This window comes from Dipodomys spectabilis, unplaced genomic scaffold (genome assembly GCF_019054845.1).
Source record: "Dipodomys spectabilis isolate Male_0828 unplaced genomic scaffold, ASM1905484v1 ptg000173l, whole genome shotgun sequence".
Taxonomy (NCBI): domain Eukaryota; kingdom Metazoa; phylum Chordata; class Mammalia; order Rodentia; family Heteromyidae; genus Dipodomys; species Dipodomys spectabilis.
Window position 1 is genome coordinate 7,883,939 of NW_024870850.1, and position 103,201 is coordinate 7,987,139.

A 103,201-nucleotide genomic window follows, 5' to 3' on the forward strand; every position below is an offset into this window, starting at 1 on the left:
CAAGACCCATCCATACACCCACACCTACCAAGATCCTCAGTAGGCAAGCCTGTTATGTTCCCAGAAAGTCACAGATCATAAAACATATCTATCTAACAGTGGACCACCACAATATATTGATAGGTACATTTAGCAAACTTCTGTGGCTCACTTGGCCCTGGATTGTGAGCCTGCCCATCCTTATGTTTGACGGTGCTCCAATAACTCTGATTGGGCCTTTTCTGGCCATGGCACTCTATGACTATTTGACCTTCACATGGAATCTTCTGGTGTCATCCATTCCCATTATCCCTAGTGACACTTGATTTTGTGCGCTTTTTTTTCTTCAACTTTTTGCTTTCAAACAAATTTGTGAACAACTCAACAAGAAAGGAACCCATCCCTGGAGTTTCATTATCTACAGAATTGGATGAAAACACGGTGATGAGGGAGTGGAGAAGAAGATTGTACACATGTTTTCTAACTTCTGCTTTGACCTTGAAGCTGGAACCCAGATGCAGAGCCAGGGGGCAGAATGGGCTCTGTATTCCTCTAGGACAGTGGAGGCCATCCAGGTAACAAGAAGCCACAAAAACTGAAGATCCATTTAGACACCTGCCTGACACAGAAATCACAATCTGCATCCAGAATCACAGCTCCAGGTCAAAGCAGCAACAATGTTCCCTGTGGCTCTGACACTGCTTCTCCTCCAGCATCCACACCTGGTCAGTTTCTCTGAAGACAGCAGAAGGATTTGCACAGGGAAATCTGTAGTATGCAGCAGGGGAGATGTGGTCATTGCTGGATTTTACCCCCTGTATTCTTGGGAATTCTTCAATCAAAGTTTGAGTGACTTTACCCTGCAGCAACAGAACATTCAGTAAATGATTTCCTGGGTTTCCTTAAATTGTGAATATTCTCTTTGGGTTATAGTCAGAGGTGGGGGAAGTTTGGAAACAATTGTCGCATCCACCTCGACCAGCAAGGAAGACACGACCCGGGATTCTTCTCAAAGCAGTTTATTCGGGAACCTTGATTATTAGCTTCTCCTCGCCCTGCACCCGCACTCCGGTTATAAGCCTCCTGGATGGCCAATCCCGAGGTGCCACGTGGCATATACCAATAGGGTCGCAAACACGGAAGCAAACTAGGAGCCAAGCCATAGCCATATAAGGAGTTGTTTTTCACAGAGAGCACTCGCCATCGGGAAGGCGGAAGGCGGAAGCCAGCGCCATCTTTGGCTTGGACGTGCCATGCGGCCGCGCCATCTTTGGTCGGCTCCCGCAGCTCTCCACACACAATCACTGATGTGCTCTGCATCTTCTACATTGCCCTCACTACAACAGCTCTACTTCATTTCAGATTTTCCTGATGAATATTATTCTTTCTTCCAAGTGTACAGAGTTTTCTGTCTGTCTTCCATTCCACTCCCCTTTCCAGAGATGTCCCGACCACCCCACCATCACTGTGACTCCTCCACTCATCACTGTTACTCAGGGTCATTGGGGTGACCAAGAGTCCATACGGACACTAAAGAGCAATGTCCCCATCCATAGTGCAAAGGCTAGGGAATCTTCAATAAATTCTGTACTTTACACTTTTCAAAACAGGACCAATGTTTGGACCTCCTTCATAGCAACCTTTGTTAAGATACACATGCAGTGTCTGCTTCTGGGGCTATTTCATGTCAGCAGAGCTCTGGGAATGGGGAGCTGCTGGTCAGATCAGTAATAAGAGATTCAAGACATGTTTGATTTTTTTCCCTTTAACTAATGTAAGTAAACGTCTTCCCTGATGTCCATGTCTTGGGCTGTGTCCCATGTCATTCCCAGAAGTTCTGTTTTCATTACTTGTCCTCCAGTATCTTTCCAGGCTTATTTATTTTTCCCTGCTCATAACTTCCTAAACTTGATTTGAATGTTTTTTTCACATATATTGTCAGTAATGGGGCTTCAACTCTGGGCTTCGATGCTGCCCCTGTGCTATTCCGCTTAAGGCAAGTGCCCTACTGTTTGTGCCACAGTGCCACTTCCAATTTTTTGGTGCTTTATTAGAGATAAGAGTCTCATGAACTCTTCTGCCTTGGCTAGCTCTGAACCCTGATCCTCAGATATCACCCTCCTGAGTAACTAGAATGACAGGCATGAGCAAAAGTGCCAGGCTTTTTCATATGTTTTATACACACTTTCATTCATGCATTTGACCCAGATGACCTCAATACTTTCAGATCTACAGAATTCTCTGTAAACTAGAGAAGTCATGGATGAATCTTTTCAGAGAAGTTGTGTGGAAACACCCTGTTTGGGATTGGTTTAGGAGAGAAATACTTTATTAAATAAGAGGTATGTGAGGGATATTGAAGTCAACTGAGGATTTGAGTGAGAAAGATGGGGCTCATGTGTAAACCCAGCATTAGAAACGTACCCCATGGGATACCTGAGACACAGTCCGGGACGAAGGAGCCAGACGCAGCGGACGAGCGGATTCTACTCAACACCAGCAAGAACCATCAAGGAGCGGACAACTTCATCCTGCACTTTGCAGACCAGAGATGACCCAGGATCCAAGACTCGGCGTGAGTAGAAGCCCCACTTCCTCACTCCTTCTCAGGGAACAGAGGGGGGAAGGCCACCCCTCCCCCCCCAGCACTGGTGATCTCCATCTTGGATACCGACAAAACTCGGAGGAGCGGCTAGCTCCAGCTCAGGCCTTGGAATAAAATGAGTCATTTAGCAGGTCACAAGAACTTAACGGCGAAGTGACCTGCCAGACTCAGCTCCATCCAGGGAAAAGTCACCCAGCTCAGACGCCAGCCATTGGAGTGGCTCTCCTCACTGGGTAACCAGAGCCAGAGGCTGCCCCTCCCTCTAGCAGCCACCACAATCAATTGAAAAACAGAAACCCTGAGAATGGCTCCAGGCTGGGTGCTGTGAGTTTTTTTCACAAAATAGCCCCAGGGAAAAGCAACTGTTTGTTGAAAGGCCTCAACTCTACGCAGAACCTAGCCTCATCACTGCATCCCCCTCTTTTGTGATTCGCAAAGCAGATCGCCCTCCCAGTAAACTAACCTGGGAGGGGGATCTCAAAATCTTGGGTAAAGCAGAGCATTTTTCTGCCTGTTCCAACAAACTGACTTAAGAAACCAATCAAGCCACAGGACCTCAAGCTGACCAGAGACTCCAACAAGACTCTGGTTACAGACAAAAGGGAGATACAGTATTCTTCCCACCCCTCCCAAGAAAAAAAAAAATCAAAGTGGCACTGTAGCTCAAGTGGTAGAGCGCTCGCCTTGAGTTGAAGAGCTGAGGGACAACGCCCAGGCCCAGAGTTCAAGCCCCACGACCGACAAAAACAAAAAAAGAAAAAAGAAAAAAAAAATCAAAGAACTTTTTTTTTCTTCTTCTTTTCTTTTTTTTTGTTTTTTTTTTTGTGTTTTTTGTTACCTTATATATACAAAAAAAATTTTTTCCTTTTCTAAAACTTTTATTAATCTTTAATTTTTGCCTCTTCTGAAAAAATAATTGTTTTCCAGTAACTTTTTTTTTCTCCTCTTATAATTTTTATTTTAGGAATACGTGAATGTATGTTTTCCTTTCTTTTCTCGTCTTCTTTCTCTTTTTCTTTCATTCTTAATTATCTTTTTGTTTTTTGTCTAGCTCTACTGAACTTCTGATCTTTTCTTCTCACTTTCCTATCCTTTCCACCTTTTCCTCTTTTGTTCTTCTTTATGTGACTTAACTCTTGTCCTACACATCCTCAGATAAACCCGTAGTTAACTAGTAGACCCTATCCCCCACTGTGTACACACTTAATCCACAAACTTACTACTCAATTCAAAACCTCTGAGACTTAAATTCATTAATAGCAGTATTACCTCTTTATACCTATATAATATTTTAAGCATTTTTTTAAAGTTTTTCACATCTCCTCTATGTCCCTCCCTTTCTCTCAACATATTCACATTCCTCTCTAAATAGATGGTCTTTTAATTTCTATAATAACACTAATTTTTACGTTTCTATTTTTTTTCTGGTCTCTTTTCATTCCCCTTTCCCTTTCTTCTTTTTCTCTCTCTCTCTACTTGCATCCTACCCAACCTATTTCCTGCATTGTGATTAGGACATAGTTAACTCTCCCTGTGCCTCCCCACACCAATCTATTCCTATTTTTTACCCACATCTCTCCCTAACCCTAATAATTTCTGGTTTTCCAAATTCTTCTCTGCGGTTCGAAGTCCTTTAACATATAGTTGTTTGATGTTGAATAGATGTATCTCTTGAACTAGATTGTAACTGTAGACTATTGATTGTACAAATGCAAACTTTGGTTGATGGTTGCCTTACGATAGTGTTCTAGCACAAAACTGGTGCTATCTTCATCTCAAATGGGCAGAGTAAGCCGGAAAAACACAAGAAAAATGGCAAATTCGGGTATCTCAATTCCCAATCTTGATAATCAGGGGTTAGAACAGATAATGAATAATCCAGAGGAGAGTTCCCAAATAGCTCTACCAACACTGCTGGCAAACATGATAAATGAGAAGTTTGAAAACATACAAAGGACTCTGTATGAGCGTGATAGGGAGAGAGAGGAGGCATCCCAGAAGTTTATACAGGAATATCATAAGCGTGAGGAAGCTACTCAAAAACTGATACAGGATTTGCGTGAACAACTTGAGAATACTCAAAGAGAAAGGGAGGAATGGCGTGAGCAGGCTGAGAACACTCAAAGAGATCTGCAGGAATCCCACGAACGGGAGGAAGCTAATCAAAGAGTAATACAGGAATTGAGAGACCAGGTAGAGAACACACAAAGATCACTAAAGGCATTCATGGAAACCATTAACAAAGAGCTGAAGGAAGTCAGGGAGACCACAAAGGGAATGCTGAATGGAACCCAACAGAAGGAATGGGAGTCCAAAGAAACCATAACCAATCAACTAAGTGATTTGAGGACAAACACTGAACACCAAATTAAGGAAGTAAAGAAATTCATACAAGACCTAAAACAGAGCTTCAACAAAGAACTTGAAGGCATCGAAGCTGACCAATTAGAAGGAAAAGAGATAAAAAACAAATTAGACAGTCTTGACAGCAGGTTAGACCATGCAGAAGATCGAATCTCAGGGATTGAAGACAGCCTAGATATTATAGAGAAAGAACATACAACCATCCAAGACAAGTCCAAGAAATATGATAGATCTATCCAACACCTGGAAGACACCATCAGAAGGCCTAATCTAAGGATAATGGGTGTAGAGGAGCACCTAGAAACAGAAGTTAGTTTTCTACAAGTAGTTAACCAGTTTTGCCAGCCTCATTTACTGAAGAGGCTGTCTTTCTTCCATTCTATTGTTTTAGCTCCCTTATCAAAGATTAGATGGCTATAGGTCTGTATGTTCATTTCTGGGTTTTCAATTCTATTCCATTGGTCCTGAGATCTGTTCTTGTGCCAGTACCAAGCTGTTTTGATTTTATAGTAGAGTTTGAAATTTGGTATTGATATTCCTCCAACAGTGTTCTTTCCGTTGAGGAGCATTTTTGCTATTCAGGGTCTTTTATTGTTCCATATGAATTTTTGGATTGCCTCTTCTATTTCATTGAAGAATGAGGTTGGAATTTTGATAGGTATCACATTAAATTTGTAGACAGCCTTGGGAATATTGGCATTTTCACGATGTTAATCTTTCCAATCCAGGAGCATGGGAGTTTTTTCCCATTTTCTAAGATCTGTTTAATTTTCTTTTTTAAGTTTTTAAAGTTTTCATCATAGAGGTCCTTCACTTCTTTGGTTAAGTTAATTCCTAGACATTTTATGTTTTGTGGGGCTATTACAAATGGAGTTGCTTTCCTAATTTCAGCCACACATTTCTCATTGATGGCATACAGAAAAGCCATTGATTTTTAAGGGTTAATTTTATACCCTGCTACTTTGCCAAAGTTTTGAATCAGCTTGAGTAATTTGGGAGTGGAGTCTATGGGATTTTTTAAGTACAAGATCATGTCATCTGCAAAGAGGGAGAGTTTTATTTCTTCTTTCCCTATTTGGATCCTCTTTATGTCTGCATCTTGTCTTATTGCTGTAGTTAGGCATTCTAATACTAGATGGAAGAGAAGTGGAGAGAGTGGACATCCTTGTCTCATTCCTGAGTTAAGAGGAAATGGCTTTAATTTTTCAGCATTAAGTATAATGCTGGCTGTAGGTTTGTCATATACAGCCTTTATTGTATTGAGTAATATTCCATGGATTCCTAACTTTTTCCAAAACCTTCATCATAAAGGGGTGTTGGATCTTGTCGAATACTTTTTCTGCATCTATTGAGATAACCATGTGGTTCTTATTCTTGCTCCTGTTGATGTGATGAATAATATGATTTGCGTATATTGAACCAGCTTTGCATCCCTGGAATGACTCCTGTTTGATCGTGGTGTATGATTTTTTGCATGAATTGTTGAAGTCGATTGGCCAAAATTTTGTTGAGAAGTTTTGCATCAATGTTCAAAGAAATGGGTCTATAGTTCTCTTTCTTTGATGAGTCCCTGCCTGGTTTTGGGATGAGGGTTATGATGGCTTCATAGAATGTGTTCGGTAGTGAACTTTCTCTTTCAATTTCATTGAAGAGTTGGAGAAGTATTGGTGGGAGCTCTGCTTTGAAGGCCTTGTAGAATTCTGCTGTAAAACCATCTGCTCCTGGACTTTTCTTAGCTGGGAGGTATCTTATTGCTGTTTCTATTTTAATGCTTGATATGGGCCTGTTAGGATGGTTTAACTCATCTTGGTTTAGTTTTGGCATGTCAATATTTGCTAGAAAAAGGTCCATTTCTGCCAAGTTCTCAAACTTAATAGCATAAAATTTTGAGAAGTGTTCCCTTAAAATATTCTGAATCTTGGTTGTTTCCGTGGTGATGTTTCCATTTTCCTCTCTGAGTTTATTTATTTGGGTGTGTTCTCTTCTTCTTCTGATAAGATTTGCTAAGGGCCTGTCAATTTTGTTAAGTTTTTCGAAGAACCAACTCTTTGTTTTGTTGATTCTTTCTATAGTTTTTTGGATTCTAATTCATTTAATTCTGATTTAATTTTAATTATTTCTTTCCATCTACTGGATTAGGGTTTATCTTGCTGCTGTTTTCCAAGGAGGTTCAGATGTCTCATTAAATTGTTGGTTTCACATGTCTCCAATTTGTTGATGTAGGAACTCATAGCTATAAACTTGCCTCTGAGTACTGCCTTTGCTGTGTCCCAGAGGAGCTGATAATTTGTGTGCTCATTTTTGTTGAATAGCATGAACATTTGAATTTCCTTTCTGATCTCTTCCTTGACGCACTCATGATTCAGCAGTGTGTTGTTCAGCCTCCATATGATACCGGACTTTCTTTGGTGGCTTTTGGTGTTGAGTTCTAATTTTATTGCCTTGTGGTCTGAGAGAATGCAAGGTATAACTTCAATGTTTTTGAATTTGGAAAAGTTTGCTTTGTGGCCTAAAATGTGGTCTATTTTAGAAAATGTTCCATGTGCTGCTGAGAAAAACGTGTATTCTGATGCTGCTGGGTGAAATATTTGGTAGATGTCTGTTAAATCTAGTTGATCTATGCAGTTGTTTAGATCTGCGGTTTCTCTGTTGAGTTTTTGCCGAGTTGATCTATCTAGTGGGGAGAGTGGTGTGTTAAAATCCCCAATAATTAATGTCTTTGGATCTATGTGGGATTTGAGGGAAAGTAGTGTTTCTTGGACAAATTTGGTGCTCCGTTGTTTGGCGAATAGATATTTAGAATTGTAATATCCTCCTGAAGGAGAGATCCGTTAATTTGTATGTAGCGACCTTCTTTATCTCTTCTCACAAATTTTAATTTGAAGTATATTTTATCTGATATTAGGATTGCAACTCCCGCCTGTTCATATGTGCCTTTTGCTTGGTAGATTTTGTTCCAGCCTTTAACATTGAAAATGTGTTTGTTTTTATGGGCAAGATGTGACTCCTGAAGGCAGCAGATAGAAGGATCTTGCTTTTTAGTCCAACTAGACAGTCTATGTCGCTTAATTGGAGAGTTAAGTCTGTTAATGTTAAGAGATAGGACTGAGAGGTATTTGGAAGTTCCTGCCATGATATCCACCTTCTTAGGGGCTGCGTAAACTGGGTTCTTCCTGTGGTTCTTGGATTCTCAGTTTGGGTGCAGTTTCTTGGCCTTTATTGTGGTCTTGTTGGTTTTCTATATGTAGGTCTTCTTTAAGAATCTTTTGTAGGGCTGGTTTGGTGGAGATGTATTGTTTCAATTTTTCTTTGCTATGGAAGGTTTTTATTTGGCCTTCAGTTATGAAGGAGAGCTTAGCTGGGTACAGTATTCTTGGTTGATAGTTGCTTGTTTATAGGGCATGGCATACATCATTCCAGGCTCTTCTTACTTTGATTGTGTCTGCTGAGAAATCTGACGTGATTCTAATTGGTGTCCCTTTAAAGGTGATTGATCTTTTCCCCTTGACAGCTTTAAACATCTTTTCCTTGGTCTGAATTGATCTTGTGTGGATTAGACTGTGACGGTGGGATGTCCTATTCTGGTCTGGTCTATTTGGAGTTCTAAAAGCTTCTTGTATTTGAATAGGCCTATCTTTTTCATGTTTGGGAAGTTCTCTGCTAGAATCCAGTTAAACAAATTTCCTAGACCATTAACTTCTGTTTCTAGGTGCTCCTCTACACCCATTATCCTTAGATTAGGCCTTCTGATGGTGTCTTCCAAGTGTTGGATAGATCTCTCATATTTCTTGGATTTGTCTTGGATGGTTGTATGTTCTTTCTCTATAATGTCTAGGCTGTCTTCAATCCCCGAGATTCGATCTTCTGCATGGTTTAACCTGCTGTCAAGACTTTCTACTTTATTTTTTATTTCTTTTCCTTCATGTTGGTCAGCTTTGATGGCTTCAAATTCTTTGTTGAAGCTTTGTTTTAGATCTTGTATGAACTTCTTTACTTCCTTAATTTGATGTTCAGTGTTTATTCTCAAATCACTTAGTTGATTAGTTATGGTTTCCTTGGACTCCCATTCCTTCTGTTGGGTTCCATTCAGCATTCCCTTGTGGTCTCCCTGACTTCCTTCAGCTCTTTGTTAATGGATTCCATGAATGCCTTTAGTGATCTTTGTGTATTCTCATCCTGCTCTCTCAATTCCTGTATTAGTCTTTGATTAGCGTCCTCCTGTTCATGCCATTCCTGTAGTTCTTTTTGAGTGTTCTCAGCCTGCTCACTCCATTCTTGCCTTTCTCTTTGAGTATTCTCAAGCTGCTCACGCAAATCCTGTCTCAGTATTGAGTAGCTTCCTCACACTTATGATATTCCTGTATAAACCTTTACATTGCCTCCTCTCTCTCCCTCTCACGCTCATACAGAGTCCTTTGTATGTTTTCAATCTTTTCATTTATCATGTTTGCCAGCAGTATTTGTAGAGCTATTTGGGAACTCTCCTCTGGATTATTCATTATCTGTTGTGTTCCCTGGTTATCATGAGTGGGAGTTGAGATACCCAGACTTGCCATTTTTCTTGTGTTTTTCCGGCTTACTCTGCCCATATCTGATGAAATTAGCACCAGTTTTGTGCTAGAAAACTATCTTAAGGCAAGCATCAACCAAAGTCTGTATTTGCACAGTCAATAGTCGGCAGATACAATCTAGTTCAACAGATACATCTATTCAACATCAAACAACCGTATATTAATTGACTATGAACCCCAAAGAAGAATTTGGTAAACCAGAAATTATTATGTTTAGGAAGAGATGTGGGTAAAAAATAGGAATAGAATGATGTGGGAAGGCACAGGGAGTCCTAATCTCAAAGCAGGAAATAGGTTGGATAGGATGAAAATAGATGAGAGAGAGAGAAAAAAAAAGAAGAAGAAAGAGAAAGGGAACAAAAAGAGACCAGAAAAAATAGAAAGGTTAAAATTAAAAATATTATACAAATTCGAAAACAAACTATTCAGAGAAGAACATGAATATAATGAGAGAAGGGAAGGGATATAAAGGAGATGTGAAAAACTTAAAAATAAAAATACTTAAAATAGTATATAGGTATAAAGGAGTAGTACTGCTATTAAGGATTTTAAGTCTAAGAGGTTTTGAATTGAGTAATAAATTTGTGGAATAAGTGTGTACACAATAGGAGATAAGGCCTAATAATCGACTATGGGTTTATCTGAGGATGTGCAGAACAGCAATTAAGTCACATAAAGAATGAAAGAGAAGAACAGGTGAAAAGGATAAGAAAGAAAGAAAAAAGATCAGAAGTTCAGTAGATCTAAACAAAAAACAAAACAAAACAAAAAAGGAAGAAAAACGCACATACACTTATACCCCTAAAATATAATTCTAAGAGGAAAAAAAAAGTTACTAGAAATCATTTTTTTTCGAAAAAGGTAAAAGTTAAAGATTCAAAAAAAATTTTAGAGAAAAAAAAATTTTTATAAAAGGTACAACAAAAAAAAAATTCTTTGATTTTTTTTGGAAGGGTTGGGGAAAATCCTGTGTCTCCCTTGTGTCCCTAACCAGCCTCTTGTTGGAGTCTCTGTCCTGCTTGTGTTCCTGTGGCTTGGTTGGTTACTTAAGTCAGTTTCTTTGAACAGGCAGAAAAATGCTCTGCGATCCTCCTCCCAGGTTAGTTCAATGGGAGGAGATGGCTTTTTCCTCGAGTTTGGAGACGCTGTGATGAGGCTAGGTTCTGGGTAGAGTTGAGGCCTTTCAGCAAACAGTAGCTTTTCCCTGGGGCTGGTTTGTGAGAAACTCACAGAGCCCAGCCTGGAGCCACTCTCAGGGTTTCTGTTTACTGAATTTCAGTTGATTGTCGAGGCTACTAAAGGGAGGGGCAGCCTCTGGCTCTGATTACCCAGTGAAGAAAGCCTTTTCCCTGGGTAGAGCTGAGTCTGGCAGGTCAGGTTAGGCTCCTGTGACCTGCTAAATGACTCTAGTTTACTTCCAAGCCCTGAGTTGGAGCTAGCAGCTCTGCCAAGCTTTGTCGGTATCCAAGATGTAGATCTCCGGTACCGGGGGGGGGGGGGGGGGGGTGGTCTTCCCTCCTCTGCTCCTTGAGAAGGAGTGAGGATGTCAGGCTTCTACTCACGCCGAGTCTTGGTTCCTGGGTCATCACTGGTCTGGGAACTGCAGGATGAAGACGTCTGCTCCTTGTCGGTTCTTGCTGGTGTTGAGTGGAATCCGCTCGCCCGCCTCATCTGGCTCCTTCATCCTGGACTCTCTGTGATTCAAGTATGGCACCTGTGGTCGCCACTGCTGGCAAGTGCTCAGGGCTGTCTCCTTGCCTGTATTTTCTCTCTCTGGTCTAACTCTCTGTCCTGTGAAGGCACACTTGATGTGATTCTCTGGCTTAGGATTGTTCACTGGAACTCTAAAACTGCTTTCTATGCGAGAGCTTGTTTAGCCTCCAGCTTCTCCTCTGCCATCTTTTCACTTCTCCTGTTTATGTTATTATAAAGGGGATATATGTGGGGAGGAGGGGGTTAGAGTTACATAAGTCAGGTAAAGAATACATTTCATTTTGGACAATGTCACCTCTTTCTTTGCTCTTTCCCAGATTCTCCCTCTTTTCCCACACACAAGTTATATAATTCCTTTGCCACAACTGCTGCATTTGTTCACTTTGTCCCTCCATTTCCTAATCAAATGGGAAAGGCCTCACTTCTTAATACTGTCATGTTGGAGAAGACACATTCAAACCACAGCAAAAAGAGCTGTAGGAAAAACTGTAGATCTGAAGAAAGAAAAGTTCAGGTGGTAGAAAATCATCACTTTTTTAAAATCAGGTGATAACAAAAATCAAAGCAATGCTTTAGAAAGACTGATTTAACACTGTAATGCTGAAGGGAAGAATGAAATGAGAACAAACTGAAGAATAATTAAATTCAAGTAGAGATTTTGTATCTTTGCATATTTATTACAAACAATATGTGTTATATATGTAACAGTATGGCAGATTTTGCTAGTTTATGGAATTTAAGTCTAAACAATAAACATACAAATAATTAACTAAAAATGGTACACTTAGGGGAGGATTCTGAGGATATAGACCCTTTGAACAACTACTGATCAGGTTGTTTGGTATTTGTCTCAGCTGAAAGGCTGAAGAGAAGGAGGTCATATTGAAGAAGAAAACTAAGGGACAGGTTGTGATTGGTCAACTCCTATTGAAGGGTTTGTTCAAAATAATGGTGGTGGTCTCTAAATCCTTGAGGCAATACTGTCTGGGTTATTTGCTGAGCCTGGAGAGTATCTGGGTCTTTCCTAGGTGAAGGCAAAGATGGGCCTTGAGGTGATGTGTAAGGGGATAATAAAGAAAGTGTCATTTAAATCAAAAACTGAAAACACTGGGGAGTTGGAGAAGATGTGGGACCCAAGGGTTGGATAAATGAGAACAGTTGAGATGACTCTGATTAATTTTTCAGGGTCCTGAAGCAAGCAGTAGGAGCCATTAGGGTTTTTTTATTCCTAAAATGGGGGTTTGTGGGAAAGTGATTGGGAATCAGGAGGGAGGCAGAAAGAAGCTGAAGGATAATGGACTTTAGCTCTCAGCAGGTAGCAGGAAAAAGGAGATATTCATTTGGGGTTTAAAAAAAGGGATGTGAGAAGCTTTAAGGGAAATAAAAACTTGGTCATCGTGGGAGGGAATGGGGAGGAGGTTCTTGAAATGTCCCAAACTAAGGGGATTTACTTCTAGTAGGGGACTTGGGGGAGCAGAGAATTGGGTTCATTTCTCCTAACATCAACTTACCTTACCGTTTCTGCTTTTCTCAGACATATACCAGTTATTGCAAATAAGGGAAACCATGGGACCTATGTTTCTGGGCCTACCTTACATCAATTAATATAATTTTTCCCAAGTCTTTCCATTTGCTAACAAACAGGGCAATGTCATTCATTCTAATGGAAGCCTAGAATTCCATCGTGTGTATATATATATACATATACATATATACACATACATATATATGTATATATGTATGTGTATATATGTATGTATATATGTGTGTATATATGTACATATATATACTACATTTTCTTGATCCATTCATCTACTGAGGGGCATCTGAGTTGGTTCCGTATTTTAGCTATGGTAAATAATGCTGCAATATACATTGTTGTGCTAGTAGCTTTAGTGTGGTCTTGTTTGTGATCATTCAGGTAAATACCCAAAAGTGGGATCGCTGTGTCATAGGGGAGCTCTATGTGGAGTCTTTTGAGGAACCTCCATACTACTTTCCAAAGAGGTTGAATAAGTTTACACTCCCACCAATAATGAAGTAGGGTCCCCTTCTGTCCACATCCCATCCAGCATCTGTTGTTATTAGAGTTCGTGATTATAGCCATTCTAACTAGGGTGAGGTGGAAACATAATGTGGTTTTGATTTGCATTTTAAGGCTAGGGAGGTTGAGCATTTCTTCATGTGTCTACTAGCCATCCTTCTTTCCTCTTCAGAGAAGCTTCTCTGTAAGACTCTAGCTCACTTATTTATTGGGGCATTGTTTCTTTGAGGATTTGTTGTTGTGGGCTTTAATGTTTTAAGTTCAGGTATATTTTAGGTATGAGACCCTTGTCCATTGCATGTCTAGTGAAGATCTTTCTGTATTACTCTTTGAATAACTTCCTCACGTTCACACAATTCCTGTAATTCTCTGACTGCTCTCGGCTTGCTCACACAATTCCTTTGTTTCTCCTTGACTGTTCTCAGCCTACTCAGGTAATTCCTGTCTTTCTCTTTGACTGTTCTCAGCCAGCTCAGGCAATTCCTGTATTTCTGTTTGACTGTTCTCAACCTGATAACGCAATTCCTGTACTAATCTTTGAGTAGCTTCCTCATGCTCATGAGATTACTGTTAATCTTTGGTTTGCCTCCTTCTTGTGTTTCTCTGGCTAGTTCTGCCTATTTGGTATGAAAGTAACTCCAATTTTATGCTAGAACACAATTTTAAGGCAAGCATCAACCAGAATCCTGTAGTTGCACAGTCAAAAAGCTGCAGATACAATCTAGTTCAACAGATACAATCTATTCAACATCAAACAACTACGGATAAATGGGCTAAGAACAGCACAGAAGGATTTGGCAAACTAGAAATTATTAGATTTAGGGAGAAATATGGGCAAAAATAGGATGTGGAGAGGTAAAAGGAGAGTGAGTTTAACCAAATCCTAATCTCAGAGAGGGAAATGGATTTGACAGATCATAGGAGAGAGATTTAAAAAAAGAAAGAAAAAGTGGAAAAACAAAAATTTAAATTTAAAAAGTGAAACACTTAAAATTATTTAAGTGTAAAGAAATGATGTTTGAGAAGAAAAGGATAAGATGAAAGGAAGGGAGGGATAGAAAGGAAACATGAAAAACTAAAAAATAAACTGCTTAAAATTGGTTACTTGAAAATTATATAGGTTAAAGAGATAAAACTGCTGTAAGCTGTATAAGCTGGAGTTAAGCCTAAGAGGTTGTGAAATGAGCAATAAATTTCTGGATTAAGTATGTACACAATGGGGAATAAGGTCTAATAATTGATGACAGGTAAATATCTGGGGGTTAGCAGAACAGCAATTAAGTCACAGAAAAAAGAAAGAAAGAGAGTTAAAAAAGAATTTTAAAAAGGACCCAAAGGCTAAAAGAGATTTTAGGAAAGCACACACACACACACACACACACACACACACACACACCTAAAATAAAAATTATGAGAAAAAAGATTAATAGAAAACATTATAAAAATTAAAAATTAGGTAGAAAAAAGAATTTTTTTTTTGGGGGGGGGCGGGGAGGAATGAGAAGATCCTGTATCTCCCCTGTGTCCATAACCAGTCTCTTGGTGGAATCTCTGGTGTGCTTGTGGTGTTTGATTTTCCTATGTCTTGATTACTTTCATAAGTCAGTTTGTTTGAACAGGCAGAAAAATGCTCTGCTTTACCCAGGATTTGTGATCCTCCTCCCAGTCTAGTTCAGAGGGAAGGAGATCTACTTTGACTATCACAAAAGAGGGATATGGCTGTTTCCTCTAGTTTGGAGATGCTGTGATGAGGCTAGGTTCTGGGTAGAGTTGAGGCCTTTCAGCAAACAGTCGCTTTTCCCTGAGGGGCTAGCTCCTGAGACACTCACAGAGCCCAGCCTGGAGCCATTCTCAGGGTTTATGTTTACTCAGTTTCAATTGTTTGTCTCAGCTGCTGTAGGGAGGGACAGCCTCTGGCTCTGTTTACCCAGTGAAGAAAGTCACTCTTCCGGGGTCAGAGCTCTCTCTGCTTGGGCAGTATGACTTTCCCTTGGTTGGAGCTGAGTCTGGCAGGTCAGGTCAGTGTCCTGGAACCTGCTAATGGCTCCAATTGTTTCCTTCCAAGGCCTGTGTTGAAGCTAGCTACTCAGCCAGGCCTTTGTCAGTATCAAAGATGGAGATCTCAGGTGGTGGGGGAGGGGTGGCCTTCCCTCCTCTGTTCCCTGAGAAGGAGTGAGAATGTGAGGGTTCTACTCACGCCAGAGTCCTGGTTCCTGTGTTTTCTCTGGTCTGTGATCTGTAGGATGAAGATATCTGTTCCTTGTCACTTCTTATTGGTGGTGAGTAGAATCCGCTCACCCATCGCATCTGGAGCCTTTGTCCCAAAATCTCTCTGTTGGTATGATAGCTACTGCTGCTGCCACCGCTGCGACCGCTGCCGCAGCAGCCACAGATACAAGCAAGTGCCCAGATATGTCTCCTGGCCTGGATTTTCCCACTCTGCCAAATTCTCTGTACTGTAATGGCACACTTGGTGTGATTCTCTAGCCAAGGACTGTTCACTGGAACACTAAAACTGCTTTCTATGTGAGAGCTTGTTTAGCCTCTAGCTTCCCCTCTCCCATCTTCCTCTGAATCCTCAGCATATTGTCTTTTGAAGGAGGAGTCAGGAGAAGATAACAGATTAGAAGCACCAACACTTTTTTTTGGGGGGGGGGAATTGGTCGCGGGTCTTAAACTCTGGGCTTTGGCGCAGTCCCTGCACTCTTCAGCTCAAGGCGAGGGCTGTACCGCTTGAACCACAGAGCCAAATGTGGTTTTCTCCTGAGTAGCTAGGATTACAGGTGTGAGCCACCGATGCCCAGCTGCACCAACACTTTGTCCCCATGAATGTGAAGGATCAATATACACAGGAAAGAAAGTAGAGCTGTGGTTCAAGTGTTAGAATGTATTGAGCAGAAAGGTTCAGGGACAGACCCCAAGCCACAGTTCAAGCCCCAGAACCAGCTCAAAAATAAAAAAAGACAAGAAAAACAGGAAAGTCTATACTGTAGGGAATAAATAGAGGAAGAGCATTGGCAATCTCAACAAGAGCAAGCATAAGATCCACATGGTTATCTCAATAGATGCAGAAAAAGCATTTGACAAGATCCAACACCCATTTATGATGACGGCTCTGGAAAAACTAGGAATCCAGGGAACATTCCTCATCACAATAAAGGCTATATATGACAAACCTACAGTCAGCATTATAATTAATGGTGAAAAACTAAAGCCATTTTCTCTTAATTCAGGAATGAGACAAAGATGTCCATTCTCCACTGCATTTCAATTGAGTATTAGAATTCCTAGCTACAGCAATAAGACAAGATGCAAACATACAAAGGATCCAAATAGGGAGAGATGAATTAAAACTCTCCCACTTTGGAGATGAAATTATTTCTATTTAACGAATCCCACGAGGGGGGGAGAGATTTGGTAGACGGGGCAAAGGGGGGATGGGAAGGGATGGGAAGGGGAAACAAAGGAGGAGGCTACAATGCTTGATAAGAAATGTACTAATTATCTTGCCCATCTGTACAGTATTTTCACAATAAAAAAAAAAGAATCTAACGACTCCAATCCCAATTTACTCAAGCTGACTTTAAACATTGGATAGTATCAGGGTATAAAATTAACCCTCAAGGGCTGGGAAGGTGGCTCAGTGGTAGAGTGCTTGCCTTGCATGCTCGAGGCCCTGGGTTCGATTCCTCAGCACCACATAAGCAAAAAAAAAAAAAAAAAGCCAGAAGTTGCGCTGTGGCTCAAGTGGTAGTGCGCTAGCCTTGAGCTGAAGAGCTGAGGGACAGCGCCCAGGCCCCGAGTTCAGGCCCCATGACCGGACCCCCAAAAAAAATTAACCCTCAAAAATCAATGGCTTTTCTGTATGCTAACATTCAGAAAAGAATGGCTGAAATCAGGAAAGCAACTCCATTTGTAATAGACCCACAAAAAATAAAATAACTAGGAATTCTCCAAAGATGTGAAGGACCTCTAGGATGAAAACCTTAAAAATCTGAAAAAGGAAATCAAAACAGAACTTAGAAAGTGGAAACACCTCCCGTGTTCCTGGATTGGCAGGATCAACATCTGAAAATGGCAATATTGGGGCTGGGAAGGTAGCTCAGTGGTAGAGTGCTTGCCTTGCATGCATGAGGCCCTGGGTTCGTTTCCTCAGCACCACATAAGCAAAAAGAAAAAAGCCAGAAGTGGCGCTGTGACTCAAGTGGTAGAGTCCTAGCCTTGAGCTGAAGAGCTGAGGGACAGCGCTCAGGCCCAGAGTTCAGGCCCCAAACCGGACCCTTCCTCCCCAAAAAAAGAAAATGGCAATGCTTCCCAAGCTATCTACAAATTCAATGGGCTACATATAAATATTACAACCTCATTCTTCAAGGAAATAGAAGAGGCAATCCAAAAATTCATATGGAACAACAAAAGACTCCAAATACCAAACCGATCCTTTACAGAAAGAACTGTGCTGGAGGAATTTCAATACCAAATTTCAAACTCTACTACAAAGCCATAATAATAAAAACAGCTTGATACATTCACAAGAACAGACCTCAGGAACAATGGAATAGAATTGAAATGGACCTACAGACATATAGCGATCTAATCTTCAATAAGGGAGCTAAAAAATATAGAAGGGAAGAAAGACAGCCTCTTCAGTAAATGGTGATGGCAAAATTGGTAAACTACTTGTAGAAAACTAAAGGTAAATCCTTATATGTCACCCTGCACCAGAATCAACTCCAAATGGATCAAAGACCTCAGAGTCAAAGCAGACACTCTGAAAACATTACAGGATGGAATAGGAGAAACCCTAGGTCTCCTTGGCACAGACCGAAATTTTCTTAATAGAGACCCAGAAACACAACAAATCAAAGAAAGGTTGGACAAATAGGATTGCATGAAGTTGCAGAGCTTCTGCATGGCAAAGTATGGCAAAGCTACCAAGATCAATAGAAAGACTACGGATTGGGAGATCTTCACTAGCCACACAACGGACAAGGGTCTCATATCTAAAATATACCTGAAACTCAAAAAATTAAATCCCCCAACAACAAATCCTCAAAGAAACAACTTCCCAATAAATAAATGTGCTAAAGATTTAAAGAGAAACTTCTCTGAAGAGGAAAGCAGGATGGCCAATAGACACAAGAAGAAATGCTCACCCTCTCTAAACATTAAAGAAATGCAAATCAAAACAACATTGAGATACCACCTCACCACAGTTAGAATCAAGAACTCTAATAACAACAGATGCTGGAGGGGATGTGGACAGAAGGGAACCTCACTGCATTGTTGGTGGGAGTGTAATCTTATTCAACCACTTTGGAAAGTAGTGTGGAGGTTCCTCAAAAGACTCCACATAGAGCTCCCCTATGACCCAGCAATCCCACTTTTGGGCATTTACCCAAATGATCACAAACAATACCATACTAAAGTTACCAGTACAACTATGTTTACTGCAGCATTATTTACCATAGCTAAGACATGGAACCAACCAACATGCTCCTCAGTTGCTGAATGGATCAAGAAAATGTGGTATATATACACAATGGAATTCTAAGCCTCCATCAGAAAGAATAACATTGCCCCATTTGTTAGGAAATGGAAAGACTTGGAAAAAATTATATTAAGTGAGGTAAGCCAGTCCCAAAGAAACAGGTTCCATGGTTTACCTTATTTGCAATAACTAATATATGTCTGAGACAAGCAGAAAGGTCAGATAAGATTATGTTAGGTGAAATGAACCCCAAGATAATGTTCAAATGTTTTTGATTTCATGCAATTGTTTCTTACATATTTATAAGATTGTTTCTGTGTTGCTTTGTATGTCCCTCCCCCACAGTTTAACCCCTGCTTTCACTGTATTTCATGTTGGTATAATTTGTGGAGGGGAAGGGAAAAAACAAATCGTTTAAATAGGGATACAGGTGGACCCATTGCAACAATGAGATGTACATGTCGCTATGTCAAAAACGAACTTTACAACTTTAATGGAGGGGGAAGGGTTGGGTAGGGGAGAGGGGGAGGATGACAAGGGATGGGGAGGGGTAACAAAGGAAGAGACAGGCTACAATGCTTGAAAATAATTGTAATCATTCTCTTGCCCAGGTAATTGTAAACACTCTGTACTTTATTTTCACAATAAAAAAAAAAGAAAAAGAAAAACAAACTTTGCAACATTCCCAGGGGAGGGGTGGGTACGGGGGGAGGTGGGACATAGGAAGGGATGGGTAGGGGAAGCAAAGGAGGAGGCTACAATTCTTGATACGAAATGTACTCATTATCTTACCTATGTAATTGTAAACCCCCTGTATGATATTTTCACCAAAAGGAAAGAAAAGAAAAAGAAAGGAAGCCATTACAATGAAAAAAAAGAAAGAAAAGAGTAATGTTGCTTACGTTTTGAGGGAGCATTTTCTCAGGTAGATATATTTCCTGCCAGACAAATATTAATTCTTGGGGTAAGATATGCACCTCACTGGAAGGAATGCACCCTGTGGCCTCTCTTTGAAGCAAAGATAGTGCTTCTGTATTTCTATGTACCATGTTTCCTCAATTTCTCCTGCCTCGTTTTCCCATAAAATGACTTTCTTACCTTAATATTAAAGGAAGTGGATGGATTACCTTTAAGCTTGAGGTATTTTTGGTCATGTCTGGTAATCATTTCCCATGCCCCATTTTCCCTGGATTATCTTTCATTTTCCCCTGAAATGACTTTGTTCCCTTAATCATAAAAGATGTAGATGGGTAAAAATCTTCTGTACTAGCTGCTAGCTTTTTAAATTACTGTCAATTATTTACCCTGCCACAGTTTTCCGAGGTTATCCTGCCTCACTCCCCTCAAATAACTTTGGTCCCTTAATCTTAAAGGACAATGATTGGTGAAGATCTGTTTCTGTCACGGCATGAGGCTGAGCAGGGACATTGATATTTGAAGTCTTGTCCTATCTTATCAATGGGTGACATGGGAAGTTCTGTTGTTGAATTGTCAGTTTGGGACAACATTAGGAGCATTCTTTAACCAAAAACTGGAAAAGAAGTCAGACAAGAAATTCTGAAGCGTAATAATCCTCAGAAGCTATATAAGGTGTAGGGGTGTAGATCAATACACCCCTACCTATTAATGCCATAAAGATAAATAACAAATTTCCCCACAAGTCGTTCTAGAGAACCATTAAGCAAGGCATTAGTTAAAACTAAGAGCAGAGTCAGACTTAGTATCAATTTGAATGTGTAGAACCAGAGGGGCTGGGGAGATATTTGAGTTGTCTGGAATATACACACAGCATTTAACCTTTACAGTTCTGCCGGTTCCTCCTTGGGCTGCAGGAATGAAAGCTAAAGTCTTCCTGTTCTGCAGGAGAGTTTTTCCCATCCCATTTACAATAAGTATGAGAATGCTATTTCCAGAAGAGAGAAGTCTTTGAGCTCAATTGCCCAAGAGTGGAAGTTAGCCAGAAATAACTTCCCTTGTATAAAATTGGGCCCACCGTCAAAATGGGTTACGTTCCAATTCAGCCCAGGAAATAGTCATTAGAAAAGATGACTTCTTATACATCCTAAGCTTAATGAAGGAGCTTTAACAATTGTTCTGAGACTAAAGAATGCTATTTATAATTGAGTCAACAGAAATTTAAAATTGGAAACATGATCATACCATTCAGGCAATGTGGTTAACTCTCCTTTTATTAATCTTGAAGAGGAATCTCAAGTTTTTTAGAGGTTTACAGGTAGAGAAGCCCTGTGAGACCTCGTGTCTACATGAATCTGAAACCTGAGATTGGGGATAAAGATATAAAATTTTTATTCTAGAAATGTGTATCCAAGAGGTAACAACAGACAATTTCACAGCTGTGGGAATACTGAGAAGAACTGAACAGGGTCACTTCCATTTAGGTAAAAATTGATCTGAAGAAATTTGAGCATAGAAGGGATCCAAGCCATTCTTGGGTGGGAGTTCTTCCTAAAACTTTTTATTTTATTGTAAAGATGCTGTACAGAGGGGTTACAGTGACATCAGTAAGGTAATGAGTACATTTCTAGTCCAACATTGTTACCTCTCCTTTTTCTCCTACCATCCCTTCCCTCTCCCACCTCCCTCACTCCTCTCTCCCCCAATTACATAAAGTGCATTTCCAACATAGTTTCTTGTGAATATCATTGTTGCAATGGGTCTTCCTGTGTCCTTCTTTCAGAGTTTTGTTATTCCCACTTCCCCTCCCCAAATTAGATAAATGTATATACAAGATTCAAGGTACCTAAATCAAATACAGTGACAACAGGGATATGCCATAGGAGAAAGAACAAACATAAGAAACAAAATGTCACATAGTACATTAAAAACAATAAAGAAAAACCTCATGTGTCTGTACCTTGGGGTTCATTTTGCTGAGCATCATTTTATATGGTCATATGTACATAACTTTTGAGCTTTTCAGATCATCTGATAAGATTAGCCTAGACATATACCAAAATTACAATTAAGGGAAACCATGGGACCTATATTTCTTTGGGTCTGGCATACTTTACTTAATATGATTTTTTCCAAGTCTTTCCATTTTCTAGCAAATTGGGCAGCTTCGTTCTTCCTGTTGGAGGCATAGAATTCCAGTGAGTCTGTGTGTGTGTGTGTGTGTGTGTGTGTGTGTGTGTGTGTGTGTGTGTGCATGTGAGTGTGTGTGCGTGTGTGTGTGTGTGTGTGTGTCACATTTTCTTGATCCATTCTCCTACTGAGGGGCATCTGGATAGGTTCCATATCTTAGCTGTGGTGAATAATGCTTCTATAAACATAGGTGTGCTGGTAGTCAAGCCATTTTCCTAAAACAGAGCACTACAGCCTGCTTAGCACTCTGGTGTGCAAAAGCATGTCCCTGGTTGACTGGAGAACCTCAACTGTGGTGACCATTACAGTGCATATCAGCTTTCTGTGAAGCTTCCCAGATATCTTTCAATGGGGACAAGATCTTAGATCCATGATTAATTGGGGTTTTACAATACCAAGAAAGAATATTTAGAATGTATATGAATACTGCTTTACATCTCTGTGTGAGCTCTATTAGAGCCAAATGGCCAGATGTCCTATTTGGGGCTTGTGAGAAGAGGCTTTTGATTTACTAACACTACAGCCTTACACTCTTTATCAGACCAGCTGAATATATGTATCTGCTTCCATATCAAAAATTTACTTCCAATCATAGCCTTGAGCAGAGAGTAGAGGCTGCCCTTTTGGATAATTTTAAGCTATCCCCAATTTCACAACCATAGCCTTAAAAACAAAAACTTACCTTATATAAAAATAATAGGTAATACATATAAATTCCTGCCCAGTTAGAAGGAAAGCAGATATGGGCATCAAATAGACATACTTTTCAACTATTTTGTTTTGACCTCCCAGCTGTGCTTAGTTTTGAAAGGACAAGCACAAAGTGACTCCCTTTAGGATCTGACACCATCCCTCTTATGGATAAAGTTTTCCACTGGCATCGGGATGATCACTCATCCCCAGGATCCCTCCCCACCAGGACAGACATTTTGTTCCAGGAGACTGTCTTTTTCCTCAGATAATGTCCTTATTGGTGATGATGATAATGATGATGATATTATTATAATTATAATTATAATTATAATTTTTATTATTATTGTCGGTAGTGGAGCTTAAACTCTGGTCCGGAGCACTGTCCTTGTACTCTTCAGCTCAACTCAAGCACTTTACCACTTGACCCACAGCACCACTTCCAGTTCTCTAGTGGTTTATTGGAGATTAGAGCCTGGTGGGTTTTTCTGCTCCAGCTGACTTTGAACCGTGATCCTTAGATGGCAGCCTCCTGACTACCTAGAATTACAGGCATGAGCCACTGGCACCCGACTCTAATTGCTGTTTTTGCCAACTAGTATCTCAAAAATTACTTCATTTACTTCAGATACAGACCTAATCTTCATATATTTCATACACAGTCCTACCTCAAGGTACTCAATGACTTGGTGTGGGAACGAGACAAGCTCTATGGCCCAGTTATCAGTGCTTCTCATGTATCAACAAATGACAGACAGGAAAAGCCAGCTCGCTCCCTCTCTATCTCAGAACAGCAATCTAATGTTCATTGATCAAATCCTGGTTCAGGAACTCTCCCAATTTTCATTATCTTCCTAATGACCCAAATTCTAATTCCATCCTCTTTGAAGACAGGGTCCAAACATATTACTTTGTGTACAGAAAACCATTCAATTCAACAAAGTATTGAGATTTCAACTTAATCCTTTGTAATACATGTTTACATACCTGAATCTCTGTGACATCTGTGCAGGTTCAACTAAGCAAATGCCAATTAGTTCAGTCCCTGACCCTTGCCATTCAGGAAATCAACACAATCCCCATCTGCTACCCAACATGACCCTGGAGTTTGAGATCTATATTTCACATTATGTAGAAACTGATGTGTTAGAGAATCCATTGACCTTGCTGTTTGGGAAAAATATAAACAGCCCTAATTTCACCTTCAGGAGAGACAGCAAAGTTTTAGCAGTACTCACAGGAACTTCAAGCACATCTGTCCCAATCTTGACACTTCAGGACCTCTACAAGCTTCCACAGGTGAGTATGGAAGGGGAGGGCAGATGTGAAGCTAAGTCCACCTTGAACCTGTCTTCAATAGTTTGAAGAAGTGGAGAAAAGAGGTGGTATTATAAGCCTCACATACTGAATGGCCTCAAAGGAAAAAAATCCCCACATTCCGTATGGCATCCACATTATCTTTGTTGGAAGAGATCAAGGGAGAGTTTATAAGAGAGCAAAGAATGAGCCCAGGCTCTGATTCTGATTCATATAATTTTACCAAAATCTTGGAGCATGAGAGATCATATTACAAGTCGGATAAGCAAGCCAAGCACTGGTGGCTCATGCCTGTAATCCTAGCTACTCAGGAGGCTGAGATCTGAGGATCGCGGTTCAAAGCCACCCAGGGCAGGAAAGACTGTGAGACTCCTATCTCAAAGAAACCACTAGAAAACTGGACATGGTGCTGTAGCTCAAGTGGTAGAGCATTTCCCTTGAGCTTAAGAGCTGAGGGACAGTGCCCAGGCCCAGAGTTCAAGCCCCACAACTGACCAAAAACAAGTGGGATAAGCAAACCTTCACTCCCACCACTGCAAGCGGTTGTTGGCTGCTCATCAGGACTGTGACCCTGACAATGACCATCCTCTTCCTGCTGTTGTGATTATTTTCCCCTTTTAGTTACCCTATGGATCTTTTGATCCTCTCCTGAGTGACCATGGACAGTTCGGTGCTGTCAATCAGATAGCTGCCAAGGACTCAGCTCTAGCCCTGGTCAAAGTCTCCTTGATGCTTCAATTTGGCTGGACCTGGGTGAGACTGCTCATAACCAAAGACAACTATGGTGTGTGGTTCCTTTCAGAATTGAGAGAGGAGATGGACAAGAATGGAGTCTGTCTTGCCTTTGAGAATATGATCCTGACAAACAGCCCATCAGATTTATCAACTGATCAACCAAGATATCGCCAGATCATGGAATCCTCAACCAATGTGATAATCATTTACGGAGAAACTGAATTGCTACTAAGCTCTATTCTTAAATTGGGGATTTTTTAATTACAGAGAAAGTCTGGGTCATGAGCCCACCCTATGATGACATTGACCCTTAGCAAAAGATACTTCCTGCTAGACTCCTTCCACACACCTCTCATCTTCTCTCACCACCATACAGACATTTCTGGGTTCACCAATTTTGTCCCAAGAGATAACTATTCCAAGGACTCATGAGATATTTCACTTCCTAGGTTATGGATTTGGGCTGTTCATTGCATACTGATTAAGTCTGATTATAGAAAATTGGGGCAGTCTTCATCCAATGCCACTGTGGCTTGGTTGCAGGGACACACTTTTGATATGGTCGTGTCACAAGAAAGTTTCAATATCTACACCACCATGTATGCCGTGGCCCACGCCCTCCACGAGGTGCTTCTTCATCACAGGGAAGAGCTACCAGCACACCGTGAGCAACCAAGGGCATTTCTGTCCTCACAAGTAATGACTTTTATTTTAGGTGATATATTCCAGGCCCAGTGATTTTCTAGAATCTTTCATAGCAGATGGAATTAGGTAGTCTGCCGCCTTTAGGGAAAATACAAGATACACTTACCACGTCATGCTCTCCATGACGTGACTTGAAGAACACAGCATCTGTGATAAGGAATTGCTCTGTCTCCTGTCCTCATCCTCACTTTGTGTGATATAAGCTCTCAACTTTTCAATAGTACAAATCCAAAATATCACTCTGGAGTAAGATGGCTGAGGAGATGCTGGAGGCTAAAGAAGGTCTTTCATAGAAAGCAGTTTTAGTATTCCAGTGAACAGTCCTAGACTAGAGAATCATACCAAAAGTGCCATCACATTACAGAGAGTTTGGTCAGAGAGGAAAAATCCAGGCAGCCTGGGCAAGAAGACAGATCTGAGCACTTGACTGTAGCCACAGCAGGGGTGGCAGTGGCGATGACGGCGGCAGTTACCACTGCCACCATATCAACAGAGACGATCCAGGACAAAGGCGCCAGACACGGTGTGTGAACAGCTTCTATTCACCAGCAGCAAGCACTGACAAGGAGCAGAAATGTTCATCATGCTATTCGCAGACCAGGGACAGCCCAGGAACGGAGTCTGGCATGAGTAGAAGCAAGATAACCTCAATCCTTCTCATGGAGCATCAGTGGGAAGTTAGGCCCTCCCCCACCACTGGAGAATATCTGCATCTTTTTTAATGACAACTGCCCTGCCAGAGCAGCTAGCTCCAACGCAGGCCTTAAAAGAAAACCATAGGAGCCATTCAACAAGTCACAAGAACCTGACCTGACTTGCCAGGTTCAGCTCCACTCAGAGAGAGGAAGCTACACTTCGGGAAGAGTGACTTCCTTCACTGGGTAAACAGAGGCAGAGGCCGCCCCTCAAACTGCAGCCTACACAGTAGAAGGTGTAAAACACAAAGAATTGAAACTCAGTAAACATAAACCTTGAGAATGGCTCCAGGCTGGGCTCTATGTGTGTCTTAGGAGCTAGCCCCTCAGAGAAAAGCTACTGATTGCTGATAGGCCTCAATCCTACCCAGAACCTAGCCTCAGCACAGCAACTCCAAGTTAGAGGAAACAGACATCTCCAGCTTTTCTGATACTCAAAGCAGAACTCCCTCCCACTCAACTAGAATGGGAGGAGAATGACAAAGTCCTGGGACAGGCACACCTTCTTTCTGCTTGCTCTAACAAACTTAAGAAACCAATCAAGCCATAGGAAAACAAAGCACCACAAGCAGACCAGAGATTCCACCAAGAGACTGGTTACAGACAGGGGGGAAATAAAAGATCTCCCTCCACCAAAAAAAAATCAAAGAACTCTTTTTTCTACTTAATTTATAAATTTTTGAAAAAAATGTTTTTTATCATTTTTTTCTTTCATAATTTTTATTTCAGGTGTGTGTGTGTGAAATCTCTTTTAGCCATTTAGTCCTTTATTCTTTCTTTTTTTGAGTGTTTAATTGCTATTCTGCTGATCCCCAAATATATACCCGTCATTGGTTCTTACACCGTTTCCCTCATTGTGTACGTATTTAATCCAGGAATTTATTACTTAATTCACAACATCATAGGCTTAACTTCTTTAATACTAGTATTATTTCTTTATAATAATATAATTTTTAGGTATTCCATTTTTAAAATTTTTTATTTTTTCATTTTTCCTTCTTATCTCTCTCCTTCTCTCATCCTATCCCTTTCTTCACCATTATCATTTCTTTATTCTTCCATAATTTTAAGTATTTAAATTTTTAAATTTAAATGTTTGTTTTTCTTATTTCTTGTTTTTTTTTTTATCTCTTTCATTTCATTAAGTCCTATCCATTCCCTCTCTGAGATTAGGATTTGGTTAAATTCACTCTTTCCTTTTACCTCACCACATTCCTCTAATCCTATTTTTCCTCACAATTCTCCCTAAACCTATTAAGTTCTGGTCATCTGAATCCTTCTTTGATATCCTTAGCCCATTATTCCATTGTTGTTTGATGATGAATAGATTGTATCTGTTGAACTAGATTTTATCTGCAGCCATTTTAATGTGAAACTACAGGACTCTGGTTGATGCTTGCCTTAAAATAGTGTTCTAGCACAAAATTGGTGTTACTTTCCTACCAAATGGACAGAACAAGCCGGAGAAAGACAAGAAAAATGGCAAGTCCGGGTATCTCAACTCCCACTCATGATAATGAGGTGACAGTACATTTAATGAAAAATCCAGAAGAGAGTTCCCAAAAAGCTCTACAAACACTACTGGTAAACATGGTGAATGAAAGGTATGAAATGTGTAGAGGATTCAGTGTGACCATGATAGGAAGCAAGATGAGGGCAACCAAAGATTAATATGGGAACTTCACGAGCATGATCAGGTTAACCAAAATTTCATACAGGAATTTCATGAGCATGAGGAAGCTAATCAAAGATTACTACAGGAATTGCATGGCAGGTTGAGAACAACCAAAGAGAAAGACAGGAATTGCATGAGCAGGCTGAGAACAGTCAAAGAAAAATACACGAATCTTATGAGCATGAGGAAGCTAATCAAAGAGTAAGACAGGAATTGTGTGAGCAGGATAAGAATGGATAAAGATCAATAGAGGTATATTGGAATCCATAAACAGACAGCTGAAGGAATCCAGACAGACCACAAAGGGAACGCTCAATGGGAGCTGGACAGAAGGAATGGGAGTCTAAGGAAACCATAAACAATCAACTAAGTGATTTGAGAATAAACACTGAACACCAAATTAAGGAAGTAAAGAAGTTCATACAATATCTAAAACAAAGCTCCAACAAGGAATTTGAAGCCATCAAAGCCAAACCATTAGAAGGAATGAAATAAATAAAAAGTAGAAAGTCTTGACAGTAGGTTAGACCATACAGAAGATGGAATCTCAGAGATTGGAGACAGCCAAGATATTATAGAGAGAGAGCATACAATTATCCAAGACAAATCCAAGAAATGTGATACATCGATTCAGTATTTGGTAGACACCATCGGAAGTCTTAATCTGAGAATAATAGATGTAGAGGAGCAACTAGAGACAGAAGTTAATGGTCTAGGAAATTTATTTAACAGTATCCCATCAGGGAACTTCACAAATACACAAAAAGGTAGGCCTGTTCAGATGCAAGAAGCTTTTAGATCCCCAAATACAGGAGACTTGAACAGGACATCCCACCATCACATTATAATCTGCACAGGATCAATTCAGCTCAAGGAAAGGATTCTTAAAGCTGTCAAGGTGAATAGATCAATCACAAACAAAGGGAAACCAATTTGAATCACCTCAGATTTCTCAGCAGAGACAATTAAAGCAAGAAGAGGCTAGAATGATGTATACCACAACCTAGAGACAAACAACTATCAACCAAGAATACCGTACCCAGCTAAACTCTCCTTCATAATGAAGGTCAAATAAAAACCTTCCATAGCAAAGAAAAACTCAAACAACAGATCCTCACCAAACCAGCTCTACAAAAGATACTTAAAGATGTCCTACATATAGAAAACCAACAAGACCACAATAAAGGCCAAGAAACTTCACCCAAACTGAGAATCCAAGAACCATGTGAAGAACCAAGTTGTCACAGCACCTAAGAAGGTGGATAACATGGCAGGAACTACCAAACAGTTCTCAGTCCTAACTCTCACCATTAACAGACTTAACTCTACAATTAAGCAACATAGACTGCCGACTTGGATTAAAAAGCAAGATCCTTCTCTATACTGCTTTCAGGTGTCACACCTTCCCGATTAAAACAAACATATTATGAAAGTGAAAGGCTGGAATAAAATCTACCAAGCAAAGGACTCCATACACATGCGGGAGTTGCAATCCTAATATCACATAAAATAGACTTCAAATTAAATTAGTGAGAAGAGAAAAAGTAGATCACTACATACTAATTAAGGGATCTCTCCTTCAGGAAGATATCACAATTCTAAATATCTATTCACCAAACAATAGAGCACCCTAATTTATCCAAGAAACACTTCCTTCCCTCAAATCTCACATAGATCCAAAGGCATTAAGTGTTGAGGTCTTTAACACACCACTTTCCTCACTAGTTAGATCAACTCAGCAAAAACTCAAAAGTGAAACTGCAAATCTAAACAGCTGCATAGATCAACTAGATTTAACAGATATCTACGAATATTTCACCCTGCAGCATCAGATTAAACGTTCTTCTCAGCAACACACAGAACATTTTTCAAAATACACTACATTTTAGGTCAAAAAGCAAACTGATCCAAATTCAGAAACATTGAAGTTATGGCCTGCATGCTCTCAGACAAGGGAATTAAAATTACAAGTCAACACTAAAAGCCACCAAAGAAGGTCCTATAACACATCGAGGCTGAACAACACACTGTTGAATCACCATTGGATCATGGAATAGATTAGAAAGGAAATTCAAATGTTCATGATATTCAACAAAAATGAACCCACAAATTACCAACTACTCTGGACACAGCAAAAGCAGCACTCATAGGCAAGTTTATAGCTCTGAGTTCCTACATCAACAAATTGGAGACATCTGAAACCAACAATTTAATGAGAGATCTTAACTTCCTTGAAAAAGAGCAGCAAGATAAACCCCAATCCAGTAGACAGGAAGAAATAATTAAAATTAAATCAAATTAAACTAATTAGAATCCAAAAAAAAAACATAGAAAAAATCAACAAAACAATGAGTTGGTTCCTCAAAAAAGTTAAAAAATTGACAGACCCTGAGAAATCTTATCAGAAAAAGAACACACCCACATAAACAAACTCAGAGATGAGAATGAAAGCATCACCACAGAAACCACCAAGATTCAGAACATTGTAATGGAATATTTCTCAAACCTTTATGATAATAAGTTTGAGAATCTGGAAGAAATGGACAATTTCCTAGCAAAAAACGATATGCCCAAAACCAAACCAGCATGAGTTAAACCAACTAAAAAGACACAAATCAAGCCTTGAAATAGAAAGAGCAACAAGAGACCTCCCATCAAAGAAAAACCCAGGACCGGAAAATTTACAGCAGAATTATACAAGGATTTCAAAGCAGAACTCACACCAATACTCCTTCAACTGGTCAATTAAATTGAAAGAGAAAGTTCACTACCGAACTCATTCTATGAAGCCATCATAACCCTCAAAACCAGGCAGGGACTCATCAAAAAAAGAGAATATAGAAGCATTTCTTTGATGAACATCGATGCAAAACTTCTCCACAAAATCTTGGCCAAACGAAATTTTCTTAATAGAGACCCAGAAACACAACAAATCAAAGAAAGGTTGGATAAATGGGATTGCATGAAGTTGCAGAGGTTCTGCATGGCAAAGGATATAGCTAACAAGATCAATAGAATGCCCATGGATTGGGAGAAGCTCTTCACTAGCCATACAACTGACAAGGGTCCCATATCTAAAATATACTTGGAATTCAAAAAACTAAATCCTCCAACAACAAATCCTCAAACAAACAACTGTCCAGTAAAAAAAGTGGGCTAAAGACTTAAAGAGAAACTCCTCTGAATAGAAAAGAAGAATGGCCAATAGACTCATGAAGAAATGCTCAACCTCATTAGCCATAAAAGAAATGCAAATCAAAACAACATTAAGATCCCACCTCACCCCAGTTAGAATGGCTACAATCAAGAACTCTAATAACAACAGATGCTGGAGGGGATGTGGACAGAAGGGAACCTTACTGCATTGTTGGTGGGAGTGTAAGCTTGTTCAACCACTTTGGAAAGCAGTATGGAGGTTCCTCAAAAGACTCCACATAGAGCTCCCCTATGACCCAGCAATCCCACTTTTAGGCATTTACCCAAATGTTCACAAACAAGACCACACTAAAGCAACCAGCACGACTCTGTTTATTGCAGCATTATTTATCATAGCTAAGATATGGAACCAACCCAGATGCCCTTCAGTAGATGAATGGATCAAGAAAATGTGGTATATATACACAATGGAATTCTATGCATCCACCAGAAAGAATGACATTGCCCATTTGTTAGGAAATGGAAAGGCTTGGAAAAAATTATATTAATTGAAGTAAGCCAGGTCCAAACAAACCTATGTCCCATGGTTTCCCTTATTTACAATAACTAGTATATGTCTGAGTCAAGCAGAAAAGGTCAGATAAGTTGATGTCGGGGAAATGAACCCTAAGATATGTATTCAAATGTTTTTTTCTTTCATGCGATTGTTTCTAATACATTTATAAGATTATTTCTTTGTTGCTTTGTATGTCCCTCCCGCACAGTATAACCCCTGCTTTCACTGTATTTGATGTCCATATAATTTGTGGAGGGGAAGGGGGAAAAACAAATCGTTTAACTAGGGATACAGGTGGACCAATTGCAACAATTAGATGTACAAGTCATTATGTCAAAAACAAACTACAACTTTGGTGGGGAGAGGTCAGGGGGTGATAAGAATTGTACTCATTATCTTGCCCATGTAATTGTAACCCCTCTGTACAGTATTTTCACAATAAAAAAAAGACCGGACAGCCCTGGGTGAGCCCTAAGATATTCCCAGGTTGTATGTGGTAGAGGTGGGCTCATGGGCCAAGATTGCCCCAACCATATGCAATTAGTGATAGCTAGAGTAGAACTCCGATTCTCTGGTGGTAGATGACTTTCCCAGGTTCTGAGATGATTACAGAGCTCTGCCAGAGGCTGTCCTTGCTATGAGGTCATGGCACAAGTCTGGTGCTATCTCCTGGGGCACACTAAACTGTGGGACAATATCACCATCTTGCTTCCCTGTCCTACCCATGACAAGTGGGATGGAGAACATGGATGTGTTACAACAGCATGGAAAGTTTTGTCAGGTAAGTCACAATCTTTGCACCGGTGGCAGACACCTGTAATCCTAGCTACTTAGAAGGCGGAGATTGGAGGATTAGGGTTGAAAGCCAGTCCAGACAGAAAAGGCTGAGAGACTTTTATCTCCACAAAAACATAAGAAAACTGGTGGTGGAACTGTGTGGCTCAAGTGTAAAAGAGCTAGCCTAGACCTGAAGGATTCAGGGTCAGATCCCAGGCCTAGAGTTCAAGCCCCACAACCAACAACAAAAAAGCCACAGGACCACTTTAGTGAATACTGCCATGCACTCAGGCTTAATATCCCATCCAGAAAGCCCAAACAGTCATGTGGATACACTGAGGCCTCACTCTAGCTTGTGCTGTTGTAGACCAATGCACACTGGATTCCTAGAGCAACCTAAGTTTCATCCTGATTCCATCTTGAGCACAGTCCTTCTAGGGCAATGGTGCCTGAGATGATTCACTGCCCAACAAGATTGGAACTGAGCCAGGTGTTAACAGAGTCACACAGAAATAGTGGTTTTACAAGGCTAAGCATGAAGGCAGGTGTCAGCCTACTCCACCCATGGTGGAAACTGATGCAGATGGCATTTGGTTCTGCCTCAGGGACCTTCCAACACCTCCTGAAAGATTCCAATGGAAGCTGGGGTGCCATGACCAAACAATGCCTCTAGTTTATTCTGGATTATTCGGTCCAAACATGACATGCCTGACACAGGGTTCTAAGAAAAACCCTGACCCACTCTTATGCCCTCTTCACTAGGAGGTTGTATCCCATACCTGCTGTTGTTCACAAGATTGGAGGAAGGAAGTTGTGGCAGTGTCTTCCTTCTCTGTTCTAAACCAGTTCCAGAGGCACAATCTAAAAGTCTGGACACAAGGGTAGAGACTACAACCACTTCCCCAGCACTAGTCCCAGGATACAGGGATGGTGCTGAGATTGAACTTTAATTCTCTCCCTCCCTACAATGTTGGAGGGTTTCTGTCCATAATGAGCTACTAATGCTGTTGATGGGGAGGACATGGTGATAACTTCTTCCACCTTTTCTCATACATCCTTTCCTGTTGTTTTGTTCTACTAGAGAAGTACTCTCTGGTCCACACCACTTGACTCTCATATGTTCTTTGTTGGGTGGTGCAATCTTTATATTCTCTTGTTGTCAGCTGCCATCTTGCTCTGCTTCTGGGGAATCCTCTTGAATGATGACATTCTCTGAGTCAGCTTAGTGTGCCTCTACTACATGACATGAATTGTATTTCTTTGTTTTCCTTATTTGCCAGTTGTGGGGCCTGAACTCTGGGCCTGGTTGCTGTCCCTCAGCTCTTCAGCTCAAGGATAGCACTCTACCACTTGAGCCACAGCACCAATTCCATCTTTTTCTGCTTATGTGTGCTGAAGAGTTGAGCCCAGGACCACATACAAGGCAAGCACTCTACCGTGAGCCACCTTCCCAGCTCTTCTTTGTTTTCTTTACTTTCCTCAAAAGGGAAGATTTACTTCTTTGCAGATGCGTACCTCATTGGCAAAAGTGTGGCAATTGAACACAGACACAAGGCAGCCTGCTTTCCTATTTACTCCTAACACAGCAGGCCCTGCATCTCTGCTGATATTGGTTGAACTCAGGTGGACAATCTGCTCTCAAACTGAATTGTATTTCTTGAGAGTTTCTTCATATGCAAATCTAATTCTTTCCATGCTCCTCTCATCTTCTTTCACCATCCTAGAAACTCCTCTGGGTTCACCAATTTTATTCTGACAGAGACCTTGTGCAAGAACTCAGGAGATAATTTCCCTTCCTCGTCATGGATTCAGTCTGTTTATAGCCTACTGATTAAGTCTGACTGCAGAGACTTGGGGCACTGTTCATACAATGCTACATTTCATTTATTTCTGAGGCATATTTTTGACATAACCATGTCAGATGAGAGTTACAATATCTATAATGCTATGTATGCCATGGCCCATGCCCTCCACCACATATTTCTTCATCACATGGAAGAGCCATGAGTGGACAATGCACAAACAAGGGCATTTCTCTCTTCACAGGTAATGGCATTGCTTTTGGGTGATCTGCTCTAGGCATGTAGACTTTCTATTGAAGGTTTCATCGCAGATAGCACTAGGTCATCTGGCTCCATTTTGGAAAATACCAGAGACACTGGGCCTATAGTGCTGACCATGAAATGACTGTAGAACTATGAAGACAATGGTTTGAAGATCGCTGCATCCGTGACAAGGAAATGCTGTGTCTTCTGTCTCAATCCTCATTCTGTGGGGAATAACTATCCCCTTTCAATAGCATATATCCAAATACTCCTTGTACCTTTTTAAAATAACTGATCAAGGGAGACTGGTTCTTGAAAAGCTAAGATTGTCTGGACACAAGTTGCTCACACCTGTGGTTTACTCCTGACTACAATTAAAAACCAAATAGAAAGAGGTGGAATTGTGGCTCAATGGATAGAATGCTTATTTTGAAAGAAAAAGAAAAACACCTTAAGTTGAGTGCCTTAGCCCTGTGGTTGAGGCACAAGGTAGGCACACACACACACACACACACACACACACACACACACACACACACACAATGAACTAAGTCTTCTTTAATCTTTCATAGTTGTCATAAATATTTTATAATTTACTTAGTTTATTGTTTATCTATTTTTCAGACTGACTCTCTGATCACAATCATAAAACAAGTGATAAGAATTCATTATAAAGAGGTGATAGAAGTCTGTCATATTAGAAATGAATTCTAATATAAATTCTAACCAAATAATGATATTTGGTTGGATGTGGCTGGGGTTTCAGTCCCTTGAAATTGAGTATCTCCATTCCATTTTGGATAACCAGGTTTTAGAAACTTCTTAACAAGTTATTCCACCGTATACCTGCATTTGATAGAGTTGATTGGATTCCTGTGGTGTGTGTGAATCATGTGGTGGGAATGAAGGATAATCTCTGTGTATCCATTGTTCTGGGATTCTGTGATAACTCTGGGAAGCACTTCACCATACTGTAATGTGTCCCTTTTAGCTGCATCCCTTTTTGAAGAAGATCTAATTTACCAATCCTGTTGGACACCAAGTGGTTTTGAATGAAGAAAGGAAATTGGAGGCAGAGTATGACATTATGAGCTTTTAGAATTTTCCAGAAAGTCTGGGACAAAGGGTGAAAGTTCACCAGATTTCTCCAACTAGGCCACATGGCGAACAACTGATTTTGTTTGAAAATCTGATAGAGTGACCCATGGGAATTACCAAGGTGGGTCATTTATACATCTTCATTCTCTCCTTTTTTTAATGTACTGTTCGGGATAGAGAAATGGAATCACTTATAAGAAGAGAAAAAGATCCCGAAAGAGAGGACAAAAACATTTGATACGCCAGACTCCATGTCTTTCAGTGTTCTTTACAATTCTATGAGAACAAGAATGATTCAGAAGAGTCCCTTAAGACATCAAAAGTGTTGAGGAGCCTGAAGTGGGAGTATTGTCAGGCCACCACTGTGTTATACAGTCAGGAGTCTAACGGACAAGCAGGCCCATATCTCTGAGTGCAGAGATCTTGACATCATTCAATGCTGTAGCTGTGGCTCAGTGGAGTGATGTCACCCACACATGCATGACAGAAACACACACAGTGTTGTCTCTAATTCTGCTGGGCCATTCCTGAAAAACAGAAAAGTATCTGCACAAAGATAGAAATGTCTGGAAGCCCAACAGATTATTCCATTTACAATGACTCAAAGAAAAGAGTGCTCACTGTTCTGTAGGTACTTATGTAATGGCTGCTATTGTTGGACAACTATGTATTCAACACAGGGGAGTTGATGAATTTTACTACAATAAAGCTTCAAGGAGAACCAAAACAGCCTAAATAAATAAAGTGAATGGGTGTTAGACTGACATATCAAATGTCTACATCAAACTTTATGAAGTCTCTGATCAGTTACCCACTAGAGAAAAGGAAACTTCAAATCCAATAACTTTTTGCCCTTTATTGAGTATAAACTTACAATTTGGGGCTAATAATGAATAGGTAGTTGCCCTTATACATTCATCATACTCCAATAGTAAAGGAAGTTAGTATAAAGTCATTTCTAAGGAAAAAGTCTAAGATATAAGGCACCTGTTCCTGGATTCTCAGCAAAATAAAATGAATGTTTACTTTGTCAAAGAGGACAACGTACCAGAATGATTCTGATCTCATGTCTTTTGCCCTGAGCAGCGAGCCCAATGCAAACACAGTTGTAACAGTTTGTGTTTAAACAGTCACAAGTTACATTAAAATTGCTCACACTTAGCTGAGTACCAGTGCCTTAGGCCTGTAAGCTTAGCTCCTCAGAGAGCTGATATGTGAGGATGATGGTTCCAAGCCATCCTGGGAAGGAAAGTTCATGAGTCTTTTATCTCCAGTAAACCAACAAAAGTCAGAATGTATAGGTGGTTCAAGTGGCAGAGCACTCACTTTACACAAAAACAATGCTCAGAAACAACACCCAGACCCTGGCTTCAATTATCAGAACCAGCACCAAATAAACAAAACCCATAAGAACATCAGCTCATTTTCATTTCTTTAGGTGGCCAAGCTGGAAATTCACTGTGAAGTACAGAAAGATGAAGGATATGAAATAGAAATAACAACACAGAAGACAGAGATCATAGCTTGACAAAAATAGGAAGTTCTGAATAATATCATTGATGCTGTTATTTTTTTGTCAGTCTCGGGTCTTGAACTCTGGACCTGGGTGCTGGCACCACACAGCTGTCCAAGTGGGAACAAGAATTCCCGGAGCACTCAGGACATGATGTGGACACAGCAGAGCAAGACCCATCCATACACCCACAGCTACCAGGATCCTAAGTATGCAGGCCTGCTACATTCCCAGAAAGTCATAGATCATAGAACATCTCTCTCTAACAATGGACTGCCAATATATTGATAGGTACAGAATGATGGTCAACAACATGCAAGCACTGAAGAAGTTCAAGGTTCACAGCACAAATTTCTTATTGGATATGTGCATTGACCTTGAAGTGCTGGTCTGTAATGGTAGAATTCCAGGACACTGTTGGTAACACCAGCAGCAGTAAATAAATACATTAAGCTCTTCTGGATTCTGGTGCATGTGCAGTTGGTATAGAAACCTAATGGGTCATTTCACCAAACTTCTGTGTCTCCCTTTTCCCTAGGTTTTGAGCCTCCCAATTATCATCTTTGACAGTGCTCCAATAACTCTGACTGGGCCTTTGCTGGCCATGGTGCTTTATGATCATTTGATCTTCACATGGCATCCACTGCTGTCATCAATTCCCATCATACCTAGTGACCCTTGATTGGTTGTGCTTTTTTTTCTTTTCAACGTTTTGCTTTCACACAAGTTTGTGAACAACTCAACAAGAGAGGAATCCATCCCTGGAGTTTCATTATCTAGAGTCTTGGATGAAATCATGGTCTTGACGATGTGGAGAGGAAGATTGTTCACATGTTTTCTAACTTCTGTTTTGACCTTGAAGCTGGGCCCCAGATGCAGAGCCAGAGGGCAGAACGGGCTCTGTATTCCTCTAGGACAGTGGAGGCCTTCCAGGTAACAAGAAGCCACAAAAACTGAAGATCCATTTAGACACCACCCTGACGCTGCAGGCACAGTCTGCATACAGAATCACAGCTCCATGTCAAAGCAGCAGCAATGTTCCCTGTGGCTCTGACACTGCTTCTCCTCCAGCATCCTCTCCTGATCACTTTCTCTGAAGATGGCAGACGCATTTGCACAGAGAAATCTGTGGCATGCAGCAGGGGAGATGTGGTCATTGCTGGATTTTACTCCCTCTATTCTTGGGAATTGGTCGTTCAAGGCTTGGATGACCCTACCCTGCAGCAACAGAATATTCAGTAAGTGATTTCTTGGATTTTCTTAAATTTTGAATTTTCTCTTTGTGTTACAGTCAGAGGTGGGGAAAGTTTGGACACAATCACTGATGTGCTCTGCATCTTCTACACTGCCCTCACTACAACAGCTCTACTTCATTTCAGGTGTTTCCGATGAATATTTTTCTTTCTTCCAAGGGTACAGAGTTTTCTGTCTGTCTTCCATTCCACTCCCCTTCCAGAGATGTCCGACCACCCCACCATCACTGTGACTCCTCCACTCATCACTGTTACTCAGGGTCACTGGGGTGACCAAGAGTGCATACAAAGACACTAAAGTGCAATGTCCCCATCCATAGGGCAAAGACCAGGGAATCTTCAATCCATTCTGTTCTTTATACTTTTCAAAACAGGACCAATGTTTGGACCGCCTTCAGGGCAATGTTTCTTAGGATAGACATGCACTTTCTACTTCTGGGGTTATTTCATGTCAGCAAAGCTGTGGGAATGGGGAGCTGCTGGACAGATCAGTAATAAGAGATGCATGACAGATTTGATTTTTTCCCCTTAACTAATGTAAGTAAGCTTCTGTCCTGCTATCCATGTCTTGGCCTGTCTCCTATGTCATTCCCAGAAACTCTGTTTCCATTCCTTGTTCTCTAACATGTTTCTAGACTTATTTATTTTTCCCTGCTCATTACTTCCTAAACTAGATTTGAATGTTTTTTTTTTCATATATATTGTCAGTAATGGGTCTTGAACTCTAGGCTTGGATGCTGTCCCTGTGCTATTCAGCTTAAGACAAGTGCACGATTGCTGGTGTCACAGTGCCATTTCCAATTTTCTAGTGGTTTATTGCAGATAAGAGTCTCATGGACTCTTCTGCCCTGGCTGGCTTTGAACCCTGATCCTCAGATCTCAGCCTCCTGAGTAGATAGGATGACAGGCATGAGCAAAGGTACCTGGCTTTTTCATATGTTTTGTACACACTTTCATTCATGCATTTGACCCAGGTAAGCTCACTACTGTCAGATCTATAGAATTCTCTGTAAACTAGGGAAGTCATGGATGAATCTTCTCAGACAAGTTGTGTGGAAACACCCTGTATGGGGTTTGTTCAGGAGAGGAATACTTTATTCCATGAGAGATTTATGAGAGATATTGAATCCAAATTAATGTGGTGAGGAGGTGAGTGAGAAAGATGGGGCTCATGTGTAAACCCAGCATTAGAAAGGTAACCCATGTGAGGAGGGAGATGTCACAGCTATCCTCTTCTCTGTCTATTCTCTAATTGAGCTGTGTGTGTGTGTGTGTGTGTGTGTGTGTGTGTGTGTGTGTGTGTCTGTGTCTGTGTGTCTGTGTGTCTGTGTGTCTGTGTGTGCAAGTTCACATACACTCTGGTACTCATGCATCATCTCAAGTCCTGATGGCTGTCCCTTAGCATTTTTTCTGCTATGACTTGCACTCTACCACTTGACCTACAGCTCTGCACCAGTTTCCATGGAGTTGCTTGCACATAAAATTTGTCACAGACATTACTGCCCAAAGTGACTACAAAACATAATTCTCCTATATCATCCTCCTTAGTAGTTATAATTGCAGGTCTGAGCCACCAGTTCCCAATTCATGTTTAGTATTACTGACATTCTAAATGTCAAGCCTCAGTTACATTGTACACAATGACATCAGCAAACATCCATGAGAGTTGAGATTCTCTCTATGAGAATTTCCCTAAAATGATTATATTGAATGCTAGGAGAATTCATCATTCTGGAACATTCTTGATTCATATTGGCATGTTATACCATCTGGCCTTTGAAATGTCTCCAAATTATAACAGTCTGACTGGTCTGGCTTTGTGCCTGTCTTTCCAGAAATTCCAGGCCGGCGTCAGTGTTCCTGAGTCTGTAGTGACTTCCACAATGTCAACACTAGTGGGAGCCAAGGACCTGTGAGAAGTCAGCTGTGAGGCAATAAACCACTTCAGTACCAGAGAAAACCAAAGGCAATTTTAGTGACAAATAGTCTGTGGTTGTAACAACCTCACGAGAACCCCAATGAGTCATGGGTCCAAATATGCCTTCTTCTGGGTGCACAGGGGGCCCATATGCCTCATCCACAGGGAATGGCCTTGTGCATGGATTCTGCCTTACAATAGCAAGATCTGTGTGCTGGAACAGGCGTTAGACACATCTGTGGCCACCAGAACTCTACTACACCTGGAATACCAAACAGCAGGATCACCAAAACAGATGACAGTTAATGGTTAATGAAGTTTCCCTCTAAAAGTAGGCACTTGGGATCCTGGACTTTGATTGCAGTAGAAGAAATTCTAGACAAGTCACAACAGGAAGAAAATGTGGCAGAGCTTTCTTGAGTAAGGCAGCAAACAAACAAGTAGGTAGACAAACAGGAAACAGAAAGGCAAAGACACACTCTGAGGAGAGACACACAGCTCTTGGGCTGCCATAGGTATTCAGATGGTAAATGCAGGAGGTCTGACTTAAAAGTTACACAAACATAGGTTTGTCATCTTTGCTCTAATCACACCTAGTGTTTCACTTTCTGAGTTTCTGTATGTTTTGGCCATTCTTTACAGATAATTATCCTTGAGGGAAGGAAGGTGTGCTGTTGTCTATATTTGGGGTAGGATGTTGCTTAAGTTTTGGGGAAGCATCTTGGGGGGAAGGCATTTGCCCTACAAGACAACTGCTAATTCATATGATGAGAAATGCATCTTTCAGGAAGCAATGCAACCTGTTGCCTCTCTTTAAAGTAAAGATGGTGGCCCTGTTTCTAAATCACATGTGTTGAGTTGCCTTCTCTAGGACTCATTTTTTTCCTTACTTTATCCAGCTTCTTTTTGTGCTCAATGACTTTGGTCCCTTAATCTTAAGTTATGTAGATGGATGAATAGCTCTCTGTTTGCTGTGAGTTTCCCATACCTCATTTTTTACTAATCTATTCTTCTCTATTTTCCCCTAAATGACTTCATTCCCTTAATATTAAGGGAAGTAGATGGACAAGCTTTGAGCTTGCATTAACCAGGCCTCATTTTCCTTAGTCTATCCTGCCTGAGTACAGCATCCTCAGTCCACTGCTATCAAGACCAATACAGTGCTGGGTGAGAACTAAGATTGACTCAGGTTGAATGTGGTAGAGGTGTACTCATGAGCCAAGATGCCCACAACCACACACAATTAGTGATAGCTAATATAGAATTCAGATTGTCTGGTGGTAGATGACTCTCTCAGGTTTTGAGTGATTACAGAGTCTGCCAGAGGCTGTCCTCGCTATAAGGTCATGGCACAGTTCTAATGCTATTACCTAGCCCACACTAAGCTGTAGGACAATATCACCATCTTACTTCCCTGTCTTACCTATTATAATTGGGATGGAAAACCATGCAATGCTACAGCAGCATGGTAAGTTTTGTAAAGGAAGCCACAGCTGGGCATAGGTGGCTGATGCCTAGAATTCTAGCTACTTAGGAGGCTGAGAACTGAGGACAGGGGTTCAATGCCAGCCCAGGCAGAAAAGTCTGTGAGACTTTTATCTCCAGTAAAACAAAAGAAAGCCACTTGAGGCGCTGTGCCTCAAGTGCTAGAGAGCTAGTCTTAAGCTGAAGTCAGACACCAGGCCGAGAGTTCAAACCCCACAACCAACAACAACAACAAAAAAAGCAAGCCACAGGACCATCTTGGTGAACAGCACCATCTACACAGGCTATCTAGCATCCCCAAAGCCCAAACTGTCATGTGGCTACCCTTCAGCTACACTCTAGCTTATGCGGCTATAGACAAATGCACACTGGATTCCTAGAGCGACTTCAGTTTCTGCCTGGTGCCATCTTGAGCACTGTCCTTCTAGGTCAGTGTTCCCTGAAATTATTCACTGTGCAACGAGACTGGACTGAGCCAGATGACAAAAGAGTCACATAGCCACAGTGCCTTCACCAGGTTAAGTAGGAAGACAGATGTCAGCCTACTCCACCCATGGTGGAAACTGATGCAGAAGGCATTTGGTTCTGCCTCAGCGACCTTCCAAAACCTCCTGAAAGATTCTAATGGAAGCTGTGGTGCTAGCACCAAAGAGTACCTCCAGTTTATTCTGGATTATTGGTCATTCATGACAGGCCTGACAAAGAGTTCTAAGAAAAACTCTGACCCAATCTTCTGCCCTGGTCACTAGGAGGTTGTACCCATACCTGTTGTCGTTCACAAGATTGGAGGAGGGAGGTTGTGGCAGTGTCTTCCTTCTCTGTCCTAAACTAGTTCCAGAGGCACAATTTAAGGTCTGTACCCAAAAGTAGAGACTATAAGCACTTGCCCACCACTGGTCTGAGTGTATGGGGATGGTGCTGAGATTTAACTTTAATTCTCTCCCTCCCTGCAATGTCAGAGGGTTTCTACAAATAATGAGCAACTAAGGCTGGTAATGGGGAGGAACAGGGAGATGGTGTCTTCCCCCTTTTCTCACACATCCTTTGCTGTTGTTTGTTTGACTAGAGAAGTATCCTCCAGTCCACACTCCCTGACTCTCATCTGTTCTTTGTAGAGTGAGGCAATCTTTCCGTTCTAGCTTTCTAGGCTGCCATCCTGCTCTGCTTCTGGGGAATACCCTTGAATGATGACATTCTCTGAGTCAGCTTAATGTGCCTCTATCACATGCCATTAATTGTACTTCTGTGATTTCTTTACTTTCCTCACAAGGCAAGATTCACTTCTTTGCAGAAGGATGCACCATTGGCAAATATGTGGCAAGCGAGCACAGAAACAAAGCAGCCTGCTTTCCTATTTACTCCTAACACAGCAGGCCCTGCCTCTCTGCTCATACTGCTTGAACTCAGGTGAACAATCTACTCCCAATTGGAATTGTATTTCTTAAGAGTTTTTCCATATGCACAGCTAATTTAAGGTACTAAATGATTTGGCATGTGAGCTGGGCCTGCTCCTATGTCACAGCAGACAGCAGTGTTTTTCACATATCCATACAGGGCAGAGAGGAAAAGCCAGCTTGCTCCTTCCCCCCTCCCTCTCTCTTCTACAATCTCAAAAGAATAGTCATCTCATGTATGCTGATCAAGACCTGTTCAGGAACTCTCCGAATTCTAAGAACTTTTCTTAGACTCCAAATTAGAATGCCATCCCGTTGGATCTATACATATTACTGTGTGTAGAAATCAACATTTGATTCAACAAAGTCATGAGATTTGCAGTTAATCATTTGTAATACTTGTATACCTACCCAAATTTTGTGATTTCTGTGCAGGATCAACTTAAAGAAATACCAATTGCTTCTCACCCTGCTGCTGGCTGTGGAAGAGATCAACAAGAATCCCCATCTGCTACCCAACATGACTCTGGGGTTTGAGATCTATACTGTACATTACTCAGGTACTGATCTGTTAGAGGATCCACTCACCTGGCTGTCTGGGAGGAATAAAAACATCCCTAATTACACCTGCAGAAGAGACAGCAAAGCTATAGCGGCACTCACAGGTATCTCAAGCACATTCTTCCCAATATGGACACTGCTAGACCTCTACAAACTTCCACAGGTGAGGCTGGGAGGGGTGGGCAGATGTGAAGCCATATCCACAGTGACTCTGTCCTCAACAGGCTGAAGAGGAAGTGGTATCACAAACCCTTCCAAATGCATAATCTCACAGGGAGAAGCCTCCAAAAGTGGGTGGGACATACACGTTTTCATTGCTGCAAATAAAAGGAGGGTTGTTAAGAGAGGAAAGGATGACCCAAAGTTCTGAGCCTTATATGTACATGTCTACAAAGAGTTCAGAACATGGGAGATGACCTGCAAATGGGAAAAGCAAGCTTTTTTCCCACCACTGTACTACCAGTTGTGTCTTTCACATCAGGACTGAGATTTGCCTATGACCATCCTCTTCCTGATGCTGTTTCCATTTGTTCCCTGTAGTTCACCTTTGGGGCTTTTGATCCTCTCCTGAGTGACCATGGAAAGTTTGGGACTGTCTATCAGATGGCTGCCAAGGACTCAGGTCTAGCCCTGGCCATGGTCTCCTTGATGCTTCATTTCAGCTGGAACTGGGTGGGACTATTCATCGCTGAAGAAAACTATAATGTGTGGTTCCTCTCAGAATTGAGAGAAGAGATGGGCAAGAGTAGAGTCTGCTTTGCCTTTGAGAACATGATCACTTACAGTGTCCTTTCAGATTACTCAAATGATCTATCGATGCAGCGCCAGCTAATGGACTTATCAACCAATGTGATTATCATTTATGCGGACAGCAAATTTCTACTGGGCTTCATTCTTAAATTTAGGCACTTTGTAATTACAGGCAAAGTCTGGGTCATGAACTCACCCTATGATGATGTGACTATTGCTAAAAGGCATTTTCTGATTGACTCTTTCCATGCACCTCTTATCTTCTCTCACCATCATAGAAACACTGCTGAGTTCACCAATTTTATTCTGACAGAGGCCTTCTCCAAGAACTCAGCAAATAACTCCCTTCCCAGGTCATGGATTCAGTCTGTTTATAGCCTACTGATTAAGTCTGACTGCAGAGACTTGGGGCACTGTTCATACAATGCCACACTGCATTGGTTGCTGAGGCACATTTTTGACATGACCATGTCAGATGAGAGTTACAACATCTACAATGCTGTGTATGCTGTGGCTCATGCCCTCCACCAGATGCTTCTTCATTTCATGGAAGAGCCAAGAGTGCACAATGGGCAACTCACAGCATTTCTGTCTTCACAGGTAATGGCTTTGCTTTTAGGTGACCTACTCTAGGCATGCAGAACTTCTATATAAGCTTTCATAGCAGATGCTACTAGGTTGTCTGGCACAATTTTGGCAAATACAAGAAAGTCTGTTGTGCTCTCCATGAAGTGACAGTAGAGCTGTGAAGACAATATTCTTGAAGAACACTGCATCCATGACAAGGAAGTGCTGTGTCTTCTGTCCCCATCCTCACTATGTGTGGAAAAAGCCATCCCCTTTTCAATAGGATATATTCAAATTCTCCTTTCACCTTTTTATAATAACCGACGAAGGGTGACTAGTTTTTTTTATTGTGAAAATACTGTACAGAGGGGTTACAATAACATGGGCAAGATAATGAGTACATTTATTACCAATCATTGTAGCCTCCTCCTTTGTTTCCCCTTCCCATCCCTTCCCATCGACCACCCCCCTGTCTTCCCTATCCTATCCTTCCCGCCCCCAAACCAAAGCTGTGAAGTTCGTTTTCGACATAACGACTTGTACATCTCATTGTTGCAATGGGTCCACCTGTATCCCTATTTAAACGATTGTTTTTCCCCTTCCTCTCCAAAAAATATACTAACATCAAATACAGTGAAAGCAGGGGTTATACTGTGGGGGAGGGACATACAAAGCAACAAAGAAATAATCTTAAAAATGTGATAGAAACAATCACATGAAAGAAAAAAACGTTTGAATACATATCTTAGTGTTCATTTCCCTAACATCACCTTATCTGACCTTTTCTGCTTGACTCATACATATATTAGGTATTGCTAATTAGGGAAACCATGGAACCCATGTATCTTTGGGCCTGGCTTATTTCACTTAATATAATTTTTACCAAGCCTTTCCATTTCCTAACAAATTGGGCAATGTCATTCTTTCTGATGGAGGCATAGAGTTCCGTTTTGTATATATAACACATTTTCTTGATCCATTCATCTACTGAGGGGCATCTGGGTTGGTTCCACATCTTAGCTATAGTAAATAATGCTGCAATAAACATAGTCATGCTAGTAGCTTTAGAGTGATCTTGTTTGTAAACATTTGGGTTAATGCCCAAAAGTGGGATTGCTGGGTCATAGGGGAGATCTATGTAGAGTCTTTTGAGGAACCTCCATTCTACTTTCCAAAGTGGTTAAACATGTTTGCACTCCCACCAACAATACAGTAAGGTTCCCTACTGTCCACATCGCCTCCAGCATCTGTTGTTATTAGAGTTCTTTATTTTAGCCATTTTAACTGGAGTGAAGTGGTATCTCAACGTTGTTTTGATTTACATTTATTTTAGTGATAGGGAGGTGAGCATTTCTTCGTGTGTCTATTGGCCATCCTTCTTTCCTCTTCAGAGAAGCTTCTCTTTAAATCTTTAGCCCACTTATTTATTGGGCAGTTGTTTCTTTGAGGATTTGTTGTTGAGGTATTTAATTTTTGAGTTCCAAGTATATTTTAGATATACTTGTCCATTGTATGGCTAGTGAAGATCTTCTCTAACGGTGATAGGTTCTTGGAAACCTAATATTGCCGAGACACAAGCGGCTCACACCTGTGGCTCACTCATGACTACAATTAACTACCAAAAAGACAGAGGGAGAGCTGTGGCTCAATGGACAGAATGATTACTTTGGAAAGAACAGAAAAAAAAAAAGAGTTGAGTGCCTAAGCTGTGAGGTCCCACCACAGGGAAGGCATACACACATAGACACAGACACACACAGACACACAGACACAGACACACACACACACACACACACACACACATATACACGCACATGCAGTGAACTAAGTCTTGATTAAGGTAATCTTTCATAGTTGTCACAAATATTCTATGATACTACTTAGTTTATTATTTACCCATATTTCAGACTGATTCTCTTATCAGAATCACAAAATAAGTGATTGGAATGCAATTTAGAGAGTCCGTTGAGGTCTATCATATGATAATTCATTATTTGGTTAGTTATGGCTGCAGTTTCATTCCCTTGAAATTGAGTTTCTGCATCCCATACTGGATACTCAGGTTTTAGAACTTGGTAACACTTTAGTCTGCTGTGGGCCTGCATTTGATACAGTTGGTTGGATTCCTGTGGTGTGTGAATAAGGGGAAGGGAATGAAGAGTAATACATTGTTCTGGGGTTCTGTGATAACACTGGGAAGCACTTCACCATACTGTAATGTGTCCCTTTTAGCTGCATCCCTTTTTGAAGAAGATCCAATTTACCAATCCTGTTGGAGATCAAGTGGTTTTGAATGAGGAAAGGAAATTGGAGGCAGAGTATGACATTAAGAGCTTTTGGAATTTTCCAGAAGGTCTGGGACAAAAGGTGAAAGTTGGCAAGTTTTCTCCATCTAGGCCACATGATCAACAACTGATTTTGTTTGAAAATCTGATAGAGTGGCCCATAGGAATTACCAAGGTGGGTCATATCTACTTTTGGTACTCTCTCCTTTAAAAAAAATGTATTGTTATTAGAAAGTAGTTGTAGGAAGAGCTTACAATTCCCTAAGTCAGGTTATGATCACAATGCTTGTAGGCAATGTCACCACATCCTTATTTCTCCCCCAGGGTCAGTCGTTTCTAACCATAATGGCATGATCTATATATAAATGAGCAATAAGGCTATCCTCTTTTAAAGTTTCTTCAATGAAACTATGGCTCAGTGGTGTACATTTCAAAACTTTCTGTTTCTGGAAGTTTCTTACTAACAGATTCATGGAGGGAACAGGGGAACATATCAGGACCAATATGTTGTTCTATGTTTGCATAGTGAATATCATAAAAGTGAAATGACCCCTGTGAATCATCATTCCAGCACTGTGACAAAATATCTGAGGGAATCAAATGAGAAGGCAGAAGGGCTTGCTTTGCTTTTGCCTGGAGATTTCAGACCATGGTTGGATAGATTGTTGCTTCTTAGTCTAGTGAGACAGGATGTAATGAAAGGAGCATCTGCCAGAAAAATTCACCCACTTCATGACAGTTAGGAAGCCAAGAGAGATGTGAATGGCCCTGGGTACAGCAGCACCTCCAAAGCAATTAGCCATGCTTTAGAGCGTGGGTTTGAAATTTCCCTGAGTGATTTTCTTCTCATGCTCTTATTCATCTGTAAACAGATCACCTGAATTCAAGAATAGGATGCAGGATTAACTTCCATTTCCTAATTTCCTAGAATTAACTCCAACACTTCAAGGCTCCATGACTTCCCGATAGTATGAGTGCTGGGTGTTCAGGCCCCACATGTTCTTCAGCTCATGTCAGATGAAACTGTAAGAAGATTCAGTAAATTCATTTTCTGTATGCATATAAATATTATGTGTTTTGATGATCATTTCCCCTAAATCACTGGAGTATCTCAGATGTCAGGTAAAAGGATAAATGGTCACTAACTTTCATCTGAATATTCTCAGACTCCTCAGTCTGTGTGCAGTGAGAGCTGTGGTCCTGGATTCAGAAAGACCTCTCTGGAGGGAAATGCTACCTGTTGTTTTGATTGCACTCCTTGCCCAGAGAATGAGATTTCTAATGTGACAGGTGAGTCTGTTAGTTAGAGAAATTCCCCATCTGTCCTTCCTAATCTTCAGTCCATGCAAGCCAGTGGAGTGATCTACAGTAACATGGCAGAAACACACATGCACCCTCATGCAGAGTTCCAGGGCTACCGTTAACCATACTTCTCCTTAGAAGAAACACCCACTGCACCTCCATTATGTCTCTGATTGTATTTTCTAATCTATTACAGGCTTCATCTTGAGAATACCCATATTCCCCTCTCCTCAATCGCATTTTTTCTATTTAAAGAACCCATGGTTTCCATTATTTGTAATAACTAATATATGTCTAGGGGAAGCAGACAAGGTCGAAAGTTATGTACTTATGACCATATAAGTTGATGTTAAGCGAAATGAACACCAAGATAGGAACACTAGTGGTTTTTTCTTTCTTTTTTAATGTATTTATAATGACCATGTGATTTTTTGTTTCTTTGGTATGTTCCACCCCCATTGTTAAACCACTGTTTTCAATGTATTGGATTCTGGTGCCCTGAATGTTGTATATATATTTTCCTAATTTGGGGAGGGCAAGGAAAAAACAAACTGCTTAAATATGGATACAGCTTGACCCATTTTAACCAGTAGATGTACAAGACACTATATTGAAAAAGAACTTTACAACTTTGGCATTGTCGGGGGAGTTCTTGGGGAGGTGGACAAGGAGGGGATGGTAAGGGAAAAACAAAGGAGGAGGCAACAATGCTAGATAAGAAATGTACACTTTACCTTACTCATGTAACTGTAACTACTCTGTACAGTATTTTTACAATAGAAAAACAAAAAAGGGAGAACAATGCTCGATAGGAAAAGTACTCATTACCTTAATCATATAACTGTAACCACTTTGTACAGTATCTTTACAATAAAAACATATTTAATAAACAAGGGAGAAATGGAGAAAATAAGAGCTAAACACTGAAAAAAAGAAAATATCAAGGACCAGTTGTTGATCTATGAAATGATATGCAAATCATCATGGAATTGTGGATGTAACACAGCCTTTCATTTCTAAGTGCCTATTGCTGCTCATTTCTAATTAAATTTTATTTTCTATTTAGCATGCACTAATAATACAAGGGGCTTTGTTATGGTCACTCCATGTCTGACACTGGCGCTAGGCTGACTAGCAGTTCTTCAAATATAAAAGATTCAGAAGTAGTTTATCATCTCCATTTCATTTCTCTTCTCCCTCCTCCAGCTGATCTTTCCCAGACCATATCATATCAGTGGAGGAGCACTGTTCTTGACACAGAGCAAATGCTCAAGAAGTTTGTGTTTGGTGTAATGAGGAGATTGAGGTTTGGATTAGACCCTCTTGTACAAAGTGAAGTGGTTGGGCTGATTCTCTATTCTCCATTATGTCTTGAATGAGTAGCAGAGAGCCAGAGTGATATGACCTGTCAAGAATGCAGCACATAATGCTGGTAATTATATATTACACCTGTAATCCAAGTGATTCAGGCAGTTGAGATTTGAAGATGGAGCTTCAATGTAATGATGTACAGGAAACTCAGTAAGATTCTTTGTCACCAATAAGCACCCAAAAAGCTGTAATTGGAGCTGTGGCTCAAGTGGTAGAGTGGTAGTTTTGAGCATGAATACTCTGGAAAACATCCCATGGCCAAAGTTCAAGCACTGGACGAAAGATAGACAGATGTAAGGAAGGAAGGAACTAGAGAAGGAAGAAGTGAAGGAGGGCGGGAGGGACGGAGGGAGAGAGGATAGGAAGGAGGGAAGGAAGGAGGAAGGAAGGAGAGGAAGAAAGAGAGAAAGAAAGGAAGGAAGGAAGGAAGGAAAGAAAAGAAAAGAAAAAAGAAAAACATAAAAACGGAAAGAGAGGAGGGAAAGAAGAATAAATGTGAGAAAGAGATTAGATGCTAAAGCATTTTGATATAGAGAGTTACTCTATTGATATTGAAGTCAATACAGGTCAACTGGTGAATCAGGGAAAATGAGCTAGCTATTTGAATGAAGGGGGTTGAGAAGAAAGACAAATACTGACCACAAACTAATAGTGATTCTCACACCTCACCAGACATGGAGCAGTGTGTCAGGTGTGCAGATCATCAGTTTGCCAACATGCAGAGAAATCACTGCCTGATGAAAACTGAGGGCTTCCTGGCTTATGAAGACCCCTTGGGTATGGCTCTGGCTTGCACAGCTCTTTGCTGCTCTGCACTCACAGCAGCTGTTCTTGGGGTGTTTATCAAGCACCAAGACACCCCCATTGTCAAGGCCAATAACTGGGCCCTCAGCTACATCCTGCTCATCTCCCTCATCTGCTGCTTCCTCTGCTCCTTACTCTTCCTTGGCCGTCCCCACACAGCCTCCTGCATCCTGCAGCACACCATATTCGCAGTGGTCTTCACTGTGGCTGTCTCCACGGTCCTGGCCAAGACCATCACTGTAGTTCTGGCCTTCTCACTCACTGCTCCAGGGAGAAGCACGCGACAGTGGCTGCTGTTCTGGCTTCCTAACCTCCTCATCCCCATCTGCACTCTCATCCAGGTGACCCTCTGTGGCCTCTGGCTGCAAATCGCTCCTCCCTTTGTGGACAAAGATGCACAATCTGAACATGGGTACATCATCATCTTATGCAACATGGGCTCCCTCACTGCCTTCTACTGTGTCCTGGGATACCTTGGCTCTCTGGCCCTGGCCAGCTTCACCGTGGCTTTTCTGGCCAGAAACCTGCCTGACACCTTTAATGAGGCCAAGTTCCTGACCTTCAGCATGCTGGTGTTCTGCAGTGTGTGGCTCACCTTCCTGCCTGTCTACCACAGCACCAAGGGGAAGGCCATGGTGGCCATGGAGGTCTTCTCCATTTTGGCCTCCAGTGCAGGTCTCCTAGGTTGCATCTTTGCCCCCAAGTGCTACATCATCCTGATAAGACCTGAGAGAAATTCTTTCTCCAGGTTCAGGGAGAGATCAGGTTCTGGAAGAAACAAATTTTAAGATAAACATAGATGTTGCCTAGAATGTTTAGAAGCTCTGAGAGCAATCTGTATCACATCTTAGTTTAATGTGAGGACTTCTTTGAACAAACAAGTTTCTCTTATTCATTTCTCTGGTTATGTTAGAGACATAGCACATTCCCAACAAGTCCTCCTACATTTGCATTCTAACGGATATTTTGTGATTCCTCCAGAGTAATCTGTCCTTTATACTATCATACTTCCTAATGAGTACATTATCTACTGTGCTTTTTCCTTTCTCTTTCCTGTCTCAATTATTCTTTCTACCTATAATATATCACTGCTTGAATATCACTATATTGCTAAGCTACTAGTATAGGAAGTTGAACATTTCCATGTTTTCATTATGGTAACTCAAGTCCATTCTCTGACCTAACTGTATATTTCTGTGTCGCGTCCACCTCGACCAGCAAGGAAGACACGACCCGGGATTCTTCTCAAAGCAGTTTATTCAGGAACCTTGATTATTAGCTTCTCTCTCTCCCCGCACCCGCACTCCGGTTATAAGCCTCCTGGATGGCCAATCCCGAGGTGCCACGTGGCATATACCAATAGGGTCGCAAACACGGAAGCAAGCCAGCAGCCAAGCCATAGCCATATAAGGAGTTGTTTTTCACAGAGAGCACTCGCCATCGGGAAGGCGGAAGGCGGAAGCCAGCGCCATCTTTGGCTTGGCCGTGCCATGCGGCCGCGCCATCTTTGGTCGGCTCCCGCAGCTCTCCACAGCTCCCCCTTTTTGTTTTATTAAGCGACAGGTAAGAGTAGAGGTTGGGCCTCTGTCTAAAACATTAATGAAAGGACCTTGCACTGGTCTTCGCCTGAGGGGCACCTTCCCCAGTGACGACCAGGCCCGTCCGATGCCTTTTTTGCAGAGGTGGGACCTTGGGCATCAACCCACTTGCAACCCAACATGCTCTTCTTGGGCTCACGCCAGGAAATGATTCCCATGTGCAGTGCGTTTGCCCAAGTGCAGTGCGTTTGCCTTACACCCTGTGCTATTCCGTTAACGTGGCAAGCCACGCGTGGGGGGACTGTCCGGCCTCAATGGCAGTGAAAGCCTGGACCACCATAGCCATACTCCTGCGCTGCGAGCTCCTAATCCGGCATATGCACCACAGGCACAGCAAGATCACCAATGCCAGGATACCGATAAGGGAGCCTAATCCCGCCCACTCCTTCAAATGATCCACAGCTGTCAAAATCCAGGAGGAAACATCTTGTAACAGGGCATCATCCATCCGGGTGGAGTTTACCACGACAATGGCCGATCGTAGCTGCAACATCAATTGGTCGAATTCTCCCGTCCAGTTGCCTAAAAGATAACTTGACAGTTGTTTAGACAAATTTGCTGCCTGAGTATAGTTATAGTACTGAATAGCAGTGATACAAAGCCCTTCATATTTTTGAATACATCCCAGCTGAGCCAACTGCCACATGATATCAACCTGTTCCTGCACAAGATCAATCCTTTGATTTAACAGCATCAGTCCTCCTTTTAATTGTGCAAAGGCCACTTGTTGTAAATCCAGAGCTCTGGCTGTAGTAGCCGACAAGTTATTTAAAGTTTGAGCCGTCTGCACAGTATGTGACATGGCGACAGCGGCAGCCGTCGCACCCGCAGCAGCCACAGCTATAGCAGTTACAATGGCCACTGTGATGCCAAAATCTCTCTTATGTCTAAACAAGGTTACAGCTTGAGAAGCATCTACTGGCACAGGCACCCAACGCGGAATGCGTGTAACTATGGCTAACGGATACTGAGAACTCCAGCAGGTAGCATAATAGCAGGTTTCATTAGTACAAGCACACACATCATCTGAGCATATAGAGATGTTGTTAATTACCAAAAACACAAAAGGGGAAACCACACACACAGGGGTAGGCTGATAGCTGATTACCGTATAATTTTTACTGAAACGACAATTGGCACCTATAGTATGGGCAGTACTAATCAAATTACAAGTCATGTTTGCTATAAAAAAGTGACCCCCTTGCAGCATAACTATAGGTTCAGCCTGCAAGCAACTTCCATTAAGACCACATAACAGCCAATTATTAAAGGGATTAATTCCAGCCCTAAATTGTACACTAGCATCAGACAAGACACTAGGGGAAAATGAAAAATGCTCAGACTCATCAGCCCAAATAACCTGTCGTGATTGGCAACCTGTCCAGGGCCAAGCCTCCCCCATACGGTCAGGCAGGCAAAAAGGGGCCCATTTAGGTTGTTTTACAGGCCACGGGTCTCTGCTTAACTTTAAACTTTCATAATATCTGCCTAAAACAGTACCAACGAATCCAGTAGCATTTGTCCAAGCCTCAGTTGATCTCGGATTTCCATACCAATATCTAACATAAGCAGCTGGGGAATGAGTCAAGGCTATGCAACTACCATTAAGGGTCACATCACTTAAGCGAAAGCATAACGTGCCCATCAAGTTAATTTTTCTAGCTTCACCAACCCCTGCCATTTCTTTATCCTCTGGGTAAAAGGGAAGGTTAAGAGTCTTATTTGTGGTGAAAAACTTAGGGAAAAGAGAGGCGTCATGTCTCACGGGCATGGGCCCCGGGAATGCAGACAGTATCCCCCACCTCAGTACCGCCTGTCTCTGTTGGATCATCAGGAGCTGTATGATCAGCAACGCAATCTTTTGTTTCTTCCGGGTTTCGTTCATCTTGGACTCGCCGCACAAGTCGTTCAGGCACCCACACTGGATCTGAACGATTCTGAGGAAAAACACAAACAGATCCTCGTGCCCATACCAGCACGGGGTCAGGCCCGTTCCAGAGCCCGGTGAGCACATCCTTCCACAAAGCCGATCCTAAGGCCGAAGGAGTGGAACTGTTGTGCCTATCCGCCGCTGAGCGACCAGCGTTATCCAAATTCAGAAAATTTAGGGTGAATAGTGTCATGGCTATTCTTTGTCTTGCCGTAGCCATCAGGGGTCCAGCTCCCCCTTTTTGTTTTTGTAACATTTCCTTGATAGTGCGATGAGCTCTTTCCACAATTCCTTGCCCTTGAGGGTTATAGGGCAGTCCATGCACCAGGGAAACACCCATTTGAGTGCAAAAAGAAGCAAAGCGCTGCCCAGTATAGGCTGGACCATTATCAGTTTTTAGCTGTTTTGGCATTCCCCAGGCTGCCCACGCTTCCAAGCAGTGAGATATTACATCAGTAGCCTTTTCTCCTGACAGGGGGTGGCAAATACAACACCCGAAAAAGTGTCAACAGAAACATGTAGATATTTTAAACGGCCAAATTCAGATACATGAGTTACATCCATCTGCCATACTTGTAAGGGTCTTAAACCACGTGGATTAACTCCAAACGTAGGGGGTTGATGGTAAATAATACATTGGGGGCACTCCTTTATCACTTGACGTGCATCCGCTCTAGAAAGGGAAAAGCGGCTTTGTAAAGTCCTGGCATTTACATGAAATTTGGCATGAAAATCTTTTGCTAAGTCAACAGAAGAAGCATGGAGCGCCCACTCAGCACGAGTGTGTGCATCAGCCAAGGCATTACCTTTTGTCAGTGGCCCTGGGAGGCCCGTATGTGCTCGAATATGCATTGGAAAAAAGGGTTCCTTGCGTTTCCATATAAGGGATTGTAACAAGGTAAAGGGAGCTAGAACAGAACTGGTAGCCTTTATTGTACCAACCGCTTCCAATATTTTTAAAGCATTTATTACATAGGCTGAATCTGATATTAAATTAAAAGGACAGGGGAAAGCTTTAAATACTTCAATTACAATCATCAACTCAACAATCTGTGGGTTACCGGGGACAAATTGATGCTGCACGGGGTCTTGGTTACCTGCAACATATTCCCCCTCATCCTGTTTTGGAGCCATCCGTAAATATGTTTATAGCCCCTCTAATAGGCTTTTGGGCAGTTACCTTTGGAAAAATCACTGGATGTTCCTTTACAAATCTTAGTAGGGGGTCTTTGGGCAAATGATTATCAATAACTCCTGGAAACATGCATCTCAAAATGGACCAATTATCAATAGTGGCACATAAAGTCTGAACTTGGTAGGCATTGTAAGGAACAATGATGGAGTGTGGATAAACTCCAAAAAATTGTAAACTCTGTTGAATTCCTTGTAGAGCTAAGCCCGCTACTGCCTCAGGGTAATATTCCAGCGCCTTTCCGGGGGAAACATGAGAATGTAACCACATCAACGGCCCCTTTTGCCAAAGTACCCCAGTTGGTTGGGCTTCAGTAGGAAGAATGCATAAATCAAAAAGTTGGCCATCTTGTAGCCTGTTTAAACAGGCGGCACTTAAAGCCTCCTCCACCCTTTTGAGAGCAAATCAGGCACTTTCAGTCAGGTCTCGTGGGGAGTTTAAATCTATATCTCCTTTTAGCATGTCAAATAAGGGTTTTAATTCATAATTTGGCAATTTTAAATACCCCCTTATCCAATTAATATCCCCCAACAATTTTTGAAAATCATTTAAAGTCTTTAAGTTATCTTTTCTCAGGGTCAATTTTTGAGGCACAATCGACCTGGGATGTATCTTAGCTCCCAGATACTCCACCACTCTGCCTGTTTGTGTTTTTTCTGGCACCAGATAAAGACCCTGTTTTCTTAAGGCAAAAACCAATTCTGCATAGGCCTTTTGTAATCCAGCCTCCTCCTTATGAGCTAACAAAATGTCATCCATATAATGGACCACCCTGAGTTTTGGATGCCTTTTTTTAACAGGAGCTATAGCCCTGCCGACAAACAACTGACACATAGTGGGGCTGTTGGCCATACCCTGAGGCAGCACGACCCACTCATATCTTTGGTCAGGTTCCTCATGGTTACAAGAGGGCACAGTAAAAGCAAAGCGCTCACAATCAGCCGAATGCAAGGGGATAGAAAAGAAACAATCTTTTATGTCTATTACCATAATAGGCCAATGGGCAGGAAGTGCAGAAAGCAAAGGTAACCCTCTTTGTACAGGGCCCATAATTTGCATTTGTGCGTTTATGGCACGCAAATCATGAAGTAATCGCCATTTACCTGACTTTTTCTTTATCACAAATATTGGAGTATTCCATGGTGAAACTGAGGGTCTCACATGACCCAGGGCTACTTGTTCTTCTACCAGTTTATGAGCGGCTAAAAGCTTTTCGGAGGATAGAGGCCACTGAGCTACCCATACAGGTTCCTCCATCTTCCAGGTAATGGGAATTTGATCCTCAGTGGCCCCTATGAAAAACCCAGCCCATGTCTATCAAGTTTTTGGTGGACATCAATAGGCTCTTTACAGCCTTGCAAGTTTTTTCCCAGTTCTTGCCCTGGGCAGTAGCCCATTCGTAACATCATTTCCTTTGAGGTAGGAGAATATTCATTACTAAGGCAAAACCCCATCTCTTTTAGTAAATCTCTACCCCACAGGGAGACAGGCAATTCTAAAACATAAGGCTGGATGTTTCCAGAGTGTCCTTCTCCATCCTTCCAGTTGAGGGGTCTTGCACTTAAGTCAGGAGCTTTGGCATAGCCTAGCCCTCTCAGGGTTTGTTCTGAGGCCTGTAATGGCCACCCTTTTGGCCAATCCTTTTTTGCAATAATGCTACAATCGGCCCCTGTGTCTAACAGTCCTATAATCTTTTTTCCTTCAATCTCCAGCTCAAGCATGGGTCTCTGATCTAAATCCAGAGCTAGGTACACTGACTAAATTCCGGAGGAGCCAAAACCCTTTTCACCTCTCTCAGACTGTATGGCAGGAAATTTTTCATGTAGGCTAGGTAAGAGTAACAATTGGGCAATTCTATCTCCAGGGGAAATTGCTACAATGCCTTTTGGGGCTTCTACCATAATTTTAACTATACCTGTATAATCTGGGTCAATAACTCCTGGGTGAATTTTAAGCCCTCTAAGGGCAACAGAAGACTGGCCAATTAGTAACCCCACCGTGACCCGTTCTAAAGGACCTTGAAAATCTGACTCTATTAACTGAACACCCATTTGTGGGGTCAGTACGAGTCTGGTGGTGGCACGGAGGTCCAGTCCCGCTGAGCCTGTAGTGGCTCTCCGCGGTTCTTGGGATGCCTCAGGGTGGGCCATCCTTCTTGGGGAATTTCCTCGTTTGAGCTCTCCATTGCCCCATACATTTGCGGGCCCTGGGGACGGGGGCCCCTCTGCCCGTTTTTTGGCTGCGTGATGAGGCCCAAGGGCTGGCCATTAGCATCTTTGACTGATCTACATTCATTGGCCCAATGCTTTCCTTTTTTACATCTGGGGCACAGCCCTGGCTGTTTACCTGTTGTAACTCCTCCAACTCTTTCGGGTCCTTTTCTCTCTGGGCAATCTCTCTTGAGATGACCAGCCTTGCCACACCTGAAGCATACTCCAGATGTCGCTCCAGAGTTTCTCCCCCGCCTATTTGAATACTGTAGTACTGCAGCGGCAAGGCCTGCATTAGTTAGAGGTCCTCCCAGCTCTCTGCACACTTTCATCCAGGCCTCCAACCCTCTATGTTTATGTGGGGTAATGGTGGCTTTACATTCTTTGGTACATTGCTCATAGACTAATTGTTTTATAAGAGGCATGGCCATGTCAGGGTCCCCAAAAATTTTGCCTGCTGCTTCCACCATTCTGGCCACAAAATCTGAAAAAGGCTCCGTAGCCCCCTGCAGGATCTTGGTGAGATTGCCACTAACTTCCCCTTTATTTGGTAGTGATTTCCACGCCCTAATGCAAACATCATTTATCTGTTGATACACTTCAGGGGGATATCCTATCTGAGCATTAGCAAAGCGACCTTGTCCCAAGAGCATATCTCTGTCTCAAGCCGGGTTAACGTTTACTTGATTGATGGCTGCCTGTTCACTACAAAATTCCAGCATAAATGCCCTCCAATCCAAGTACTGGCCTGGACTCAAACATGCCCGTGCTAGGCTTGCCCAATCAGAGGGAGTCATGCAGTATCTCTTTATAGCCTCCACTTGAGCTATGGTAAAAGAGGCTGTAATCCCATGCGTCCGAACAGATTCAGCCAGGGACTTAATTACTTTAAATTCTAGAGGCTCATGAAATCTCTGTTGATTACCGTCTTGAAAAACTGGGAAGGCAAGTTCTGCTCGGGCAGTCCGCCAAGTATCCGGGCAAAAGGTATGCCCATTGGCTCCATGTTGATATGGAGGAGGACCTAAGGGGACTTGACCGGAAGTTCCTTTTACGTCATCTAAAGGGGCCTGACCAAAAGTTCTTTCCACATCCTCATTAAGCACAGGTTGGCTTAGCTTATGTTTTCCCTTTTTTATACGACTCCTTTTCATCTGTTGAATAAGTGCTCTCACTTCTTCCTCCTCTAGCTCGCTGGAACTTTCTCTTTCCCATTTCAGCTCAACAGATCTGGGTATAGTTGCCCCCTTTTGCCCTGTTTACTGTCTCCCTTTTCACTGATCGCCTTCTCTGACCTCTCCTCCTGTAACTGCTCCAGTGCTGACTGTCCATTTTCTATAACCTCACAGCAGCGCTGGTCCTCCAGGCAGCCCCTTATCAGTTTCCAAATGGTGCGGACTCCTGCCTTTAATGTGCCCTGTTCATAGGCAAAGTCCAAATCCCTCCCTAATTTTTCCCACGAGGCTACTGTAAGGCTCCCGGACACTATGAACCAAGGAGCTACAATGTTGCATTCTTCAAGGAAACTCTGTAAAACACCCTTCTTAAACTTTAGTCCTTTTGAGCGTAGGAGCTCATTCTGGGCCAGAAAAATTGGATGAGACGTCGCGGCGCCCATCTTCGTTATAAAAATTTTATCTTTTTTTACTCCCTTTTTTATTTTTTATATTTATATTCTTACTTTCACTTTAGGTCTTTATTTTTTCCCGGGTTTCTGCTCTCTCTTTATCTACAGAGAAGAGCCCCGTATTATGCCTGCTTTAATCGCAGATTCCCACTTACCTGGGAACTTACCGGTGCACCGCCCTGACGGCCAAGAGTTCTGGATCCCTTGTGGAGTTAGGTCCCCTTACGGGCCACCACTTGTCGCATCCACCTCGACCAGCAAGGAAGACACGACCCGGGATTCTTCTCAAAGCAGTTTATTCAGGAACCTTGATTATTAGCTTCTCTCTCGCCCCGCACCTGCACTCTGGTTATAAGCCTCCTGGATGGCCAATCCTGAGGTGCCACGTGGCATATACCAATAGGGTCGCAAACACGGAAGCAAGCCAGCAGCCAAGCCATAGCCATATAAGGAGTTGTTTTTCACAGAGAGCACTCGCCATCGGGAAGGCGGAAGGTGGAAGCCAGCGCCATCTTTGGCTTGGCCGTGCCATGCGGCCGCGCCATCTTTGGTCGGCTCCCGCAGCTCTCCACATTTCTGTTCACATATTTTCTATTTTTCTATATAACTGAGTGTATTTTACTAGAAAATCTCTCATTCTCTCTTCTTTGTTTAAGAATTTAAGAGCACGATGTTAATCTGTTGCAGTTTCCAACAGGAATCTATGAATGTATTTTTTGGGGAAGAAATGTGAGTGTACCAAAATAACTACAGTTGTCCAAATGAGCAGCTGCAGCAATAGTTTGCTTATTGGTCATTATTTCTTATTGAAATCCAAAAATACAGAGTATACAATTGGCCAAGCAGAGCCTTGTCATCCCAGTCCCTAAGAATCCTCAATAGTAATGGATGGAGAATGGGAATCCTTTATAAGAAGAGAAAAAACTCCCTAAGAGAGGACAAAACATCAGATAGGCTCAGACTTCAAAACTCTCAATGATCTTTACAATTCCATGAGAACAAGAATGATTCAGAAGACTCCCTAAGAAATCAAAGTGTTGAGGAGCTTGAAGTAGGAATATTGTCAGGCCACCACCACATTGTACAGCCAGGAGGAGTCCAATAGACAAACAAGCGCATGTCTCTGAGTCCAGAGATCTTGATGTCATTCCATGCTGTAGCTGTGGCTCAGTGAAGTGACATCACCCACACATGCATGACAGAGATACACATAGTGCTGTCTCTAATTCTGCTGGACCATGGATGGAAAACAGAAAAGCATCTGCACAGAGACAGAAATCTCTGGAAGCCAAACAGATTATCCCACTTACAATGACTCAAAGAAGAGAGTGCTCACTGTTCTGTATAGGTGCTCATTTAATGATTGCCACTTCTGGTTTTCAGTGGTCCATTGGAGAGAAGAGTTTCAAGGAATTCCCTGCTTGGGATGGCTTTGAACTGCAATCCTAAGATCTCAGCATCCCGAGTAACTGGGATCATAGGCATGAGGCACCAGCACCCTGCCATTGATGCTGTTTTGATAACTGAGTTCCAGACTTTCAATATGATTGTGATAGTCCCTCTGCAGTACTCAGAAAGAGTTTAGAATAATACAGGTAATGTAGTTTGGGGAAGACATTAACAGGATCAGAGCCAGTACAGTATAGGTAGAAAGAAAAAAAATTTTGGTTACCCATTCTGGTAACAAAACATAACTATAAGAAAGTATAAAACATAGGGAACTGAAGCATTCACACAAGTGGTGAAATAATTTTTACTGCGCTGTCCTACCATCTGGCTACCCAAAACAATTATGTTGATATTCATGAGTAAGAGGTGGTATTTCCAAGACTCTTCATGTATCAAATACATCAGTACTTACTCGGTAGAGATGCTTCTGTCTTTAGACACAACCAAGGATCTCTTCAAGTCTGGTGCATAGGGAAAGCTCAGCCTCCATCCTCAGGACTGACAGACCAGGAGCAGGCTAGTGCCAGCCTCTGTTCCAGAGGACCACAAATGTCCAGGAGATGCTCAAGTGAAGGTGGGAAAGGATGGACTCATCATTAATCTTAGGAAAATCAATCTCTAGAGCTCACAGTTAGCAAACTTGTGTATTTTATTGGACCAAATTACTAAGGACTTCCAAACAGAAATGGAAGAAGAGAAAAGAGATGAATAGTCACACTCCATTTTTGGAGGAGATCTCGTTAGCTATGCTGGTAAAAGGTAATGTGTCCTTTCTTCCGTTGCTTCATTTTCTGCTTATTTTTTTTAAGATCCAGTGATGTTCAATCTCCATTTGATTGGACTAAATTACATATCACAAACGTAAACAAGTAAACGAAGTAAACAATTAAACAAGACCCAAGAAATAAAGGACCTCTTCTTACTTTTCACATAATTTCTAAATCACTCTGTGTTCTTGACCCCATATACGCTGAATAGGCATGCACATCTGAGGGAAGCTAGGAGGAGGGCAAAGAAGTAGAGGAAAATGGGTGAAAAAAATACAGCAGAGGGCCCATCAGCGGCACTGATCATTGATGAAAGTGAACTAAGCAACTCAATAGTGATGATGGGAGGGAGGGAATGAGAGAGAAAGAGGAAACAGCTGATACTGAGCAAAAGGAAAGAAATGTACATATCACACAATTTGGGAAAAACAGTTTTATTGTTAAAGTCTGTAGAGTTCATAAGCTTTGTAGATCAAGAGGATGACAAGATGCATTGTGAAGGTTAAAATGTGTTAGTGACTTTAGCTAAGTATCATTATGCCACAATAGTGTGAAATTTATGTAATTACATAATCTCAAAAAAGAAAAAGTGTTACTCTTAAAATTTGGACTAAAACCTTAGGTAATGTGTATTAAATTTTCACATTCTTGTGGAAATCTATTATTAAATTCATTTTGAATTTCTATATTAGACATAATTTTTTGCGAGCCAGACACCAGTGGCTCTCTTAAAAGACTTGGATCTGAGGATTACAGTTCAAAATTAGCCTGGACAGAAACATCTATGAGACTCCATCTCTAACTTACAAGTAAAAATATAGGACAGGAGGTATTTGTCAAATGTTAAAATGCCACATGTGTATTACAAAGCCAAGAGAGGGAGCTTGGGGCCCTGACTTCCAGGGCTCATACACACACATACACACAGACAAACACACACACACACACACACACACACACACACACACACACACACAGACGTTTTTCATATTGAAAACATAAATTCATCTTTAATTCCCTTTACTTTTGCCATCCAACTCCAATAAACGTCAATCCTGTATTTAAATTTTTTAAAGAAAATGCAAGTGGTATCATTTCTCACGAGGGTCTGTGGATGCCATAGTGAGCAGTGCCAATGATGGCAAAGGCTCAACAGAAACATGGAGAAAAGAAAGGGTGAAGACAGACAGACAGACAGAATAGCCAATATATTAAAACCACACAATCATTAAATGAAAATCATCCCAAACTGTGAGAGCAGGAGAACAAAAGAAAAGAGAAGCCCACGCGTGGCAGGTGAGACACCTCAACCCAGAGAGGGGGCAGAATAGCAGCAATAGACTATGGATCCCACCCTTGTCCCCTGGGCCTGCTGCTCAGGATCTGCCCCGTGTTGTTGTTGCTGAATCTGCGCCCAGATACGGGCAAGGCCCTGCGGTATTCCAGAACCACATGCAGTCCCTCATGCTCAAGGCCCAGGTCTCCTTCCTATGATGCTCATTGCCCCATGCCCCAGGGCATGCTGAGAGTATCCTTCACCTTCTAGGACCCTGAGCCCCATCTTCCCCCAGAGTCGCCAAATCATGCGCAGGAGCTGGGCAGCTCAGACATGCTGCTTGTCATGTGTGGGGACCACTTGATGGTCGCGGTGAAGCTTGTACCCTAGGTTGGTTGGCCTGGTAGGGGTGGTTCAGGAAGTTCCCAGAGGCAGAAGCCAGACTCCTGCTCTAACAGGTGGTGAATGGCTCATGAACCAACTAGACTGGGATAATGCGATCCGGAAGTCTCTTGGCAATGCACTGGTAGCTTCCACCAGCCAAAGGGATAGGAGGTAGAAATTCTCGAACTGGCTGTGAGAACAGCCAATGGTAAGAATATTGGCTTGTGTTTTACAGTTTTCTTATTTTTCTTCTTCTATTTTGCAACTTCTTGGCAATACTAACCCATCCAAACTTATATTTGCCTTCTTTTTTCCCCACAGGATTCCTTTGATAAAACAATCGTGGAGTGTGTGTTCTGATTTTCTATTTTCCTATAGACATCTTTCAGATAGATGATGTGCATAATGTGCAATTTAATTTGCATACATATTTTAACCATTGTGGTTTCCTTTAAAGGACAAAGAAAAAAATAGCACCTAATTTAAGTTTTCCTGGCTTTGGTTAGATATTTACTTCAATGTAAAACCTAATTTATGTTACTCAATTCTTTTTTTGTTGGTCACAGTACTTAAAATCTGAGCCTAGGCTCGGTCCCTCTGTTCTTCAGCTCAAGGCAGGCACTTTACCACTTGAGCCACAGCACCATTCTCAGTTTTTCTGAGTGGTTTATTGGAGATAAGAGTCTCACAGAATTTTTTGCACAAGGTGGTTTTCAATCATCCTCATATTTCAGCTTCCTGAGTTGCTAAGATTACGAGTTTGAGCCACCAGCTCCCAGCTATTGCTCAATTCATTTTTTATTATTGTTGCTCAATTCTTTACACACTAAAATCCAATGTATGAGTTTTTGTACCTAAAAGTTGTTTTCCTTCAAATATTACCTGAAGAAAGTTACAAGAGTGATATGTAAAGTCATGCAATCAGCTGCATTTTGAAAACACCAAGAGATGGTCTGAGATCCCTCAAGTTTGTTAAGTTTGGACTCTTCATGCAATGTCAGTCTACATGTGATTCTCCTGTCCTCTCTGCTTTAAAACCAAATGGGAAATATCAATTTACAGCCAGTTTGTCTAAGGATTGCTACTTTACATCTTTTAAAATGTCATTTTGAGATTGAATGTTTTCAAAGAGTTAATTAAACATGTAGTTTTTAAAAACTCAATAAGGAATCCAGGTGACAGTGATTACACACCTGTAATCTTAGCTACTCTGATGGCTGAGATCTTAGGATAAGGGTTCAAAGCCAGCCCATGCAGGAACTCCATGAGACTCTTATCTCTAATTAACCACCAGAAAACAAAAAGTGGTACTGTGGCTCAAGTGGTAGAGCACTCTTTTTGAGCTGAAGACTGAGGGACAGCACCCAGGCCCAGAGTTCAAGTCCCATGACTGAGGAAAGTTAGTAAATGAAAGCCTTGAGAAAGGGAATTGATGAAAGAAATTGGTTTCATTTGTATAAAAAATGATTTCAGCAAAAATTGTCTTCAATTTTTATACCCACAAGATGTTCAAGTAACTAGCAAATGGCATGAGTACATCTTGAGTGTCATAATATACATCTTATTATAAAATAATTGGCAATAAGTAAGCTGATTGATTATCAAGAAAATTAATAATAACAGAAGATGGCAGAGGAGAAACTGGAGGATAAACAAGCTCTCACATATAAAGCAGTGTTAGTGTTCCAGTAAACAGTCCTAGGCCAGAGAATCACACCAAGTGTGCCATCACAGTACAGAGAGTTTGGCCAGAGAGGGAAAATCCAGGCAAGGAGACACATCTGAGCACTTTCTGATAGCTGCAGCAAGCGGCACTAGCCGCAGCCACCATACCTACAACAGACAGCATCCGGGACAAAGGCGCCAGATGCAGCAGGCGAGTGGATTCTACTCAACACCAGCAAGATCTGACAAGGAGCAGATCTTCATCCTGCAGAGTAGTATCCTGACATCCTCATTCCTTCTCAGGGAGCAGAGGCAGGAAGGCCACCCCTCCCCTACCCCACCGGAGTTCTCCATCTTTGATACTGACAAAGGCCTGGCTGAGCAGCTAGCTTCAACACAGGCCTTGGAAGGAAATAATTGGAGTAATTAGCAGGTCCCAGAACACTGACCTGACCTGCCAGGCTCAGCTCCACCCAGGCAAAAGTCACCCAGCCCAGGCAGAAGTCGCTCCACCCCCAGAGGAGTGACTTTCTTCACTGAGTAAACAGAGTCAGGGGATGCTCCTCCATACAGCAGCCTAGACAAGCAATTGAAACTCAGTAAATATAAACCATGAGAATGGCTCCAGGATGGGCTCAGTGAGTTTCTCTGTGAGTTTTCCCCTCAGGGAAAAGCTACTGTTTGCTCAAAGGCTTCAACCCTACCCAGAACCTAGGCTCAACACAGCATCTCCAAACTAGAGGAAACAGCCACCGACCTCTTTTGTGATACTCAAAGCAGATCTCCCTCCCACTGAACTAGACTGAGAGGAGGATCACACAATCCAGGGTAAAGCAGAGCATTTTTCTGCCTGCTCAAACAAACTGACAAGAAAAAAATCAAGTCATAGGAAAAACAAACACCACAAGCAGACCAGAGATTCCACCAAGAAACTGGTTACAGACACAAAGGAGATAGAGGATCTTCCCATTACCCCACCCCCCAAAAAATCAGGAATTCTTTCTCAGAACTTTTATTAAATTTTTAATTTTTAAAAAATAAACAATATTTTTAATATCTTTTTTCCTCTTATAATTTTCATGTTAGGTATATATGTGTGTGTGTGCTTTTTTTCATCTCTTTTGATCTTTTGGTCCTTTTTTTTCTTCATAATTCCTTTTTTTCCCTTATTTTTTTTTGTGACTTAATTGTTGTTCTGGTCATCCTCAGATATATACCCATCATCGATTATTAGACCTTATCCCCCATTGTGTACATATTTAATCCAGAAATTTATTACTCAATTCAATACTTCCTAGCCTTAAATTCTTTAATAGCAGTATTATCTCTTTAACCCTATGTAATTTTATAAGAATTTTTATTGTTTACTTGTTCATATCTCCTTTCTATCCCTCCACTCCTCTCATTCTATCCCTTTCTTCTCACAATTTCACTTAGATAAATTTTAAGTTTCACTTTTTAAATTGACATTTTGTTTTCCAGTTTTTCTTGTCTCTCTTTTTTCTCTCTCTCTCTTCTATTACTCTGTCCAACCCATTTCCCTCTTTGAGAGTAGGACTTGGTTAATTTCACTCTCCCTTTACCTCTCCACATCACTCTAACCCTATTTTTCCCACATTTTTCCCTAAAGCTAATAATTTCTGGTTAGCAAAATTCTTCTTTGCTGTTCTTAGCTCATTTATCCATAGTTGTTTGATGATGAATAGATTGTATCGGTTGTACTATATTATATCTGCAGCCTTTTGACTGTGCAAGTACAGGACGTTGTTGGTGCTTGACTTAAAATAGTGTTCTAGCACAAAATTGGCGTTACTTTCATACCAAATGGGCAGAAAAAGTCAGACAAACACAAGGAAAACGGCAAGTCTAGGTATCACAGATCCCACTCATGATAATCAGGTGACAGAACAGATAATGAATAATCCAGAGGAGAGTTCCCAAAAAGCTCTACAAACACTACTGCTAACATGATGAATGAAAAGATTGAAAACCTACAAAAGACAGTGTGAGCATGATAGGGAGCAAGAGGAGGCAAACAAAAGGTCAATAGAGGAATCTTATGAGTGTGAAGAAGCTATTCAAAGATTAATACAGGAATTGCATGATCAGGTTGAGAACACTCAAAGAGAAATAAAGGATTTGTGTGAGCAGGCTGAGAACAAAGAAAACTACAGGCATTGGGTGAACGCGAGGAAGCTAATCAAAGAGTAATTCAGGAATTGCAAGAGTGGGATGAGAATAGACAAAGATCAATAGAGACATTCATGGAATCCATAAACAGACAGCTGAAAGAAGTCAGGGAGACCACAAAGGGAATGCTGAATGGAGCCCAACAGAGAGAATGGGAGTCCAAGGAAACCATAACCATTCAACTAAGTGATTTGAGAATAAACACTGAACACCAAATTAAGGAAATAAAGAAGTTCATACAAGATCTAAAACAAATTTCCAACTAAGAATTTGAAGCCATCAAAACCAATCAATTAGAACGAAAATAAATTTAAAAAATGTATGAAGCCTTGACAATTGGTAAGACCATGCAGAAAATTGAATCTCGGGGATTGAAGACAGCCTACATATTATAGAGAAAGAGTATACACCTATCCAAGACAAATCCAAGCAATAGGACAGATCTATTCAACATTTGGAAGACACCATCAGAAGGCCTAATCTAAGCATAATGGATGTAGAGGAGCACCTAGAGGCACCTAGTCTAGGAAATTTGGATAACAGGATCCTAGTAGAAAATTTCCCAAACATGCAAAAAGATAGGCCTATTCAGATACAAGAAGCTTTTAGAACCCCAAATAGACCACACCAGAACAGGACATACCCCTGTCACATTATAATCTGCAAAGGATCAATTGAGACCAAAGAAAAGGTCCTTCAAGCAGTCAAGGAGAAAAGAACAATCACATATATAGGGAAAATAATTAGAACCACCTCAGATTTCTCAGCAGAGACAACTAAAGCAAGAAGACCCTAAAATGTCATATACCACTCCCTAAAGACAGACAATTATCAACCAAGAATACTGTACCCAGCTAAACTCTCCTTCATAACCAAAGATCAAATAAAAACCTTCCAAAGCAAAGAAAAACTGAAACAATATATCTCCACCAAACCAGCCCTACAAAAGATACTTAAACATGTCCTACACACAGAAAACCAACAAGACCACAATAAAGGCCAAGAAATGGCACCCAAACGGAGAATCCAAGAACCATAGGAAGAACCCAGTTGCTGCAGCACCCAAGAAGATGGATAACATGGCAGGAACTCCCAAACACCTCTCAGTTCTATCTCTTAACATTAAGGACTTAACTCTCCAATTAAGCGGCATAGACTGTCTAGCTGGATTAAAAAGCAAGATCCTTCTATCGGCTGCCTTCAGGAGTCACACCTTGCCCATAAAAACAGACACATTTTAAAGGTGAAAGGCTGGAACAAAATCTACCAAGCAAATGGCCCCTATAAACAGGCAGGAGTTGCAATCCTAATATCAGATAAAACAGACTTCAAATTAAAATTAGTAAGAAGAGATAAAGAAGGTCGCTACATATTAATTAAGGGATCTCTCCTTTAGGAGGATATTACAATTCTAAATGCTTATTCACCAAACAACAGAGAGCACCCAAATTTATCCAAGAAACACTACTTTCCCTCAAATATCACATAGATCCAAAGACTTAATTGTTGGGGACTTTAACATATCACTATCCCCACTAGAAATATCAATTTTCAAAAACTCAACAGAGAAACCGCAGAGCTAAACAACTGCATAGATTAATTAGATTTAACAGACATCTACCGAATATTTCACCCAGCAGCATCAGAATACACATTTTTCTCAGCAGCACATGGAACATTTTCCAAAATAGACCACATTTTAGATCACAAAGCCAACTTGTCCAAATTCAGAAACATTGAAGTTATACCTTGCATTCTCTCAGACCACAAGGGAATAAAATAAAAACTCAACAGCAAAAGCCACTAAAGAAGTCCTGTAACACATAGAAGCTGAACAACACACTGTTGTATCACCAGTGGATATTGGAAGAGATTAGAAAGGAAATTCAAATGTTCATGATGTTCAACAAAAATGAATACATAAATTACCAGCTCCTTGGGGACACAACAAAGGCAGTGCAAGTTTATAGCTCTGAGTTCCTACATCAACAAATTGCAGAGATCTGAAACCGACAATTTAATAAGAGCAGCAAGATAAACCCCAATTAAGTAGACAGAAAGAAACAATTAAAATTAAATCAGAATTCAATGAAATAGAATTAAAAAAAAAGAAAGAATCAACACAGCAAAGTGTTGATTCTTTGAAAAAATTAACAAAATTGACAAACCCTTAGCAAATCTTATCAGAAAAAGAAGAGAACACACCCAAATAAGTAAACTCAGGCATGAGAATGGAAACCACCACAGAAAAAAAACAAGATTCAGAACGTTATAATGGAATACTTCTCAAAACTTTATGCTAATAAGTTTGAGAACTTAGCAGAAATGGTCCTTTTCCTTGCAAATATCGACATGCCAAAACTAAACCAAAACGAATTAAACCATCATAAAAGGCCCATATCAAGCATTGAAATAGAAACAGCAATAAGAGACCTCCCATCTAAGAAAAGAAAAGGACCAGATGTGTTTAGAGAAGAATTCTACAAGGCCTTCAAAGCAGAGTTCACACCTATACTCCTCCAACTCTTCAATGAAATTTAAAGAGAAAGTTCACTACCGAACACATTCAAAAAATTTTAGACCAATAGACTTCAACAATTCATCCAAAAAACCATACACCACGGTTAAACAGGATTCATTCAGGGATACAAAGCTGGTTAATATAATTCATTACATCAATAAGAGCAAGCATAAGAACCACATGGTTATCTCAGTAGATGCAGAAAAGGCATTTGAGAAGATCCAACGCCTCTTTATAATGATTATGAAAAATTAGGAATCCTGGGAACAGTCCTCTACAATACAATAAAGTCTGTATATGACAAATCTACAGCCAGCATTATACTTAATGGTGGAGAACTAAAGCCAATTCCTCTTAGCTCAGGAGTGAGATAAGGATGGCTACTCTCTCCACTTCTCTTAAATTTAGTATTAGAATGCCTAGGTACAGCAATAAGACAAGATGCAAGCATAAAAGGAATCCAAATAGGGAAAGATGAAGTAAAACTCTCCCTCTTTGCAGATAACATGATTTTATATTTAAAGAACCCCCGGACTCCACTCACAAATTACTCAAGCTGATTCAAAACTTTGGCAAAGTAGAAGGGTATAAAATTAGCCCTCAAAAAAGCAATGGCTTCCCTGAATTCCAACAATGAGAAAAGTGTAGCTGAAATCAGGAAAGCTACTCCATTAGTTAAATAGCCACACAAAAAATAAAAAACCTAGGAATTAACTTAACCAAAGAAGTGAAGGACCTTTATGATGAAAAATTTGAAAAACCTGAAAAAAGAAATCAAAACAGAACTTAGAAAGTGGCAAAAACTCTCATGCTCCTGGATTGGAAGGATCAACATAGTGGAAATGGCAATACTTCCTAAGGCTATCTACAAATTCAATGCGATACCTATAAATATTCCAACCTCATTCTTCAAGGAAATAGAACAAGCAATCCAAAAATTGATATGGAACAATAAAAGACCCCGAATAGCAAAAAACAATCCTCAAAAGAAAGTACAGTGCTGGAGGAATATCAATACCAAATTTCAAACTCTACTATAAAGCCATAGTAATCAAAAGAGCTTGGTACTGGCACAAGAACAGACCTCAAGACCAATGGAATAGGACTGAAAACCCATACATGAACCTACAGATATATAGCCATCTAATCTTCAATAAGGGAGCTAAAAATAGAAGGGAAGAAAGACAGCCTCTTCAGTAAATAGTCATGGCAAAATTGGTTAACTACTTGTAGAAAACTAAAGCTACATCTTTATATAACACCCTGCACCAGAATCAACTCCAAATGGATCAAAGACCTCAGAGTCAAAGCAGACACTCTGAAAACATTACAAGATGGAATAGGAGAAACCCTAGGTTTCCTTGGTATAGGCCAAAATTTTTTTAATACAGACCCAGAAACACAATGAATCAAACAAAGGTTGGACAAATGGGATTGCATGAAATTGCAGAGCTTCTGCATGGCAAAGGACATAGCTAGAAAGATCAACAGACAGCCCAAAGGATTGGGAGAAGATCATAACTAGCCACACAACGGATAAGGGTCTCATATCTAAAATATACCTAGAACTCAAAAAATTAAATCCCCCAACAACAAATCCTCAAAGAAACAACAGCCCAATAAATAACTGGGCTACAAACTTAAAGAGAAACTTCTCTGAAGAGGAAAGAAGGATGGCCAATAGACACATGAACACATGCTCAGCCTCCCTAGCCCTAAAAGAAATGCAAATCAAAACAACATTGAGATACCACCTCACCCCAGTTAGAATGGCTATAATCAAGAACTCTAATAACAACAGATGCTGGAGGGGATGTGGACAGAAGGGCAGTTTACTGCATTGTTGGTGGGAATGTAAACTTGTTCAACCACTTTGGAAAGTAGTATGGAGGTTCCTCATAAGACTTCATATAGAGCTCCTCTAAGACTCAGCAATCCCAGTTTGGGGCATTTACCCAAGTGATCACAAACAAGTCCATACTAAAGCTACCAACACAACAATGATTATTGAGGCATTTTTACCATAGCTAAGATATGGAACCAACCCAGATGCTCCTCCGTAGATGAATGGATCAAGAAACTGTGGTATACATACACAATGGAATTCTATTCCTCCAACAGAAAAAATGGCATTGCCCCCTTTGTTAGGAAATGGAAAGACTTGGAAAAATTGTATTAAGTGAAGTAAGGCAGGCCCAAAGAGACATAGGTCCCAAGGTTTCCCTTCTTTGCAATAACTAGTACATGTCTGACACAAACAGAAACTGTCAGACAAGTTGATGTTTGGTGAAATTAACCCCAAGGTAAGGATTCAATGGTTTTTTTACTTTCTTGCAATTGTTTCCAACATATTTATAAGATGATATCTTTGTTACTTTGCATATACCTCCCACATGGTATAACCCTTCTTTCACTGTATTTGATGTTGGTATAATTTGTGGAGGGTAAAGGAAAAACCAAATTGCTTAAATAGAGTTACAGGTGGACGCATTGCAACAATTAGATGTACAAGACATTATGTGGAAAAACGAACTTTGCAACTTTGGCAGTGGAGTAGGGGGGTGTGGAAAGGGGAAGGGATGGGAAGGGGAAACAAAGGAGGAGGCAACAATGCTTGATAAGAAATGTACTCAAGATCTTGCCCATGTAATTGTAACCCCTCTGTATGGAATTTTCACAAAAAAAAAAATAAAAGAAAGAAAGAAGGAAAGAAAGAAAGAGAGAAAGAAAGAGAGAAAGAAAGAGAGAAAGAAAGAGAGAAAGAAAGAGAGAAAGAAAGAGAGAAAGAAAGAGAGAAAGAAAGAAAGAAAGAAAGAAAGAAAGAAAGAAAAGAAAGAAAGAAAGAAAGAAAGAAAGAAAGAAAGAAAGAAAGAAGGAAAGAAAGAAAGAAAGAAAGAAAGAGGAAGAAGACAGAAGAGAAGAAAGGAAGGAAGGAAGGAAGGAAGGTAGTAGCTTACCCATGTAATTGTAACCCCTCTGTATGATATTTTCAAAATAAAAAAAGTTTTAAAATAAAAAATATAGAAAAAATGAGATAAAATATAAAAAAGAAAAGAAATTTAATAATAGCAGACGCTATTGAAGATGTTGCCAAAAAATATGTTATAACACCGTTGGTAACATAATATGACAAAAGATATATTTTATTATATGCACATTACACACACACAAATAGTGGTGTTTGTTATGTTTATGTTTATATATGATGAGTGTTTATCATGACACTACTTAGAAGCTGAGTTTCAGAACCACACTCCATTCCAATCAACACATGAATGGAAAAAGTGAATTGAGTAATACAGACATAATGGTGTCTTGAGCATGCAATTATATGTTTGAGTCAGAAATACGGGAAAGTGGAGATCATCGTGTTCAGTTAATCACCCTGACAAATGCAGCAGTGGTATATACTGGACACCATGTGAAAAATGAAGCTTACAACTTGTGGATGGGGAAGAGAGGGGAAAACTGAGTAACATTATAAAAACATAAACATACTCATTTCCTGACTTACATAATGGTAACACCTCTGTACAACATATTGACAATACAGACAGACAGACCGACAGACAGACAGACAAACAGACAGACAGACAAACAGACAGACAGAGAGACTGACAGGTAGAGAGAGATGGATAACACCCAACATAGATCCCCAAGTTTTCTCTCATTTTTGAAATGTAGGGAGAAGAAGGCTTACAGTACTAGAGTAGATATTAGTGACAATGAAGTAGAAATTGTTAGCTTCGCCACCAAGAAAACCTGATACATGGTTCAGGCAGAAAAAGCAAACTGCCTACATGCAGGAGATGGAAGAGCATGGAAAAGACAGAGGAAAAGGAAAAAGAGAAAAAGAGAAAGAGAGAGAAGGGGACTTGTGCTGAGCCAGGACCACAGCGGATGTGGAAATGACTACAGAGTCTGGGGAAATTCTCACTGTCCTATGGAGGCTTGACCAGGGTGGTACAGGAAGTGACTTCTGTGGATGAACAAGTGAACACAGAGTGTGGGGTCCTCTACTGAATCACAGTCAGGTGACTGACAGGTGATTACTGGTTTCAGGCAGGTGAAGGGGATGTGGGGAGGGGCTGTTCTCTTGGACAGATTTAACAGAAATAGAGTAATAGATGAAGAGAACAGGATAAATGTTTCTCTTCTGAGCCAGCCACAGGTGGCTCATACTGGTAATCCTGGGTATAGAAGCAACAAAGATTTCTACCTCAGAACCCAAGTCAGGCTAGGCCCCAGCAATGGTGCTCTTGCAAGGTCTTGCTGGCTACCAACACCAAATAGCATTTGCATCCTTACATTTCCAACTTACATTTGCCAAGCCCTTCCCCATAAATATATGCAGCCAAATCACATAACCGGCCACCATGGTGAACTCTGTGCAGAGCAGGACCCTATGCTGTGACCTTGGTTTCAATTCTATTATGAGGAACTAATAGAGAAGACAGGTAGGGAGACATGGACAGAGCTGGCATCACATAGTTGTACAAGTGGTAACAAGAATTACCAGAGCACTCTGGACATGATGGGGACACAGCAGAGCAAGACCCATCCATACACCCACAGCTACCAGGATTCTCAATGGGCAAGACTGCTATGTTCCCAGAAAGTAACAGATCATAGAACATCTCTGTCCAACAGTGGACCACCACAATATATTGATAGGTGCAGTCTGATGGTCAATGACATGCAAGCACTGAAGAAGTTCAAAGTTCAGAGTGCAAATATCCAATTGGATATGTGCATTGACCTTGAAGTATTGATCTGTAATAGTTGAATTCAGGGAGACTGTTTGTAACACCAGCAGCAGTAAATAAATGCATTGACCACTTCTGGATACTTATGCCTGTGCAGTTGGTATCGAAACCTGAATGGTTCATTTCAGCAAACTGTGGATCACTTGGCCCTGGATTGTGAGGCTGTCCATCCTTAAGTTTGACAGTGCTCCAATAACTCTGATTGGGCCTTTTCTGGCCAGGCGCTCTATGACCATTTGAACTTCACTTGGCATTTTCTGGTGTTATCCATTCCCCTCATTCCTAGTGACCCTTGATTGGTTGTGCTTTTTCTGTTCAACTTTTTGCTTTCAAACAAATTTGTGAACAATTCAACAAGAAAGGAATCTATTCCTGGAGTTTCATTATCTACAGTCTTGGATGAAATCAAGGTCCTGAGGGAGTGGAGAGGAACATTGTACACATGTTTTCTTACTTCTGTTTTGACCTTGAAGTCGGACCCCAGATGCAGAGACAGAGGGCAGAATGGGCTCTGTATTCCTCTAGGACAGAGGAGGCCATCCAGGTAACAAGAAGCCACAAAAAACTGAAGATCCATTATACACCTGCCTGACACAGAAATCACAGTCTGCATCCAGAATCACAGCTCCAGGTTAAAGCAGCAACAATGTTTCCTATGGCTCTGACACTGCTTCTCCAGCATCCACACCTGGTCAGTTCCTCTGAAGACAGCAGACGGATTTGCACAGAGAAATCTGTGGTATGCAGCAGGGGACATGTGGTCATTGCTGGATTTTACCCCCTCTATTCTTGGGCATTGTTCATTCAAAGCTTGAATGACCCTACCCTGCAGCAACAGAACATTCAGTAAGTGATTTCTTGGCTTCCTTAAATTGTGAATTTTCTCTTTGGGTTACAGTCAGAGGTGGGGGAAGTTTGGACACAATCACTGATGTCCTCTGCATCTTCTACATTGCCCTCACTACAACAGCTCTACTTCATTTCAGATTTTCCTGAATGAATATCGTTTTTTCATCCAAGGGTACAGAGTTTTCTGTCTGTCTTCCTCTCCACTCCCCTTTCCAGAGATGTCCGACCACCCCACCACATCACTGTGTCTCCTCCACTCATCACTGTTACTCAGGGTCAATGGGGTGACCAAGAGTCCATATGGACACTAAAGAGCAATGTCCCCATCCATAGTGCAAAGGCCAGGGAATCTTCAATCAATTCTCTACTTTACACTTTTCAAAACAGGACCAGTGTTTGGACCTCCTTCATAGTAACCTTTGTTAGGGTAGACATGCAATTTCTGCTTCTGGGATTATTTCATGTCAGCAAAGCTCTGGGAGTGGGGAGCTGCTGGACATATCAGTAATAAGAGATTCAAGACATGTTTGATTTTTTCCCCTTAACTAATGTAAGTAAACGTCTACCCTGATGTTCATGTCTTGACCTGTGTCCCATGTCATTCCCAGAAGCTCTGCTTCCATTCCTTGTCCTCCAACATCTTTCCAGGCTTCTTTATTTTTCCTTGCTCATAACTTCCTAAACTATATTTGAATGTTTTTTTCATATATATTGGCAGTAATGGGGGGCTTCAACTCTGGCCTTCAATGCTGCCCCTCTGCTATCCAGCTTAAGGCAAGTGCTCTACTGCTTGCGCCACAGTGCCACTTCCAATGTTTTGGTGGTTTATTAGAGCTAAGAGTCTCATGAACTCTAATGGCTGGCTCTGAACCCTGATCCTCAGATATCACCCTCCTGAGTAACTAGAATGACAGGCGTGAGCAAAGGTGCCTGACTTTTTCATGTTTTACACACACATTAATTCATGCATTTGACCCAGGATACCTCACTACTTTCAGATCTACAGAATTCTCTGTAAACTAGAGAAGTCATGGATGAATCTTCTCAGACAAGTTGTGTGGAAACATCCTGTTTGAGGTTGGTTTAGGAGAGGAATACTTTATTAAATAAGAGATATGTGAGGGATAGTGAAGCCAACTGAACCTGGTGAGGAAGTGAGTGAGAAAGACGGGGCTCATGTGTAAAGCCAGCATTAGAAACGTACCCCATGGGAGGTGGGAGATGTCAGAGCTATCCTCTTCTCTGTCCATTCTCTAATTGGGCTGTGGGTTTGTGTGTGTGTGTGTGTGTGTGTGTGTGCATGCGTGTGTGTGTGTGTGTGTGTGTACATGTTCACACATACTCTGATACTCAGGCGTCATCTCAAGTCCTGATGGCTGTCCCTTAGCATTTTTTCTGTCATGGCTGGCACTCTACCACTTGACCCACAGCTCTGCACCAGCTTCTCTTGAGTTGCTTGCACATAAGACTGTCACAGACATTCCTGGCCAAAGTGACTACAAAACATAGTTCTCCTATATCAGCCTCCTTAGTAGTTATAATTACAGGCCTTAGCCACCAGTTCCTAATTCATATTTAGTATTACTGACCTTCTAGCTGTCAAGCCCGAGAGTTAAATTGTACACAAGGACATCAGCAAACATCCATGAGAGTTGAGATTCTATGAGAATTTCCCCAAAATGATTACAATGAATGCTAGGAGAACTCATTGTTCTGGAACATTCTTGATTCATATTGGCATGTGATACTATCTGGCCTTTGAAATGTCTCTGAATTACACCAGTGGTCTGGCTTTGTGCCTGTCTTTCCAGAAATTCCAGGCAGGCTTCAGTGTTCCTGAGTCTGTAGTGACTTCCACAATGGCACCACTAGAGGGAGCGCAGGCCTTGAGGGAAATCAGCTGAGAGGTGATAAACCACTTCAGTACCAGAGAAAACCAAAGGCAATTTTGGTGACAAATACTCTGTGGTTCTAAAAACTTCTAGAGAACTTTAATGAGTCATGGGTCCAAGTATGCCTCCTCTTGGGTGCACAGGGGGAACATATGCCTCCTCCACAGGGAATGGCCTTGTGAGTGGATTCTGCCTAGCAGTGGCAACATCTGTGTGCCTTAGTCAGAGCTGTGGACACCAGAACTCTATTACACCTGGAATACCAACCAGCAGGGTCACCAAATCAGATGAAGGTTAATGAAGTTTCCCTCTAAAAGTAGGGACTCTTCACTTGGGATCCTGGACTTTGATCACAGAAAAAAAATTCTAGACAATCACAACAGTAAGAAAATGTGGCAGAGCTTTACTGAGTAAGGAAGCAAACAAGCAAGCAGGTAGAAAAATAGGAAGCAGAAAGGCAAAGAAACACTCTAACTGAGGAGAGATACACAGCTCTTGGGCTGCCAGGGGTATTCATATGGTAAAGGAAGGAGTTCTGACTTCAAAGTTATGCAAACGTAGGTATCTCACTTTTGTTCTAATCACTGCTGGTGTTACACTTTCTGAGTTTCTGTATGTTTTGGGCATTCTTTCCAGATGATTATCCTTGAGGGAAGGTGTGCTGTTGTCTATATTTGGGGTAGGATGTTGCTAAAGTTTGGGGGAGCATCTTGGAGGAAGGCGTACATACAAGAAGACAACTGCTATTTCATATGATGAGAAATGCATCTCTCAGGAAGCAATGCAACCTGTCGTCTCTCTTTGAAGTAAAGATAGTAGCCCTGTGTTTCTAAATCATATGTTTCTAAGTTGCCTTCTCTAGGACTCATTTTTTTCCCATAATTTATCCAGCTTCTTTTTGTGCTCAATGACTTTGGTCCTGTAATCTTTTTTTTTAATGTTATTTCTGGCCTTTTCTTTTTACTTTTCTTTATTTATTGTGATAATACTGTACAGAGGGGTTACAACTACATGGGCAAGATAATGAGTACATTTCTTATCAAGCATTGTAGCCTCCTCCTTTGTTTCCACTTCCCATTCCTTCTTATGCTCCCCCCAGCCCCCAATTCTCCTCCACCCCCGCACGGAAGTTGTAAAGTCCATTTTCGACATAAGGACTTGTACATCTCATTGTTGCAATGGGTCCACCTGTATCCCTACTTAAACGATTTGTTTTTCCCCTTCCCCTCCACAAATTATGAAATAAAGTGAAAGAAGGAGTTGTACTGTGGGGGAGGGACATACAAAGCAACAAAGAAATAATCTTATAAATGTGTTAGGAACAATCACATGAAAGAAATAAACACATGAATCCATATCTTAGGGTTCATTTCCCTCACATCAACTTATCTGACCTTTTCTGCTTGACTCAGACATATACTAGATATTGCAAATAAGGGAAACCCTGGGACCTATGTTTCTTTGGGCTTGGCTTACTTCACTTAATATAATTTTTTCTAAGCGTTTCCACTTCCTAAAAATTGGAGCAATGTCATTCTTTCTGATGGAGGCATAGAATCTCATTATGTATATATACCACAATTTCTTGATGCATTCATCTACTAAGGGGGATCTGTCTTGGTTCCATATCTTAGCTGTAATAAATAATGCTGCAATAAACATAGTCGTGCTGGTAGCTTTATTATGGTCTTGTTTGTAAGCATTTGGGTAAATGCCCCAAAGTGGAATTGCTGGGTCATAGGGGAGCTCTATGTGGAGTCATTTGAGGAACCTCCATACTGCTTTCCAAAGTGGTTGAACAAGTTTACACTCCCTCCAACAATGCAGTAAGGTTCCCTTCTGTCCACATCCCTTCCAGCATCTGTTGTTATTAGAGTTCTTGATTATAGCCATTCTATCTGGAGTGAGGTGGTATCTCATTGTTGTTTTGATTTACATTTCTTTTATGGCGAGAGAGGTTGTGCATGTCTTCATGTTTCTATTGACCATCCTTCTTTCCTCTTCAGAGAAGTTTCTCTTTGAGTCTTTAGCCCACTTGTTTCTTTGGCAGTTGTTTCTTTAAAGATTTGTTGTTGGGGGATTTAATTTTTTGAGTTCAAGGTATATTTTAGATATGAGACCCTTGTCTGTTGTGTGGCTAGTGATGATCTTCTCCCAATCCTTGAGCTTTCTATTGATCTTTCTAGCTGTGTCCTTTGCCATGCAGAAGCTCTGCAATTTCATGCAATCCCATTTGTCCAAACTTTCTTTGATTTTTTGTGTTTCTGGGCCTCTACTAAAAAATTTTGGCCTGTGCCAAGGAGACCTAGGGTTTCTCATATTCCATCCTGTAATGTTTTCAGAGTGTCTGCTTTGACTCCGAGGTCTTTGATTCATTTGGAGTAGATTCTGGTGCAGGGTGATATATAGGGATCTAGCTTTAGTTTTCTACAAGTAGTTAACCAATTTTGCCAGCATCATTTACTGAAGAGGCTGTCTTTCTTCCATTCTACTTTTTAGCTCCCTTATTGAAGATTAGATGGCTATAGGTCTGTAGGTTCATTTCTGGGTTTTCAGTTCTATTTCATTAGTCCTGAGGTCTGTTCTTGTTCCAGTACCAAGCTGTTTTGATTACTATGGCTTTATAGTAGAGTTTGAAATTGGTATTGATATTCCTCCAGCAGTGTTCTTTCTGTTAAGGATCATTTTTACTATTCAGGGTCTTTTATTGTTCCATATGAATTTTTGGATTGCCTCTTCTATTTCCTTGAAGAATGAGGTTGAAATTCTGATAGGATCGCATTGAATTTGTAGATAGCCTTGGGAAGTATTACCATTTTCATGATGTTGATCTTTCAAATCCAGTAACCTGAAAGTTTTTGCCATTTTCTAAGTTCTGTTTTGATTTCCTTTTTCTAGTTTTTAATGTTTTCATCATAGAGGTCCTTCACTTCTGTGGTTAATTGCTAGGTATTTTATTGTTTGTGGGGCTATTTACGAGTGGAGTTGCTTTCCTAATTTCAGCCACACTTTTCTCATTGTTGGCATACAGAAAAGCCATTGATTTTTGAGGGTTAATTTTATACCCTGCTACTTTGCCAAAGTTGTGAATCAGATTGAGTAATTTGGGAATGGAGTCTATGGGATTCTTTAAATACAAGACCATGTCATATGCAAAGAGGGAGAGTTTTTCTTCTTCTTTCCCTATTTAGATCCCCTTTATTTTGCATCTTGTCTTATTGCTGTAGCTAGGCATTCTAATACTAGATTGAAGCGAAGTGGAGAGAGTGGACAGCCTTGTTCCTGAGTTAAGGGGAAATGGCTTTAGTTTTTTACCATTAAGTATAATGCTGGCTGTAGGTTTGTCATGTACAGCCTTTATTGTATTGAAGAATGTTCCACAGATTCCTAATTTTTCCAGAACCTTCATCATAAAGGAATGTTGGATCTTGTCAAATGCTTTTTCTGCATGGTCCCTTAATCTTAAGATATGTAGATGGATGAATACCTCTCTATATATTCTGAGCTTCACAAATCTCATTTTTTACTAATCTATTCTAGCAGATGCTTGGGTGCTTGCATCAAACAGTGCTTCTAGTTTATTCTGGATTATTAGATCAATAAGCATTTGATTCAAAAAGAAGTCATGAGATTTGCAGTTAATCATTTGTGATAAGCATATACCTACCCAAAATTTGTGACCTTTGTGCAGGATCAACTTAAAGAAATACCAATTGCTTCTCACCCTGCTGCTGGCTGTGGAAGAGATCAACAAGAATCCCCATCTGCTACCCAGCATGACTCTGGGGTTTGAGATTTATAGTGCACATTACTCAGGTACTGATCTGTTAGAGGATCCACTCACCTGGCTGTCTGGGAAAAATAAAAACAGCCCCAATTACACCTGCAGAAGAGACAGCAAAGCTTTAGCAGGACTCACAGGAACCTCAAGCACATCTGTTCCAATCGGGACACTGCTGGACCTCTACAAACTTCCACAGGTAAGGCTGGGAGAGGTGGGCAGATGTGAAACTATGTCCACATGGACTCTGTCCTGGACAGGCTGAAGAGGTATTATCACCAACCCTTCCAAATGCATAATCTCACAGAGAAAAGACTCCACAAGTGGGCAGAACATACACATTTTCTTTGCTCTAAATAAAAGGAGAGGTTTTAATAGAGGAAAGGATGACCCAAAGATCTGAGCCTTATCCATACAGGGATGCAACGTGCTTGAAACATGGGAGATGACTTTGCAAATGGGATAAGCAAACTTTTGCTCCCACATTTGCCAGTTGTTGGTTAGCTCACATCAGGACTGAGACTTGCCTATTACCATCCTCTACCTGGTGTTGTGTTCATTTTTTCCCTGTAGTTCACTTATGGGGATTTTGATCCTCTCCTGAGTGATCATGGAAAGTTTGGGACTGTCTATCAGATGGCAGCCAAAGACTCAGATCTAGCCCTGGCCATGGTCTCTTTCATGCTTTATTTCGGCTGGACCTGGGTGGGACTGTTCATCACTGAAGACAACTATGGTGTGTGGTTCCTCTCAGAATTGAGAGAAGAGATGGGCAACAGTAGAGTCTGTTTTGCCTTTGAGAACATGATCCCTTACAATGCCTTTACAGATTACTCAGATGATCTGTCGAAGTATCGCCAGCTAATGGACTCATCAACCAATGTGATTGTCATTTATGGGGACAATAAATTTCTACTAAGCTTTATTGTTAAATTTGGGCACATTTTAATTACAAGGAAAGCCTGGGTCATGAACTCACCCTATGACGACGCCACCATTGGTAAAAGATATTTTCTGATCCACTCCTTTCATGCATCTCTCACCTTTTCTCATCATCATAGAAACACTTCTCTCTTCACCAATTTTATTCTGACAGATACGTTGTCAAATAACTTAGGAAATAATTCCCTTCCCACGTCATGGATTCAGTCTGTTTATAACCCACTGATGAAGTCTGACTGCAGAGACTTGGGGCACTGTTCATACAATGCCACACTCCATTGGTTGCTGAGGCATATTTTTGACATGACTATATCAGAAGAGAGTTACAACATCTATACTGCTGTGTATGCCTTGGCCCACGCCCTCCACCAGATGTTTTTCATCACATGGAAGAGCCACCAGTGCACAATGGTCAACCAAGGGCATTTCTCTCTTCACAGGTAATCTCTTTGGTTTTGGGTGACCTACTCTAGGCATAGTCTTTCTACAGAAGCTTTCATAGCAGATGCAACTAGGTCATCTGGCTTCATTTTGCAAAATACAAGAAACATTGGGCCTGTCATACTCTACATGAGTGAATGTAGAGCTGTGAAGACAATGTTCTTGAAGAATGCTGCATCCATGAAAAGGAAGTGCTGTGTCTTCTGTCCCCATCCTCACTATGTGTGGAACAAGCCATCCCCTTTTCAATATATCCAAATTGTCCTTGTAACTTTTTAAAATAACAGATCAAGGTGACTAATTCTTGAAAACCTAATATTGTCTGGACACAAGTGGCTCACACCTGTGGCTCACTCCTGACTACAGTTAACTATCAAAAAGCCAGAAGAGGAGCTGTGGCTCAATGGATAGAATGCATACTTTGAAAAGAAAATAAAACCACCTCAATTTGAGTGCCTAAGCCCTGAGTTTGAGTCACAGGATAGACACACACACACACACACACACACACACCACAAGGAACTCTGTCTTGCTTACGGTAGTCTTTCATACTTGTCATAAATATTTTACTATCCTACTTAGTGTATTATTCACCTTATTTCAGACTGACTCTCTGATCACAATCATAAAATGAGTGATTGGCATGCAATTGAGAGTCTTTGAGGTCTGTCATATGATAAATTCATTATTTTGTTAGATGTAGCTGAAGTTGCATTCCCTTGAAATTGAGTTTCTGCATCCCATCCTGGATACCCAGGTTTTAGAGCTTGGTAAAACTTTAGTCTGCTGTGGGCCTGCATTTGATACAGTTGGTTGGATTCCTGTGGTGTGCCTGAATCAGGGGATGGGAATGAAGAGTAATCCATTGTTCTGGGGTTCTGTGATAACACTGGGAAGCACTTCACCATACTATAATGTGTCCCTTTTAGCTGCATCCCTTTTTGAAGAAGATCCAATTTACCAATCCTGTTGGAGACCAAGTGGTTTTGAATGAGGAAAGAAATTGGAGGCAGAGTATGACATTAAGAGCTTTTGGAATTTTCCAGAAGGTCTGGGACAAAGGATGAAAGTTGGCGAGTTTTCTCCATCTAGGCCACATGGTAAAGAACTGATTTTGTTTGAAAATCTGATAGAGTGGCCCATAGGAATTACCAAGGTGGGTCATTAGTACATTTGGTACTCTCTCCTTTAAAAAAAAAAAAAGTATTGCTATTAGGAAGTAGTTGTAGAAAGAGCTTGCAATATACTTAGTCAGGTTACAATCACAATGCTTGTTATCAGTGCCACCACATCCTATTTCTCCCCCAGAGTTGGTTGTTTCTAAGCATAATGTCATAATCTATGTATAAATAAGCAATAAGCTTACCCTTTCTTTAAAGGTTGTTCAATAAAACTATGGTTCAGTCGTGTACATTTCACCTTCCTGCTTCTGGAAGTTTCTTACTAACAGATTCATGGAGGGAATATGGGAACATTTCATTATCAATATGTTGTTCTATGTTTGCATATTGAATATCATAAAAGCTAAATGCCACCTGTGAATCATCTTTCCAACATTGTGACCAAATACCTGAGGGAATCAAATGAGAAGGCAGAAGGGCTTGCTTTGCTTCTGCCTGGAGATTTCAGACCATGCTTGGGTAGATTGTTGCTTTTGGATCTGTGTTGACACAGGTTGTAATGAAAGGAACATCTGCCAGTGAAGTTCACCCACCTCATGGCAGCTGGGAAGTCAAGAGAGTAAGATGTGAATAACCCTGGGAAGTCAAGAGAGTAAGATGTGAATAACCCTGGGTACAGCAGCACCTTCAAAGAACTTAGCCGTGCTTTAGAGTGTGGATTTAAAATTTCCCTGAGAGATGTTCTTCTCATGAGAGAAAACACATCATCACCTGATACAAGAATGGGATGCAGGGTTAACTCCCATTTCCTAATTTCCTAGAATTAACATCCACTTCTTCAAGGCTCCATGACTTCCTGATAGACTGAGGGGCTGGATGTCTAGGCCCCATATATTCTTCAGGTCATGTTACATGAAACTGTAAGAAGGCTCAATCAATTCATTGGTTGTATGTATTTAAAGATTTTGTGTTTTGATGATCTTTTCCCTTAAAGTACTGGAGTGTCTGGGATGTCAGGTAAAAGGATGAATAGTCACTACCCTTCATCTGAATGTTCCCAGACTCCTCAGTCTGTCTGCACTGAGAACTGTGGTCCTGGATTCAGGAAGGCCTCTCTGGAGGGAAATGCTACCTGTTGTTTTGACTGCATTCTTTGCCCAGAGAATGAGAGTTCTAATGGGACAGGTGAGTCTCTGACTTATAGAGAAATTCCCCATCTCTCCTTCTTAACCTTCAGTCCATCCAAACCAGTGGAGTGATATACACTAAAACAGCAGGAACACACATGCACCTTCACCCAAATTTCTATGACTACCGTTAACCATACTTCTCCTTAGAAGAAACAACCCACTGCCCCTCCATTACAAGACCCTGTTCCCATCTCCTCAGTCATATGTTTTTGTATTAAAAGAAAGTATATAAAAAGAAAATATCAAGGATTAGTTGTTGATCTTTGAAATGACATGCAAATCTAAATGTAATTGTGGATGTAACACAGACTTTCATTTGTGAATTCTCATGGCAACTCTTTCCTAATTGAATGTTATTTTCTATTTAGCACACCTAATAATACAAGGGGCTTTGGGGCTTTTTTGGGTTTTTTTGTTATGATCACTCCATATCTGACACTGGCACTAGGTTGACTAGCAATTACTCAATTATCATTGATTCAGAAGTAGTTCACCATCTCCATTTCGTGTCTCTTCTCCCTCCTCAAGCTGAGCTTTCTGAGATCCTCTCATATCAGTGGAGGAGCATTGTTCTGTTTTTAATACATTTTTATTGTTAAAATCCTGTACAGAGGGGTTACACTTACATAGGTAAGGAAATGAGTACATTTCTTATTGAGTATTGTTGCCTCCTCCTTTGTTTTTCTCTTACCATCCCTTCCTTCCAACCTCCCCAACTCCTCCTCCCATAGACCAAATGCTCAGGAAGTTTATGTTTGGGGTAAGTAGTAGGTTGAGTTGAGGATTAAACCTTCTTTTTAAATTGAAGTGCTTGGGCTGATTCTATATTTTCCATTATTTCTTGAATGAGTAGCAGAGAGCCAGAGTGGTAGGACCTGGCAAGAACGTAGCAGGATGGCTAGGTAATTATATATTACACCTGTAATCCAAGTGACTCAGGCAATTGGGATTTGAGGATGGAGCTACGATGCAATGATGAGCAGGAAACTCAGTAAAAATCTTTTCCAAAATTAAGCACCAAAAGAGCTGGAATTCGAGCTGTGAGTCAAGTGGTAGAGTGGTAGTTTTGAGAATGAATACACAGGAAAAATTCCTAGGAGCAGAGTTCAAGCACTGGATGAAAGACAGACAGACACGCAGACAGAAAAAGAAAAAAAAGAAAGATAGAAAGAAAGAAAGAAGGAAAGAAAGAGAGAGACGAGGGGGGATGTGAGGGAGTAAGGGAGGGAAGGAAGGAAGGGAGATAAACAGAAAAAAGAGAAAGGGAAGAAGGAAAGAAGAAATGTGTAAAAGAAAGAGAATTCACGTGAACATATTTTGATATAGAGAGTTATACTAGTTGGTATTGAGAGTAATACAGGTCAACTGGTGAATCAGGGAAAATGAGCATCTTGAGTAGAGGAGGATGTGAGAAAAGAGAAACATGGAACCCAGACAAATAGTGATTCTCACTCCTCACCAGACATGGAGCATTGTGTCAGGTGTGCAGATCATCAATTTGCCAACACCCAGAGAAACCACTGCCTCAGGAAAAATGAGAGCTTCCTGGCTTATTAAAACCCCTTGGGCCTGGCTCTGGTCTGAATGGCTCTCTGCTGCTCTGCACTAACAGCCGCTGTCCTTGGGGTATTTATCAAGCACCAAGACATCCCTATTGTCAAGGCCAATAACCGGGCCCTCAGCTATATCCTGCTCATCTCCCTCACCTGCTGCTTCCTCTGCTCCTTGCTCTTCCTTGGCCGTCCCAACACAGCCACCTGCATCCTGCAGCACACCACATTCGCAGTGGTCTTCACCGTGGCTGTCTCCACGGTCCTGGCCAAGACCATCACTGTGGTTCTGGTCTTCACTCTCACTGATCCAGGGAGAAGCGTGAGACTGTGGCTGTTGTTCGGGGCTCCTAACCTCATCATCCCCATCTGCACCCTCATCCAAGTGACTCTCTGTGGTCTCTTGCTGGGAATCTCCCCTCCTTTTGTGGACATAGATGCACACTCTGAACATGGCCACATCATCATCCTGTGCAACATGGGCTCCCTCACCGCTTTCTACTCTGTCCTGGGATACCTGGGTGCCCTGGCCCTGGCCAGCTTCACTGTGGCTTTTCTGGTCAGGAACCTGCCTGACACCTTCACTGAGGCCAAGTTCCTGACCTTCAGCATGCTGGTGTTCTGCAGTGTGTGGTTCACCTTCCTGCCTGTCTACCACAGCACCAAGGGGAAGGTCATGGTGGCCGTGGAGGTCTTCTCCATCTTGGCCTCCAGTAGAGGCCTCCTGAGCTGCATCTTTGCCCCCAAGTGTTACATCCTCTTGATAAGACCTGAGAGAAATTCACTGCACAGGTTTAGGGAGAGACCGACTGAAAGAAATAAATCTTAAGATGGACATAAATTTTGTCTAGAATGCTTGGAGGTTCTGAGACAAATCTATACAATTTGGGCAGTTAAGAACCATTTAACTCATTCATTTTGCGGGTTGTGTTAGAGTTAGAGCAAGATTCCAACTAGACTGTCTAAATTTGTATTTCCTCCTGGATATCCTTTGCTTCCTCCAATGTAATCTTCCTTTTATGCTATCAATCGTCCTTTTGATTACAAATCTACTGTGATTCTTCTTTGCCCTATATGCAGGCTATAACACTGCTTGAATATTATTATATTGCTCAGTTCACTGATATATGAACATTCATTTTGGTGAAAGTTTCCATGCTTTGATTACAGTTACTTTTGTATATTTTCTGAGGTAGTTGTGTATTTCTGTTCAAATATTTACTGTTCTGCAATATTACTGAGTGTATTTTCCTAGGAAATACCTCCCCTCTCTCCTTCACCCCTCCGTACCTTTCTCTCTCCCCCTCTCCTCCTCCATACCTCTGTCTCTGTCTCTGTCTCTCTCTCTGTCTCTCTGTCTCTCTCTCACTCTCACTCTCTTTCATCTACTTCAGAAATTTAGTTCAGGGTATTAAGCAGCACTAGTATCCCATGGGAATCTCTATGCGTACTTTTTTCTGGCAAAAAGGGCCAGGGCATCAACGTGACTTAAGATGAACCACTGGAGGAATAGTTTGATTATTGGTCATTATTCCTCAAGGGAAGTTGAAGGTACAGAGTGCATTATGGTCTGAGCTGAGCCTTGTCACCTCAGTCTCTAAGGATCCTCAATATTAATAGATAGTGAAAAGAAAAGGATCCCAAAAGAGGGGAAATACATTAGATCATGCTCAGACTCAATATATGGCCATGTTCTTTAAACAGTACAAGAGAAGGAACAGTTCAACCATTCAGAAGACTCCTTGAAGAAATCAGAATCTGTTGCGTGCTTGTTTGGAGTTGAGGCTCCTTCACTTGCCATTTATCTTGTGTTTCTATGGCTTGTTCTATCCCACTTGGAATTGGCAGCAGAGTATTCAATGAAAAACCTAGAGGATAGTTCTCAAAATACTCTAGAAACACTACTGGCAATCATGCTGAATGAAAAGGGCCCGTTTAGTGACAGAGTGCAAGGGAAAGTCTATAAGGGAAAAAATGGGAATCCAGAGGCGAAAGAAGCTAAAGAAGACCAAGAAGGGCCAGATGATCTTAGTTCGGCAGAGACAGGTGGTAATTGAGGAGGTCCTGAATTCTGCAGGGAGGTATAGCTCATCCCTGATGAGAAATAATGAACCCTAGGTGTGACTAACATCTGGCACAACTGAGCCAAGTCTTTCAAGGCTCTGTAGCCCCAAGAAGCAAGAGCTTAAGAAGGTGAGTGGAATGTTTGGTATTTACTTTGATACTAATTCTAAAAAGGTATTTATAACTTTTGGTCAACTTAAAAAATGTGTATGGTTATTATAAAGGGGATATACGGGGGGTTACAGTTACATAAGTCAGGTAAAAATACATTTCTTTTTGGACAATGTCACCTCTCTCCTTGCTCTTTCCCAGTTTCTCCCTCTTTTCCCACACACAAGTTATATAGTTCCTTTGCCACTACTGCTGCATTTGTTCACTTTGTCCCTCCATTTCCTAATCAAATTGGAAAGGCCTCTCCTCTTAATACTGTCATATTGGAGAAGACACATTCAAACCACAGCAAGGAAAAAGCTGGAGGAAAAGCTGTAGATCTGAAGAAAGAAAAGTTCAGGTGGCAGAAAATCATTACCTTTTCAAAATCAGGTGATAACAAAAATCAAAGCAATGCTTTAGAAAGATTGATTTAACACTGTAATGCTGAAGGGGAGAATGAAATTAGAACAAACTGAAGAATAATTAAATTGAAGTAGAGATTTTGTATCTTTGCGTATCTATTACAAACAATATGTTTTATATATGTAACAGTATGACAGATTTTGCTAGTTTTGGGAATTTAAGTCTAAACTATAAACATACAAATAATTATATATATACAATGGAATTCTGTGCCTCCATTAGAACGAATGTCATTGCCCTGTTTGTTAAGAAATGGAAAGACTTGGAAAATATGAATGTGAAGAATCAATATACACAGGAAAGAAAGTAGAGCTGTGGTTCAAGTGTTAGAATGTATTGAGCAGAAAAATTCAGGGACAGACCCCAGCCCCCAGTTCAAGCCCCAGAACAAGCTCAAAAATAAAAAAACACAAGAAAACACAGGAAAGTCTATACTGTAGGGAAAAAACAGAGGAAGAGCATTGGGAATCTCAACAAGAGCAAGGATAAGATCCACATGGTTATCTCAATAGATGCAGAAAAAGCATTTGATAAGATCCAACACCCATTTATGATGAAGGCTCTGGAAAATCTAGGAATCCAGGGAACATTCCTCACTACAATAAAGGCTATATATGACCAACCTACAGCCAGCATTATAATTAATGGTGAAAAACTAAAGCCATTTTCTCTTAATTCAGGAATGAGACAAAGATGTCCACTCTCCACTGCTCTTCAATTGAATATTAGAATGCCTAGCTACAGCAATAAGACAAGATGCAAACATACAAGGGATCTAAATAGGGAAAGATGAAGTAAAACTCTCCCTCTTTGGAGATGAAATTATCTTCTATTTAAAGAATCCCATGAGGGGTGGGGAGAGATTTGGTAGAGGGGGCATGGGGTAGGTGAAGGGATGGGAAGGGGAAACAAAGGAGGAGGCTACAATGTTAGATAATTGTACTAATTATCTTGCCCATCTGTACAGTATTTTCACAATAAAAAAAAAGAATCTAACGACTCCAATCCTAATTTATTTGAGCTGACTTTAAACATTGGATAGTAGCAGGGTATAAAATTAACCCTCAAAAATCAATGGCTTTTCTGTATGCCAACAGTCAGAAAAGCATGGCTGAAATCAGGAAAGCAACTCATTTGTAATAGCCCCACAAAAAAATAAAATAACTAGGAATTCACCAAAGAAGTGAAGGATCTCTATGATGAAAACTTTAAAAATCTGAAAAAGGAAATCAAAACAGAATTTAGAAAGTGGAAACACCTCCCGTGTTCCTGGATTGGAAGGATCAACATCTGAAAATGGCAATACTGGGGCTGGGAAGGTGGCTCAGTCGTAGAGCGCTTGCCTTGCATCCATGAGGCCCTGGGTTCGACCCCTCAGCACCACATAAGCAAAAAGAAAAAAGCCGGAAGTGGTGCTGTGGCTCAAGTGGTAGAGCACTAGCCTTGAGCTGAAGAGCTGAGGGACAGCGCCCAGGCCCAGAGTCTATTTCCCCAAACTGGACCTTTCTCCCCCCAAAAAAGAAAAAAATCAATACTTCCCAAAGCTATCTACAAATTCAATGTGATACCTATAAATATTCCAACCTCATTCTTCAAGGAAATAGAAGAGGCAATCCAAACATTCATATGGAACAATAAAAGACCCCAAATAGCAAACACGGTCCTTAACAGAATGAACTGTGCTGGAGGAATATTAATGCCAAATTTCAAACTCTACTACAAAGCCATAGTAATCAAAACAGCTTGGTACGTTCACAAGAACAGACCTCAGGACCAATGGAATAGAATTGAAAACCAAGAAATGAACCTACAGACTTATAGCGATCTAATCTTCAATATGGGTGCTAAAAAAAAAATAGAAGGGAAGAAAGACAGCCTCTTCAGTAAATGTTCATAGCAAAATTGGTAAACTACACATAGAAAACTGAAGGTAAATCCTTATATGTCACCCTGCACCAGAATCAATTCCAAATGGATCAAAGACCTCGGAGTCACAGCAGACACTCTGAAAATATTACAGAATGGAATATGAGAAAACTAAGGTCTGCTTGGCACAGACCGAAATTTTCGTAATAGAAACCCAGAAACACAACAAATCAAAGAAAGGTTGGACAAATGGGATTGCATGAAATTGTAGAGCTTCTGTATGGCAAAGGATGGCAAAGCTACCAAGATCAATAGAAAGCCAACAGATTGGGAGAGGATCTTCACTAGCCACACAACAGACAAAGGTCTCATATAAAAAGTATAACTGGAACTCAAAAAATTAAATCCCCCAACAACAAATCCTCAAACAAACAACTGCCCAATAAATAAGTGGGCTAAAGACTTAAAGAGAAACTTCTCTGCAGAGGAAAGAAGGATGGCCAATAGATACATGAAGAAATGCTCACCCTCTCTAGCCATAAAAGAAATGCAAAACAAAACAACATTGAGATACCACCTCACCCCAGTTAGAATGACAAAAATCAAGAATTCTAATAACAACAGATGCTGGAGGGATTGTGAACAGAAGGGAACCTTACTGCATTGTTGGTAGGAGTGTAATCTTGTTCAACCATTGGAAAGTAGTATGGAGGTTCCTCAAAAGACTCCACATAGAGCTCCCTTATGACCCAGCAATCACACTTTGGGTCATTTACCCAAATGATCACAAACAATACCATACTAAAGTTACCAGTACAACAATGTTTAATGCAGCATTATTTACCATAGCAAAGACATGGAACCAACCTACATGCCCCTCAGTTGAAGAATGAATCAAGAAAATGTGGTATATATACACAATGGAATTCTATGCCTCCATCAGAAAGAATAACATTGCCCCATTTGTTAGGAAATGGAAAGACTTGGTAAAAATTATATTAAGTGAAGTAAGCCAGGCCCAAAGAAACATAGGTCCCATGGTTTCCCTTATGTGCAATAACTAGTATATGTCTGAGAAAAGCGGAAAGGGCAGATAACTTTATGTTAGGTGAAATGAACCCGAAGATAAGTATTCAAATGTTTTTGCTTTCATGCAATTGTTTCTTACATATTTATAAGATTATTTCTTTGTAGCTTTGTATGTCCCTCCCCTACAGTATAACCCCTGCTTTCACTGTATTTCATGTTTGTATAATTTGTGGAGGGGAAGGGAAAAAACAAATCATTTAAATAGGGATACAGGTGGACCCATTGCAACAATGAGATGCACATGTCGCTATGTCAAAAACTAACTTTACAACTTTAATGGCGGGGGAGGAGGGTTGGGTTAGGGACCGGGGGAAGATGGCAAGGGATAGGGAGGGGAAACAAAGGAGGCTACAATGCTTGAAAAGAAATGTACTCATTATCTTGCCCAGGTAATTGTAAACCCTCTAGACATTATTTCACAATAAAAAAAAGAAAAAAAGAAAAACGAACTTTACAAATTTCCAGGGGAGGGGTGGGGACGGGGGGAGGTGGGACATGGGAAGGGATGGGTAGGGGAAGCAAAGCAGGAGGCTACAATTCTTGGTACAAAATGTACTCATTATCTTACCTATGTAATTGTAAGCCCTCTGTATGATATTTTCACCAAAAAGAAAGAAAAGAAAAAGAAAGGAAGCCATTAAAATAAAAAAAGAAAAGAAAAAAGGAGTCATGTTGCTTAAGTTTGGGGGGAGCATTTTCTCAGGAAGATATATTTCCTGCCAGACAAATATTAATTCTTGGGGTAAGATATGCACCTCACAGGAAAGAATGCACCCTGTTATCTCTCTTTGAAGCAAAGATAGTGCTTCTATATTTCTATGTACCATGTTTCCTCAATTTCTCCTGCCTCATTTTCCCCTAAAATGACTTTCTTACTTTAATATTAAGGGAATTGGATGGATTACCTTTAAGCTTGAGGGGTTTTTGGTCATGTCTGGCAACCATTTCCCATGCCTCATTTTCGCTGGATTATCTTTCATTTTCCTCTGAAATGACTTTGTTCCCTTAATCATAAAAGATGTAGATGGGCAAAAATCTTCTGTATTAGCTACTAGCGTTTTAATTACTGTCAATCATTTACCCTGCCACAGTTTTCCGAGGTTATCCTGCCTCACTCCCCTCAAATAATTTTGGTCCCTTAATCTTAAAGGACATTGATTGGTGAAGATCTGTTTCTGTCACTGCATCAGGCTGAGCAGGGACATTGACAGTTCAAGTCTTGTCCTATCTTATCAATGGGTGACATGGGAAGTTCTGTTGTTCAATTGTCAGTTTGGGACAACATTAGGAGCATTCTTTAACAAAAAACTGGAAAGGAAGTCAAACAAGATATTCTGAATCATAATAACCCTCAAAAGCTATATAAGGTGCAGTAGATCAATACACCCCCACCTATTAATGCCATAAAGATAAATAACAAATTTCCCCACAAGTCGTTCCAGAGAACCATTAAGCAAGGCATTTGTTAAAACTAAGAGCAGAGTCAGACTTAGTATCATTTTGAGTGTGTAGAACCAGAGGGGCTGGGGAGATATTTGAGTTGTCTGGAATATACACACAGCATTTAACCTTTACAGTTCTGCAGGTTCCTCCTTAGGCTGCAGGAGTGATAGCTAACATCTTCCTGTTCTGCAGGAGAGGTTTTCCCATCCCATTGACTATAAGTATGACAGTGCTATTTCCAGAAGAGAGAAGTCTTTGAGCTCAATTGCCCAAGAGTGGAAGTTAGCCAGAAATAACCTCCCTTATATAAAATTGGGCCCACTGTCAAAATGGGTTACTTTCCAATTCAGCCCAGGAAATAGTCATTAGAAAAGGTGACTTCTTATACATCCTAAGCTTAATGAAGGAGCTTTAACAATTGTTCTGAGACTAAAGAATGCTATTTATAATTGAGTCCACAGAAATTTAAAATTGGAAACTTGATCACAACATTCAGGCAATGTGGTTAACTCTCCTTTTATTAATCTTGAAGAGGATTCACAAGTCTTTTAGAGGTTTACAGATAGAGAAGTCCTGTGAGACCTCGTGTCTACATGAATCTGAAACCTGAGATTGGGGATAAAGATATAAAGTTTTTATTCTAGAAATGTGTATCCAAGAGTTAACAACAGACAATTTCACAGCTGTGGGAATACTGAGAAGAACTGAACAGGGTTACTTCCATTTAGGTAAAAGTTGATCTGAAGAAATTTGAGCATAGAAGGGATCCAAGCCATTCTTGGGTGGTGGTTAAATCTTTTTATTTTATAGTAAAGATGCTGTACAGAGGGGTTACAGAAACATCAGTAAGGTAATGAGTACATTTCTAGTCCAACATTGTTACCCCTCCTTTGTTTTTCTCCTACCATCCCTTTCCTCTCCCACCTCCCTCACTCCTCTCTCCCCCAAATACATAAAGAGCATTTCCAACATAGTGTCTTGTGAATATCATTGTTGCAATGGGTCATCCTGTGTCCTTCTTTCAGAATTTTGTTATTCCCACTTCCCCTCCCCAAATTAGATAAATGTATATACAAGATTCAAGGTCCCTAAATCAAATACAGTGACAACAGGGATATGCCATAGGAGAAAGAACATACATAAGAAACAAAAAAATCACATAGTACATTAAAAACAACAACAAAGAAAAACCTCATGTGTCTGTACATTGGGGTTCATTTTGCTGAGCATCATTTTATATGGTCATATGTACATAACTTTTGAGCTTTTCAGATCATCTGATAAGATTAGCCTAGACATATACCAAAATTACAATTAAGGGAAACCATGGGACCTATATTTCTTTGGGTCCGGCATACATTACTTAATATGATTTTTTCCAGTTCTTTCCATTTTCTAGAAAATTGGGCAGTGTCATTCTTCCTGATGGAGGCATAGAATTCCAGTGTGTGCGTGTGTGAGTGTGTGTGTGTGTGTGTGTGTGTGTGTGTGTGTGTGTGTGTGTGTGTCACATTTTCTTGATCCATTCATCTACTGAGGGGCATCTGGATAGGTTGTATATCTTAGCTGTGCTGAATAATGCTTCTATAAACATAGTTGTGCTGGTAGTCAAGCCATTTTCCTAGAGCAGAGCACTACAGCCTGCTTAGCACTCTGGAGTGCAAAAGCATGTCCCTGGTTGACTGGAGAACCTCAACTGTGGTGACCATTACAGTGCATATCAGCTTTCTGTGAAGCTTCCCAGACATCTTTCAATGGGGACAAGATCTTAGATCCATGATTAATTGGGGGTTTACAATACCAAGAAAGAATATTTAGAATGTATATGAACACTGCTTTACGTCTGTGTTTGAGCTCTATTAGAGCCAAATGACCAGATATCCTATTTTGGGCTTGTGAGAAGAGGCTTTTGGTTTACTAACACCCCAGCCTTACCCTCTTTATCAGACTGGCTGAATATATGTATCTGTTTCCATATCAAAAATTTACTACAAACATAGCCTTGAGCAAAGAGTAGAGTCTGCCCTTCTGGATACTTTTAAGCTATCCCCAATTTCACAACCATAGCCTTAAAAACAAAAACTTACCTTACATAAAAATAATAGGTAATACATATAAATTCCTGCCCAGTTAGAAGGAAAGCAGATATGGGCATCAAATAGACATACTTTTCAACTATTTTCTTTTGACCTCCCAGCTGTGCTTAGTTTTGAAAGGACAAGCACAAAGTGACTCCCTTTAGGATCTGACACCATCCCTCTTATGGATGAAGTTTTCCACTGGCATCGGGATGACCACTCATCCCCAGGATCCCTCCACACCAGGACAGACTTTTTGTTCCAGGAGACTGTCTTTTTCCTCAGATAATATCCTTATTGGTGATGATGATAATGATGATATTATTATTATTATTATTGTCAGTAGTGGGGCTTAAACTCTGTCCTGGGCACTGTCCCTGTGCTCTTCAGCTCAAGGCAAGCTCTTTACCACTTGACCGACAGCACCACTTACGGTTCTCTAGTGGTTTATTGGACATTAGAGTCTCATGGGCTTTTCTGCTCCAGCTGACTTTGAACCATGATCCCTAGATCGCAGCCTCCTGAGTACCTAGAATTACAAGTGTGAGCCACAGGCATCCGGCTCTAATTGCTGTTTTTCCCAACTAGTATCTCAAACATTCCATTTACTTCAGATACAGACCTAATCTTCATATATTTCATACACAGACCTACTTCAAGGTACCCAATAACTTGGTGTGGGAACTAGACAAGCTCTATGGCCTAGATATAAGTGCTTCTCATGTATCCACAAATGACAGACAGGAGAAGCCAGCTCACTCCCTCTCTATCTCAGAACAGCAATCTAGTGTTCTTTGATCAAATTCTGGTTCAGGAACTCTCCCAATTCTCATTATCTTCCTAATGATCCAAATTCTAATTCCATCCTCTTTGAAGACAGGCTCCAAACATATTACTGTGTGTACAGAAAACCATTCAATTCAACAAAGTATTGAGATATCAACTTAATCATTTGTAACACATGTTTACATACCTGAATCTCTGTGGCCTCTGTGCAGGTTCAACTAAGGAAATGCCAATTAGTTCTGTCCCGGACCCTCACAGTTGAGGAAATCAACACAATCCCAATCTGCTACCCAACATGACACTAGGGTTTGAGATCTATATTTCATATTATGTAGAAACTGGTGTGTTAGAGAATCCATTAACCTTGCTGTCTGGGAAAAATAAAAATCGTCCTAATTGCACCTGCAGGAGAGACAGAAAAGATTTAGCAGTACTCACAAGAACTTCAAGCACATCTGTCCCAATCTTGACACTTCTGGACCTCTAGAAGCTTCCATAGGTGAGTATGGAAGGGGAGGGCAGATGTGAAGCTAAGTCCACCTTGAACCTGTCCTCAATAGTTTGAAGAAGTGGAAAAAAAAGGTGATATTATGAGCCTCACATACTGAACGGCCTCAAAGGAAAAAATCCCCACGTTGGATGGGGCATCCACATTATGTTTGTTGGAAGAGATAAAAGGAGACTTTATAAGAGAGCAAAGAGTAAGCCCAGGCTCTGATCCTGATCCATACAATTTTACAAAAATCTTGGAGCATGAGAGGTGATATTACAAGTGGATTAAGCAAGCCAGGCACTGGTGGCTCATGCCTGTAGTCCTAGCTACTCAGGAGGCTGAAATCTGAGGATCGCGGTTCAAAGCCAGCCAGGGCAGGAAAGACAGTGAGACCCATATCTCCAAGAAACCACTAGAAAACTGGACATGGTGCTGAAGCTCAAGTGGTAGAGCGCTTGCCTTGAGCTTAAGAGGTGAAGGACAGTGCCCAGGCCCAGAGTTCAAGCCCCACAACTGACAAAAAAACAAGTGGGATAAGCAAACCTTCACTCCCACCACTGCAAGCGGTTGTTGGCTGCTCATCAGGACTGTGACCCTGACAATGATCATCCTCTTCCTGCTGTTGTGATTATTTTTCCCCCTTTAGTTAACCTATGGGTCTTTTGATCCTCTCCTGAGTGACCATGGACAGTTTGGTGCAGTCAATCAGATAGCTGCCAAGGACTCAGCTCTAGCCCTGGCCATAGTCTCCTTGATACTTCAATTTGGCTGGACCTGGGTGGGACTGCTCATAACCAAAGACAACTATGGTGTGTGGTTCTTCTCAGAATTGAGAGAGGAGATGGACAAGAATGGAGTCTGTCTTACCTTTGCGAATATGATCCTGACAAACAGCCCATCAGATTTATCAACTGATCAACCAAGACATCGCCAGATCATGGAATGCTCAACCAATGTGATAATCATTTACAGAGAAATTGAATTGCTACTAAGCTTTATTCTTAAATTGGAGATTTTTTAATTACAGGGAAAGTCTGGGTTATGAATTCACCCTATGATGACATGACCCTTAGCAAAAGATACTTCCTGCTAGACTCCTTCCACGCAACTCTCATCTTCTCTCACCACCATACAGACATTTCTGGGTTCACCAATTTTGACCCAAGAGATAACTATTCCAAGGACTCAGGAGATATTTCTCTTCCTAGGTTATGGATTTGGGCTGTTCAGTGCATACTGATTAAGTCTGATTATAGAAAATTGGGGCAGTCTTCATCCAATGCCACTGTGGCTTGGTGCAGGGACACACTTTTGATATGGTCGTGTCACAAGAAAGTTACAACATCTACAACACCATGTATGCCGTGGCCCACGCCCTCCACGAGGTGCTTCTTCATCACATAGAAGAGCCACCAGCACACCATGAGCCACCAGGGGCATTTCTGTCCTCACAAGTAATGACTTTTATGTTAGGTGATATGTTCCAGGCATAGTGACTTTCTAGAATCTTTCATAGCTGATGGAATTAGGTAGTCTGCCTCCTTTAGGGAAAATACAAGATAAACTCGCCCTGCCATTCTCTCCATGATGTGACTTGAAGAACACAGCATCTGTGATAAGGAAGTGCTATGTCTCCTGTCCTCATGCTCACTTTGTGTGATATAAGCTCTCAACTTTTCAATAGTCTAAATCCAAAATATCACTCTGGAGTAAGATGGCTGAGGAGAAGCTGCAGGTTGAAGAAGGTCTTTCATTGAAAGCAGTTTTAGTGTTGTTCCAGTGAACAGTCCTAGGCTGGAGAATCATACCAAGTGTGCCATCACAGTACAGAGAGTTTGGTCAGAGAGGAAAAATCCAGGTAGCTTGATCAAGAAGACAGATCTGATCACTTGACAGTAGGCACATCAGGGGTAGCGGTGGCAATGGTGGCGGCAGTTACCACTGCCACCATATCAACAGAGACGATCCAGGACAAAGGTACCGGACACGGTGTGTGAGCAGATCCTATTCACCAACAGTAAGAACTGACAAGGGCAGAAATTTTCATCCTGCTATTCGCAGACCAGAGACAGCCCAGGAACAGAGTCTGGCATGAGTAGAAGCAAGATAACCTCAATCCTTCTAATGGAGCAGCAGTGGGAAGGTAGGCCCTCTCCCACCACCGGATAATATCTCCATCTTTGTTACTGACAAATGCCCTGCCAGAGCAGCTAGCTCCAACTCAGGCCTTGAAAGAAAACCATAGGAGCCATTCAACAGGTCACAAGAACCTGACCTGACTTGCCAGGTTCAGCTCCACTCAGAGAGAGGAAGCTCCACTTCGGGAGAAGTGACTTTCTTCACTGGATAAACAGAGGCAGAGGCTGCCCCTCCCACTGCAGCCTAGTCAGCAGAAGGGGTAAAACACAAAGAATTGAAACTCAGTAAACATAAACCTTGAGAATGGCTCCAGGCTGGGCTTTAAGAGTGTCTTAGGAGCTAGCCCCTCAGGGAAAAGCTACTGATTGCTGTAGGCCTCAACCCTACCCAGAACCTAGCCTCAGCACAGCAACTCCAAGTTAGTGGAAACAGACATCTCCAGCTTTTCTGATACTCAAAGCAGAACTCCCTCCCACTCAACTACACTGGGAGGAGGATCACAAAGTCCTGGGGGAGGAACACCTTCTTTCTGCTTGCTCTAACAAGCTTAAGAAACCAATCAAGCCACAGGAAAACCAAACACCACAAGCCGACCAGAGACTCCACCAAGAGACTGGTTACAGACAGAGGGGAAATAAAAGATCTCCCCCTCCACCAAAAAAAAAATCAAACAACTCTTTTTTCTACTTAATTTTTTTAATTTTCGAAAAAGTTTGTTTTTTTATCATTTTTTTCTTTCATAATTTTTATTTCAGGTGTGTGTGTGAAATCTCTTTTAACCATTTAACCCTTTATCCTTTCTTGTTTTGAGTGATTAATTGCTATTCTGCTGATTCCCCAATATATAGCTGTCATCTATTCTTAGACCTTATTCCTCATTGTGTACAGAATTAATCCAGGAATTTACTAATTAATTTACAATCTCTTAGGCTTAACTTCTTTAATACTTGTATTATTCCTTTAGAATTATAAAATATTTAGGTGTTCCATTTTTCAAATTTTTATTTTTTCATTTTTCCTTCTCATCTCTCTCCTCCTCTCATCCTATCCCTTTCTTCAACAATATCATTTCTTTATTCTTCCATAATTTTAAGTATTTCAATATTTAAATTTTTGTTTTTCTTATTTCTTTTTTTTTCTCTCTCCTTTCATTAAGTCCTATCCATTCCCTCTCTGAGATTAGGATTTGGTAAAATTTACTCTTTCCTTTTACCTCACCATATTCCTCTAATCCTATTTTTCCTCACAATTCTCCCTAAACCTATTAAGGTCTGGTCATCTGAATCTTTCTTTGATGTCCTAAGCCCATTTATCCATTGTTGTTTGATGATGAATAGATTGTATCTGTTGAACTAGATTGTATCGGCAGCCATTTTAATGTGTAACTACAGGACTCTGGTTGATGCTTGCCTTAAAATAGTGTTCTAGCACAAAATTGGTGTTACTTTCTTACCAAATGGACAGAACAAGCCGGAGAAAGACAAGAAAAATGGCAAGTCCGGGTATCTCAACTCCCATTCATGATAATGAGGTGACAGAACATTTAATGAAAAATCCAGAAGAGAGTTCCCAAAAAGCTCTACAAACACTACTGGTAAACATGGTGAATGAAAGGTATGAAAATGTGTAGAGGATTCAGTGTGACCATTATAGGAAGCAAGGTGAGGGCAACCAAAGATTAATATGGAAACTTCACGAGCATGATAAGGTTAACCAAAAATTAATACAGAAATCTCATGAGCATAAGGAAGCTAATCAAAGATTACTATAGGAATTGGATGGCAGGCTGAGAACAACCAAAGAGAAAGACAGGAATTGCATGAGCAGGCTGAGAACAGTCAAAGAAAAATACACGAATTGTATGAGCATGAGGAAGCTAATCAAAGAGTAAGACAGGAATTGTGTGAGCAGGATGAGAATAGACAAAGATCAATAGAGATATACATGGAATCCATAAACAGACAGCTGAAGGAATCCAGACAGACCACAAAGGGAATGCTAAATGGAGCCCGACAGAAGGAATGGGAGTCCAAGGAAACCATAACCCATCAACTAAGTGATTTGAGAATAAACACTGAACACTAAATTAAGGAAGTAAAGAAGTTCATACAATATCTAAAACAAAGCTCCAACAAGGAATTTGAAGCCATAAAAGCCAAACAATTAGAAGGAAAGAAAATTAAAAAACCAAGTAGAAAGTCTTGACAGTAGGTTAGACCATGCAGAAGTTGGAATCTCAGAGATTGGAGACAGCCAAGATATTATAGAGAGAGAGCATACAATTATCCAAGACAAATTCAAGAAATGTGATAGATTGATTCAATATTTGTAGACACCATCAGAAGTCTTAATCTGAGAATAATAGATGTAGAGGAGCAACTAGAGACAGAAGTTAAAGATCTAGGAAATTTATTTAACAGGATCCCATCAGGGAACTTCCCAAACATGCAAAAAGATAGGCCTGTTCAAATACAAGAAGCTTTTAGAACCCCAAATATACCAGACCTGAACAGGACATCCCACCATCACATTATAATCTGCACAGGATCGATTCAGCTCAAGGAAAGGATTTTTAAAGCTTTCAAGGTGAAAAGATCAATCACATATAAAGGGAAAACAATTAGAATCACCTCAAATTTTTCAGCAGAGACAATTGAAGCAAGAAGAGGCTAGAATGATGTATACCGCACCCTAGAGACAAACAACTATCAACCAAGAATACTGTACCCAGCTAAACTCTCCTTCATAATGAAGGTCAAATGAAAATCTTCCATAGCAAAGAAAAACTCAGACAATTGATCCCCACCAAACCAGCCCTACAAAAGATACTTAAAGATGTCCTACACATAGAAAACCAACAAGACCACAATAAAGGCCAAGAAACTGCACCCAAACTGAGAATCCAAGAACTATGTGAAGAACCAAGTTGTTGCAGCTGCTAAGAAGGTAGATAACATGGCAGAACCACCAAACAGCTCTCAGTCCTAAGTCTCAACATTAATGGACTTAACTCTTCAATTAAGCAGCATAGACTGCCTACTTGGATTAAAAAGGAAGATCCTTCTATATACTGCTTTCAGGTGTCACACTGTCCCAACTAAAACAAACATATTATGAAAGTGAAAGGCAGGAATAAAATCTACCAAGCAAAGGCCCCCATAAACATGTGGGAGTAGCGATCCTAATATCACATAAAATAGACTTCAAATTAAAATTAGTGAGAAGAGAAAAAGTAGTTCACTACATACTAATTAAAGAATCTCTCCTTCAGGAGGATATAGCAATTCTAAATATCTATTCACCAAACAACAGAGCACCCTAATTTATCCAAGAAACACTACTTTCCCTCAAATCTCACATAGATCCAAAGGCATTAAGTGTTGAGGTCTTTAACACACCACTATCCTCACTAGTTAGATCAACTCAGCAAATCTCAAAAGTGAATCCGCAAATCTAAACAGCTGCATAGATCAACTAGATTTAACAGATTTCTACCAAATACTTCACCCTGCAGCATCAGATTATACATTCTTCTCAGCAGCACACAGAAGATTTTCCAAAATACACCACATTTTAGGTCACAAAACAAACTGGTACAAATTCAGAAACATTGAAGTTATGGCCTGCATGCTCTCAGACAAGGGAATAAAATCACAACTCAACACCAAAAGCCACCATAGAAGGTCCTGTAACACATGGAGGCTGAAAAACACACTGTTTAATCACCAGTGGATCATTGAAGAGATTAGAAAGGAAAGTCAAATGTTCGTGATATTCAACAAAAATGAACACACAAATAGTTCCTCTGGGACACAGCAAAAGAAGTACTCATAAGCAAGTTTATAGCTCTGATTTCCTACATCAACAAATTGGAGACATCTGAAACCAACAATTTAATGAGACATCTGAACTTCCTTGAGAAAGAGCAGCAAGATAAACCCCAATCCAGTAGACAGGAAGAAATAATTACAATTAAATCAAATTAAACTAATTAGATTCCAAGAAAAACATAGAAGGAATCAACAAACAATGAGTTCGATCCTTGAACAAATAAAAAAAAATTGACAGACCCTGAGAAATCTTATCAGAAAAAGAACACACCCAAATAAACAAACTCAGATATGAGGATGGAAGCATCACCACAGAAACCACCAAGATTCAGAACATTATAAGGGAATATTTCTCAAACCCTTAAGATAATAATTTTGAGAATCTGGAAGAAATGGACAATTTCTTAGCAAAACGCGATATGCCCAAAAACAAACCAACATGAGTTAAACCAACTAAAAAGACACAAATCAAGCCTTGAAATAGAGCAATAAGAGACCTCCCATCAAAGAAAAACCCAGGACTGGAAAATTTACAGCAGAATTATACAAGGCTTTCAAAGCAGAACTGACACCAATATTCCTTCAAATCTCCAATGAAATTGAAAGAGAAAGTTCACTACAGAACACATTCTATGAAGCCATAACCCTCATCTCAAAACCAGGCAGGTACTCATCATAAAAAGAGAACTATTGAAGCGTTTTTTGATGAACATCGATGCAAAACTTCTCCACAAAATCTTGGCCAAACGAAATATTCTTAATAGAGACCCAAAAACACAACAAATCAAAGAGGGGTTGGACAAATGGGATTGCATGAAGTTGCAGAGCTTCTGCCTGGCAAACGACACAGCTATCAAGATCAATAGAAAGCCCACGGGTTGGGAGATCTTCACTAGCCATACAACCGACAAGTGTCTCATATACTTCGAACTCAAAAAATTAAATCCCCCAACAACAAATCCTCAAACAAACAAC

The 103,201-nt window shown here is 40.9% G+C and overlaps 1 protein-coding gene, 1 non-coding gene and 1 pseudogene across 2 annotated transcripts; all 3 read left to right on the forward strand.

Moving 5' to 3' along the window:
• The first annotated feature begins 25,772 nt into the window (after nucleotides 1-25,772).
• On the forward strand, nucleotides 25,773-51,309 carry LOC122119592 (vomeronasal type-2 receptor 116-like). The gene is made up of 9 exons (XM_042693605.1): nucleotides 25,773-25,839; nucleotides 37,694-37,764; nucleotides 38,123-38,244; nucleotides 39,802-39,996; nucleotides 43,317-43,605; nucleotides 43,983-44,792; nucleotides 46,992-47,219; nucleotides 48,211-48,334; nucleotides 50,390-51,309. The coding sequence occupies exons 1-9, from the start codon at nucleotides 25,773-25,775 to the stop codon at nucleotides 51,307-51,309; spliced, it is 2,826 nt and encodes a 941-aa protein (XP_042549539.1).
• Nucleotides 51,310-62,374: 11,065 nt separating this feature from the next.
• LOC122120021 lies at nucleotides 62,375-62,460 on the forward strand. The gene has a single exon (XR_006149643.1). It is a non-coding gene; the product is annotated as a small nucleolar RNA SNORD35 (small nucleolar RNA).
• An 11,404-nt stretch (nucleotides 62,461-73,864) lies between these two features.
• On the forward strand, nucleotides 73,865-86,579 carry LOC122119593 (annotated as a pseudogene).
• Nucleotides 86,580-103,201: the final 16,622 nt, after the last annotated feature.

What these genes read in the sequence shown, in the direction of transcription:
- LOC122119592 (XM_042693605.1), top strand. Translation starts at nt 25,773, where the DNA reads ATGACGGCGGCAGTTACCACTGCCACCATATCAACAGAGACGATCCAG. An exon ending in GGACAGTGGAGGCCTTCCAG is followed by an intron (nt 37,765 to 38,122) that starts GTAACAAGAAGC and finishes TTTGTGTTACAG; the next exon opens with TCAGAGGTGGGGAAAGTTTG. An exon ending in TATTTTTCTTTCTTCCAAGG is followed by an intron (nt 38,245 to 39,801) that starts GTACAGAGTTTT and finishes ATTGAATGCTAG; the next exon opens with GAGAATTCATCATTCTGGAA.